Here is a 144,179-nt window from a genome sequence, read left to right on the forward strand (position 1 = left end):
AGGTTCGTTCCCAAACTGGTTACGTCTTTACCATTGGGAATACTGCAATTTCTTGGAGGTCTACGAAATAGATACTTGTTGCTACCTCTTTGAATCATGCTGAGATACTAGCTCTTCATGAAGCAGTATGTGAATGTACATGGCTAAGAGCCGTTACAAAGCATGTTCGTAGCACATGTGGACTGCATTCAACCACTGATGAACCAACCATTATTTACGAGGATAATGCTGCTTACATAGAGCAGATAAAGATGAGTTTCATCAAAGGAGACAACACCAAACATATTGTATCGAAGTTCTCCTTCAATTAGTAACAACAGGAGCATTAGAAGATTGAAGTTAAGCAGATTTGATCTGAAGACAATCGTGCAGACCTCTTCACCAAGTCACTACCAAAGTCTACATTCTAGAAGCATGTCCAAGGTATTGGTCTACGTAAACTATCTGAATTACCTAACATGTAATTTTCAGGGGGAGTCGAAATCAGGGGGAGTATCCTGAAGCATACTCATTTGACCATCGTATACTCTTTTTGTCCTTCGTCCAGGGTTATTTTGTCCCACTGGGTTTTGTTACCTAGCAAGGTTTTGACGAGGCACATCTTTAGCATGGTCACCCCACTTACTGCATCCAGAAGATGCTATGATTTGACATATATGCATTTGCTCATCTTTTCTCTTTGACCACGGGTTTCTCCCACTGGGTTTACCGGGCAGGGTTTTGGTGTAGCTGATAAGAAGACTCCACCTATCTCTAAAGCTGTGATACTGCTAATCCACACTCAAGCGCGTTGTGCTCTTTTTCTCCTTCGACCAAGGTTGTTTTTTCCCACAGGGTTTTTCTTACTTGGCAAGGTTTTTGACGTGGCAACTTAGAAGCGCATAGCAGGAGCAACACTATTGACATGGAATATCCAAGGGGGAGTGTTGTAAATATTAATGTGGCTATTCATGTAATAGCAATTAGTGTTGCGTGATATACGCCAGTTAAGATTGATTGGTAATTAACAGAATATAATTAGCGATTGATTGATTATAATCAGACGAGTGATTGATGTAATCATTAAATAGTTTCCTTTTATAAACCTGAGGTACTCCTATATAAACCTCATTGTGAGATGAATAGAATCACTCCATTTTCTCATACTTCATTCTCTGTGTCTAAACTCTCTCTCTCTCTCTCAAATTCTTTTAATATCGTTTTACAACATTAATCTAGAGGCATCACTTTTTTTTTGGTTACAAGGAGGGCTAAAAGCCCGAAAAACAAAACGAAGCAAGAACAAGTCTCAGTCTCAAAAGACCCTCTTTATCTTCTTGAAGGCTTCGCTTGATACAATCAGGAGGTTCCTCAAAAAAGTGTTGTCCCAAATTCAAAGTATGTCGACCAAACTGAGCTAAACCATCTGCAGACATGTTACATTCACGATAGATATGCATTATCATGCAATTCCAACTTCTCAACCAAAGAGCTTTGCAAACTGTGATGATGCCATGGAAGGGATGTGTATCATGCCACTCCCCTTTAACTAGATTGACCACAAGGGAAGAGTCAGACTCAACCATAATATGGGTAGCATTGTATCCTAAAGCCATTTTCAAACCAATACACAAAGCCCATAGTTCAGCCACAAATATTTCTCCTACACTAAGATTGATAGAAAAACCACAGACCCAGTCTCCATCACTATTTCTAATCAACCCCCCAGCTGCAATGCGACCAGATTGAGATAATCTAGAACCATTTTGCAACTTGTGAATTATAACATTGGGAAGTGGGAGATTGAATTATAATCAATAACCTCTTGTTTTACCAAACACCTCTTCCAATTAAATTACTGAATAAAATTTAGGAGTAAAAAAAATTCCACCAGCATCGCGCAGGTTTAAGCACTAGTGCCCTGTCCTGAGCTTTTTGCTGCCCAAGGTGAAATTTTGTGTGTGCACCCAATTGGCCTAAATAAACATGTAATGATTCTTACGAATGTTATACTCTAAATCCTTTTTTTAGCGGTTTGGAACCTAATCAAGCTGGGCGGCTCATCTCCACGCCGATTTTATTATATAAAGAAACATTATATAACAGGGGTACATAAAACCAAAACCCCGTATAAAAAATATTACAAATTTTTTCTTACCACATAAAACTTCTAGCTAATCCAAAAGATCACACATAATGTAGCACTTTGACACAATCACACAAATAAGAGACATGGTAACGCGTGTCTTAGTAAAACTGTAATACCCGCAATTTTCATTTTCGTCTCGTGGAATTGTGTTGAAATGAATAAAGTGCTTTTGCACGAATATTACTCGAAATAATTCATCTTTTTGAATTATTGAAGTTCTGAAACATTTCGTTTTAACAAAAAGCTCGAATTTTTTTATTCAAGAAAAATCGACTTTTTATACTTACGGAATTTGGGAAAACTTCCTTCACGAAAGTTGTAGAGAATGTCAAATCGAATTCGTGGACATGCGGCACGCTTAAATTAGAGTTCACATAAATAATCCGCGTTCTACATAAACTTCCGTATTAGTTTTTTGAAAATTATTGAAAGGGGCAAAGTAGACATTTCACATCTACTAGTGTTTTAAGGAGGAAAACCCTATTCCCTTTCTCATTTTCTCCTTTCCTCTCTCTCGACCGCACGTCCCTTCTCTTCTTTCTCTCTCTCTTTCTTTCTCTTGGAATCGAAACGGTGCGTTTTGGCTTCGGGCATTGGACTCCGATCCGGTGCTACATTTCCGTTAATCGGAGCCGGGTGATCGGCGTTGGATGGGAGTTAGATTGATTGGCGAGGTTTTTTTTGGTTGATTTGAATGGTGAGGTGGTGGTGAGAATATGAAACCGCTATGCTGCATTGCTCCGGTTTCGATCGATCGGGACCAGGCCGACCCGGTCACGGCAAAGCAGTCCGGTCACTACCAGCTCGAACTCGACGCGGCGGTTCAGGTTCGAAACGTCAGCTACGGCTCGAAGCCAAGTTACTCCGCTCAGGTCTCGTCGGTGGGGACCGAATCGAACAGAGCCTCGTCCGCCGCGGCGCAACTCGAGGTTGAGGAAGCGTTCTGCGAGCTGAGAGATTCGAAGGCGTTCGGCGTCAGTGGAGGTCGAGGTGGTTTCTGCTGGAAGACGGCGTGCTTTCATGTTACAAGGTTCATGGACCAGACAAGATTCTGATGAGCCCGGCCAGAGAGAAAGGCGTGATGGTGATCGGAGAGGACTCGTTGAAGAAGGCAAATTGGAATAGAAATCGACTTGGCTTGCCGGCGAGGAGGCCGTGCAAGCCTTTCGGCGAAGTGCATTTGAAGAGAGGACAGAGCTACATGGATGCTAAAGATCTTTTCCCCAGAGTTTTGTCAAGCAATGATTTAGTGCCTTCAGAAGATATAGTTGTTTCAACAGAGAAGTTACGATTAAGATTGGCACAGGAGGGAGTTGGTGAGCTAGTTATCAAAGGCTGCGAATCAATTATGCTTTTAGAAGTCTCAGAGCTGCAAAACCAGTTGAAGGCTCTTCAGAGTAAACATGTTATGTTGTTAGACACATTGAGACAATTGGAGACAGAGAAAATAGAGCTGGAAACTACAGTAGTGGACGAAACAAAGGAGCGTGAGTCATACTGCAGTCAGGGCAATAGGAGACATGGTGGTGATCAATCGATGGGTGGTTGGTCGATCTATGGTGATCGATCTGTGTTAGGCAGTGGTTCTGATGGCAGCGATCGAAGCTTGATGGCAGAGATCGAAGCTTGATGGCAGCGATCGAAACTTGATGGCAGAGAATGTGACCGTGTGGACCACCGAGCTCGGCCACCGTATCCCAGGCCGCTTGTTTTGGTAAATTTCGTACCCTCCTTGGTTGGAATTTTGGAATGTTGTGAATTGGAAGCCCTAATCATGTATTTTTTAATTATGTGAATTGAGGTATGTAGAATCAGGAAATTGTGAAGTTTTGGAGAAGATGGAGGCTGTTGGGATGACTTTGATTGAAATTGATTATGGTTTTAAATCGATGATGAATGGCGGAAAATATTTATATGGATTAGTCACCCATTTGTTCAGGAAATGAACATTTGGTAAGGGCCAGGTTCGGTGACCTTATAATTGCTATTATTGATTTGGTCAAATTATTGAATTGATGGAGTTTTTGGTTTGTAATTAGAATGGTTTCAAATATATTTTTCGATGGTGTTATGTGCATGTAAAGTTAGTAAGGGCCAAATTGGTTACCATTGTGGACATGTTTTAAGAAGAGTTAAGTAGTTGGCTAACATTTAAGGAATTGGTGAATATTGAATGGTTGGTTTTGACGAATTTGACAAGTAAAGAAGGGTTGAAATTTGATATTGAGAGGAAATTGTTAGTGAGTGGACTTTTGTTTTAAATAATGATTTTTGAAGATCAAACCATCGGTTTTACTTCAAATTTTAATATGTTGATCGTATGACTATTACGATGACTTTGTGAGGCCACGGGCGAAGATCCGACCGTTGGATCTTCGTATAATTGTGAAATAGTGATTCGGAAGGCGATTCATGAGAATCCGACCGTCGGATTTTCATAAAATTTTGTGGAGATGTTCGTAAGGACGATTCAGGAAGATCCGACCGTTGGATCTTCGTGATAATTTTGGAGGATGATCCTAAGGGCGATCTGTGAGGATCCGACCGTTGGATCATCGTTAAATTTCGATCCGACCGTTGGATCGTCGTTTAATTATTTTTTGAGTTATTGACTAAGTTAAGATCGTATTGGATTAGGTGATCAATGGATTGATTTGGCGGACGATGGTGAATCGTTAATTGAGCTGTTAAGAAGACGCAGCGGGATTAGAGGTGAGTAAACCTCACATGGTTCATATTACGAACCGAGTTCTTTTAATTATTTTATTTCCAGCAGTAATTGTGTGAAAATATTTATGGAATAAATATTTGTTTTAAATCACATGGACTTGATCAACTACGGTCCATAGGTAAGTAAAATGTTTTAATTATATAAAATGAATTTCACGATTTTCTTGTGTGAACTATAGTTGTTATTAGTGGTCACTCCTGCGTGGGTGATTACTTATATATATAATTACGTGATTATATACGAATTGGTGTGGCATTGAAGAGTGTGATTTATTGATGATTTATTTATATGGAATAAAATGTGAATTACCATATATATATGCGATGAATATGATCGATGAATTTTTGTTAATATTCATGATTTCATTGAAGAATGTTTTGAGTGGTTATTGTATTGTTCTGAGGACAGATGTCCGAAGTTCGACGGTTAAGGATAACAGTAGTGTATGTGTTCTGAGGACGGAGAGGTCCGAAGTTCGACGGTTAAGGATAACCGGAGTGGTTGTGTTCTGAGGACGGGAATGTCTGAAGTTCGACGGTTAAGGATAACCGAAGTGTATTGTTCTGAGGGCCGAGAGCCCAAAGTTCGAGGGTTATTAAGTTAACCTGGGAATAAGTATATTGTTCTGAGGGCCGAGAGTCCAAAGTTCGAGGGTTATTAAGTTAACCTGGGAATATATCGTTTACTTGCACCTAGGCCAAGGTGACTGTAGCGATATAGTTAGAGCTCTAACGTGTGGTCAAGATGGACCAGGGTTGTGTCATGTGGGGATTGAGTGTTTGTAGGACCCAAGTGGGGTGTTGTGATTTGAGGATTGTGATAATGTATTCCTCGTGATTTTCCCGTGAGTGGATTGATATCTCTTTGCAGATATGTACTTGTTGATTGATTTATGAGTTAAATGGTTGTAATAAAATAAAATCAATCGTTTCTTCTTGTTTACTCACACGAGCTGTCAAAAGCTTACCGGGTTTGGTGTTGCAATCCCGGTACACTATTCAAATTGTGTAGCGGGAAATTCTGCAGGTCAGGAGAATCAGGGCAGAGATCGAGCGGATTAGAGTATTATTTTGGTTTTACAGTAATTGTAAATTGTGAGGTAAGTTATGCTCAATATTTAGAGCCTTACCATTTTACTTTATACAACTGAGTTGTAATGTTTAACTCGAGGTTTTCGAGATTGGAATTTGAGTGACTCGTTGTGGTTGTTCTGTGAAAAGAAAAAGGAAAAATTCAGAACGTTTATTTGTTTTAAGTTGTTAATTCATGTTCGAATTTTGAAAATGTTGTTCAAAATTCGGGGTGTGACAAAAACTTATGAAGAATTCTGAATCAAAAAAGAAAAACCATATTCAAAAGTTGAACAAACAAATAGAAACGACTTTGAAACAAAATAGAAATTATCGAATATACAATTACTCGTGGTCGCCCTTTATGAAGTATATGCTTCAACAAGGAAGCCATATAGATATATTCGTCCAGTATTCTGCCATTTCCATAATTGAATGAATTGCACCAAAAGATTAGTAATGTGCATGAAGTTTTATATTCAATAAAACCAATTGAAAAAGGACTAGTGTTTTACCTCATCTTGAATATGGTGGTTGACCCCCAAATGAACAGGGTGCTTACAACATGAAAAGTAGCACAAAATACCATTGTAGTCCAGAGCCAAATATGATATCTTACCCAAGCTTCAAACTGAAAGTTGGCCAACAGCTTTTTTCCTTCTTGTTTTTTCTTTTCTGATCGAGATTGACTTGCAAATCCAACTTCTAATTGCACATAATATTGAAAATTGAAAATCGATGAATGAGCAGGTTGTTATAAATCACTTTGAATGACGATTGATAAACACTGGAGCACAGAACAATACCTGGAAATTTGGAATTTGGTTTTTTCCTTCTTGTTCTTTCTTTTCTGATCAAGATTGATTTGCAACTCCAACTTCCAATTGCACCTAATATTGAAAATTGAAATTCTTACAAATCAACAGAGCTCAAAAAACAAGTAACAAGACTTTTGATATCCAAAATTTTCATTGGATATCAAAATTGAAGAACACTAGGAGAACACCCAATACCTATTTTGATTTGTACCTCAGCCTACATTGATGGAAAGCTGAAAAATTCGTATGATCACTGTAGAATAACATAAAGAATGGGTGATGGATGAGAATGAAACTGAAGAATTGAGTAACCATTAAAACCAATTTAAAGAAAAAATTTTCTGGGTTTCAAGGTTTGAGACTTGAGAAAGAGCAAGAGACGCTTGGATAATCAATTTTGTGCTCCCGTTGTGCATTGGAAGAAGAAGAAGAAGAAGTAAAGACGCAATCTGCATCTAGAAATCTGAAATTCCCTTCTTCTTTTTTTTACGTTCCAATTCCTATACATATATAATTAAATATATTATATTATATTATATTATATTATATTATATTATATTATATTTTGTTTATAAAATCTGGTGCCCCCTCTATGTTGGGCCTTGGGCTGCCGCCAATGTTGCCCATCGGCAAGGCTGCCTCGAGGGTATGTTGTAATCTTTTGGCTCATTAAAAAAAAAAATCAAATAAGTTCGAAGGTGTTTCTATTTTACAGTTGCTTCAACCAGTCAATATATATGTCGACAGTGTCGTCAATCATTTCACTACCAAATTCAAGAACCAATCTCTCTTCAGTCTCTTGGCTGTCATAGTGTCTGTTGAGAGAAAATTGCACACAGTGAGAGAAAATGTCACCCAACATAATTTCACTCGTATTCATTTAGTGAATAGAGTTTTTATTATTTCTGGTTCGACCCATTCAAGACAGAATGTGTCTCTTAATTACAATCCCTTGTTACAGGGAAACACCCTTTGATTCCATTTATGAAGAAACCAATTGATGGGATGTGTGTTTGTTTGTTTTTACGGCTACACCCGGATATTTGAATGGGTTGCCTACGTACCCTTGGAGAGGGATCAAACCACTCGTAGTTCAAGAGTTCCAATGAGTGGATGACTCATTGGAGGGCTTTAATTTTGGAATTAGAGTAGTGTTTGGGACGAATTTGGTTTAAGTGGACCAGGGATTCGATTTTATGTTTAGGACGTGGTTGCATCTAGATTAGTTTGTTTTTAGATTGCCTACATACCCTTTGCGGGATCAAACCACATGTAGTTCCGACTTTTGAGACTTAAATAGGTAGATGACCCATTTATTCTGAATTTGTGTTTGGGGAAGGGTTTAAAGCCCGTGAATTTGGTTTAGACTTTATTTGTGTGATTTGGAATGGATTTGATTTTTGTGGCGTTGAGAGAATTTGACTGGAGTCAGTGATTCATTTGGGACTGGTTGAATTTGACTGATGGAGTCAGGGATTCTGTTTGGAGTTGCGGTTGTATCTAGTGGATCGCTAGACTACCTACATACCCCGTGAAGGGATCAAACCACTGTAGTTCATGCGAATTGGATTTTCGGTTTTGTACCGACAGATATATCCGTCAAATGTATTTCTTTTGGACACAAAACTTAATAGTGTCCGCTGATTTGATTTGGGCACCCAATGTGCCGAGCTTTGCAGCGGCCTTTGTGTCACTCCTGAAATGGATTTACTTAGAGTGGGCTTTGTAGTGCTTCAAAACTTGTAGACAAGTGATTCAACAGAACCCAAGAGCTTGTAGTGCATAGATTGATCTGGACACCCATTAATTTATTTCTGCACCCGATTTGAGCCCACTTCATGTCTTAGACAAAATTAAAACCCCAAAAAGACCAGATCGTAGACGTCATCCCCATAAGCAGGCTCGATAAGCTTCGTCTCTTTCGAAGAATATTTGTAGTGTGGTTATCAGTCTAGGATAGAGATCAACTTGGAGATGGAAATATTTCAGTCCAATCTGGAAAAGGAGTCGTACCCCCGAGGCGGGTATGAATGGGTTGGCTCAGATGGTTAGATTCCATACTCGCTCTTCCTTTGCGCACCAAATTGGGTATTCTTCATCTTTTCTTTTATCCCAGGATTCGTTCTGACCAATCTTTCTTGTTTTCTTCTTCGTAGAGGCCTTGACTTCATACTCCTATTCGCAAGACGCATCTGTCAGAGCACTTTGTGAGGAACTCGGAACTGGTGAGAAACCATTCCTTCAAACCAATTGTTGGGTATCGTACTGCACTCCAATTCATTCTTTATTTAAATATACCACCGATTGATGATTTAATGATGCTACCGATTGCTCCCTTTACTTTCCACCGATGTCCACCATGACTCAATTGCGTTGTCTGTGCTTCAATGTGCAGAGGTCATTTTGAATATTGATTCTTGCATGGTTTTCTCTTGATTGACAAAGAAACACATAGCTAGACTTTGCTTTTTAGAGTCTGCCCCCTTGTTGTTTAAATTACTTTCAAATGAAGCTTGCTGGACACCATATTTTCAATCATGCTTTTTAAGTCTTTAGCCCAAAGCTGCAGTAGCACGTCGTTTGACAATTATGCTTAATTGCATATGAATTTTTTTTGTCTTAGATGTGTGCTGATCAGTTTCCCACCGTCAAGCAAAAGGCTTTATCACTTTGGCATGGCTGCAAGTTGGTCTTCTTTTATCAAACCATTATTTTGTAAACTATGTCACCGCCTTATGATTAAAGTAGGAGAGAATAACAAAACTTGCATGGTTTCTTTGTTGTCTGACTCGTAATCAAAACAAAACTTGCAACATAGTTGGCAATCACATAATCAATATGTTCAATTATACATATTTAAAGCCTTTTGCTGAACGTGGCTACTTGAGAAGTGACTTGCTGCTATGTATGTTTGATATTGATTTGCCAAAGTTCATTCTTTATTTGTGCTTTGTACAGTACCACAATAGAGAAGCCAAGAGAATTTCCTTGCTCGTCTTCTTGCCGTTGGTATTGTAGACTTGCAGATGCTTCATTTTCTTTGCTTTGATTATAATATTGCCTAGCAGACACCATACAAGCTGTGGCTCCACGAAGGGCAGAAGCTTTGACATGTTCTTCTGGGATTGCTCTGGTTTATTCCATCCTTTGTGACATCTGGAGTTCTTCATTCATGGTGGGTTGTGAGCTTCGACATTCATCGTCTTCACTACTCAAGCACCGATGCAGCCACTTTGTGTTTTCTGCAGTTTTTGTGATCGCAGGTGAGCCAAGTAGAACACGCTGCTGATTTGTGATTGAAGGTAAACCGAGCATTCTGCAGACTTGCAGCTGGAGGTAGGCACCCTTTTATAAAGAGATGGCCACTTTACTTTCAGGAGCAGCATTTTGATGATAACTTTGATGCAGGTGGAGTCATAGCTTGGCGTTGAAACCCTGCACGGGGATCACTTTGGAGCAGCTTTCCCACTGTTGTGAACTCAGGAACTTTGCAGGACCGTACTTGACGTGGACTGGCAACCACCAAGCATTCACCTGACATACTCATTTTTGCCACTCATATGCAGGACGCACCGCGATACAGGCATCACAAAAAAGTATGGTGAACCCCCTTGAACTTGAAGCTTGCTTCCGCCACCTATACGCAGGACGCACCGTAGTATAGGCATCAAAAGCAAGTGCAGCATGGAGTGACACCACGGCTGTGAATGAAGGCTTGATGTCGACTTTGTGTCTTGCCCGGAAGCCGTTGGTGAGATTTGTGAGGATGACAGCAACGAGGGACTCTTGGAGAGAGGATAGACCATCAACTTCTTGTTTGGAGTGCTCATAGTCTTACATGATCACCTATTTAGCTTTCTGTAATCATATAATGTAGAACAAAGAGAACACTTGAGTGAAAATGATAATTGACAGCATATAGAAGAAATTATACCCACTGCTCTATGTTTGTTTGTAGCTTCTCGTGGTCTCTTCTTAGCTTCGAATTATTATTCTCTTCTTCCCTTCCTCTTCTTTCTCTACTCCTGTGGCTCTCCCTCTCTCGTTTTTTCTTCTTTCGTTGCCTCTCTGCCCTCTCTTTTTGTTTTGCTGCTCTCCAGTCTTTCTCCCCCTCTTTTGGTGTGCCTGTTTGTTGCTTCCCCCCCGTCTCTTCATTGTAAGCCTTCTTTTATAGACTTAATGATCAGCTGGTCATGAGGATTGGTTTAATTCAAATTTGAATCAATCCTTATCAATATGTGGATGACTCTCTAATTCAAATAAGATGACCAACCACCGTAAAGCTCGGGGTTACTTCTTTATTTGAACAAACAACCTTGACCCACTTTTGAATGTGCAAGAGGCTAGGTAGAGATTATCCAACACCAGTCTTCCTCGAAGTTGTTGAATATAATAGAGTCCAGTTTGATCATATTTTCTTTGTATCTTGAGCTGATAGCAATTTGAATTTTTGAATGGCCTAAGCCACCTAATTGGTTGAGAGTGTCCCAAGGCTATATGCCTCTGCAGATTTCATCCCGTTTGACCACTTCTTACTAGAAGTGTCGTGCTTTTATTTGTCAAAGCACTTAACAAAATTACAAGAATTTTGAAAATTAAACCTGTAAATTTTCTGTCTCAACAGTGTCATACTGTCTTATTTTTTTTATTATAAGTATGGAATGGTAACTTTAGTGGTAGCAATGTGTTAAAATACACGACTTTAGCATTGGAATACTTTTATTTATTTAATAATAAGATAATGTGCCAAAGAACGGAAATGCACTGACCTCCATAACTATTGCCTCACCCAATGTGATGGTTATGCTTTGTGCTTTTGAAGAGCTATAACCTAAGGTAGGATTGATTGATTAGTTAATATCATACTTGATTATTGCCAAAGGTCTTTGCTCTCATGCACTACACTTGCACTCCTTTGTCGTAGTGTTGGAGTGCGAGAGTACCAAAAGAGATCTTCCTTGTTGGAACAATTTGGTCAGAAAGAATAACATATATGGATTTTTTTTTCCATGTGAGACTCACAATACTTGTCAAGGTCCTCAAGGATAAAGTAAGTGAAATTGTTGAGTTTTGGCCTTCATTGTCCAATAGATTTACATAGAATCCATTCTTTCTTTTCTTCCTGTGGATTCTGGGACTGCTGGATCTTATAGCAGCTGTGAATTCTTGATATTTTTTCTTGTTGTAAAATGTAATGCTGATAATTTGAAGAGATTTTGATTGTTTTAATGGTACTGCTTGTTAATATTTTCTTTGAAGAAAGATGAAGGTATCTCAAAGTGGTTTGTACTTGTTGTTCTCTTCTCTAATGTATTTACTATTTTATGCTGATAGCCTGATATATGCATATATGTTGTTTGCACATGCAAGCGTCTTTCAGTGAATGAGGTTGTCGTGGATGCATGTAATGATGCATATTTAGATTTCAGTAATAGCTATAGTTTATTTCCGGTGCTGTTTCTAGGATTGTTGGTCTAATGGAGGGCGGAATTAATGTCAGTTTTCTGAGCAACACTTTGATGAGAATACTATTAGCAGAATTTTAAGCATGCCTGTGGGACTTGTAGGTGGTGGAGAGGATAAAATTATCTGGAGTGGAACTTCTAATGGTCGTTTCTCAGTGAAATCTGCATACTTATCCTTATTTGCTGATGAGAACTATGAATTTGCTTGGAAATTCCTATGGAGAATGTGTCTGCCTCCAAAATTAAAAATATTTTTGTGGCTGATTATTCAAGGTAAACTCCTCACTAATGCTGAAAGGATGAAGAGAAGGCTCACAAGTGATAATTCTTGTCCTATATGTCATACTCATTCTGAATCCTTATTGCACTTGCTAAGAGATTGCCCTAGAGTAAACAAAATTTGGCAGGAGATCAACTGTTTTGACAATATTAGAAGAGCTATGCAAATTGATTGGGCATGATGGCTAGCTGCTAATGGTTATTGCACAATGAAGTGTTGCGGCGGAATGAATTGGAATGTCCTATTTACCTTCACTTGTTGGTATATTTGGAAATGGAGGAATAAAAATATTTTTGAAGAAGGATTTCAATTCCCTATTAACCCAGTTAAGGTCATTATGGATGGTGCTACCGAATGGTATCTTGCTCAGGGAAAGAAGAATACAAGGACCGACCAGACTACTGTGGCTTTGAAGTGGCTTAAACCTGGTAATGGATGGGTCAAATTGAATGTCGATGGTGCTAGAGCTAATTTAAATGGAAAAATAGGAGCTGGAGGGGTTCTTAGAGATCAGGATGGTAACTGGATACATGGATTTGCTGCTCATATTGGGCAAGGTCAGGTTTTGGAAGCCGAGACATGGGGCATGTTACTGGGTTTACAAATGGCTGCTAATCTTGGGATGGAAAAAGTGGTCGTAGAATGTGATTCTGAAGTGTTGGTTAGTCTGATGAATAATGGAGTTGATGATCTGCATCCTTTAAAGACAATTATCAACTTTTGTCTACACCTACAAAGTAGCTTCTCCGAGTGTGTGATAAGTCACGTGTTTCAAGAAGTTAATACGGTTGCGGATGGCCTTTCAAGATGCAATCTATCTGCTGAGATTGGTGCTATCTACTTTGAGCAACCTCCTCCACAAGTTACTAACCTTGTGTTAGATGACTTGTGTGAAGTCCTTAAATATAGGAAAGTTGCAACAGCCATTGGCTGATTGTGTTTTATTGTTTCTTGTTTTCCCTTTGGGCCCTTTGGGTCCCAAAAAAAAAAAAAAAATTACTGGTTTATATGTATCTATCGGAATTTTGAAAAAGAAAAATATTAGAAATATCAGGCATATATCGAAAATATTATGGGAAAGAAATTTTTTATTTTTTAAAGATTCAATTTATTGGATTTATATATAAATAGATATGAATGTAAAATTCATCTACATTCAAAAAAGAGACTTTAGGTGGTTGAAAAGACGCTCGCTGATTTACGAAAGTACAATAATCAGACTAAGACATATGATCCATATAATACAAATTGTAGGGATGAACATCATAATCATAGATTTCTTTGGAGCTACCAACTGTTTTCCTTATAAAAGGATAATAAGGATGAATCTAACTGGATGACTGGTCATGTACTTCTCCACATTCATTATATCCATAAGCATTATAGTCAAATTTATTGTTACCTTCATGAGATTTATTTGAGGTCACAATGCGCTCTGTGCCTAAACTGATAGAGTCAAAACTCAAGGCAACTAAAGTAACATCAGATGGGGTACTTTAATCGTCTGAAACATTCATATAATTGAGAGGATTTCTCCTTACCCAAATTTCTCACTTAGATTTGCTTTGAGGGCATTTCTCCTTATCCGGATTTCCCTTGAGGGGATTTCTCTTCATCCAGATTCCTCTTGAGGGGATTACTCCTCACATAGATTTTCCTTTAAGGGATTTTACCTAATCCAAATCTCCTTGAGAGGTTTCACCTCACCCAGATTCACCTTAAGGTAATTTCGCCTCACCCAAATCATCCTTGAGACATTTTTCCTAAATAAGTTGCATTGTCTGATGTTAGGCACTTTCCTGACCAGAAACCGTTATTAAATCAAATTAACTCTATTAAATTTTACACCCCTACATAAGCTTCATATTCCATAATGTATGTTTTTCTATAAATAATTGAGTAACTTTTTTTATTTTATTTTTCTCTTTTTAAATTTTACAGACATTTCTTCATTTTATTGGAATATTTCCCAACTATCTAATATGTCAGGAATATTTGACGATATTGGAGAAACTTCACAGAAATAGTGGAAGATAAGATATTTTCCCTCTATCATATATCGATTCCTCCAAAAAAGGATATATATGAGAATATATCAGAAATTCTTTAGATATTTTAATGCTTGATTATGTCTTCATGATCCTCACCAGCGGAGTACCCATCTTCCGAGTCACTATCATCTACCACATCTTCATATTCATGCTGGAGCATTATCAGGTGAAGCCCATATGTTCTACAACGCACCTAATCTTGACTTGTATGTTTCAAATTAATTTGAAGCTGTAAGGTACGTGGCTCACGAAACGCAAACTTAACAAATGGAATATAGAGCAGCCACAGGCCCACACATGACCAGAGACCAGAGTCCTTCATCTTGCTTGCTTCGAAACTAACGAATAAGTACGTATGCTTTCTCCATTGATGTACGTGAATACTGAATACTGTAAGACTAAAACGGAGTAATAGACATTATTATTTAGTTCAATAAGGCATTCAACAACTTACCATTTACTTGCATAATATTTTTGACTTAATTCTAGATTGCTTATTCATTAAGTGTCAAAATGACTAAGGCACATAATTTGGTTAAACTTAGTTATTAAGCCAAGTGTTAATGGTATACACCTAAGAATATGTGATTCTGTACTGAATAGTTTCCTTTATGGGGGAAGGCTAAACCGTAGGCTGAATCATTTATAAACCTAGTCCCTGCACTCTCACTATCATCAGACATTCACATAATCGTCCCGTAGAAAGTTTAGATTGTGAGCAGTGCAAAAGATCAGTGTTTGAGATCAATGGCCTCTTCAAGTTTGTTGACTCTCTAAGAACATTTCACCTACACATGTTGCTGCAATTATATATATTCATATACTTTGTGTGTTTGTATCTATGATTTTCGTGTGTTGACTTACTGTAGTAACAGTATCATAGTTTACAAATACTAACTGTGAAAGAGTAGAAGTGAGATATACATTAGGACAAAAAAAACTAAACGGTCGAGATGCCGAAATGCTATCAAAAAGCAGTCCGACAAGGAATCCCTCAAAATGGCCAAAAAAAGAGATTCCTTGATGGAAATGGCCTCTACACACGCACATATTCACATGTGTAAACATAAGGCAAATGCTTAGATTTTGATATGTTTTAATGTTTGCAGAGACATCGTTATGGTATATATAAATCAAATGTCCACCAGTGTCTTATTGCAATGGAGGTAATACTGTATCTCTGAGGTAATACTGTACAAACTAAAGTTCGGGTATTTTGATTTGGACACCCTTAACGTGATGCTTAGCTGAACTCTTCAAATAGGCCCAAATTTTAAAATGGGCTTCTTTTCTGTTTCCTTGTGAGTCATGATCCTTGATCCCTAAAGTTTTCTCAGTCCCAAATTTGATGCGGAAACCCTCAATGTACCGAGTGAACTCCAAGTCTCAATTTTCTTATCTAAATCGCAGAGACATGCAAAGTCTTTTTCTTTCTGGGCACCAGATTTTAAAATCGACAGCCGCCGAAAAAGCCCAAATTTGGCAAGGACACCCGAGAAAAGATTGTAGGAGGCCCAAAACTGAAAAGATCCTCTCAGGAGTATTTGCCGCTTAGGAGCGTCCTTGTTCACTCTGGGTGTCCGAATTTGCTGCTGCATTTTATCGAACAAGTGGTGTGCGGCGTTATTGTTCTTCAATAGCAAAAAAAGGCGAATCACACTCAAAGCTTGGTTCTTGTTTTTTCTTTGCACGTGCCATTGAAGGGAAAGCACTTCGCATTTCATCGCGGTCTGGTAATCAAAGCACTTCTTCACTCTTGTTTTTTTTTTATCTCTGCTTCTTTTAAATTCTTGCACTTGTTGGTTTGTTTGAATTGGTGCTTTGGGAAAGGAAATTTGGAGGTTGGGACTGGATTTTTTGGCTTTGGTGTTTTAAAAGAACACAGGAAGGATAAGGAATTGTGTATTGGTGCTTTGGTCCTTTTCTTTTTCAATAATTCTCAGTGCATCATGCATGTATTCCTTTCCAGTTACAGTTACTGAACTTAAGTGATGGTGCTTGCTTCTGTGTGAATGAAGGCAATTCTAAATGGTCTTGACTTTTACCTTTCCAAAATATACCAATTCACCATCTTTTGTAAATCAAACTCTCGGCAACAACTTAAGTTTGGAAACCACTGAACAGTACCATGTGTTTGAAAGCCAGCCACAAAGAAAGTTCAGTAGCGACCAAACTTGCCAAACAGTGTTTCGATTCTATAGGAGTTAAACTTGTGGTGGGTCCAGGGAGAATATTGGACTCTGCATTTTGAGTTTATCGTGAAATTTATTTGACCGATTTTTCTTGCTTATGTTGCAGGTGCTAATGCAGTTGAGTTCATCATCAACCACGCTGAAGTTTCAATAGCTTTTGTTCAAGAGAACAAAATCCCTGCTGTGAGTTATTTTCCAAACTATTATGTCATTATCGTAACTCGATATATTTTTGAAGCCACTGATGAATTATATTTCGGTACTAGAACCTTCATAATCCAATTTTGTTGTACTAAACATGATATAAATGCAAAGACCAACTTGCCTTGTATATTTTGACCCTTTGATTGTTATCTTGGTTTCTTCCTATTATGGCACTCTGTTTATATAAAATTTATTCCCCTCTCCTTTTCATGTTGTCAACAGACCATATACTTTTCCTTACAGACAGTGTGGTAAACAACTTAACACAGTTAGAAATTTCAATATTCTAGCTTTTTAAGATATTCTATCTTCATGTTTCCGAATTAGTGCTTACTCTGCCTCTTCAGAAGGGGAAAAAAAAAATTGTCGCAGAATAGATCCTGTAACTTGGCATAAGTTGTTTTGGGTGCAATCTGGTGATGGATTTCACCAGGTCCTGTACCTATGTTTGGTCTATGGGACAGTTTTAAATCATAGATGTACCTCATTTTAAATAAACTAGCAGAGAACAGTTTGGTCATGGAGATTTAGTAGTTTTGTTACTGAAAAGGTCAATACAACTATTTTCTTTTTTGTAGCACTATCAATATGAAATTAGTTCCTCATTCTCAAATGAAATATTTAATCCTTAATCTGTTTCATACATGTATGCTCTGCCTGTTTAAAATGCTAGTTTTGCCAAGACAAAAATTTAAATCACGTGGATGCAACCCAATTTAGTGAGCAGTTATAGTCAATTGTAACATCTTCAAGATTTGTTGTTTTTGCCAAGACAACATGTGAGGACGTCATTCTCCAAGACGGTTTTGTCTAGGATTAAAAAATTTCAGTTTGCAACAAGCTTGTTAAACCAATTCGTTGCTTTCTATTTGGTGATGTTAGTGGTGTTAACTGTGTCATTATGATTAAAGTTGGGGTTTGTACTGACCCTCAACTGGGGGAGATTTATACTTTCATTTTGGCAGAGATTGGACCCCATATTAGATCAAATTATGCTGGAATCTTTGTGGTTGGCCATCAAATTACAGATTTTCTACCAACTAATTAAACTAAGGGTACTAATACAATTTTGAGTAAAGTCTTCCTGTGAAAGCAGATTTATTTTATAGTTTATATTTTTTTCCAAAGTAACTTCGTTGAAGTATTACCAATAGTTGGTTATACAGCTGTAGTTGCCTCAATATGAATTTGTGTTTATTGGTATCGTTTTCTTTTGTGAAATTTTTCTCATTTTTGCTTCAGTAGTTTCAGAGATAATAACAAACATTTGTAGCAAAATAGAGGACTGACATCTGAACAATAATGCTATTGCAGGACCACTGGAAAGTTATTGTCCCAAACAGTGACCGACTGCATAAGTAATATATACTGATGCACATCTGGAGATTGGAAAGCTGTAATTAGTACTAATGCAGCAATGTTGGTAAAGCATTGTCTATGGACCAAATGTGACGAATACAGGTTACATTTTAGACTCTCCCTTTTTTTTATAACTTTGGAGTTTCAAAATAGTTTGTAATAATTAATATCAACTCTGTTTGGCATTCTCCATTTGTGTGGATATAGTAGTTGAACTAGTTTACCAAGCCTGGTTCCATGTAACTGATACATGAAAAATTGCATTATGGAAAGCGATATTAAATTTGTTTTCGAAGTTTGATCTATTGCACTAGTCATATTTCACTAAATTCTTTCAAGGTCTTTCTATTTTCTGAGTTTATAGCATTGTTATCTGAAATTACTTCCCCCTCATTCAAAACTAAAAAAATTCAGATCATGATTGTGTTGATCGATCTTTCAAGGTCTTTCTATTTTCTGAGTTTATAGTATTGTTATCTGAAATTATTTCCTTATTCAAAAGTAAAAAGTTCAGAATTGTGTTGATCGATCACCAAATATATATTTTCGGTGTCTGATTTAGAATGATATATACTTGAAGGCATGATTTAAGAAAAGTGAGATTAAGTTTTTCATATGCAGCGTCCAATTATTTTTATGCAATTGCAATGATTTTCTTTTTCATTTGATCAGTTTCTTGTTGAGTACCACTACATTATAATTAACTTGAGAAATATTTGCCCTGGTTTTTTGTTATCGTAAAATTTATGCCTAAATTGGTTCCTGCAGGTATTGCGAATAGAGTTTCCTCTGGTGGAACCATACCCTGTTCCAATATGCATATAAGTTAGGCAGCTCATCAGTTGGCATTTTCATTGGCAGTCTTATTCTAAGCTACTGAAAGGTTTAAATAACAAGAAGTTGGTGTATCTGAAGAAGTCTCTTCCACAAGACAAAGCACAAGCTTGGGTTTAAAAAGGTCAGTAATAGAATACTGAGACTGTTTTACCCCAATTGTCAATTTTGTTTACCAAGTTGCTTGGTTGCTTTGGATATTATTGATTTGTCCTTGTGGTCAAGTGTGTTTCTGTGGCAACCAGCCTCGTCCAACTTACCTCAGAATACGGAAAACTTTCCCGTAAGATAAGCAGGCGTTGGAAACTATGAGTAGAAGGTGTTGCTTTATTGCTATGGTTCACAATAAAACAAATGCATATATTATTCGCTTTTCCTCTGTTTATTGGTCATATCAGAGATGTAGACGCTATTGGTCTCATAGATCCTTATTGAACCTTTTTACTTGTAGTGGAATAATGTATTACTAGTCCTTAACTATCATAAAATCTCAGACTCAATTTGATTTCAATCAAGATTCGCAAAGAGAGGAAACTAAGAGTTCTGAACTATTATGACATCTCAGATCTGTAGCTATTTATTGATGGAAGACTCGATGAGTCAATGGGAACCAAGGTAATATCAGAGTTTGGGCTTGGACGAACTGAATTTGTTGAGAGTTGAAGGACAATATTTTAGTGCGAATCTGTTGAGAACCAAAGTAATATCAGAGTTTGGGCTATGAAAAACTGAATTTGTTAAGGATTGAAGGACAATATTTTAGTTTGATTGAGCTGATGTAGAGGTAAGTAACTTATGTAGAACATTGAGGTGCCTTGTTGATTTACACAACTTCCGTTTTTATAAAAGTTATTTCCTTCTCCTTTTCTTGTTTTCTATTATCACGTGGTATTCTTTGTACAGATTCTATGTTGCCCACCAAACTGTTCTATATATTTAAAAAGTAGATGATAAGCTATTTCTTTGAATACTTGATGTTTGAGGTGCAAGTTGTTAGGATTGTGTATACATTGACTGCATATCATAATTAATATATACTTGAATCAGTTTAAATCATAGTGAAGATTGAGGAAATTAAACAAGGTTGAGTATTTGACTCAACGTGCTTTCTCACCTTAATTCATGATAATGTGTTTGGCGTATGAGATGTCGAGTATGAATGCTTTTGTGGTCATTCAAATGACCTTAATTTTCTAAATCAGCTACCACAACACAGAAGCAGATATATATGAAAAGAAGATATCTACATTTCATCAGTTTCTTAAATCGTGCTGACCTTACTGAAAGCTGTGGTTGGTTCCCCCCAACAACTATTGAAGCATGGCTTGAGTTGGTCCCAGAACTGGGATATGATGCAATTTCTAGTGTGCCATGTGGAGAGATTTCCTTGAGAGGAAAAACCTTGTTTTCTGGTTATCACAAGCTGCAAGATCTAACTAAAGGTGGGCTGTTGGAGTTGCTGGAGGGGTTTTTGGAGTCACCGCGGCAGTTTCTCAGGTATCAGACACTGTGGCAGTTATGGGATTGATCATGTACGTTAAATCAAGTGTCACATGTATTGTGAATGCTACTGAGCTTATACAAAGTAGAACCATAGCCAAAAAAAAAAAAAAAAAAAAGCAGAATCATAGCATATCATATTTTTATTAATTTTTCAGTCTGTTAATTGGAACTTGGAAGAAGTTAATATCAGAAAACAGGTCAAATGGCCTCAAAAGAAAAATGGGTAAAAATTGAAAAAAGTGTAAACGAAAAATGGCACATACAGGTCTCAAAACTGTGAGCTTTGCGTTATTAGCATGACGCTTTAACCAGCTGAGCTAATATGCCGGTTGATAAGTTGGATAAGAATTAGATACAAGGAGTGAATATGGTAGTGGGATATGAGCACTTAGAAAGGCTCACTGGTGTGATTCGATTCAAATTGTTAGTATGAGATGATGGCTGAAACTCTGTTTTCACTGGCATTGACTGTTAAGAGGAACCCAAGCGGTCAAATGCTTGGTCAAGGCCAAGTCAACAAGAAGAAGGTACCTTCCATTTCCATTTGAGCAATGGCAGCAACCCATTGAAACCCAGGAGCTCAATTTTGCTAATAGGAAATACTAATGCCAATTTTGTTTAATGCAAAATGACAGGTGGGTCCATATGTGTGGACTACATATCAAGAGGTGTATGATGCAGCCATTCGTGTGGGTTCATCCATCAGAAGCCATGGTGTCAATCCTGTAAGTCACACCTCTCCACTTATGTGTTTATGTATGTGTGTATTTGTGTGTGTGTATAACATTTTTATGGAAGAAAATGTGTTCTTAGTAATATAGGTGTGTGTTATAGAGTTGATGGTAGTGGTAGTGAGAACAGTAACTGTGAAATGGAAAGATATTGTTTTTTTATTTTATATTGTTTTAATGTTTGCCGGGAGATACTTGTGGTATATAACTATATATGGATCAAATTTCCCCCAATGGATTATTGCAATGGAGGTAATATTAATACTATCATGTTTTCCTTTTCATCTATGTGGATATTATGTAAGAGACTTGAATGAAGAAATGCTATGTTGACTGCTGGGAGCACATTTTCGTGACTGGTGGAAGGATGAACAACTGAATCTGATATTGGGGACTGAATCTTACTAGAAAGATTGCGACTTTTTAGCCTTATACTTGTGTGTTTATGTGTGTTTTTTTTTAATTTAATTTTTATTTTTATTTTTTTACAGGCCTGTGACAGCCATGCCATTACATATGTTCCACTTTATGACACCCTCGGTATGTGTTAGAACCACAGATTCTTTGCATCTCTCTTCCTCAACTCAAGCCACAAACAAATCTCTTTCATTAATTGATTTATCTCCAGCTTGATATTGCTACTGTCAAGGATATGTTATGGCTAGAGTTTAGCATCTGTTACAAGGCTAGGATTGAGCAGTTTGATATTGTTGTATTTTCAATTGAATGCTTTCTGTAAATATAACCATGTATACTGCTATATATTGTATAGAGTGCAATTGCACAAATCAATGAAAATCAATTTCTTCAGTATGCTTCCTTTTCTTTTTCAAGAATTCTTAGTGCATTGTAAAATTTTCCAGTGGCAGATAGTGAACTTCAATAATGGTGCTCGAGTTTGATTAACTGAAGGGAAATCCTAAATTGTGTCGACTTTTTCCTTTTCAAAATCTGCCACTTCACCATCGTTTGTAAATCTGGATTGAGTTGTGTTCAGCGGCTGGCTGCTGAATGCTTGATAGTTGTCTATCGGAAACTACTGGACGGTAACAAGTGTTTGCTAGCTAGCCACAACAGCTTTAGTAGCCAACCACCAAACATGCCAAACAGTTTTTGAATTCTACATGTATAAGGGGAAGTTTTGGGGAAAAAGTTGTGGGGGGTCTAGGGAGAAAATTGGAAGGTGCATTTTCAGTTTCCCTTGAAATTTATTTGATTGACATTTCATGGTTTCTGTTGCAGGTGCTAATGCAGTTGAGTTCATCATCAACCGTGCTGAAGTTTCAATAGCTTTTGTTCAAGAGAACAAAATCCCTGCTGTAAGTTATTTTCCAAACTATATGTTATTATCATAAGTTCATAACTAGATATTTGTTTGAACTTTGAAGCCGCAGATGTCTAATATTTTGGTACTAGAACATTCATGATCCAATTTAGTTGTAGTAAACATGATATAAATACAAAGACCAACTTGCCTTGTATACTTGATGGTTAATCTTAGTTCCTTTCCTAATATGCACTCCATTTATATAAAATTTGTTTCGCTGTCCTTTTCCTGCTTTCTGAGATCCTTACATGGTAATTTTTTCTGCAGATTATATCAATCCTTCCAAACTGTTCTATGCATTTAAAAAGTAGGTCATATACTATTTCCTTAAATACTTCCAAATTTAAGGGCCAAGTTGTTAGGATTGTATCTAAGGTATACATCTGCGTTGTTCAGCAATTGTCAGCTTCACAAATGTTTCTAGCACTCAAAAGAAGGAAGCAGAAGAACTGGGGGTATCTTGCTTTTCGTGGGAGGAATTCTTTCAGTTGGGAACTTCTCAACACTGTTTTCTCAGTTAAGTTCTTGTTTTCAGTAAAGGATTGGCCATTAACTTTTAACAATATAAAATCATATATTATCTTTCATTTTCTCAGGGAAATTCAGATTGTGAACTACCTCCAAAACAGAGGACCGCTGTTTGCACAATAATGTATACAAGTGGAACGACTGGAGAACCAAAAGGCATAATCGTTAGCAATGCAGCATTAATGTCAGAAGTATTGTCAACAGACCATAGTTTCGTAACAGATAGAGTGGTAAATACCTTAACACAGTTAACATCTTCAATTTTCTATATTTTTAACATATTGACGTTTCTGAATTAATGCTTATTCTGCCTCTTCAAAAAAAAAAAAAACAACAAGAGGCAAAATAGCTCCTGTAACTTGGCACGCGTTGTTTGGGATGCAATCTGGTGATTAATTTTCACCAGGTCCTGTACCTATGTTTGGTCTATTGCACAGTTTTGAAGCATAATTCTACCTCATTTATATGTCAGAGGCAAAAAAACTTGCAGAGAACATGTTTTGGTCATGGAGATTTAGTAGTTTTGTCACAAAAACGGCCATTACAAGGCCATTGTTGTTTTGGATTTTGTAGCATTATCAAAATGAAATTATTTCCTGATTCTTAAATGAAAATTACGATCCTTATTCTGTTTCCATACATATATGCGGTGCTTGTTTAAAATGCTATTTATGCAGACAAAAATTTAAATCCTGTAGATGCAATCCAATTTAGGGAGCAGGTATAGTTTATTGTAACATCTTCAAGATGTGTTGCTATTGCCAAGACATGATTCATAAAAGTTGGGGGTTGTACCGTAACCCTCAACCAGGGGAAATTTTATTTTGACAGAAGTTGGATCCATATTAGATCAAATTATGCTTAAAGCTTTGTGGTTGGCCATCAAATTACAGATTTTCTACCAACTAATTAAACTAAGGGTACTAATACAATTTTGAGGAAAGTCATCCTCTGAAAGGTGCTTATTTGCAGATTTATTTTATAGTTCATATTTTTTCCAAAGTAACTCCATTGAAGTATTACCAATAGATGGTTAAGGATTATATTTTTTTTATGAAGTTTAGTTACTGAACTCAATTAACAATTTGACATTTCCCTGATGGCAATAATATTGACTACTGACATAAAATAAATTGTATTACAGTGTACAGAAGAAGATTCAAATTTTTCGTTTCTCCCGTTGGCCCATATATATGACCAAATAATCGACAGCTATTGCATCTACTAGGGATCTTCAATAGGCTTCTGGTGAGGCGTAAGTATATGTGTCATTCTTGCTACATTCTTTTTTTTTTCTTGTTTCCTTATCAAAACTTGATTGGTATTCTCTTCTTTACTTACCAATTTCAACATCTGTCCAATGTGATTGCCGTTACTTGCAGGATGTCAGGTTTTTACTGGACGACCTTCAGGAACTAAAGCCCACTATGTTTTGTGGGGTTCCTCGAGTGTATGATCGTATATACACTGGTAAAACAGATTCATCAATATGAACTGTATACATTTATGTCCGTGAATTTCTTTGTTGTTAATATTTGGCTTAAATATTGTTTCCGAAGGTATTGCTAGTAAAGTTTCATCTGGTGGTGTGCTGAGGAAGACCCTTTTCCGGTATGCATATAACTAGTACGTCTCACTAAGACCTCCTTTTTTGTTTGCATTTGTATTCCTACCATAAAGGCATAAACTAATTAATATTTGTATGGCAGCAAGTTGGCAAAACTGGAGAAGCTTGTAATTAACAAGGTCAGTCATTCTATCCTTCACCTTTTCATTCTTGAAATATCTGGTTTTACATTCGAACAATGCATTACTTCTATTTTATGCGTACATTCTAACAAACTGTGTTACTTGCGGTAGATAAAACAAGCATTAGGAGGAAGAGTTCGTATAATGTTGTCTGGTGCTGCGCCTTTGCCCAGGCATGCGGAGGAATTTTTGAGGGTCACCAGCTGCAGCACTTTATCACAAGGATATGGTATGGTTGACTGCGTATCATAATGAATATAACACATAATCAGTTAAATCATAGTGAAGATTCAGGAAATTATACGAGCATAAGTATTCAGCTCACTGTGCTTTCTCACCTTAATTTGTGGTATATGTGTTTGGCCTTTGAGATGTCAAGTATGGATGCTTTTGTACTCATTCAAATAACCTTATTTTTCTAAATCAGCTACCACAACACATCAGAAGCAGATATATATGAAACGAAGAGTACTAGAGTTCATCAGTTTGTTAAATCTTGTAGGACTTACTGAAAGCTGTGGTGGCTGTTTTACGTCTATTGGCAATGTTTATCCTATGATTGGAACTGTGGGTGTCCCCTTGACAACTATTGAAGCACGGCTTGAGTCGGTCCCAGAACTGGGATATGATGCACATTCTAGTGTGCCATGTGGAGAGATTTGCCTAAGAGGGAAAACCTTGTTTTCTGGTTACCACAAGCGACAAGATCTCACTGAAGAAGTCCTTATTGATGGGTGGTTCCATACAGGTAAATGTCTACAAAACTAGAAATGAAGTACTTTCTTGGTTGATGCTCAATCTTTTGGTTTCTTTTCAAGATGGAGCCTTCAAAATTTTTGTTGATGATTAATTTTGAGTTGATGGATCACAGGTGATATTGGAGAATGGCAGTCTAATGGAGCAATGAAAGTTATAGACAGGAAAAAGAACATATTTAAACTGTCTCAAGGTGAATATGTTGCTGTGGAAAGCATTGAAAGCAAATACTTGCAATGCCCCCTTATCACATCGGTATGTCGCTAACTTCTGTATTCTACTTGTATGATGAATGACAGGACTTACCTTTATTTCATCAATAAATGAGATTGTGTTCGTCTTTATGCTACATTTTTATTTTGTGCCAGTGTCCTCCACCCTTCTTTCGTGTTCTCTGAAGTTACAGACGGATATCTTAACATCTTAACTTTCATCTGGTTGGCAGATTTGGGTTCATGGGAACAGCTTCGAGTCATTTCTTGTTGTTGTGGTTGTTCCTGACAGAAAGGCCTTGGAGGATTGGGCAGCTGAGCTCATTGTGTCAAAACATGAAGGCAAGAAAATACATTTTGGATGAGCTCCATCCCTGTTTCATGCCATGTTGCTTTAAGTTTATTCATCTGACTTACAAGACATTTTTATTGCAGCTTCGAGGGTTTGAGTTGTTAAAAGCAGTTCATTTGGAACCAAACCCCTTTGACATAGAGAGGGATCTCATGACTCCAACTTTCAACCTGAAAAGACCGCAATTACTCAAATATTACAAGGTATGATTTTCTACTTGGATAAGAAAAGGTTGGAACTTTGATAAGTTAATCCTAAATATGTATGTTGAATTACATCATCTGCAGGACCGAGTTGAAAAACTTTATAGTGAAGCAAAGGGTGGAAAGGTATAAGAACAGAGCTGGAAGCAACTATTGGATAAATCTAGCTACATCACTTTCCCAAAATTTCGATTGCCTGCTCTTTTGTTGATGAAAAACTACTTATGACTAAAGAATATCTCGCAGGGATTTACCCATATTGACCTTTGTTCTAAGTTTGTGTATAAATAAGTAAAGATCTTAATTAAGATCTTTACTGAAGTGAAGTAAAGATTATCTAGCTGGGATTTACCCAACAGGCAGCAGTGAACTAAATTTTCTGAAAGTATGGCATAAGTAATCAACAATAAAAATTTAAGAATCGATAACTGAGCAAATATTTTTAAATCCACACCGAACTAAAATTAGATTTAGAAATAATAGAAAAAATAAAAGTACTTGTGTCACGTCTCGAAATTAAAATGATGGTCTGATGATGAAATTAGTGTGGTCTTCTCATTCAGTCCAAGAAACAATGCTTGAAATCAATTGCAGTTGCTTTCACCAGTTGATATACAAATGTGTCGTCTCTCATTTTACCAGACTCTTACAAATGTGTCGTCTCTCATTTTACCAGACTCTCAATGAACCTGTCTCACTTGTGGTTGTCATGCACTCTAAACAACCTTACAGGGTGTGCTTCTAAACAACTTTCTTTCTTCATTCTTTTACAGTTTTACCACTAAATCAAGAGCCAGTCGGTGACAAACTGGCAATTGCGTCTACATATCAACCATACTCATTATAAGATGCTCTTTCGGTGGTGACTGGACTGATCGGTCCTCTACCTTTACCTTTTCTTCTTTTCATGGGCACGTAGTTTCGCTTCATCTTACACGAAAAACTCTGTGCACCTACTGAGACCCTTGTCCTCTTCTGCCCCCATCTTCATTTCACCACCAATCAAACAACAATGTGTTGCTGCTTTTTCCACTTTACCTTTTCTTCTCCTCCATTTCTTGGTAGTTTCGTTTCATCTTACACGCCCTTGACTTCACATTGACGTTGATGGAAGCTACCAGGAAACTGTGATCACGCAGCGTACCTATTTTTGAGCTGTGCTCCTTTTCTTTTCCTCTTCCTCTTGTGCTCCTTCTTCATTCCATCAGCGAGCTGAGCGTGAAATCAAACAACAACTCAGGTTCAATGGCCACCCAATTGAGAGCTTCTTCCTCATTCTCTTCTGTTCCTTTTTCCACCCGTTCATGCACACACGATGTGTTTCTGAGTTTCAGAGGCGAGGATACTCGCTACGGTTTCACAGGTCATTTGCACAGGTCTTTGGTTCAAAGGGGAATCAACACCTTCATAGATGATGATGATCTTCCAAGAGGAGAAGAAATATCAGAAGCACTTCTCCAAGCAATTAAAGAATCAAAGCTGTCTCTCGTGGTGTTCTCCGAAAACTATGCAGCCTCAAAGTGGTGTTTAAATGAACTGGTTCATATCCTTGAATGTAAAAAATCGAAGAACCAAATGGTTCGGCCAATCTTTTACAAGGTAAATCCCTCCGATGTTAGACACCAAAGAGGTAAATTTGGTGAGGCACTTGCAGAGCATGAACGCGGACTCGAAGGTGAAATGGACAAGGTGAAAAGTTGGAGAGCAGCTCTTTCAGAAGCAGCAAATTTGTCTGGGTGGCCTTTCTCGCAGGGGTATATCACGCACTTAATCTTACTTATAGCAAATTTGTCTGTTCTTTTATTGGTGTGTGATTATTATGACAATACCATGCTCTTTTTCGAAGTAGCAAGGTTTTAGTTTTTATTAAATGTTTCATTTGATTTTGACATGACAGGCATCAATATGAATATGAATTTATTGATAAAATTGTTGAAGAGGTTTCTGCACAAGTAAAAGAACCTACCTATTTGGATGTGGCAAAGTATCCAGTTGGGATACACTCTCGGGTACAAGAAATGCTTGAAATGTTGGATGTTGGGGGAAGTGATGTACGCATGGTAGGGATATGGGGAACTGGTGGAATAGGGAAGACAACAATTGCTAAAGCTGTTTACAATACAGTTGTCCATAAGTTTGAATTTCACTGCTTTTTGGCAAAGGTTAGAAAAGAGTCAGAGCAACATGGAGGTTTAGTCAACCTACAAAACATCATTGTTTCAAAGATTCTAGGGGGCAAAGAACTGAAAGTAATCAATGTTGATGAAGGAATCAATTTGTTGCGGGAAAGGTTGAGATATAAAAGGATTCTTTTAGTTCTTGATGATGTGAATGAATTGGAACAGTTAGACGCATTAGCGGGAGCACCAGATTGGTTTGGTCGTGGCAGCAGAATTATCATAACAACAAGAGATAAGCGTTTGTTGACTGTTCACGAAGTCAATCCTATATACAAGGCCAGGAAACTAGATCATCACGAAGGTTGTGAGCTCTTTAGGTTAAATGCCTTAAAGAAAAAAGGAAATCATGATGACAATGAGAAACTCTGGATTAACACCATTGTTAGATATGCTCATGGCCTTCCGTTAGCCCTAGTAGTTTTGGGTTCACATCTATGTGGTAGACCTATACATGAATGGCATGCTATGTTAGATGGTTATAAAAGAAATCTTCCCAAAGACATTCGAGATATTCTCAAAGTCAGTTATGATGGATTGGAAGAAATAGTGAAAAAAGTTTTCCTCGACATTGCTTGTTTCTTCAATGGTTGGAATACAAAAAATGTGATACAAATATTAGAAGGTTGCGACCGCAACAACCCCAAGCATAGTATTGAAGTTCTTGAAGAAAAGGCGCTCATAAATGTTGATGAATATGGTCGTATTTGCATGCATGATTTGCTAGATGAGATGGGAAAATATATAGGTCAGCAAGAATCTACAGAGCCAGGTAAGCGAAGCAGATTGTGGCATCACAAGGATGTGCAGGAGGTTCTAACAGAAAACACGGTAAGTAGTTCCTATATGCTCAGATTTACATATATACATGGAGTCAGGTCAGGTTGATTCTCTATGTGTTTAGTTTATTTCAATTCGACAACCAATATCCAGGTAATATGTATTATATGATTTTCTGTTGAATTCTTAAAGAAAGAATAAAACTCAAAAGACTTGCATTTTATTACATAAATACTCATTTTGCTAATAAGATTGCGTTTTTCATACTAGGGCACAAGTAAAATTGAAGGCATGATGGTAAAGATGCCCAAAGAAGATGAGATACGCCTGAGTCCTAAATGCTTCAAAGAGATGAAAAATCTTAAAATCTTTATAAACATCAATGGACAGTTTTGTGGAAAGGTTGATTATTATCCGAATCAGTTGCGGTTATTTGATTGGTCTAGCTGTCCGCTACAATCTTTGCCCTCCGATTTTAATATGAAGAATCTGGTTCAACTTAATATGTCTTGCAGCCGCATCTCACGTTTTGGAGAAGGATCCAAGGTATTTATAGATTTTCAAGAGTTTACTTTGTTAAAATCTTTACACCTTACTAATTTTCCATTTGATTTTTTTCTTCTTATTTGGTATGACAGAGTATGGAAAATCTGAAATCCTTAAATTTGAGGGGATGTGGATTCCTAGTACAAAGCCCAGACCTGTCTGGAAGTCCAAACTTAGAGTTTCTGGATCTAAGTTGGTGTACAAGTTTAAAGAAGATCCATCCTTCGATAGGATCCCTCCAAAAGCTTGGTAAACTGTATCTAGAGTGTTGCTCTAACCTTGTGACGCTTCCTCAAAAAGTCAACTGGAGATCCCTCAAATCCTTAAATATGAGAAAATGTGAACTCGCACAAAGCCCAGACCTCTCTGGAAGCCCAAACCTAGAGAAACTGAATCTAAGCTTTTGTACAAGTTTAGTGGAGGTTCACCCTTCAGTTGGATCCCTTAAAAAGCTTGTTCGCCTTAATCTTCAAAGATGCTCTAACCTTGTGAGGCTACCAGGAGAAGTCAACTGGAGATCCCTCCGATCCATTAATCTCGACTACTGCACAAGGCTGGAGAGTTTTCCTGAAATTGTGGAAGAGATGAAATACATGACATCCTTGTGTCTGTACAACACTGGCATCAAAGCATTGCCTTCATCCATTGGATATCTAATTAACCTTGAACTGTTGAATCTAAGGTCTTGTGGAAACCTCACAGATCTACCTTGCAGCATCTATGAATTGCAAAATCTAGAGGAGGTTGTTTTGTCCAGATGCCCAAAATTCATAACATTCCCAAATAAGGTAGAGTCTGAAGTGCTTCCAACTTACTCAAAGGTTTCACGTGACAACCGTGACTCTTCATCGGAGCCAGAGCCAGATACTGAATTCAATTTGGCGCTTCCTTGTTTAGATCGATTCCATGCGGATGGATTATCTAATATTGATTTCCTCGCGTCCCTTGATTGTGCATCCACTTTATATTACCTTGATTTATCAGGAAGCCCCATTGTTATTCTTCCCGAATGCATCATCAACAAATTTGTCGACTTGATGAAACTCAATTTGAGCGGCTGCAGGAGGCTCGTAGAAATTCCAGAGCTTCCACCGAGTATTAAAATGTTGGATGTGGTGGATTGCGTATCATTGGAAAGAATTTCGAAGTTGTCAAACATTTTGGAGCGTAAAGAATCACAAATAATGATTAAGGTGATGGACTTGACTAATTGCTGGAGACTCTGTCAAAATTTGGTTGAGATGGCAAACAAGGATGATGATGAGGGGGACGCTGATCTCTTCTCTCGACTCCTATCTTCTCAGCAATCCAAATTCACAATTAAATTTCCAGTTCCAAGAAGCGAGGTTCCAAAGTGGTTCAGCTGTCTAATGGATTTCAAGGGGTATCGACAGTTTGAATTTTGTGTTGAAACACTTGCAAATTTCAAATGGGACAACACAGGATTGGCTCTCTGTGTTGCTGTTGATCAAAACCTGCACAATCCTTGGACTGAATTTGAGGTCTGTATTCACATCAATGAAGTAAGTGTTTGCAGTATGTGTGGCTGCAGACAGTGGGTTCATTCAAGAGAGTGGGATCATGTGTGGCTGCAGTATGTTCCCTTCCTTGAAATGTGGCGATTTGGTTATATGCGTCCATCGCCCCCTTTTACGTGTCGAGTCATTATTTATACTTCGGTTTCGTCCTTCAAAATCTGTGGGGTCCACCTTGTAATGCCTCCCGATGAAGACGTTTGTATGAAGCTAATCCGTGCAGAGAACATCACCAGTGAACTTTCTGATGATGAACTTGAAAAGGTATCGTTTCCTTTTGTGAAAATTTCCTCATTTCAGAGATAATAACTGACATTTGTAGCAAAACGGACGACTGACATCTGCACAATTATCCTCCCAAACAGAGGACTGACTGCAAAGAATTATATACTGATGCACAACTGGAGAGAAAAGATGTAATTATTACTGATGCAGCATAACATTGTCTACGGACCAGTGTGATGAATACAGGTTTACATTTTCAAATCCTCCCTTTCTTTGATATCTTTGGAGTTTCAAAATTGGTTTGTATCAACTCTTTGTTGGCATTCTTCATATGTGTGGATAGAGTTGAACTAGTTTACCATGCCCAATTCCATGTAATTGAAATACAGTTTTTCGGTTGACCTGACGGAATCATGTAATAATGTACATCAGATAAGTGGTTTGAGTTCCTGCTAAATGAAATGAATTTGCAGCCTACGGTGCCCGAGCTCGTTGCGCCTCCGCCGGAGTTTCAAGTCAGATCAGGCCACTAATGTAAGGAAGCTGTTGCATCACTAATGGTTACTGCAGCTAGATTTTTTGATTTACCAGAGTTCTGTGACATTAGGCCACTATTTCAAGAGAGTTAAGTGAACTCTGGATTATTATGTGGATCAAAAGGTAATTATTTATTGACCTGCACTTGATGGAATTTTATGAATCCCTAACTGCTTTGAAACTGACTAACTGAATTCCTAAATGATAGTTTGCTGAGAACATAGCTTCAAAGTGTCCCACATTGGAGAAGAAGGTTTGGTTGACATAGCATTGGAGTTTTCAATAAAGTGGGACTCCAAGGCCTTTGAAAAAAATGTCTAAACCTCCTGCATTTATACGGGTCTTGGCCTACTGTGTTGCTGCAATAACACCTGTATCAGATATTCACATACAATACAAAGTCCTGGGATGTCAAAGTTTGGTGAATTTCTTATTTGGGAAAAAAGTATTGCTCTTTCGAATTATAAGGCAGTTGCAATTTCGCAGGGCAAGCCATCAAATTTTGTAGAGCTCTCCATCCCTAGGTATTTCTCATATTTCATTTTTGGGCATCGAGTCATTTGCAATACGATATTAACTGCCTTTAGTAGTTCAAGAATTTTTTAAGACCTGTTCGTATTGGCTTTTCAAGTTTTCAGAATAATGGAAATTGTAATGGAAATTGTAATAATAGGGACTTTCCAAATGATTGGGCTCCAACACATGATAGCTGAAGGCCTGGCAAGGTCTGGATCAAAAGAAGCAAAGTTAGTGCGAGAAGACATTGCTGTAAGGTGGATCAGAACCAATTATAAAGCCTACAAGAAAACAGGTGTCATGCATGAAAAATATGACCGGAAGAGTGGAGAATTTTGGAGGTGATGGTGAATATGTACCCCAGGTATATCACTTTATCACTTTAATTATCATGATCCTTGGTTATTTTTGATGCTATTTTTTCAGACAGCTGCTAGTAAATGGTCCGGTTTTGCTTCTACTGAACCCCTTTTGAAATTATAGCACATCTAATTTTAGCTTGGAGCATTTTGGAATATCACTTTACCAATAGTTTTATGAATTTGTTCAGATTTGTCAGCTGGCTGAACAGATTCCAGATGCAATTTTTCTTTCTTAAGGTTAACTATGAAGAGCTCAACACTATATGCCATGGTCTCCACATTCATGTGATACCATTCTTTAGGTTTTATAGAGGCGCAGAAGGACGAGCATGTAGCTTCGGCTGCACCATTGCCGCTGTAAGTATTGCAATTCCTGTTGATGTTGGTTTGTAATATTCAATAAAAGGATCAGTGGGTATTTATGATTCGAGTTATGCTAATTGGATCCGTTGTTTTATTGGTCAAGAAATTCAAAGATGGATTAGCTAAATATGGGACTGAGGGTTGAAGTCTTGGCCCGCAAAGGGGATTACCTGAGTCTGTGATATTACACTTGACTGAGATAGGTGCAAGATCTTCTTCACCATCAATTGGATTCGTTGATGGTGAAGAAGATGCATTAGCTAATTGGATTTGTTGTTTTACTGGTCAAGAAATTCAAAGATGCATTAGCTAAATATGGGATTGAGGGTTGAGGTGGGTGGGCGGGGAGATGATTTGGTCGTGTAAAACATAGATTTGTCTGGTGTTTGGAGCAATGTGATCCATAACCATGAGGGCTTGCTCTCTACGGGCGTGTCCATCCTTCTCTGGTTGCAATTTGCTTCTCCCATCTTTGGTGGTTCTGCTTCCCTTTTCGTGGGCTACATGGTAGTCAACACCCAGGAGATGATTGAGAAGGGCACACCTTGGTAATCTGGACTACGTGAAGCTTTCCCTAACCCTTTTCACTGATTTCATTGCTGTTTTATTCGCACACTCATAGCCAGAGTAATTTTGTCTCTAACCAGCTTAGAATACCAGCTTTCCTTTTAAAGGGTCCTTCCCCCGTTTTCGTTTTACAATCTTCCTACTATGCTATCTCAGCAGAAAAACCCACCTAGGGATTTGCAACCTCTGCCGCCACAGCCACAACTAGCTTCAAATCATGGTCATGCTCAACCCGATAAGCATCCATTCTCTATAAGGTGATTAACTGATTTCTGATTTTTGTTTTCTGATTCTATTTCATGGTTCTTGTTATGTTTAGTTGTATGTTGTCATGTGTAATTGGATAATTGTAGATTTAATAATCACAGCCCCATTTCATTCTAATATGGACTTCTAAATACGATATTAAGCACATGCATATGATTTTGATTGATTTACATGGAGATTATCTGAAATATACAGTTAACTTTGAAATCTTATGGTAGCTAGGCATAATTTCTTTTCTGTTGAGATGTTATATCAGAGGGTCTCATAAAAGAATAATGTATGGCAGAAATTGGTCGTACTGTAACTGCCTATTTTATGAGGACTTGAATTACAAGCCTTCTTCTGTAAGGTTTGCACCAAACAATAAGCAATACACTTGAATCATTATCATCATTCTCCCATCATACCCCACTGACTTCATTCACATATCCTTCTATTTTTCCTGCCCTGCCAAGCAGAACTCCTTACCTCTCTATTCCTCTTACTTGCCAAGAAAGAGTTACACTTGTGTTCTCGATGACATGGTCTTTCCACCTTAAAATCACTCCCTTTCGCCTAACTATGCACTAATATATACCCTCCCTCCCTTTCACCTAACTATGCACCTAACATATGCTTAACTTCTCCACCTTAGTACCTTACTTTCTCTTACTAAACCAATCCACAAACACATCAACAGTAAAACAATGACACCCCAATACCTCTTCTCATTATTCTTTTTCGTGATCTTTGTTGCACATAATTTCTGCTCAATCTCCAGCAGTTGCATGTTTGCTTCAGAATGCTTATAGCTGCATATTTGCTATTCTTTCTGGACCATTTTTCTTTTTAAGTTCACAGTTAAGGTGCAGAAATAAAACAAATTGGCGTCATCACTGAACATAAAACATTTGAAAATATATTGAGAACTTACAATGCATGTAAGAGGCAATATTTAGTCCCAAAAAGTTTCACTTTCGAAAATGACACCTCAAAAATGAAATTGCATAGAAATAGAGTTGTATGTCTTTTGTTAATAAGCAGATTTCACTGTATCACTTGAGCAGAAGAATGATTAATCTGCAAGAGTTTTATTTGTTCTGCAGCTTTGCATTGGAATTATGCATGCAATGGAAAAAGTAACCCAACTCTTTTCTCTAATTTAAGCTCTGATGTGCCCTTTGACTTTGTAATATCTCCTCTCTTCTAACCATATTGAGTCCAACGATGTGTCTTTTAGCTCATGGCTTTCATCTTTTTCCGACCAAATCCCAGGCCTGTAATCATTTAAAGTTTTGATGCAAAGCTTTGAGTCTCTCTGTTCTAATTGAAATTGAATCCCAAGCCGATATACCTTCATAACTTACGTGCTTGATAAGGCTGAGAGATATAGATGAAGCAAAGACATTGTTCTTTTTGCTACTCACAATCTCCAGCAGTAAATGTACTCCAAAGCTATAAACATGTGGTTCCTATACTTGATCATTATGTATTTTCATGTTACAGGGTAATTGATTGCTTTTGGTTTCCAAATAATTTTGAATCAATATGTTTTTGACTCTACATGACACCATGATATTATCATCTATGGAAAGAATGTTTAATTTGTAGTAAATATGCACCTTTTACCCAGAACCTTGTTTCTCTTTATAGGCTTATGACTGTGCAAACAATAATAGGATGATGATGCTAAATATCACAGCAGAAAACCACAGCACACGAACACAGAATTTTATAGAGGTTCGACAAAAACTTTGCCTACGTCCTCTGTGTGATCTCTCTTGAGAATCACTAGCACTATGGAGAATAACAACTTGATTACAAGTACTTATTGAAATCCCTATGCTAATCCCCAACCTCTTTGCTAGATCTCTCTATCACCCTTGGCTCTCCCTGCCTCTGTGTTTGTATGTTAACTGAGAACTCTCTGAGATCTCTCTTTGATCTCTTCTCTAATCTGATCTGAGGACACCTTATATGAGCTCCCTGCAGCCCTATTTATAGATTATAGGTGCTGGTTACAAACATGTCACATTAGGATTCCTAAAACTATTAGAACAAGGAAAGAGAGCTAGCTTTCCTATTCCTAACTAGAATAGAACTTACTTTCCAGGTCTAAATCAATAGGAATAACTCTTCCTATTCCAAAACCCATTAGGATACTAGAAGAATTCCTGTGCGCACTAATCTTCACTTACCCATCTGGTTTTGCCTTAAATCCTAATCAATTTAGGCATATCAACGAGCCAAATTCACAACAATCTCCACCTTGGTGAGTTGATACCAAACTGATTGCTGCAACCTCCAGGATATCTTGTACTTCTTGAAGTAATCCTGAAACCTTCAAGAACCTTCACCTTGGCAAGACTCTTCTTGCCTCAACACAAAGTGATGAGGTGCTCCACCTCAATCTCAACTTGCTGTAAGATCGAGCAGGTTCAAGTAACACTTGAACTCCTCCATGGCAATGGTCCTAGTCAAACAATCTGAGACATTCTCCCTTGAATGAACTTTCTCATTTGTTATCTTCCTTGAGTTGACCCAACCTTCGTTGCGATGACCACAAACATCATCGTGTTTCGTCTCTGCTTGAAACACTTGATTCCTTGTCAAATTGATGACCCCATTCTTCATCACAGCTTCTTGTTGAATTCCAAACTCACTCATTAATCCATTAAGCCATAATGCCTCTGCGGAAGCTTCTGTTAGTGCCATGCGATCTACTTCAGTGGTAGACAACGTCGTAGCTGATTCTTTAGTTGCTCTACAGCTCACTAAACCTTCATTACAAGTATAGATATAACTTGTTACAGGTCTTGTCTTGTCTATGTCTCCTGCCAAATCTGAACCCTTAGGACCAGCAATGCATGCTTGTTCTTGTTGTCTTTCAAACACAGATTCATGCTCCTTCGTGTCTCTCAAGTAATACAGAATCCACTTCACTTCTTGCCAGTGCCGTCTGCCCGGATTCACCATATACTTTGACACAATGCTCAATGCTTGAGCTAAACCTGGTCTTGTGTAGATTCTAGCGTACATAAGACATCCCACTACTCTTGCATAAGACACATTCATCATCTCATCTAACTCCTTCGTAGATGATCTCTGCACACTCAATTGGAAGTGTGCTACTGGTGGAGTAGACACGGGTTCAAATAACAGCCATATTTTTTCCGCTTCTCTATCTCTCCTTATCTTCACTCCTAGGATCTGTTGTGCAGTTTCTAGATCCTTTATGTCGAATTCCTTCCCTAGTTGTGTCTTTAACTTCTGAATTCTAGACATATCCTGACATGTAGTCAACACGTCACCTAAATAAAGTAGCAATAGTAAAACCATACTATCCTTGAACACATGATGATAAACGCAGCTATCCACTGTTGAGATTTGGTCATAATCGACCTTTACTTTCTGCGAATACTCCTTGGCCAATACCCGAGCTTTGAATCTCATGGCTTCCTCATCATGCATTCCTTCCTTTTTCCTATAAACCCACTTACAGCCAACCTGATTTCTTTCTTTGGGCTTAGGAACCGACTCCTGAACCAAGTCCTTCTGTATGGACTTCTTCATCTGTTCTAACATAGCTCCCCTCCAACTTTCCCGTACATCATTTGCTATAGCTTCCTGATACGTGGTTGGATCTCCTGGACTGAAACTTAGAGCATGCTTGTCCAATGCTATGCTTCTCTGGAACTCCTGCCCAAGTGACTGACGAACCGAGTCGTAGGTTCGCAGTGCTAATTGCTCCACCTGAGCTTGTATTAATGACTGTTGTTGTTGCTCTAAGACTTCTTCCTCAATAACCCTTTTATCATGCTCCACCTGCTCAATTTGCTCCACCTGAGCTAGAGTTTCTTCCATGATCCCTTTGGTTAGAGGAACTTCGGTTGCTTTCTCTACAACATCAGTCTTCTTTTTCACCTCACTTGTCTTGACTTCATTGAACGGCATTGTCTCCTCATCAAAAATGACATGTCTACTTAGAACCCTTTTCTTGCTTACAATATCCCATAACTTGTAGCCTTTTACTCCTTTCTCAACACCGAGAAATATGCACTTGCGTGACTTTGGCCTGAGTTTGGTTTGCTCATTGTTGGAAATATGAGCATATACACTGCTACCAAACACCCTTAAGTTAGAGTAGTCAACTGGTTCTCTAGACCATACCTCCTCTGCACACTTGAAGTCCAAGACTTTTGATGGTGATCGATTAACCAAGTAACACGCATGGTTAACTGCATCTGCCCAAAACGTGTCCGGTAATCCTGCATGCAACCGCATGCTTCTTTCTCTCTCCAAGAGAGTTTTATTCATCCTTCTAGCAGCTCCGTTTTGTTGGAGATTCTCCTTCACCGTGAAGTGTCTCGTGATTCTTTCATCCTTGCAAAATTGTAAGAACCTTTTCATTCTATATTCACTGCCATCGTTACTTCTCAAATACTTGATTTTTCTGCCTGTTAGATTTTCTACTTCTGTTTTCCACTCCTTGAACTTGGTGAAAACCTCGGATTTCTCCCTCATAAAGTAGACCCAAATCTTCCTCGAAAAATCATCTAGAAAAGTAACAAAGTACTTGAAGCCTCCCATAGACCTTACTGGTGCCGGGCCCCATACATCTAAGTGAATATAATCCAGCAATCCTTTGCTTTTGTTCTCACAATTTGCTAACTTGAATGCCACCTTCTGCTTCCCAAGAGTACAATCCTTGCAGAAGTTCAGTTTGCAAACACTGACACCTTCTAGCTTACCTTTCTTGTGGAGTTCTTGCACTCCTCTTTGACTCATGTGCCCAAGGCGATGATGCCATAGCTCAGTCTTGTCTTTTACCTCAGTAGACATTGCAACTCCACCTATTATTGTAGTCCCTTGAAGCTTGTATAAGTTGTTAGGTTGAATGTCGCCCTTCATCACAACAAGTGATCCCTTGAGAACTTTGAGTCTTCCCTCTTCAGAGCGATACCTATATCCGGCCTTGTCCAAAATACCCAAAGATATCAAGTTCTTCCTTAACTTAGGAATATATCTGACATTCTCCAGCGTTCTAACAACTCCATCATGCATTCTGATTTTCACTGATCCAATACCTATGATCCTACATGGTGAGTCATCTCCCCTAAAAACCTCTCCGCTGCTACTCTCCTCATATGTGTCGAACCATTCTCGGATTGCACACATGTGGAATGTACAACCGGTATCCAAAATCCAATTTCTGAAAGCATTGGAGCTGGCTGATACCACAAGGAGTTCACCGTCATCTTTATCTTGTTTGATGACTACATTGGCTGTGTTTGAACTCCCTGCCATCGCCACTGCTTTCATCTTCCCTTCTCTACAGTTTCTTTTCAAGTGGTTGGTAGCACCACATTTGAAGCAACCTTTCTTGTATTTTTCCTTGGATTTTGATGTACCCTTGTTACCAGATTTATCCTTCATACTCGTCAACTGACCTGTCTCATTGCCTTTGACATGAAGGCCTCCTTGAGAGCTTTTGGTCTCCCTACTCATCTTAAAATAAGATTGAATAGCTTCGGTAATCTCACCGTACTTGAGAGAATCCTTACCGGAAACGAGTCTGGTGATGAAGTGCTTGAATGAAGCTGGTGAAGATTTTAGCAGCATAAGTGCTTTCTCCTCATCTTTATACCTCACATCCACCTTTGATAAATTGGCAACACAAATCTGAAATTTATTCAGATGATCCTGCAGATCCCCGCCTTCATCCATCCGAAGACTGTAGAGTTCATCTTTCAAGAAGAGTTTATCTGCGTCAACCTCTTTGACATTGTCCAATGTCTTACTGCTGTCCATATTCTCACCAATATGAACCTTACCCGCGTAAACCTTCTTGAGATAATCCCAGGTCTCTTTGCTGTTCATATTCTCACCGGCACTAACCAATACATGAACCAATACATGATCAGCAAGATGTAGCTCTATAAAGCTCTTTGCCTTCTTGTCCATCTTCTGCCAAATCTTGTCTGCCATATGAGCTGCCTTATTCTCTATCCCGAGAATAGCCTCGTACAGACCTTGAAGAATTAGGACACTTTTCATCTTCCTCTGCCATAATGTGAAGTTATCCTTCCCATTCAATATAATGGGCATCACATTGCTGCCTGCATCTGCCTTGTCATCTGCCATTTTAGAAACACCTTGAGCCTAAGCTCTGATACCACTTTGTAGTAAATATGCACCTTTTACCCAGAACCTTGTTTCTCTTTATAGGCTTATGACTGTGCAAACAATAATAGGATGATGATGCTAAATATCACAGCAGAAAACCACAGCACACGAACACAGAATTTTATAGAGGTTCGACAAAAACTTTGCCTACGTCCTCTGTGTGATCTCTCTTGAGAATCACTAGCACTATGGAGAATAACAACTTGATTACAAGTACTTATTGAAATCCCTATGCTAATCCCCAACCTCTTTGCTAGATCTCTCTATCACCCTTGGCTCTCCCTGCCTCTGTGTTTGTATGTTAACTGAGAACTCTCTGAGATCTCTCTTTGATCTCTTCTCTAATCTGATCTGAGGACACATTATATGAGCTCTCTGCAGCCCTATTTATAGATTATAGGTGCTGGTTACAAACATGTCACATTAGAACTCCTAAAACTATTAGAACAAGGAAAGAGAGCTAGCTTTCCTATTCCTAACTAGAATAGAACTTACTTTCCAGGTCTAAATCAATAGGAATAACTCTTCCTATTCCAAAACCCATTAGGATACTAGAAGAATTCCTGTGCGCACTAATCTTCACTTACCTATCTGGTTTTGCCTTAAATCCTAATCAATTTAGGCATATCAACGAGCCAAATTCACAACAGGCTGAACAGATTCCAGATGCAATTTTTCTTTCGGTTAACTATGAAGAGCTCAACGCTATGTGCCATGGTCTCCACATTCATGTGATACCATTCTTTAGGTTTTATAGAGGTGCAGAAGGGCGAGTATGTAGCTTCGGCTGCACCATTTGATGTTGGTTTGTAATATTCAATAAAAGGATCAGTGGGTATTTATGATTCGAATTATGCTAATTGGATTCGTTGTTTTATTGGTCACGAAATTCAAAAATGCATTAGCTAAATATGGGACTGAGGGTTGAAGTCTTGGCCCGCAAAGGGGATTACATGAGTCTGTGATATTACACTTGACTGAGATAGGTGACATATCAGCAAGATCTTCTTCACCATCAACCAAAGAAGAGAGGGGTTTGGGGGGGGTGGTTGATTTGGTCATGTAAAACATCAATTTGTCTGCTGTTTGGAGCAATGTGATCCATAACCATGAGGGCTTGCTCTCTACGGGCGTGTCCATCCTTCTCTGGTTGCAATTTGCTTCTCCCATCTTTGGTGGTTCTGCTTCCCTTTTCGTGGGCTACATGGTAAACACCCAGGAGATGATTGACAAGGGCACACCTTGGTGATCTGGACTACGTGCAGCTTTCCCTAACCCTTTTCACTGATTTCATTGCTGTTTTATTCGCACACTCATAGTCAGAGTAATTTTGTCTCTAACCAGCTTAGAATACCAGCTTTCCTTTTAAAGGGTCCTTCCCCCGTTTTCGTTGTACAATCTTCGTACTATGCTATCTCAGCAGAAAAACCTACCTAGGGATTTGCAACCTCTGCCACAACTAGCTTCAAATCATGGTCAGGCTCAACCCGATAAGCATCCATTCTCTATAAGGTGATTATTTTTTGTTTTCCGATTCTATTTCATAATTCTTGTTATGTTTAGTTGTATGTAGTCATGTGTATTAATTGTAGATTTAATAATCACAGCCCCATTTCATTCTAATATGGGCTTCTAAATACGATATTAAGCACATGCATATGATTTTGATTGATTTACATGGAGATTATCTGAAATTTACAGTTAACTTTGAAATCTTATGGTAGCTAGGCATAATTTCTTTTCTGTTGAGATTTTATATCAGAGGGTCTCATAAAAGAATAATGTATGGCAGAAATTGGTCGTACTATAACTGCCTATTTTATGAGGACTTGAATTACAAGCCTTCTTCTGTAAGGTTTGCACCAAACAATAAGCAATACACTTGAATCATAATCATCATTCTCCCATCATACCTCACTGACTTCATTCACATATCCTTCTATTTTTCCTGCCCTGCCAAGCAGAACTCCCTACCTCTCTATTCCTCTTACTTGCCAAGAAAGAGTTACACTTGTGTTCTCGATGACATGGTCTTTCCACCTTAAAATGACTCCCTTTCGCCTAACTATGCACTAATACATACCCTCCCTCCCTTTCACCTAACTATGCACCTAACTATGCACCTAACATGTGCTCAACTTCTCCACCTTAGTACCTTACTTTCTCTTACTAAACCAATCCACAAACACATAAACAGTAAAACAATGACACCCCAATACCTCTTCTCATTATTCTTTTTCGTGATATTCTTTGCACATAATTTCTGCTCAATCTCCAGCAGTTGCATGTTTGCTTCAGAATGCTTATAGCTGCATATTTGCTATTCCTTTTGGACCATTTTTCTTTTTAAGTTCACAGTTAAGGTGCAGAAATAAAACAAATTGGCGTCATCACTGAACATAAAACATTTGAAAATATATTGAGAACTTACAATGCATGTAAGAGGCAATATTTAGTCCCAAAAAGTTTCACTTTCGAAAACAACACCTCAAAAATGAAAATTGCATAGAAATAGAGTTGTGTGTCTTTTGTTAATAAGCATATTTCACTGTATCACTTGAGCAGAAGAATGATTAATCTGCAAGAGTTTTATTTGTTCTGCAGCTTTGCATTAGAATTATGCATGCAATGGAAAAAGTAACCCAACTCTTTTCTCTAATTTAAGCTCTGATGTGCCCTTTGACTTTGTAATATCTCCTCTCTTCTAACCATATTGAGTCCACCGATGTGTCTTTTAGCTCATGGCTTTCATCTTTTTCCCACCAAATCCCAGGCCTGTAATCATTTAAAGTTTTGGTGCAAAGCTTTGAGTCTCTCTGTTCTAATTGAAATTGAATCCCAAGCCGATATACCTTCATAACTTACGTGCTCGATAAGGCTGAGAGATATAGATGAAGCAAAGACATTGTTCTTTTTGCTACTCACAATCGCCAGCAGTAAACTCCAAAGCTATAAACATGTGGTTCCTATACTTGATCATTATGTATTTTCATGTTACAGGATAATTGATTGCTTTTGGTTTCCAAATAATTTTGAATCAATATGTTTTTGACTCTACATAACACCATGATATTATCATCTATGGAAAGAATGTTTAATTACTTGCTAAATTATCAAGAGGGAAAGAAACAGAATGATAATGTACCAATGTGACAATGTTCTGTAAGGTTATTTGAAGAAGTAGGGAGATAGTTTCTGGCTGTTTTCACCTGTTTATTCGTGTCTGCATTTGTATTAGACTATTACAAGATTAGATGTATCGCCTGGAAGTGTCTCTCGTTACAAAAAAGTAGAACAAGAACAAGGCTGGGAAAGTGTTCTTTTACTGCATCAGGCCACAGTTTGTGACGGCTACAAATCCTCTTTCTGCCACGACAGCTTTCTTGTCTCCTGTCAGGATGATTGGCTGAGACCTTCTAAAGCTGTGTTCTGGAGGCTTGACATGTTTCAAAAGAAGATGGAGAGAGAGACATCATGGATAGAAGAAGAGGTTTGTTTTCCATCATCTGTCGTAGCTTCAATTTGGTTGAATCAATTATAAAATGCATGAGTTTCTCTGATGTCCTCAGTCTCTGATGCTTTGTTTTTTGTTGAAACTGGGAGATTGAGTATCTTATTATGAAAGTTGCTGGGACTGAAGACCACTAAATGCTGAAGAATGGAGTGGATTTATGTTATTTTGCATATATATGGTCAAGTAATGTTTAAATGTAGTGTTATGAACCGTTATTCCTGGTTGTTGTTACATAGCACGGGTAGTAGTATATGTATCAAGTTAACTGATTTAGTTTCCTTTTGGGACATTGAACTGTAGGAGTCTGTATGACATATTAGAATCTGCTTCTTCTTGGCCCCTTGGCTGGTATGCTTAAATAGACTCAGCCGTGTATGCTTGAGCTATTAGTTAATTTTCTGCTGCTGATGATGTTTTTCTGTTTGAAAAAGTATACAAGTTAGATTTCGGTGAATGCAGAAGTGATAGGTGCATTGTTTTGTCGTGTCACTATATTGTCCTTGCGATTTGAAAGAAGTGGTCATTATATGTTTGTCGGAAGGTTTAAGGCTATGTGTATAAGATTGCACATTAAAGTTTTGTTATGCACTTATGCCTGCAGATTTGTAAACAAAAGGAAAAAAGATTAGATTTTTATATGTTTTGATCCTTGCAGGGAGATCGTTGTGGTATATTACATGGCTCAAATTCAAACCCCCCCCCCCCGGGGATGGATTATTGCAATGGAGGTAATAATACTGTGATTCTTTGTTTCATATTTGAGCATATTATGCAAGACACTTAAATGAAGAAATGCTATATTAACTGTTGAGAGCCCATTTTTGTCACATTGAACAATTTGGGGACTGAATCTTTCTAGAAAGATTGTGACTTTTTAGCCCATGTTTGGTTTGTTTTTTATTTATTTATTTTTGTTACAGGCGTGTAACAGCCATGCCATTACATATGTTCCACTTTATGACACCCTTGGTATGCTTCCTTTTCTTTTTCAAGAATTCTTTGCGCTATCATTTTCCAGTGGCAGATAGTGAACTTCAATGATGGTGGTCGAGTTTGATTAATTGAAGGGAAATTCTAATTTGTCTTAACTTTTTCCTTTATCAAATTCTACCACTTCACCGTTGTTTATAAATCTGGATTAAGCTGTGTTCAGTGGCTCGCTACTGAATGCTTGGTAGTTGCCTATCAGCCTCTTCGCAACAACTTAAATAGTTCTGTTGGAAACTACTGAACGGTACCAAGTGTTTGCTAGCTAGCCACAACAAAAGTTCAGTGGCCAACCGGCAAACATGCCAAACAGTTTTTGCATTCTACAGGTATAAGGGGAAGTTTTGGGAAATTAAGTGGTGGGGGATCTAGGGAGAAAATCGAAAGGTGCATTTTCAGTTTCCCTTCAAATTTATTTGATTGACATTTCATGGTTTATGTTGCAGGTGCTAATGCAGTTGAGTTCATCATCAACCATGCTGAAGTTCCAATAGCTTTTGTTCAAGAGAACAAAATCCCTGCTGTGAGTTATTTTCCAAACTCTTATCTCATTGTCATAACTGGATATATGTTTGAACTTTGAAGCCACTGATATTTTATATTTTGGTACTAGAACATTCATAATCCAATTTTGTAGTAAACATGGTAGAATTACAAAGTCCAACTTGCCTTGTGTGCTTGATGGTTAATCTTATTCCTTTCCTAATATGCACTCCGTTTATATAAAATTTATTTCCCTCTCCTTTTCTTGCTTTCTAAGATCCTTACGTGGTAGTTCTTTCTGCAGATTATACCATGCCTTCCAAACTGTTCTACGCCTTTAAAAAGTAGGTCATATACTATTTCATTAAATACTTCAAATTTGAGGTCCAAGTTGTTTGGATTGTATCTAAGGTATACATCTGCGTTGTTCAGCAATTGTCAGCTTCACAAATGTTCACAAATGTTTCTAGCACTCAAAGAAGGAAGCAGAAGAACTGGGGGTATCTTGCGTTTCGTGGGAGGAATTCTTTCAGTTGGTAACTTCTCAACACTGTTTTCTCATACAAGTTCTTGCTTTTAGTAAAGGATTGGCCATTAACTTTCAACAATATAAAATCATCTATTATCTTTCATTTTCTCAGGGAAATTCAGATTATGAACTACCTCTAAAACAGAGGACTGCTGTTTGCACAATAATGTGTAGAAGTGGAACGACTAGAGAACCAAAAGGCTTAATCGTTACTAATGCAGCATTAATGTCAGAAGTATTGTCAACAGACCATATACTTTTCCTAAAAGATAGAATGATAAATAAATTCACACAGTTAACATCTTCCATTTTTTAGCTTTTTAATATATTCTATCTTGATGTTTCTGAATTAATGCTTATTCTGCCTCCCTTAAAAAAAAAGAAAAAAAAGGCAGAATAGCTTCTGTAACTTGTCATGAGTTGTTTGGGGTGCAATCTGGTGATTAATTTTCACCAAGTCCTGTACCTATATTTGGTCTATTGCACATTTTGGAAGCATAAATGTACCTCGTTTATATGTGAGGCAAATAAACTTGCAGAGAACATGTTTTGGTCATGGAGATTTAGTGGTTTTTTCACTGAAAAGCCCAATACAAAGGCCATTTTTGTTTTGGATTTTGTAGTATTATCAATATGAAATTATTTCCTCATTCTTAAATTAAAATAGCGATCCTTATTCTGTTTCCATACAAATATGCGGTGCCTGTTTAAAATGCTATTTATGCCATGACAAAAGTTTAAATCATGTGGATGCAATCCAATTTAGCGGGCAGTTATAGTTTATTGTAACATCTTCAAGATGTGTTGCTATTGCCAAGACATGATTAATAAAAGTTGGGGTTGTATCGTAACCCTCAACTAGGGGAAATTTATACTTTCATTTTGACAGAAGTTGGATCCATATTAGATCAAATTATGCTGAAAGCTTTGTGGTTGGCCATCAAATTACAGATTTTCTACCAACTAATTAAACTGAGGTTACTTATACAATTTTGAGTATAGTCATCCTCTGAAAGGTGCTTACTGGCAGATTTATTTTATAGTTCATTTGAATTATGATCAATAGATGGTTAAGGATTATATTTTTCATGAAGTTTAGTTACTGAACTCAATTAACAATTTGACATCTCCCTGAAGGCAATAATATTGACTACTGACATAAAATAAATTATATTACAGTGTACAGAGGAAGATTCATATTTTTCGTTTCTCCCGTTGGCCCATATATATGACCAAATAATGGAGAGCTATTGCATCTACAAGGGATCTTCAATGGGCTTCTGGCGAGGCGTAAGTTCATGTCCTTCTTGCTATGTTCTTTTTCTTTAGTTTCCTTATTAAACTTGATTGGTATTCTCTTCCTTACTTACCAACTTCAACATCTGTCCAATGTGATTGCCGTTGGACTTGCAGGATGTCAGGTTTTTACTGGACGACATTCAGGAACTAAAGCCTACTATGTTTTGTGTGGTTCCTCGAGTTTATGATCGTATATACACTGGTAAAACAGATTCATCAATTTGAACTGTTCACATGTATGTGCTCCATGTACATTTTGGATGAGCTCAATAGTAAGGGTTAGAAACAGCAAGTAGTGCTGCATCTCTGTTTTATGATATGTTGCTTAAGTTTATTCATCTGACTTAAAAGACATTTATGTTGCAGCTTCGAGGGTTTGTGTTGTTAAAAGCAGTTCATTTGGAACCAAACCCCTTTGACATAGAGAGGGATCTCATGACTCCCAATTTTCAAACTGAAAAGACCGCAATTACTCAAATATTACAAGGTATGATTTCTACTTGGATAAGAAAAGGTTGGAACTTTGATAAGTTAATCCTAAATATGTATGTTGAATTATATCATCTGCAGGAGCGGGTTGATAAACTTTATAATGAAGCAAAGGGTGGAAAAGTATAAGAACAGAGCTGTAAGCAACTATTGGATAAATCTAGCTACATCACTTTCCCAAAATTTCGATTGCCTGCTCTCTCGTTGATGAAAAACTACATATGACTAAAAGAATATCTAGCCGGGATTTACCCATATTGACCTTTGTTCTAAGTTTGTGTATAAATAAGTACAGATCATATGAAATTTTCATATTTATTATTTCATCCAAAATAAAATATTTAATGTTTATTCTAAAATTCATGTTGGTCCCAAATGCCGTGCTTGCATTTAACGAAGAGGTGCAACAGTCAGTTGATCAGTTCGGATGATGAAATTAGTGTGCTACTCGCTCCTAAAGCGATTAAAACGACGTGTGAAAGACCAACACTTTTCTTTAGGGACCACTTCCCAAAACTTAAGGTTAAAATTAATAGTAGACTTGACGACTGTGAACTTAATTTTCTAAAAGTATGACATAAGTAATGGGTAAATTCCTCCTATAGTACCTGAGGTATGGCCAATTGGACAGTTTGATACTTGATGTATTAAAGGGGACAGTTTGGTACCTGATGTCTTACTCCGTTAGACTTTATAGTACTTCTGTCAATATTTGTAGTTAAAATTAGTCATGTGCCGCGCATGTGACTAATTTTCAAGGCTATTTTCATAACTCCAGTTCCAAATCAGACTCTATACTTTGTGATCGATCAAAACCAAGACCTAGCTCGTCTTAGAGTGAGAAAGAAAGAAGTCAGGTTCTTTAAATCTCTGCTTCTTGCAATTGAGATAGGTGGAGTGAACGATTCTCATCTTTGTTTCGAAAGTATCAAAAGTCAGTGATGTCAGATCATTGGAGGGAATTTAGAGTTCGTGGAGAGCTCCAATATCATGGTAAAAATCTCTCAAATTATCCCCCTTTTGTTTCATCAATGATTTATCTATGGCTTTTGTGCTTGGGTTTGTGCCTTAAGTTATTCACCTTGTCCCCCTTCTGATGAATTGACGAATTGAATGTCTCAGGTCCATGTGCATAAACTGGGATTGTGGTCCTGAAATCTAATGACAAAATTTTCTTTATTCTTTTGTTTATTGAATACCCTTGAATAAATATCAAGTTGCGAATAAACTAGTATGAAGTAAGCTTGAGGTTGTAGTGTTTTGACCATTAACTTGGTTTAGTATGGAGAAAGATTTGGGGCAGTGATTGAAGAGTAGTTTGAATAATATATGCTTTTTATTCTCTACGGCCAGCCGCCCATATTATTCTTTGCTTTGTTAATTAACTATATTGGCTTGTAACCCTTGTCGTAATCTCAGAAAAATTTAAAATTTACAGTTCTCTATCATTAATATTACTGGGAACTTTAATATAGTAATATACATCATATATGTAAAGTTCTAAAACAGAGGCAAAATGCTAGCCTAATTGACAATGAGATACAATCTGAGGGGTGTGGTATCATACTCCTTGTACCCATCTAGAATACCAAAACATTATTCACCGTGCATGTTTAATGAATCTGCTTATTTGCTGTGTTATTAATACATATGTCTTTAAGTCTTTTTTTTTTTAATTTTTTTCAGATGTGTATGTCATTTTGGAGATACACCATGGTGGTCAGTTTGTCGAAGCTGGTGGTGGAAGGTTTGAATACAATGGAGGTGAAGTTCATTGGGTGGAAATGATTGATCCAGAAAAATTTTCTTGGACAGATTTGAATACTTTTGCTTGGAGATTAGGTTATAGAAAGCCTCCTGTTCATTATTGGTTCAAGTATCATGCAAAACCAATATACTTGCCTATTAGAATTGACAAGGAAGCTGTGGGCATGCTCTCAGATTTACCTAAAGCTAGGAAGGTTGAAGTATATTATGTTGGAGGAGGTGATAGAGATGTGGAAGTTTGTGAGAAGGAGGATCAGATTAAAGATTTTTCAGAGGTGGTTCCACATTTAAAGTTTATGCCTGAGATTATTATGGTACCACTTAAATCTGCTAATGTGGGGAATGATAAGGGGAAGTGGAAAGAGTTGGATATTGAAAACAGTGAGGATGAAGAAGTCTTTGAGCATGATGATGATGACGAAATAGAGAAAGAAGAGGTCGATGACAAGTTCTTTGACAGTGATTATGAATTAAACCCTGAGGATGATGGTGAATCATATGGTGTCGAAGCAGATGATGTTGAGTTCAATGCAGATGTCGATGATATAAATGAGATTGAGGAATGGACTGATATGGGATTTACTGGTGAGATATGGGATTTGTGTTGTGAATGAGATAACATAATTAAGTGGCATTGACAATATAAGAGAACGCAAAAGTTTAGTAGATCTTTTAAAGTTCTCTCTTTTATTTTAGATAAAACTAGTAAATGGTAGTTGAAATGTACGTTTTCTGCGTTCTACATTATAATTTAGTACATCTTACTTGGCTACTGGTTTTACACTTTGTTATGACTAAAGGTTAATCTATACAGAAAAGTGCATTTGGGAGTTGTCCAAAGCATCGAAAAAAAGGCTCAAATATTATTTTGAAACTGCCCTGCATCATTGTAGATCATTTATTAATCTGTCAATTACTTAGTACTAGTGCATTGGTAATTCATTTAACTTTTTCAGTTATTAGTTAATGTGATTTGTCATTGATATTTATTCTTACAGGTTAGGAGAAACATAAGTAAGGTTGGTGAAGCATTTAGATCAAAAACAATATCTTCCCAAAGTGCAGCTTCAAACTCTATGCATATATCATCTCAACCATCAATTCCCACAACAATTTTCCAGCTTAACCACTCATCCTCAAGTCAGCCTATTGGTTCATCTAGGAAGAGCAAAGTGTCATATGTTAAACATGGGACTACTGAAGGGAAGATTTGAAAGTATTGACATATTTGTCAATCTATTTTGTTATGTAGTGAACTTATTCTAGCTAGGCATGTTGGATTATGGTTGTAAGTTTGATTTCTGCCTTGTTTTGAGAATTATGGAATTGGCCTTTTGGATTCGGTATTGTTTCATGCACTAAGTTGTTTATGGATTATTTAGTATTATTTTAGGTGTACTTTGAGACATACGCAACTATTAATGTATATCAGAATGCATAATCCTTATGTCAGTCTTATCTTGTGCTATTTTGCATCTTTGTTTGATTATCAAATAGGTTGCTACTTGAGTTGAATGTGGAATTACTTTCCAGTTGCATATCATCGCATTGTGTTCAAAAGCCTTTTTCTATTTTGTACCTTTTCTGATTTTAGATAGATATGTGTAGTGTAGGGATGAAGAGGAGGGAAAATCCAAGTTTTGGAGGGGAAATGTGGAATAGTACAAAAAAATCTGATTTTGAAGGGGTTGGAACTGGAGTTACGAAAATAGCCTTGAAAATTAGTCACATGCGCGGCACATGACTAATTTTAGCTACAAATATTGACAAAAGTACTATAAGGTCTAACGAAGTAAAACATCAGGTACCAAACTGTCCCCTTTAATACATCAGGTATCAAACTGTCCAATTGGCCATACCTCAGGTACTGTAGGAGGAATTTACCCCATAAGTAATCAACAATAAAGTTTGATTTTTAATTTTGAAATCAATAACTGAGCAAGTAATTTTAAATCCACACCAAATTAAAATTAGGTTAGAAATAATAAAAAATAAATGTACTTGTAACATGTTTTTGGAGACATTATTAACTAGTTTCTTGAAAAAGAAGAAAGGTATGAGCAGCTTAAGCTACTTAGATCTCGGGGCCAAACTGGGCCCAAGTCCCAGCTAACTGGGAAGACGAAGACCCAAGTGCCTGTTAATTTTTGCTTTGAACGAGGAATCAAAGAAATAGAATAAAAGATTCCACTATATCTGTGTAACATAACCATTGAGAATTTTTCACCCTGGTACCTACAACCAATTTATTAATTTATGGACAATTTAATAAGTGTGACAATAAATTTGTTGTGATAGTGGTAAAATTTTATATTTTTAAAATTAATAAAATGATTACTTCAATAATTATGCATTTTACCGCAACCCACAACGATTGATGTAAAATCTGTAATTTTTATTTTATTTGTAATAATTATTCCACCTAAATTGATGTATTAATTTATGAACAATTTGCTGACTGAGTCCCAGCCAACTAGGAAGACGAAGACCCAAGTGCCTGTAAGCCTGTTATATTAATTTTGTATCAGACCGATGAACATAGCTAATTGCATGCATCTATACTAGTGAAAATTGGTGGTGGGGATTGTTATATTAAAGTCATGTCCTTTCAAGGCATATTGGGGAGCAGACTAGCTAATTCCCAGTCATCTGGGGAAGACGAAGTCCCGAGTGCCTGTTAATTTTGATTCGAGAATCAAAGAAACAGAATGAAAGATTGCTCTTTAACTGTGTTTTGTGATGGAAAAAAGATCCAACGTTAAAAAGTCCAGGAAATCTAGAAACTGGCTCGATTTGGGAAGGACTTAGCCTACGTTCGAACCCTATTGTGAAGATCACACATCACCGTATTCAATGTTGAAGAGTAGTACGTTCAATACCAAAGAGTCGAAGAGGACTCCAGATCGAAAGGACTTCGACACTTCACCAATTTAATTAGCAACCACTTGCTTAGTCTTCCTACAGGTGTAACTTTCTAACATTTGTTGTACATAGTGTGTGTAAAACTACAATGTCTCCTTCAGGATCGAGAATGGACCTTGTGCCTTACCGCGTTTGTCTAAGAAAATCCGGTAATGTTTTATTAAATTTATATATTGAAAAAGTCAAGCAAGGAAACCCAGGTATCTTAAAAAAGAAAAGAAAAAAGGGAGAGTTCCCTACTATAAAAGCAGGGGAGAGGAGCTGCAACTCTTCACCCAAACTTCAAGCTCTACTCCTCCTTGCAGCAGGAGACTCTTCAACTCTAGCCATCGACCATTCCAAGGTTTCTTTTCTTAGTTAAAGGGCAGCTCTCCCAATATCTCCTCTCTAAATTCATCGTACCAATTAATAATGCGGTATTAAAATGTTTCAATTTTCTTTCCAAATTTTATTTGAAGGTGAAAACTTTTGCTGGGCACAAGTTTCAATTTATATGTACGTAAATTCGATAACACATGCTCAATACTCACTACAAAAAGAATGGTCCTTTTCGACCAAATTGTTTCCATCGGAAATAATTTTGGTCGGAAGTAAAATTATTTCCGACATAAATTATTGTCCGTCTGAAATATGTTTTTGGAATGACCATTATTTCTGACGGCCAACGTTCGTTCTCTGAGAAAAAGTATAGACTAGCAATAGTTGCCCGCGCGTTGCTGCGGGAGTATGACTTGATTCTTTTAGTTTCTTGTGGGAATTACTGATGTATAATCGTAGACATGAATGATAGAAATACTCCATCCAAGTCTGGCAGCAAAATTTTGGTAGGATTGCCCCATAATCGTACCCAAAATTAACTGGCTGGCTTGGATGGACAGGTCCTCAATTGTAGGAGATAGCACGATTGATGAGAACGATAATCTGGAAGCAACAGATAAAGTGAACAATAAAGAGAATGACCAATCATACTTCAGATTTCAGAATAATAGACTATACAATGAACAGAACAAAGGACAGAGATGGAATATGGAATAATAATATCTAAAAAGCATACCGAGATTGAAGTAGTGGTTCCAAATCTTGTAATGATTGATTGTGAGTTGTAAACATAATAAAATTATGAGTTCAATAAATGGTGTAAAAACATATCGAAACAAAGATTAAATGTAGTCCTGCTATCTGCGAAAACTTGTAAGTGAAACGAATTGTTAGAAAAAGCTTGATTATGCAAACCACAAAATATGACATGATATTTAGACTAATTGGCAAAACATACTCCAGGCTTTTAAAGTGATATGATATGTAATAAAGAACTGTATTGTAAAGATAACAGTTTATGAAGAAATGGAATTTAAACATTACTCACAAATTACTACAGATAGTTAAGTCAATACAGTACTGATAGAGTATTTGATTCAAAGGAAGCTAGTATAACCCAGCCAGAGTAGCTGGCATTGGTTGTCCAAAAAATTAACTGCTTCCATTGTTCAAAGATCATTAGATCTGTTATCGATCACTGCTGAAACAACTGGAGCTAATTACCAAAAAGTTGGACTGGAGTTTAACCAAAAAATTAATACCTCCAGTTCCCAAAAGATCCAGTTGTTTCGCTGACTATAGCTGTACACAAAATGGAGTCAGCGCAGGTATAATTAGATAAAATAAGTTACAGGTGTATAGAGGAGCAATTTAGATTCAGTCTGCCTTTTCTTTCTAAAGTTGTTCTTTGCTTACTGATGATGACACCGATGATGCCGATATCATTGCTCCACGCTTGGTCTCCTTCTTGCTTTAAATCAAAGAACACGTCGTTATTATTTGTATATGGTGAGTAAATCACTTTATCAAAGTCATTTTATCTATGTAGAGTAAATTAGTTAAGTATATTTAGTTGTGAGGAATTAATTATAAGGTGTGGCACATTGACTACTTTGAACAGATTATAAGGTTTTCATAATAAAAAATGTTAGAATTAAATCGCAAATTTATAGCAGATTTATAAAACTGTATGCAAAAGTTATTATCACACGTAAAACAGTGAAATTGAGATTGACTAATGCTTACTTCTTGGCTTTTTTCTCAGGCTCTACGATGCACAAAGCTTTTCCACTTGCTTCAATGTTTCTTTTTCTTTCAGTTGGAAGCCACTCTGGTGTTCAGTGGTTGGGCTATGTTCCACCATCGATGCAAAGGATTGCTTACTTGGGAAAATGTTTCTGACCGTCAGCTCGGCATATTGATTGACTGTGATTTCAAAGAGATAGGTTTCATCAGTTGTCTTCTTAATCTCTTCTTGTAGTGTCTGCTATGTTGGATACAGTCTTTTGTTCTCCAGATTTTGACAATTGATGCCAAATAGCTGCTCTGCCTGTCTCCCCATCAGAATGAGTGTTGCTTGATTATTATCATCTCGAATGGTGACATAAACTTTGTAACTGCAGGCAAAAAGAAATGCGTTACATTGAATGTAAATTTCAATTAATTTCAACCAATTATGACATGGACTTCCTTTAAATGAAGTTGGTTTTCATTAAAGTTGTAATGTTCTTATTAGCTGTACAATTAATGTTTGGAAATAAGGTTGTTAGTTGATTTACCATGGCACAGCTATTTGCACATCATGTTTAGGACAAATTAATTTACCGGTGTCTTGTCTTTGCTTAAGTTGTTTAAAACACTTTGAACAGCCTCTATACCACCAACCATTATGAACTGGAAACTGGAGGATCGAAGCAGTGCAATACACTGTTTTATTCTGTAATGTAAAGTGCAAACACTTAAGTAAGATATTTTTATTCAAATATGTAATTAGAGGAAGGTAGAAATGAAAATCATTTGTCATACCATGTATATATCTGGATCCAATGTGTTTAATTCAAAGACCAACTTTGTTGTTTTGTCTATCATCTCTTCTGTTGTTGGCCGTTTAAAAGGTACCTTTCACTTTGTCACCTGATTTCGAGAAACTGGAATTTGTTTACACTGGGATTAATATTTTGAAATGCCAATGCTGGAATTTTGACTTTAGATGAATGATTTGATTGATACAGCAATGTTGTAATAAAAATGACTCACTCAGCTTTGTATTCATTTGCTATTGGAATATCTGGATTGATCATGATGCATGTATGGCCTGTTGTTGCTGCTGTTACCCATTCTGTAAGTTATAACAATAATTATATGTAGTTGTCAGCTGTAAAAATAATCAGTATCATTATTTTTAATTGATGTTTACCTTGGAATTTGGCCAACCTTAAACCCGTGAATACAGCGAGCACTGGTGGGGATAACTGTTTAACTCTTTCCATATCAAACTCTCTAGCTATGTCACACCAGAAGGTAATTCTGATATCCTCCCTCCTGCATTTTTCAAAAGGTAGTTTTCAATTTCTTGTCAAAGCATTGAATAAATGTAATGGATCAAGTAATCTGGAAATAACGTACCTCAAATTTTCTACAAAGATTTCACATTTTGATTCCAATTTTCCAGTGTCTTTGACAGTAACTTGATGTTCTGGTATGAGTGATTTGATACAACCGTAAACATCTTGCATAAAAAATAAAAATAACAATTGTTAGCATGATTTGACTTTTAATATAATGTATAAATTTAGAAGTTGTTTATTTAGAACTGATAAACATACCCTTAAGTACTGTCTGAGTCCTCATCTGGTCCTCCAAGTTGTCAAAATGAAGGAAGGTAAATGAATGTTCTGGGATTGGAGGGAATGCATCCATTACAGGCTCAAACTTTGTTGACACATTGAAACACAGTTCTACCACATGATCAGCAAGTTTATATTTTTATACAGGTTTTCGGTTATAGAAATTGGTAATGTCATACACCTGTCCTTCCATTTTCTTGGACATGTAAGGATAAGCAGATTCCTCAATTAAACCGTGAATAGCATGTCCCTGCACAGACTTAGAAATGAAGAAAGTTATGTTAAGAGTTTTGAAACAATTATGGTAATTGTAAAAAGAAAATTGTAAAAAGCTTGCCTCTTCGTTGACTAACAGATAATGGAGGCCATCGTATATGTCACTGTTATACTTTTTCGGTCTCCACAGTCTGGATGCATGAACTCTAATTTTGAAAGTAATTTGATACGGTCATATGTGACGAAGCAATGTATGCTCTATGTTTTGTTCAGGCTGAAAATGAGAGGGAAATTGTATTAGAAGAGAAGGTATAAGTCGTGAAGGCACTTCGTTTCAATATTGTTGACATTGTTCATAGATTGATATTTTTGAAAGGAATTTACTTCCATGATTCAACTGTCTACAGTGGACCTGCAGAAGTACATAAATAAGGATCCCATTGAAATAAAATAATTGTAAGTGGATTTGAATGAGTTTGCATTTAAGGTTCAAGTACAAAAAAAGAGTCTTGCTGTGATCGAAAAAAAAAAAAAAGAGTGTTGCCAATTTGAAGGCACAGAACATAAAACAGTTCAAAGTGTATCCAAATGTCAGTAAGAGTGTATAATATGTTCATGTACGTAGTTCAGAGGTAAAGTTGAATTCAGGAATCAATGATAAAGTCTACATCAGGAATGAAAGTTGATTCAAGTTGAAAAAAAAAAAAAAAAGGAAAAAAAGTCCAAACCCTTTTAGAGCAACGAAGCAATTTCTCAAGGTATAATGGATAACCTGTTTCCATCTGACTACTAATTTAGTTCTATGCAATTAATTGTATGCAAAGAATCCTGATATGTATAACTTTTAGCTTTTCAGTTCCATTTTACTGCTTCAAAAAAGAAGGTGAAAAAACAAAGGCAAAAGTAGTACTATAACATCAGAAAAGAAGAGATCAACCAAAAAGAGCAGTCTTAACCCTCTTCCTTGTTTCATAACCTTAAACCATATATATCACTCTAACACCTTTTTAAATATTTTGATTGAGTCAGAACAAAAGAGTGTTCAACAAAGTAAATTATCTGCAGTGAACAAAGCAATTAAATTCACACATTAAAGCAAACAGCAAATAAACTCTGCATCTTAACATTTCATCTTATTGGAAAAAAAAACCCAATACCTTCGCACAGATTCCTTTCTAATTACAAACAATTATATCCAGCGATGATCTAAAGATGTCTCCAATTCCTGATTCATCAAATACAGAACCCAAAAAAAATTTCAACCACAAAATTAAGATTGCAACAAAAAAAAAAAGGAAAACAACAAAATAGATCAAATACCTTCCACTTCTTTTCTTTCAAGCAAGCAAGAGCTCCTATTCTCTTTGCTCCACAAACAACAAAACCCCAAAAGAAAAAAGTCCTCATCAGAGCTAATCAAATAGAAACCCAAACTCTATGAAAACAAACCCAGACTCTATAAACCTTTCATCGATAACTAAATCTGACAATCCAGGAAGATTATGAACAAATCGAATAAAACCCATTTCAATTTTCAAACTAAATTAATAGGCAGAAGTTAATCAATACCATAGGAAAAAAAAATATCAAAAATCTCACCCCAGGCTGCAATGTTTGTAAAGCTTCAAGCCTTATTCCTGATCATTGGTCCAAATAGTAAATGATTAGCTCGCAAAAAGCAAGTTGCAAAAACCCAACATGCAGAATCAAAATCAATACAATCGTTCATAAGCAGGTTGCAGAGACCCAACATGCAGAATCAAAATCAATAGCTTAACGCAAAAAGGAACCAAATAAAAACACGAACTTTCACAGTCAGAAATTTCGGTACCCACCCTTCAGTCATGTAGAAACTCCCAAGAATCAGCCACAAAAGAATCTGTCTCTTCGCCCAAATCAGCCACACACCCAAGAATCTGTCACAAAAACACTAAATCAGACGTATACCCAACAATCTTTCACACAAACCCAACAAATAAGTACCAAATCGACCAGACATGAATAAACATGAATAAAACAATAACATGCAAAACCCAGCACCCCAACAACTACACACCTCCAGATACGGAGACGACAGCTTACAACGAAGAGAGAAACAAAGAGGGAAATGCTCGCGTCAATCACCCCAAGACCTTTTATACCTAGGCCAAACGTATATCACGTTGTATTATCTACTAAATCTCACCCAAAAACGCAGAGCTGAGACAAAAACAAAGAGAAGGAACGAAGAGAGAAAGAATCACTTCCCTGACCGCAACGGCTTTTATACCTAGGACAAACAGCAAATCGCAATCAAGCAAAGAATGAAGGGCAAAACGGTATTTTCACATAACCGGCTCGGCTCGAGCCGGCACTGTTACTAAGCCGATGAACAGTTAACTGAGAATTAGTATATAGTAAATTTAGGTAAAAAATAATGTTACTTTAGAGGAAAATCTTCCTGCTAATTATTTTTCTGACCACGATTGATATCGCTAAAAAATAATGGGTTATTTTCTGTTAAGATTTTTTTTTTGTTGGAAAATACATGCAAAATTTCCAACCAAAACACTCACTGTTAGAAATACAAAGAAAAAAAATATATATTTGTTCAAGTAAACCCTAATTTATGTTTGGCCCAAACTCTAGGTTACTTGCTCTAGTGGTAGTAGGGTTAAATTAGGAGGATCTAGATTCCTATTCAATGTACGATTACTTTCCTTGTATGATTGAGATTCTATGCATTGTAATCCTCTATATAAAGAGGCCCCTATTATCAATGAGAATACACAACAAATTCCTCTCAAATTCAGTTTCTCTATAACACGTTATCAGCACGAAACTCTAACCCTAGCCCTAAAAACCAAAAACCCTAAATCCCTGCAACATCCTGGCAGCTGCCCCTGAAGCGACCTCACGGCATCCTCGCTGCGGCCCCGCAACAGTTCTCGCGGCATCTCTTCAGCGTCCTCACGACATCCTCGCAGCTGCCCCTGCAGCGACCTCGAGGCATCCTCGCTGCGGTCCCGCAACAATCCTCACGGCATCTCCGCAGCGTCCTCGCAGCTGCCCCTGCAGTGACCTCTCGGCATCCTTGCTGCGGCCCCGCAGTGACCTCGAGGCATCCTCGCTGGGGCCCGCAACAGTCCTCGAGGTATCTCCGCAGCGTCCTCGCGACATCCTGGTAGTTGCCCCTGCAGCGACCTCGTGGCATCCTGGGCATCTCCGCAACATCCCCGCAGCTGCCCCTGCAGCGACCTCACGACATTCCCGCAGCGGCCCCACAAGATTCCTAGCGACATCTCGGCAGTGTCCTCGCGACATCCTCGTAGCGACCCTGCAGTATCACTGCAAAGCCCAGCCAACAACCTTTCCGGTCAAGAATTCCGGCATCTTTTCAAGGTAAACTTTTCTAAAAGTTCCTGTTTTTGAAGTTTTTCAATTTCTTCTTCTTTTTCTCAGGGACTTCCAACATCCCTTCTTCTACCCCCCTTTTCTTCTTCATAGGGGAGACCAATAGCCGAACTGTGGGGGTTCGTGCTCACTCCAAGCTTGAAGCTTGTAGAATCCTCCAAACTTAGAGTTTGTTGAGAAGAAAATGATCGACCACATACATCGTTGTTTCGATCTAATCCAAAACTCCTCTTGGAATTGGATTTTCTTGGAAGCAACTACGCTCAGAAATTTAATAGTTTTTCGTGGTAGCCTTTTTCCCTCCAAAACTAACCTTAATCTTGTGCTGTTTTTCAGGATGAGTTACCTGAACAAGTTGAACTTGATCCACATCGAAGACAAACATCTTTATGGTCAGGCTCCCTTGATCGGGATGCTTTTAGTGCATGATTTGGACGACTATTATACTTGGTGGCGTCACCACCATAGCCGGAGGCTCCGCCGCTCTCTCTCTTTACATGTTGACCTCCACGGTTCCGTGCACGCCTCTCTTGGCGATTTCCTTCCTCTTTAGGGCGAGTATATGGACCAGAAAGTCCAGAATTGTCCCTACTCTTAGGGTTTCGCTCCTTGCGTCCTCCCTTGGGGGCGTGACTATAGTTAGACTCCGGAATAGACTTAGTTCCCACAGGTCTAGCATCATAGTTCTTCACAAGTATGTTGTCGTGCTTTTCAGCTACGTTCATGGCGCCAATAAGCTCATGAAACCTTTTGATAAGTCCTGCTTTCACATTAATCCGATAATTCTTTGAAATCATCAGGGCAGAGACGAGGAAGGTAGAGAGAGTCTTCTCGATCAACATCGTATCGGTTATGGCTTGGCCACAAAACTTTATCAGGGACTTGATACAAGGAGCTTCCGAGTTATAATCAAGCACAGACTTGAAATCACAGAAGCGGAGGCTATGCCATCACACTTCTAAATCAGGAAGCAGAGAGTCACGAACGTTGCCAAATCGCTGCTCAAGTTCAACCTATAGCTTTCTTGGGTCTTCCTCATTGAGGTATTCACTTTGGAGTGGGTCATTCATCTTCCTTGTCATGAGAATGATGGCTTTATCTTGATTTGCTTCAAAAGCAGTAGCTTGCTCAATGGAGAGCATGTTCTGACTAGGCTCTTGGATGGCTTCCAGAAGTCCATCAACCTTAAGATGTTGGCGCACATCTCGGACCCACCTATGGTATCCTGCGCCAGTTGTCTTTAGTGGAACAAAGTTCAAACAGGAACGACAGGAATTGTCGTGGTCTGTCCCCACTATGTCTCATCTCGATCCCCATATCGCACAGTCCGAACTTGAAGTGCGACGAATAATCGAGCTCCAGAAAGTAGCAGACACTCTGCCTGATGCGTTTTCTGATGTTGCCAAAGTGACGAGATCACACATACTTGCTGCAAACGTGCCTGCAAGGATTGATGTTCCGAATACTGGACATCAAGCCACTCCTGTGACACCAGGAGATGGCGCCATTGCCCAGCATGGAAATAATTTGGCGTCTATGGCCTCAGGTCCCGCAAGAAAGCGCGATAGACCAATTGGTTCGAAGGATACTCGCCCTAGAAAGAGAGCGAATGATGCACAAACAAATCCTTTGATCATCGATACCCAAAATCCGTCCCATGAGAATGTTTCGGATTATGGTTATGTCCAAGAGACATCATTGGGAGATGCCTCAATGTCAGAACCTATCCTTGACATCGTAGAGATCTCTGTAAACTACACTAGTGTACAAGGGACGTGAGAAAGAAACTCCATCATCATTGATGATGTATTCGGGTATTCAGTGGCGCGTGAGATTATTAAGACCGATGACATCGAACCACACTCTATTGATGAATGCCAACGTAGAGTTGACTGGCCAAAATGGAAAGATGCGATCCAGGCAGAACTTGATTCTCTAGCGAAAAGAAAGGTATTTTGGCAATGTTGTACCAATACGGCTCAACACCAAACCAGTTGGTCATAAATGGATATTCGTTAGAAAGCTTAATGAGAAAAACGAGATTGTAAGATACAAAGCTCGCCTTGTGGCACAAGGCTTCTCACAACGCCCTGGAATCGACTACGAAGAGACCTATTCTCCCGTAATGGACGTCATAATGTTCCTCTACCTTGTCAGTTTGGTAGTTTCCAAAAAACTGAACATGCAGTTTATGGATGTGGTTACAGCGTATCTATATGGGGATTTAGATACGGAGATATACATGAAGATTCCAGATGGAATTCAGTTTCCCAAATCAAGTGGCTCTAAACCACGGAGCGCGTTTGCTATAAGGTTGAAACGCTCACTATATGGATTGAAACAATCCGGACGGATGTGGTATAACCGTCTAAGTGACTACTTGATTGGAAAAGGATATGTCAACGATGAACTATGCCCATGTGTGTTCATAAAAAGGACAAGTTCCGGATTTGCAATAGTTGCGGTTTATGTTGATGACATGAACATAATTGGCACCCTCAAAGAGTTATGGGAAACCGTTGAACACTTGAATTCCGAGTTTGAGATGAAAGATCTTGGGAACACACAGTTTTGCCTCGGTTTGGAACTTGAGCACCGTAGAGATGGTATCCTGATTCATCAATCAGCTTATACCCAAAAGATGCTTAGGCACTTCAACACTGACAAGATTAAGCCTTCAAGCACCCCAATGGTCGTCCGTAGTCTTGATCCAAAGAAGGATAAATTCCTTCCAAAAGATGACGACGAAGAAGTGCTAGAGGCAGAAGTGCCCTATCTAAGTGCAATAGGCGCATTATTGTACTTAGCACAATGCACAAGACTGGATATCTCATTCGCTGTGAACTTGCTAGCTAGATATAGCTCTGCACCAACACGACGCCATTGGACTGGTGTTAAAGATATCTTTCAATACCTAAGTGGTACGATCGATATGGGCTTGTTCTATCCCTACAGAGAGAAGATGGATTCGGACCCATCTAGTGTCAGGGACGCCACATATGGTGGACTGCATTCTCTCTCCCCACCCCAAAACGATATAAGTGTTTTGGAAGGTTTTGCTGATGCTGGGTACCTCTCTGACCTACACAAAGGTCGCTCCCAAACTGGTTATGTTTTCACCATGGGAAAGACCACGATATCTTGGAGGTTTACAAAGCAGACCTTAGTCGCTACTTCTTCAAATCATGCAGAGATTATTGCTCTTCACGAAGCAGTTCATGAATGTATATAGCTTAGGTCCATAGTTACACATGTTCGAAGCAATTGTGGTCTGAAGTCTACCACAGATGAGCCAACAAGCATTTATGAGGATAATGCTGCTTGCATTGAACAAATGAAACAAGGCTACATCAAAGGCGACAACACTAAGCACATATCGCCTAAATTCTTCTACAATCAGCAACAACAGAAGCTCATCAAGATCAAAGTAAACCAGGTTCGATCTGAGGACAATGTGGCAGACTTGTTTACTAATTCATTGCCCAAATCCACGTTCGAGAAACATGTGGCAAGAATTGGCTTGCGGAAATTATCCGAACTCCCATGATCGTAGTCATCAGGAGGAGGCGCAGACATTAAGGGGGAGATGTCTACATGTTCGTCTCGAATCGTGAATGGTGTGTTGTGCTCTTTTTCCCCTTCGACCGAGGTTATTTTTGTCCCACTGGGTTTTTGTTACTCGGCAAGGTTTTTAACGAGGCAACGAGAGAAGCACCGCGTTTGGGCAACACAAGGGGGAGTGTTCAAGTAAACCCTAATTTGTGTTTGGCCCAAACTCTAGGTTACTTGCTCTAGTGGTAATAGGGTTAAATTAGGAGGATCTAGATTCCTATTCAATGTACGATTACTTTCCTTGTATGATTGAGATTCTATGCATTGTAATCTTCTATATAAAGAGGCCCCTATTATCAATGAGAATACACATCAAATTCCTCTCAAATTCAGTTTCCCTATAACAATATTGTATTTTTTCCTTTGATTTCTTCCTTTTGACTTGGTTATGACCCTTACTTGGACGCCTAGCAGGCATTGACAAAATTATTACAAAGAATGATTTTTTATTTTTAAAGCCCTTTTGTTGATTTTTTTTTTTGAAACTTCATTAATATTATGTTCTTAAATGCTGAACTTAACTAGCTTACTTCATAAAATCCTGATTCTTAGCAATTTATTTGAATTATATACATCTAATCTTTTTTCCTTTGATCAAATTATACGCTATCTTTTTCTTTTTCACCACATTATGTGCATCTAATCTAGTTGGTTCTAAGAAGTCAAACAGAGCTCCCGAAATTTCGGAGCTCAATATACCGAACCTTAGGGTTTCGTGCAGCAGGGCGATGACGTCGATTCGATCCTGCTTGCCAGAGGATGTCTTACGGCGTCGACGTTCTCTTCGGGTACGTGGACAGCGGTAGGGATTTCAATCCAGTGCTAGGTTTGAAGGCACGAGCGACGTTTGGTGGTGCTTTGTGACGTTGATCGGAGGGCATCGAATTGCAGGAGGCGGTGAGTAGCGCCGGCCTGGTTTCTGTGGAGGTATGAAGAGCTTGTCGGGGCTTCACCGGAGGCTTCGTGGGTAGGATCTTGTCTTCTTCTTTCAATTGCAGGTGGTCTCAAGTTAGATCCAGGTTTCCTGGCTTTCTTGATGGGGGAAGACCGTGGACGGCCACAGGAGCGGTGATGGGCGGAGGCCGCATCTTCTGAAAGGCCAGAACCGATCGATCTGGGGGTGGGAGGCGAAGGGTTTGGATAGTGGGCTGCTGGGCCTCTACCGATCTGGGCTGCAGATGCAGGTTGGTGAACTAGGCCTATTTGGTTAAGTTCCCCTTTCCTCCAACACTTGGGTCAGGCTTGGTTTTGGGATTTCTGGGAAGTGGCCTATCCTGCTCTTTATCCTGTACTGTTTCCTCGAATGTTGCTGTGGTTGTGTTGAGTGTTGCGACGTACACCAATTGGGTCTTAGGCGTCAAAATGTTCAGACCAGTGGTTCCATTCTAGGGCAATGTAGGGTTAGGGAGTTTTTTTCAATTCTGTATTTTATTTTCAGTAGTTCTTTTAGGATTTTAGTCTTTTTTGGAGTTTCTGTTTTGGATTTTAGTACTCTATTGAGCTTGCATTGTAATATGAGGGGTGCTTGTACCCTTCATGCTTGACCGAGTGAGGTCGTCATGTTTTGGATTAGTCTTCCGTTGCCCTAAAAAATAAAAAATCTAGTTGGTTCTAGCTTTTTTATTTTATTTTTTTTAATCAAAATTCTTGATTTTAATTTTTGGCCTTAGAAGTATATATATGGCATGGAGAAATTCTATAGTACATACATGTAAGTCACACATATATTTATAGATGTGACAACAAATTAGTTGTCACTGTGATGACATTGAGTTCTTTTTATATGTTAATCTTAGTTATATTAGAGGTAATTACTCTACTTACAATTTTACTGTGCAAGTTTGTGAACATATTTGTTATCAATATTGTAAATTGATTTAATTATATGTAAATAGAATAAAATGAATGTACATACATAGTAAATTTAGTTTAAAATAATTGTAATTCTGATTCAATTAGACATAAAATGAATGCATGATAAACATTCCAGTATGATATACAAGTGGTCGTGACAAATTGAAATAATAAGACTTTGCATTAGACTTTATAAGAGTTTTAACCTCTTCAATCCCCACCTATTGCCAATTGATGTTTTTATGTCTTTTTTTTTATAAATTTTTTTTCAGTACTGCACTTATAATTTGCTTAACCACTTGAAATGTGAATAAATTTGGACTAAAATATAATAAAAATATTGCTTTTTGTAGTGAGCTAATTTGGGATTTGTAGTCGGCTTTATCACTAGCAAAAATGGGAGTCATATAAGAAGAAGCATAATGAACAGTTGAAATCATTCAAGGATGACCCAGACGTGAAACTCGCCAACAACATAAGAATACGTGCTGAGGCTGTCTATAACGTAAGCAAGAAGGAGGGTTTTTCTCTAGCTTTTCTGAAAGAAGTGACGGCATTTGTTTCCTACATGAATGGCCAAGCTGCCTCTGCAATCTTGACATGCGAACAGGATATATCAACTTGCAACAAGAGCTTTAAGTTGGTTGTCAATGAGTACTTGAGCAATAGTGAGCAGCTGCTGGATTTCTGTTCCGCATTGGATAAGTTCGTGAAGTTAGCTCGGGATGGTCATTCATATACACAATATGTGGTTCAACAATACTTTGAAAATAAGATGGAAACTGAGTACTGCCTGAAGATTTTGGAGAAATTGAAGAATCTCAAGTCCTCTGATGACATCCATGCTAATTCTGCTGAAAGCTTGCACCAAAAGATCAAAGGTTTGATTGCGCAGTTTGAAAAACTATGCAAGAATTTGGAGCACGAAATTTTTAAGATTAATGTAGAGAAGAATCGTGTTGGTGCTCAGAAGAAACACACAAGTCTTGCATATAAGAGTGTTTCTGGGATTGGTTTGGTATTTGCAGGACTTGTAGGTGCGGATTTCTTACCCGATTTAGCAGACATTGTTTTCGGTATTGCAGAAATTGCTTCTGATGTTGCAGATGCTGCTTCATGTGCAGCTGATGCTGCAACTCATCCACATATTGAGTCAGTACAAGCAACATCCTTAGAATGTATTAATAATCATGAGACTGCTTCAAAGTATGTTGTCAGGGCCGGGTTTACAGCAGTTTCTGCAGTACCTTTAAACTTAGGGCATTCATTAGTGATGTCTCATTATGATAATAAACAAAAGGATTTGGACAACAAGAAGAAGGACATGGACGCAATACGTAGAGAAAGTAGGTCATCCATTACGGAGTTGGACAACATTAAGTTTCGCATTAATCAGGTGGTAAACGAGATTGATTCACTACTGGCCAAAACCAACACTGCAGTTAAAATGAGTGACATAGATTTCTTAATGAAGGATATGTTTGAACCTATATTTGGCAAGGCCCACGTAGCAGATAGGTGGACCCGGCCCGCAAGGCCTAATGAAGGACAATGGCCAATTAGCCGTGGCACATTAAATGTTTATTGTCCAATTGATGACAAGAAATAACGTGTGCAAAGAGCCGTTATTAAATCGGTAGAGATTAAATGACCCACAAGTCATAATGAATGACCGCGGATAATTAGCCGCGGCACATCAAAGAGGTTGATTGTCAGGAGAAACGTTACCGAAGTTTAGGGCAATTAACTTAAATGAGCATCAGGAGGTGTTATTGCCAATCATCAATTACAAGACCTGATTGATTGCTCATGATAGAATTAATCATTGATAACGATATCACAAACATGAATATTGTTCTATTTGTAATCAATGCGGTCTTAACTGTAAAGGCTGAGATTGTTTCTTTTCCTTCATTCAGTAGTTTAGCTTCACTATAAAAAGGACCATAGGATTCATTGTTAGAGGTCCTCGACCAAACGCTTTACGCGATTACACAAATTTTTTCTCAATATATTTCTACAATTCAGCAACACTTATCAATCTTTACGTGTTTATCTTATCACTTTCTTTACTGGTATTTATCTTTCCTGCACTTTACTTTGTTGCTCTTTACATTCAAGCACTTTATCTTCCTGCACTTTATTTGCTGCACCTTTACATTCATGCACTTTACTTTATCTTTACTTGCACTTTTATTTTCTGTTGTTTACTTTTATTTTCGAAAAGGAAAGGCCTATTCCTATAACATGCTCAGCTGGTCACACTCAAATGCCTTTGCTCACTAACTAAAGCAACATGAAAAATCAACATTCCAATTATCTAACAATAATGTACAGAAACCAAAAAGTATTCTTGAATAGTGACTTTTGTTAGGAAGATACTTGCTACGAGCATTTTTAGTAATATTCTGCATTTTTAGTCAAATTTTAGGTAAAGTAGTTAAAAAGTCATTTTGGCTAGCCATTTTAGAAATACATCTGTATCAGTTATCTATATTTTAGCTAGAATTAAATTCATATTATTTATTGAATGATGAAAAAAAGTTTAAATATATTTATAAAATACATATAATGAATTAAAAGAAAGATTGTAAATTAACAAAAATAAAAGAGAACCTGTTAATGCTAAAAGTCCGGCGATAGCTGATCTCTTACTTAACGCAGGTCCCGTGGGCGGACCGCTACTCCGAAGGTTGATGTATAGCCTCCGCTAGCTGTTACACGAGAAACAGGGCATCAGAGGGAGACCGCGTTGGGCGGTCTTCATTTCTCCGATGCCTAAGTTAGTCGATGTATACAGGCGGCATAACAATATGTGAGTAGTAAATGCGTAATTCATGAGGAGAGAGGAGAGAACCTTATAGGTGAGGAGAAGGTTGATCTTCATCTTGTTTTCAATGTGGGACTGATGTGCTTCGATTCCCAGCGTCTGGAGCTTCTAATGCTATCTTGGCGCGGGGCGTGGCGGCGCGTCAGCGGTTATCTGGGGGCGGTCCGGGGCTCAGGCGGTAACCCGCCTGGCCATGCCTTCGTAGGTCACTCCTTTGGTGAGAGTTGGTACCTCTGGCGGTACAACGAGCGTGGCTCATTATAGCTAATTATGCTTGCAAATGCATATGTAGGTACAGAACCTTATTTCACTCCTAAATACAGAAAACGAGATACTAAAAGTTAAAATGGATAGCCACTTAGGAGTATGGTGCAGCTGCTAAAATTGATAAAAAGTTATACATGCTCTCCAAAAGCTAAAGAGCCAAGATATATAGTCTGCTAAAGATACTCTAAGTACCCCATGTAATTTGAAGTTAAAATTCTCACTTTTGTAATCAGTCATGAAATATTAGACAAATATTTTTCAACAAATCATGATTTTTGTGGATTACAATGTTTTTGGTAATATGATAATCGTCAATTGATTAATAGTTTCAGAACTTTGGATAAACTTTATAGTAAAGCCAGGGTCGTCCAGTGACAAAGTGAGGCATAAGGCAAAAATTTAGACAAGCTTTTCTAATTATTTTTTATATTAAAAAAATAAAAATAAAATTTGCAAAGCAAAACAAAAACTAAAACATAGCAGACTATATAAACAAAACAAAAACAAAAAAACAATCCTAATAATAAAACAACAAGCTAAGAGAAGTTTTCATCTGACCAATCTTCTTGCTTTTTGAGATGCAAATATATATATATATATATATATATAATCAAGGAGATGCAAAATTGTTGATTAAATTATTATATTAAAATTTTTGGAACAATTTTTTTTCAATAGATAGCATGGCTACTCCATTCAATCCTTCTTGTGACATGATTAATAGTAAATATGACTTTATTAGTTTCAATTTAGAAAAGTTTTGCCGTCACAGGTACAGTTAATAGTATTCTATAAGTAATCATGCTATTTGAGAAACAATCACACCTTTGAACAAACTTAAGAACTTTTGTTGGTGTTTCTATACTACTAGAATTTACCCAATTGGTGTCAAACCACTTTTGTCACCTATTTTGAAAATTTCGTCACCCAAAAGTATGAGTGACAAAATAAGTTCATCACCAATTTCGTCACCTATAGTGTGTGACCAATTCCTTTGGGTGACTAAATGATAAGTTTGTCACCAAAATACGTTTAGGTGACGAAATGCATTTGTCACCTAATCCATGATATTCCGTCACCCATTCTATTTCAGAATTGGACTGATTTCAAAAATTGGAGTCAAATTTTTGGTAACCGCCAAATTTCACTCAATGGGTGACGAAATGAAATTCGTCACTATTTTTAGTTCCACTGATTATTTGAAAATTTATTTCATATTCATCAATTTATAGCTTATTGCATGTCCTGGCATAAATTTCAATTCAACTGTCATATATTGCATTTTAAAGTGAATACAAACCAAGTATTCATATATAAAAAACAAATATATGTAAATACTGGACAGTACTTTACATCCAAAATGTGAAACTCCTAGTACACATTCTAATCCTTTCTAATCCTCTCTTTCTCATTTCATCAATATTATCATCCTCATCACGACTAGGAAGGTGCCTTTGGGTCTCAACCTTGTAGCAATACAATGTAGCTCAAAAAGTTTGCCAACTGTTGTATAAGAAGTTGATGCAAAGCCAAAGAAGATTGTACAGGTACCTATAATATCCCAAAGAAGAGGGTATGTCAAGTAACATGAAACACAAAACACTCCCATATCAATCTCAAAAGATGAAACTTGAAGCTTCCAACAATTTAATACCTTTACTGCATGTGACACAAATTACAAGGAAATATATCACAATTGACCTTAAATGGAGGAAAAATACTTCATATGTAGATATGCAGGAATAGGAAGATCTTTAGCATACCTAAAAATGATGAAGATGATAACAAATCTAAGTGATAAAAATAAATATGTTCAAAATCATTTTGATAATTTGCAGGAAGAGAGAAATTATCAACTGATAATGAGTTTGTATTGAAATGTCATTTAGTGTATATAATAGATATATACTCTATGTCTATGGAACTAGTGCCATGGCAATTAATAAGTATATGCACATATTCTTTTTAACCAATGATATAGAAAATGATAGGAAAAGGAGCGAAAGAGAAACACTGAACAAAGTACTTGTAACATAAGCACACTCAGACCTGTTTTATTCCCCACTTTTTTTCTTTTGAGGAGATAAAGGAGTCTTTAGCCAAGTGGAAAATGAAAAGCAGTACTATATATAATACAAAGAAGCTGTAAACTTGATAAACAGATATGCTACTTTGTTATATTGAAAACACAGCAAGAGCGGTACCCACTTTGAGGTTCCATGCATAAAGATAATTAAGATTATTGGCCCATGATTGATAAAACATTACCGGCATTTGCTTCAAGAAAGATAGAATTCTGTTTATACCAGGATAGAGCACTCAAAGAGACACTTGACATACCTTAACCTCCTCAGAACTGTAACCATGGAGATGCTCGCCATTCTACACCCAAGCATGACATAACTTGACGTTTTTTTTTTTAAATTCTTGAGCATGGATTACCATCTGACTTATACATGACATATGCAGAATCATAAGACTGATTGAACCATTATCATTGGCAAACTTATTAAAACTCACACCAAAACTGAACCTCATAACAGAATAAATTCAAAAACTTTAACAAAAACCCAGTGGGAGTTTTGGCCTCAATACCTGAACCATGACCGGCATATCAGTCTCCACAGCCCTATTCGCAAGTTCTCCATAGAAACTCATCTCTCACCTATACAGAAAGCTTCAATAAAACTCAAAATTAGACCCAAAACTTCTAAAACTTACTCGCAAAGAAAGTAAAAGCCTTCTGTTTTTATTCTTGCAAGGAGAAGATCTCCACCCACCCTACAAATCCAAGATAGCCAAAAAACGAAATCAGAAAACCATGCCAACAAAACATTAAAAAAAGACACAAATTGTCAGATACCTAAAGCCAAAAATTTCTACAACAAAACCCAATAACCTGGGAAATATTGATTTCCGAAAAAGCACAATCAATGAGACTGCATGTTTCAAAAAGTAGAGTTCAATGATCATAAGGCCCAAACATGAAAAACACGTTACTTCTATATCAAAATCATGTAAAGAACAATACAGAGTTTATACCTGAATAAGTAAAAGAGGCTGAGATGATTCAAAACTCCAGAATTGAAAGTTACCCTTCTTTTAAACATGCATGTTGTGTGCATTTCAAAACTGAGAACGTGACGCTATTTGATATAACAATGAGTCAAAAACCAAATTAAAGATATAACTTTGGAACTAACTGCCAGCTATTCCTGAGTACCCTTAACAATATGTTTCCAGTTCCATGGTTTCTCTTAGGGAAAGTCAAGGACAAATATGAAGCTGAGTAGTAATAGTATGAAGCATCTCAACTCAAAGCAGGCAAATACTATTACCCAAGCAAAGTTTAGAATTTTAGGAGATCAACCTTAACAGAAATAATGACATGATCAAGAAGTGGAAGCAAGATTAGGATGAGTGAAAAGTGATGAAACTCGGATCTCCTCCTTCACCAACTCCAACTGTTCGCTATTCTGAATGAGAACTTTTTTCGTGGCATAAGTTCCATCGTCTGTAAGAGAATAGTAAAAACAAGATGAACCCACCAAACCAGTAAATGAAGCAACAATCATCTCAAATGTCTAATGTAATACAATATCCTGATTGAAAATCCAATACCACACAAGAACAACAAAGCCAAACTCGACAAGTTATACAGCCCAAACCATGGATCTATAAACAAAAGTAAGAACCTTCAGCTGAATGGCTAAGGCCACCAGATTGATTCTATGGAGTTAACATAAGACAATCTCATAGTTTCACAAATTTTCACATATCAAGCATTCATAAGCACCAAACAACAATGAATCACATTTTAAACTCAGTTTAGCAATTCCAATGTCAACTCAAGCTCAAAACAAATGCTTCAGATCACAAATTCCCAAACCAAAACCAATCCGGCGCTATAAAGAATAAAGCTCTAATGAATTCAGATTCATATAATACAAATTAACCATTTCAGATTCACATCTACACGAACCAGATCGCAGAATCGAAAAGCAAAGTAGAGAAATTGAGATGAGGAGAGAGGAAGGAGACCAGAAAGGTGCGAAGGGTGGGAGTAGTCGGAGCCGAAGAAAAGTTGGTGATTCAATGCAATCGATTTCCTTACCTCACTTCGTCGACTCAATCAAGCCTCAGGAGGAGTCCAATGAGAAACCACACACCAACCACCCGAATCGGAAATTGTTCGAGTGATGGGCGGTTTGATTAGAAGGAGGAAGGCAGCGATTTGATTAGGGCTCGGTTACAAGTGGTGGCGGTATCGAGAGAGAGACCTAGAAAGTGGATGAATGAAAAGTTGTTGACTAGAGAGAGAGCCAGACTTGGTGGATAACTTCATAACATTTACCAAAATGACACAGTTTTGCATTTGTTCCACTTTCACTGACGGAAACATTCGTCACTAATTTTATGTTGTTCATCACCAAAATACACACAGCGTGGCTTCTTCAAAGAGCGAAAAATTTAGTGACGAATTCGAAATTTTGTCACCAAAACCCTTATGGGTGACATATTTTTGGTTTGTCACTAATATTTTCGTGACTAATTGGGTAATTTCTTGTAGCTAGCTAGTTTGCTTTCAGAATCTCTCTTTAACGTTTCTGTTAACAATTATAATTCTAAATGCAACTCTGAACCATCTATATCATAAACATTATCATGGAGTGAGAAACTCTTCAAGTTTGAGACACTTTACTTTCAAATCAGTATTAACTAGTGACTTTAATTGTTTTAGATCACATAAAAAACTAAAAACACTTTCACATAATTGAAATTGTTCAGATCTACTGTATGTGAAGGAAAGATATGGCTTGACCTACTATATATAAAAAATACTCAATCCTAAAAGTGTCTTCAATAGATAATATAAGCTCATCATTTACATTCTCATCAAACTGCTTCTGTAAGTCCTACATGTTTCATGAAATATAGGTTCTAAAATCATAGTAGATGTAAATTCATCTTCTCTATACTTTGTAAAAAAAAGAAAACCAAGCATTCTAACAATTTAATAGCATCACCAATATCCATGTCTTTAGATTGTAACTTTTTACTAACCAAGTCAACGGGATATAGCATATTATACCAGATAACCATGTCTTAAAAATTCAAAGTTTACAAGAGCATAGTCTGCTAACATTTCTGGTTCACATTTCAATGCACCATTGCACCATCTAAGTCATTTGTATTTGCCAATTGTTGTAAAGCAGCTCTAATTTGTGGAGCTCGATATCTAATAGCTTTGACACTTTCTACCTGACTTTTCCACTGTGTTGTAGCCAATGCTTTGATAGTTAAACCATTTACATTATCTTCTAAATTTTTTCAACTCTTGTTGTAGAAGAAAATTATGTATATATTTATTCTGTATTATTTTTTAAAAAAAAGAAAAAAGTTTTAGCTTTAGGACAAGAGTTGGCCATGTCAGAAAGTACAAGGTTAAGATTATGAGAGCCACATGGTGTGTAGAATACTCTTGGATTAATTTCTAACAATCTTTTTAGGACATCTTGATGTTTTCCCTTCATGTTTGACGCATTATCATACCCCTACCCTTTAGAATTGTTAATATCAAGTTCTAGTTTGGTTATAACAATTATAAGTTCATCAAAAAGTTTTTTTTTTTTTCCAATGGTATCATCTACTCTTCAAAACTATAAGAAATATTCTTCTAAATTTTGTTAGGTTTTTTTATATTTCCACACATCAGAAAATTAAAGACATTTGTTTTTTTTTTTGCTAATGTCTAGAGTATAATCAAGAATGATAGAAAAATAAAAAAATAAAAAATATTGTTGCCTCTCGAAAGAGAGCTCTCGACTCCACCTCCTCTCTCTGCTAGCGGAGGCCGTGTACTTTCGATATGGAAGGATTGCTTTGCCTCCTTCTATGGTCCAAACTGTGGTGATGAAGACAGGCTTGTCTTCGAAACCTGCCTAATTTTCACTCTCAAGCTTCTGATGGAGAAAGTGATGTTGATCTGGTGTTTGACCGGCTCTACAGAGGTGTGCTTGTGGGTGAAGTGAATGGCGTCGCTTGGTGTCTGCAACCGTCCTGGGCTATAACGGCTGGGTCGCGTTGGAAACTTGATGGATCTGGTCGCATATGGAATTGCTATTACAAGAGGCTGGGTTTTCCATTTGATGTGGCACTCTTTGTCTTGGCTGGGATCAGCTGTTGTTGTTGGAGGACAATAGAACCGGTGCCACTCTCGATTCTCCTTCACTGGCAGAGGTAGATGATGGGTTGGAGTTGGGTTTCGAGTATGGTGGTGGGGTTCGTTACCTTTTACTAGAATCGGATCCATTTCTATTCGAGTTTCTTGTTGGTATGGGCGGTGGCCTCTAGAAGGGTGCTATCAGTGGTGGTGGTAGTGCAAGCGTCGAACTCTGGCGAGTGGTGTATTGCAGCGGTGGCTTGACTGCAGTCTCATATAGGGTTTGCCCTAGGAGTGTTGGTTGGGCCTGGTGTTTGGCTCCAGTTTTTCTTGAGCTGGTCAACAGTCTCTTTTCTGGCTGGTGTGCCAGCATCGTTCGGGTGCGGTCGTTGGGGGTGTCCCTTGACCTCACTTTTTTTTAGCGACTGTAGACGAGGAGAGCACCAACCTCATCGTGGGGGTCTTTTGTTCCTCGTGGTGAGGACTTTGTCTTGTGTCACCAAGTCGATACTTAACGTTGTAGGTTAAGCAGAGCGAAATCACCAGGAAGTAGTGAGAACTTGCCAGAGTGTGACTTTAGCTTAGCTGGTTTGCGAGGGCGTTACCCTTGCTTGGTTGGTTCCGTAACCGTTGTGGTCGCGGTACTACAATCAACTCCTAAGGAGACTAGGACCAAAGCACATTGACAGAGGGTTTGGCGGTACTGACAGTCGGCTCTTGAGAAGATTAGGACTGGAGTGTGATCACCGATAAGAGAAAGAGAGAGGTTGCTCTAGAGAGACTTGGATAATCTTAGAGATTGTTGTTGAATTGTGTTTTTTGTTACTTGTTGTAGCCTCTATATATAGGCTACCAAGCCATAGTGGTTGGCCTTAAACAAATCATGATGGGTTAGGTTTGAGCACTTAAAATACTAATGGAATGTTAGATTTAAGCACTTAAAACACTAATAGAATGTTAGGTTTAAGCACTTAAACACTAATGGAATGTTAGGTTTAAGCACTTACTGCTCCAATTTTACTGCAGCTATATCTCCACCAAGAACTCAAAATGGGCCTTCGACGTCTTCATATAAAATGATCCACAATAAGTGTAGATCATTGTGACAAATTTTCAGAGCTTTCTTCCATGTGGTTGGGCCGGAAATGCTATTGGACTCCTTACAGGTCCAGTTTTCCAGTTTTGCTTCTGCAGAAAATTGGACTGATTGTTTGAAGGCTTTCCACTCATAACTAGCTCTGGAACTCTTCATAAGAAATGATCCTTGGGATATTTAAAATTAATATGGAAAGTTTTAGCTCATTTGGATTTCATTTGGTTAGTATGCCACCCCTCCTTCTTTGTTTAGCTCGGTTTCTCCTAGCCGAAGTAGGAAAATGTGCTAAAGTTGACTTTTCATTTCCATGCTTCCATCATTTCATTTTCTTGCAGCTCGCCTAATCTTCCATAGTAGACTTTATTTAGCCTCTAAATAATATATGTCAAACTTGTCGACAATATATAGCTTGAGCCACTGACTTTGGCTCAATTTCTCCAAGACACGCCTTGTCAGGCCAAAATGCTCATTTTGGGTCCAAACACCTGGTGTTGGGCTGCTAGGGTTTTGTTTTGGCCCTTCATTCTTTTGTAAATGATAGGCCTATTTTTTTCTTGCATTGAGCGGGAGAGATTGCAAAGAAAAGAGAGACCTCGTCATCATTTTATTCTTCTTCGGGACTCTACTTTTCTTTTGTACCTACATGTGCCAGAACGAGCATAATTAGCTATAATGAGTCACGCTCATCGTACCCCCAGAGGTACCGACTCCCACCAAGGGGGTGACCTGCGAAGGCACGGCCAGGCGGGCTACCGCTCGAGCCCTGGATCGCCCCCAGATCACCGCTGACGCGCCGCCACGCACTGCGTCAAGATAGCATCAGAAGCTCCAGACATTGGGAATCGAAGCACATCAATCCCACATCGGAAACAAGAATAAGATCAGTCTTCTCCTCACCTATAAAAGGTTCTCTCCTCTCTCCTCATTAATTACGTAATTACTACTCATTTATTATTGTGCTGCCCATATACAGTGACTGACTTAGGCATCAGAGAAGTGAAGACCGCCCAGCGCGGTCTCCCTTTGACGCCCTGTCTCTCGTGTTGCAGTAAACGGAAGTCATCTAATCCTCAGAGTAGTGGTCCGCCCACCAGACCCACGTTAAACAAGGAATCGGCTACCGTCGGACTTGAGCATTAACATCTTTGTTTTGGGTTTAATCCTAAAAGGTGGGTGTGCTAGGAGATTACTAGTTGGTTTGCTCTTTTATTAAGGGTGGCTTTGTAGTAGTTTCTACGGAATGGTTCTTTATGTCGACCCCATAGGGGCGAGTCGTTTTTGTACCGCTTATTGAATATGACCTCTTTTACTCAAAAAAAAAAAAAAGAATGATAGAAAAATAGTTTACTTCCCTTACTATTCTTAGGATTTCATTTTTAATTTTAGAAGCTAACAAATCTATCAATTCATTTTGTATTCTAGGTCCTAGATAATGACTATGAATTTCATCATCTTTTATATGTCGAAGATGTTCTTTCATTATTGGATCAAACTCTCCAATTGTCTCAATAAATTGTTCCACGAAATGCCAAATTATTTTTAGAAAGACCTTTAATAACTACAATAATTCTTTTCATTTTCTCCAATAAACTTTATCTTTGTTAAATTACTGTTGTACAATTCTATTAATTGTATTATTTTTTAAGAGTCTCTCCTGTAACTCAAACCAACTAATATTAGTAACATGATGAAAACTTCTTCCATGACCTTTATGCTTGTCACTAAGATCTTCTAATCTCTAAGTTCTTCATTAGTTGATTGACTTCTACTATTCTTTGCATTAAATAGCTTGCAACAAAAATAAAATACTCTATCTAGATCTTTTGGATAGACTAGCCATTTCCTTTCACGTATTTCACCATTTAGTGATTTGCAAGTATAGTGTGTTGAAGCAAAATGTCTAGACTTTTCATATTTGGAAAAATCTAAGTCTTTGTGCTAAATATGCCCTTTTTCTACTAATAAATTTCTTAAGTTTGCACCAATATTTTTCCATTGGCAAGAATAAAAAATATGATTAAATTCAGTTTACTTCCCTGAGGTTTGAGGGTAACTTCATGTTAATCCCGCTAGTCTCAATCTACTCAGAAACATCCCTGAGCTTTTGAATCTCAGTCAGCCGTGTCCAATTTGTCAAGTTCCGTCCAAATTAGACGTTAACTCTGACGACCAAACCCATTTTAAGGGCTCAACTAATTAGAGCTCTAGTCTATCTGTCATTGTATGTCATAAAAGTAACATGTGGGTTACTTAATTGGGGTCATGAGTACATGTTTTGTCTTAGAGAAAGTCGGGTGGTTTGTTTTCTTTTATTGTCCATGAGGGACTTGGATTCTTACAAAATTGTGGAGTTGAGTTTTGGTTGCTTTAATTTGCTCTTGAGTTGAGAAATTGTTAAGCATGAGTTGTTGAGAAATTTCAATGGAATTAAAAAGGTGATTTCTTGGCATTGGTGTGAGTTGTTTGATTTTCTTATTTATTTACTTTTTTATTTTTATTTTTTGATTTTAATGTAATCTCCTGAACTAAACCATATGTAGGGATTACTACGTTTTTGGATTGTGTGTTTATTTTTGGTGATCTCCTGAACTAATTTTTCTATGCAGAGATTACTGTTATATTTATTTTAAATTGTGAGTGCATTTGTGGTTGAGACTTGTAGTGAGTTGAGAAATGTTTTATCATGTCGTCATGGTGATAATGCTTTCGGTCGAGAGGAAAGAAAAGTGATTTCTTGGTTTGTTGTCGAGATTACGAATAATTGATTGTCATGGAGGTGACGTGTTTCCTTAAAAAGAAAAGGATTTTGATGTTAGAATTCATCATTGTGTTGATTTGTTGTCCTTGGGTTGGAAAGGTGTTTTGTGATTATTTAGGTTTACTCATACGAGCTTGCAAAAACTTACCAGATTTGCTGTTTCAACCCGGTGCATATTTCATGGTGTAGGGGTTATTGACAGGACCCGCCCCAGATTTCACCCTGAAATCTAAAGTGGCCCTGCGGGACCCACTTTTAAAGAAAATTTTACCGAAAATTTCGGCAGAACCTTCCCTAAAAGTAGGCAACCCAAACCTGTAAGAAACTGAATACACTTCTAATAACCCAACCGTGTCCTTCTGGAGCCACCCTGCTCCCATATTCCAACCGACTCAAACTCAAAGATTGAAATAATAATTCAAAAGCTTAAGTCCAACGAAGCTCCATAACTTTAATTACAACAATTCACCAAAGTTAGGTCATGGACCTCAAATATAATTCATTACAAGTTCGGGTCACAAATCCCTTAGTGAGAAGAGCAACTAAACAGAAAATACGATAGAATACAGTAGGTTAAACAGGTAACCTACAATATGCGATGGCAGGAAACTGATGCGGTCACTATGGCTCGCTCCTAGTACGCCAAGCAGCAACTCTGAGAACTGGGCATTTGAAACCAAAGGGCCCAGGAGAAGGTAATTTAAAACACGTTAGTGTGAGTGGACAAAAATAAATAATCAAGATAATTTAAAAGAAGCAACTTGAATACTTTCCCACGTATTTAAACTTATAAAACCTCGATGCATGCAATGTTTAGAAAAATTTACTTCCTTAACTTCAAACGAGCGTAAGAAAGAAAGTATAATCCAGCCCCGCTGGCTAAAATAAATTGGACTAGCCCCGCTAGTCAAAAAATAAAATAAGAGTAGGGGAAGATGATAGCCATACGAATCACCCAAAGTATGGCAAAAGAAATCCGAAAACCAAGTAAATCCATAAATACATAAAGCTTCCCTATATCTTGCAAAAGAATTTCCAACGACGTGTCCCACACGCCAAGAGTATCTCAAATTCAAAAATAAATAGGAGATAAATAATAATAAAACATGATCTCCGTAAACCGAAACAAAACCAATTCCAAGATCATCATCAAGGCATTCCCAATGCCAAAACTGAAAGTCGATAAATAAATATGAAAACTATCTCCATATCGAAATCTCATTTCAAAAATCTCTTAAAAATCTCAAATCGACAAATAGAAATATAATATAAATAGTATAATTCCGGAAATCACCTCGGAAATAAATAATTCGTCAAATAGGATTATAAATCACAACCAACTTCGGAAAAAAATCACTATCGAAATCAATTATATCAGATAAAGCGAAATCAATCTCCGAAATTAAATCATATGCTCGAAATGTAATATGATAATTAAATAGATCATACTTTAAGAAATAAATGCATGCATCATTTATTTAAAAACAAAAGTCCACTCAAAGTATTCAGCTAATCTTGTCGTCGATCAATATTCTCCTCATATGGAGACTCCTCTCGTCCTGTATGAATAACACTTGAAAAAATATGATTCCAGGACTGGAAATTAAATTGACGATAATTAGAAATTGATATTCTAAACATTTCCTTTAAACCCAACTCCTCCAATCCACGTTGGATTCCAACCAAAGTACACCAAAGTCACATTTACAACCTCCACAACTCATGTACATTTTAATTAGCTAAAAATTGAAACCAAAACTCCACCCTACGCGCCATGCACAGTGGCGGCAAGTGGGCTACACGCGCCGCCTACAACCACCTCCAATGGCCACCAAAATTTGGCAGCACCACCTGCTCAACAAACCCAACCTCTTTCTCAACAACAACAAGTTCCAATTTTACCTTGAATGGCTCCAATTTGGCCGGTGAAAAATTTCCAGAAAATTCAAGAACCCTAGAATTTTGAAATTGTCGATCGACCTCCACACTGCAAATCATGGCTCAAGGCTAGGGGCAAAGTGATCCTTGGCAAAAACCGAACCTTCGACGCCGGTTTGGTGGCCGGAATCGCTGAAAATCAACGAAAATTCCTAACTGCTACAGTAACTTCACGGCTCAAACTCGAGCTCCTCCAGCCGAATCACTGCAAAACACCACCACATGTGTAACAAAGAGGAAGAGGCGAGCTTGGAGGTGCCCGGATTCCGTCATGGGTCGGCCGGAGAAGGGAGAAATCGAAGGAGGAAAATCAGACCTAAGAGGAGAAAAAAAAAGGTCGGGGAAGAAGAAAGAAAGAGTTACCAAGCTGGGGTGGATTTCTGAAAATGGAAATCTACCAACAGTAATTTTCCATATATATAATAATTATCATAAACAGTAACTTTCACATTTTAAGCTATAACTTTTACATACGAACTCCAATTTAAGTGTACCACATGTCCACGGACTCGGTTTAACGTCCCCTACAACTTTCATGAAGGAAATTTTCTCAAATTGTTAACCCATAAAAAGTCAACTTCTAGCACCCCCTAATTGATAAAAACCGAAACCAAAGACGATAAGACGTTTAGTAATTCAATTAGACATAGTAAAATGGTAATTCGGATACGGGGCATAACAGGTTATTATGCAGGTTAGAATCTTGAGTGATCGTTATCGAAACTGAGATGTACGTTCCGTAGCGTGGACGTCGAATAATACTCTTAGTTTTAATCTTACGCTATGTAGTGAGAGTGGTGGGTATGTTTACTTATTGAATTGTTGTTCAGTTTAATTTGTAAACTCTTTGTGATGTAATATGTGACTCTAAGAACGAGTCAGTATTGACATTGGTGAGCTCGATTTGTTTTGTTGCTTAGTTTAAATGAAAAATTTTCTAAGTGTTTTCTTGTGCTTGTTAAGTTATCGCGTTTCGAATTTGAATTTCTTTATTCGAAATTCGGGGCGTGACAAAGGTTTAGATCAAAATAACATCACAACCCCAAGGATCAACTTTCATAACTGCACCGAAGCTCGACTCGGTGTGGATTGGTTGGAAAGCTCATCGAAAGCTCTGAAAATCCAAAACTCACATCGATCTAACTATCTTCTCATGACAATTTGATGTAAGAGGCTTGTGGGTTTTGATCACAGGCTAAAGGGCTACGAAGCACTGGGATCCCAGACAATGGTGGTCAAATAAGGGAATTCCGGCTTGGTCTTATCTCACAAGTCCGAACGGGTTTCTCGACTTCTATTCTTGCTGCACATTGCAAATCAATCTAAGCAGAGGCCATGGATTGATGGAAGAAGGAGAGGCGCTTCTTTTCTGACCAGCAGCGAGACTGGTGGTGGCCGAACAACAAAGAAACGGTTGGGTTTCGCTTTCAGGTCGGGTCAGCCCGACCAGATGTCTCTCCCCCTTACTATGTGTATACAGCCCCCGAAAATAGAGGGCCCCCTTCCCCACTCTAGGGTTCTATTCTTTTATAGTTACGATGAAAAAATGACACTATTGCCCTTACAAAAATATCTGAAAAATTGCAACAAAATAATTAAACTTCTGTAGATTGTATTTTATTCACACGAATTTCAATTTTAGCGTGCCGCATATCCATGAACTCTGTTTAACGTGCTCTACATCTTTCTTAAAAAAAGTTTCCTAAGAAAATTAACTGAAGAAAAATTCAACTTTGAAGTTCCTCATAAATGCTCGAAATGAAAGTAAAATAAAGATTTCAATCGTTTACTAATGCATGAGCAAATGCAACATGCAGGCCTAAGAGAAGTGTTAAAAGCCCACCTTATCTTAATAACTATGTTAGAAAGTAGTGAAATATATCTTTTATTTTATTGTTTTGTTTTCTAGCAGATTTTGTCTTTAATTGCTTAGATAGAGTACAGTACGTAGTATCTTTGGATATCTTTTGTTTTCATTAGTTTCCCTTCAAGTAGAACTCTGGTTCTATTTAAACTAGTAATTGTAAGCCCTTGGGGCTTATCGATATGTTGAATATTAAAGTGCAGCAATGGCAGCATATTATAGTTGTTGTTCCTTTGTTTTTGGTATGGTGTTGTTCCTTTGCTTTAGACCCGTGCTTTGTGGAGTATCATCCCCGTCATTTACTATCTAAATGACCAGTAAACTACTGGTAAATTTAGGTGCGAGTTGTAACACAACACCACATACCATTCAGCGATAAAGATGACTTATTTTCAAGCTGTTTACAGTTCGCCACCAGCCACCACCTACTGTTATCAGGTACCTTCCATGCACTACAGTAGTTCACGCCGTGGACCAGGCTTTGCAGAACAGAGACGAGCTCCTGGACCTATTGAAGCAACACATAATCACTGCTCAGAACAAATATGAAACAATAGGCTGATAAGGCAACCTATGGATATGTTTCCAAAATAGGGGAATGGGTTTACCTCCAAAATAGAGGCCCATTCCATCATGATCAGATTCTCAAACTTTAAAGCCTAAGGGTAGGCTTTCTCTCAAGGGCGTGAGAATATTAAGACACCCATTTTTTACGTAACATTTTCCTCTCTTGACTCAGATTATGAAGCCCACAACAGTACCTTGCAACTTTACATTTAGCAACGGTTACAAATTGCTAGCTAGCCATATAGTTCAATTTCAGGATAAGAATTTGTAGGATGTGCACACTTGTCACCAATCCATTATGTAGGAATATTTTCTTTGAACTTTTAAGTTGCAAGCTGCACCCATTTCCTGGGTATGAAATGAGAAATATGTTCTGAATTCCTTTCTTTTTGTTTGCTTTCACATTGTGACTCCACTAGTATACCGCCATCAAGTCCTAGCTAGCGCTACCTCCTCACTCCCCGTGACCAATATCACACACGCCTCCAACTATATATAATGTTGGTTATACAAAATTGTTCACAATTGAATGATTACAAAACCACTTTGTTTATCAAGATTCCGATAAATTCAAAAATCACTCTAAAAAAATGTGGTTATTTTCTGTATGAGGTTGAAATGAGATAATGCGGAGGAAAAGTAGGAAAACAACAGCAAACTGAATAATAGAAATTCCCGGTTACAAAAAGAACAAAAATAAGAGTACAAAAAGTAGTCAAGCTTTATGATGGAGCAAGGATATTTCCTGGGAAAATGGATAGAGAAGGTCCACACGGCTGGGGCTTGCAAATCAGGTGGGGAGGAAGGACATTTGCTGGGAAATTGGATAGAAAAGCTCCACATGGTTATGGGGAGGAAGGACATTTCCTGGGAAATTAGATAGAGAACCTCCGCACAGTTACGGGAAGGAAGGACATTCCTGGGAAATTAGATAGAGAAGTTCCACACGGTTAGGCCACCAGCAACTTGCAAGTAAGGTGGGGAGGAGGGAATTCATATTTTATCTGTTGTAGTCGCTTTCCGCGTGACCGACATTTGAACACTTAAATTGCTAAGAAAGACTACAACTTGTTTTTCCGAAATGGGCGGTGTTTTCTTTTCTATTAGCCGAGCTATATATGCGAACACAAATGCCTGAATTTTTTTAGGCAAACAGCAGTGCAATACATAAACGAAGAGAATTAGAATTCGGGTTTTCGAAGGCGGTGTACTTCCGAAATGGGCGTTGTTCAAGCAAAGCCAGAGAGACGACGACCTGTTTTCGAGCGAAAGACATCTTTTGCTAAGAATCATAGGGTTGTTCCCTTCAATGCCTAACCAAGGCCAACTGACGATCTCTGCAAGCATTTTGAAGACTTGATGAGATCGTATCAGGCGGATTGCAAAGATGACAAAGACTTGCAAGGCTTCGATCAGGCACGGAACCAGGAATTAAATTTGAGGTGGGCTAAATTTACCTTATGTTGGCACAGAAAAATTATTCTAAAAAATTTGGTAGAGGCTACTTTGTTTTGATGGAATATCTCAATTGCATAACACTTGCCAAAATATCATCCACAAAATGCATTTTGTTACCCAAATCTAGCAAAAGAAAATTGACACAATTCAAAGTTAAATATTCAATGTCAATACAAATTCAACTACTTAAGTTGTGCTCTTCGGTTACCTGAAGCATAAAACTCATCGATGAGAAAGATTGAAACTTGAGATTGTATCAACTACTACTCCTATACGGCTATACTCAAAACCACTTCACAACCTAAATGGCTAAATGGATGACCGGAAAGTGAGTGATTTTGATTCAGGTAATAAAAAATTATTAATACCCCCAAACTCTATTCAAGCAAAACCCTCAGTACAAATCCAACAAGACCACCCCAAACCAATTCAAACACACTATATTACCTCACTTTGATCATGGACAATTGGGCATTTGAGTATTAATAATACAAATTCAATATCTTTTTCTAGAGATCAATAAATTATATTACTTCTATCAAGAAATCAAGAAATACCCAAATTCTAACCTAAATTACATCCTAAATTCGTCAAAAAATTTCATTATAGAAGATAAGTTAAAGTGTAATACCTTGAGAGAATGAGAGTAGAGAGTAGAATGCTGAGGAGATAGAGTGACTTGGTAGAAACTAGAAAGAGGTGACTAGATGAGAGACCAAAGCTGATGCCCAGAGTCACAGAGAGATGTGAGAGCAAGAAATGCAGAACTTGGGGAGACGACAGAAAGGAGAGCAGAGAAGGAGAAGATTGTCGTATGCAGTTTGCTAGATACGGTTGACTTTCTTTCTTCTTTTTTTAAGGGGTGCTAAATTATAGTATATATCTAATATTCCCCCCCCCCCCCCCAAATCTTGAGGTGGGCTGCAGCACACCTCAGCCCCCCTCTCGGTCCGTGCCTGGCTTCGACGCCGAACTCAGCTCCAGCGCCAACGAAGTCATCCGCAGTACCGGTCTTGATCGGTTTAAGCAATGCCTAAAGTATATATCTGACGCATTCCAACTAGAAGATGGTGAGGGTAATCTTGTCATGCAAAGAACAGATACTTAAGGCGCCAGAGGGTGTGCAGGCGAGGATGGTGATGACGGTGAATGAGAAGCTCTTAGATAAATAAGTACTTAGAGCAAGTGCAGCGGTTGCACTTTGCCCGGGCAAAAGCAAGGAAAACCGACGTGGTGACCAGGGGCGGCCCTGAGGGTGTGCAGGTAGTGCCGCTGCACAAGGCCTCTGAAAATTGGAGGCCTCCGACTTTGAGTTTCGAGTATATATAGGTACAAATGAATATAATTAATTTAGTTCCCAATTCACGCATATAATCTTGTGTAGTCCAATTGGTAGGCTGGCCAAGGCACGCTTGGGTTTTTAATATCCTTGTCATGGGTTCGAATCCCAGACTTCCATTTTTAATCTTTATTTCTCTTCCTTTTTCTTTTTTTTTAAACCTTCGGTGTCCCTAATTTTTTTTTCTTTTCTCTTTTTCTTTTTTAATCTTCCTTTTTTCTTTTTTCTTTTTTCTTCCTTTTTCTTTCACTCTCCATGTCCCTGATTTTCTTTTTCTTCTCTCTTTTTCTTTTTCTTTTTTACATCTCACATTCCTTTAGGGTTTAGGATTTTCTTTTTCCTTTTGTTAGTAGATTTTTTTATATTATTCAATAATTTGTCATAACTTTTTTTTTATTGTACCCATTCTTTTTTTTTTTTTTTTTTCTAAATCATTATGCAATGAACATAAGACCACTGTCAAATTTTCGCATTAGGTCTTTGAATTCTTAGGACCGGCCCTGGTGGTGACCGGGCAAGAGCAAAGTTGGTCCTCCACCGGTGAAAGTTTGCCCAGCCATTTATTGGCTTTTCTTGACTGAGGGGAAGAAAAAAGGCAACACAGTGACATTTTTCTTGACTGGGGAAGAGGGGCTGCCAGCTCGGCCCAAGGATTCACGTGCGCGACGTCATCACCAGACCCTCCATTGTGACGCGCTGAAGGCAGCGACTGGCTCACGAACGCATGACGCGTGGCGCCGCAAAGGCAGCTCGACTGACGCCACAGAGCGGCCGGAAATTTTGCTCCGCCTGGGTTGCTTCGATCTCGGCCTGGGGGAAGCTTCTGGGCGGTTTGACGCCACAGAGAGGCAGGACGAGGTGAGGCGACCTCGGGGGGGGGGGGGGGGGCCGGGTCCTTGGCCGGAGGACGGAGAAAAATCCGGGTCGGGTCGGACGAAAAACAACGGGTCTGGTGCAGCTGCGAGAGAGAGAACCGGAGGGGGGGGGAAATGAAAAAATGAAAAATTTTCGTCCTTTGAAATAAAATAGAATTTTTTTTTTTTGCTATCTATAGAAAATTTACAGATTTCAAAAATTCATAATAAATTCATACAAACTCCAAATATTGAGTTCCATGTATGCACGAGATCGTATCGACGATCTCTATAACTTTCATGAAGAAAGTTTTCCCAAATTATGTATGTGTAAAAAGTCGATTTTGGAGACCTCCCTAAAATTATATAATAATGAACAGTGTTGACTGGACAAGAAAAACAACGGGTGTAAACCCATGTCCAGTGGCAGTGAATAGTATCTTGACTGGTCGAATTCTTGACTTCTCGACTTTACCTTTTCTTGACTACGGGTGAACTTGCTCTTAGAGCAAGTTCACCCGTTGGGTCACCAGGTCACCAGGGCAGGACGCTATTCACTGCTACTGGACCTCTGTTTCCACCCGTTGGGGTCAGGGTCACCAGTCAATTACTGGTCATCGAATATTTTATTAATTTTTTTAGTGTAAATAAGAAATATATGATGTAAATAAATACTATTGATGAACATTTTGGAAATCCAACCAAAGAAAATTTTATGGGTAAAAAAATGATATATTCACTGACAACTCAATTCCGACGACTTTTTTATTTTAACTTTTTTATAACTCCACGAACACTTTTATCACATATACACCACCGACAATTTATTTATAGGAAATTTTGGTTATATTTTTTTTGTTACCGTTGTAATCTAACGGTTACTAATTAATTACAATATATATATATATATATATATATATATATATTTTAACTTTATCTAACTCCTTAATCATTCACCATTAGATCTCATTCATAATTAAAACCAATGGTCCAGATTTGTGGACAGTGGGCTTCACATTTTCAAGGCTTCCAATGGCTACATACCACGTCACCCACCCACATGCCACAACTTGACTTTTCCCCACTCCCACGCGCAGTAACCTTGTCTCCACTAGAAGACAAGTAACTTGCATGCACTCCACCCTCCAGGCGCGTCTCCCTTCAGCTCCTCTTTTTGGGCCAGCGTGGCAGCCTGGGTCACGGCCTCAGTCACCATGGTGCCCGAGATGGTGCCTTGGGCCTCCCACTGTGGTCTTGCCCCAGATCCGGTGGAAGGATGAACAGTGGAAAATCCTTGCCCCCAAGCCTCCTTTTGACGTGGTGCCCGGGCATAAGGTTGCCCGGTGAACTTGCTCTTAGTGCGGCAACAATTGAAAGGAAACAAATAGGTACGGATTACACTGTTAGTATCCACTAACAGCTAGCAAAAACGACCAGTGAGTGGCAGACAAATCAAATACTCAATAGTGTCTTGCTTGAGATTAATGCGACAATAATTGAAAGGAAAGGAAACAAATAAGTACGCAGTGCGACAATAATTGAAAGGAAACAAATAAGTACGGATTACACTGTTAGTACCGACCAACAGCTAGCAAAAAAGACGAGTGAGTGGCAGACAAGGAAGACCTTGGTTCAAAGACCGTACAAATTAATCACGCAAACCCACTCAGCAAAAGCATGTGACAAGATTCTTAATTATCACTATGCGGTCCTTTTGCTCGATCGAGTTTTTAGTTTTTACCAATCACAATACTTCATAGCCTATAGCTTTTCCCTTAAGAAGTCGCACCAAGTCCATACAGGTCGATCGGTGGGAAAGGCTTGATAAGCTTGATCAAATGCAGAGCTGCTGGTTACCGGAGCAAGGTATAATCCCTCTCCCTCTCTTATATACTTATATCATCTTATTTTCGTTTCATTGAAAGCATATATACTTCAATATGTATTACGTTCTATTCAAGAAAATTAAGATAGTATACATGCTATTTTGAGATCGATTGTCAATGTGATCTTATATTATATGCTTTTGTTTGGTTGGATAAACCTGGAACCTATGGTTTGATCGTTTCTTTCTCTGAAGCTTGATGCCTTGAGATTTCCAATGCATGTCATCTTATAGCACACATATGGCAATATTGCCAAAATTGCATAGTTATTCATGCGAAAGATGGCATTGACACAGACAGAACAGAATTCAACCTTGGAAATGATCGATCTTGTGTCAAGATCAATTCAGAGTCTACTAGAGTTGCAATACTGTATAAATGTGATCTGTTGCTCAGATACATGGATCTATAACAGAGCCATTTCAATAATGTTCACCTCACTTGCATTTCCTTTTCTGTCATAATTAGTTGGTCCCAAGTTATTACTTTTTCCACAACTAAAAAACTTGTTTGTACTGAAATTAATTTTAAGGTAGGGACTTGAACCTTTTGGAGAGGCATAACTTACCCTGAAGGAAAATGTTATAAATCACATTAAAGCCTGTTGAATTTCTGTACCCACGTGGGTGGTTTACTTTTTCTCCCGAGTGCATCTGCATGTTCTCATTTTCCAATAAGAAGAAATATTAGGTACTAATAAGTTGAGAAATGCTTTTGTGAATTCAGAGAAGTTGAGAGTTTGTCAGTGGGTTGCACGGACATGGGAATGAAGGGAGTGAGAAAGTTAAGTCGAAAGATCTTTAAAAAGATTTGCAAACGTGATGGAGATCTTTGGAGATATTACGAGGACGCTTGCAAGAATGAAGAAGATTTCCTAACTGAACTGGGGAAGTTCCTAGAGTCGTATGAATAATGTTTGATTCAAATTACGAAGGTGGGAAACAACGACGGAGGAATTGATGATGGTTACATGAGGGTTTTGGAGAAATTGAAGAATGTCAAGGGGGCCTCAGGTAGAGTCCATGATCAGCATTTTGCAGAACAAATGTTGCTCGAAAATGTTAAATGTTTGATGAAGCGGCGAGAAGATTTGCATGAAGAATTGATTAGCCAAAAAGGAAAGCCTCGCAAGAAGTATGATTGTACTCGTGCTTGGAGACGCTGTTTGAGGATGGTCACTAATATATTGTTCATTGGTGCTGCAGCTGCTGAGTTTGCCTGCACAATTGTGGCAGCAGTTATGGCTGCTCCACTTGTTGCACTGGCCATTGCTGCTACTATTATCCCTGTAAGAAACAATTATTTCTGACCATGTAAATACTTGAACGGATAGCAACTCAGACAATCAAATCTGCAACAATATTTATCAGAATCTGTTGTGCAAGTTATGCAGATATAAATGAGTATATGAATCATGATGAATTCTAACCTCATCATCATACTAGATAATTAAGAAAGCTATGCCAAATATAAGATTGTAATTCAAGAACAATATGAATCAAGACCAAAATATAATTATCTGCAATGTATCAAATATTAAATCCAGAAAACAAAACTAATAAAAGTCTAGGAAACTAACACTATGTGGTTCCAGAATCCATTGATGCTTCTCCTAGATGCACCCTCAATCTCATATTGTTAATGGGACAATTTTGTTTGAGGTTTGGTGTTCTAGCAGGGATCAATGAGGACGTTGTAATCCACCTTATATCAGAAAAACTGTTGTGGCAGTTCCTTCCATTAAGCAACTGCCTTATAACTTCCTTATGTTTATCTGAATGGATTAATCTAAATAACCATACATGTTTGAATTCAAATTCAAAAACAGATTGCATCAATAAAACTATTTTCGATTACAAGCTTTATTACATACTCTGATGTCACAAACTGAAAACTCTAAAACTCCTCACAATGTCAATTTGCAGAAAGTGTTGATGTCTAGTTCAATAAGGTCTTACAATCCCAACACTAGCCGGACAGCATTGGACTCTGTCTTGGATTGAGGATTGTGAATTCCTTTCGAGTATCCGGATGATGTAATTCTCTTAATGCAATCCGGAACTGTGCTTTCCATTAAGGAATTGGGAGAAATTCAGACGCGTCTCGATCGTGTTGTAAATGACATAAAATCACTCTTATCCCATCTCAACTCTGTAATTGAGGATGAAGTAAATCTCAATATGAAAAGTATTGAGCGTCTTCTGAAGAACATTAATGAATTGATGGAAAGAGCAAGGAATTCCAAGTCCCAGATATTAGAGGCAAGAGATGAGGTTTCTACGAGCATCAAGATCACGAAGGGCATATAAAAGAGTAAGATTTAATTCTATTTGAGTTAATGTTAATTAAGCACTTAAGGCCAATCACAAAAGAAGCCAGAATAGCACCAATAAAGTTGATATATCTAAGGCCAATCACAGAAGAGGCCAGAATAGCATCAATAAAGTTGATATATCAACCAATGATTTTTAAGAAGAGGAAAGGCCTATAACATGCTCAGCTGGTCACACTCATTTACTAGCTAAAGCATCATGAAAAATCAACATATTAAATATCCAAAAATACAATAATGTAAACTAAAAAGTAAAAAAAATTCCTTTTTTTTAATTATTTTTTTTATTATAGTTGAAAATGTCATTCATCAATTATGCAATTCAGTAAGCAGTACAATAATGACTTGTCCAGTAGGACTGTCAGAAAGAGCCATTATATAGAGCACATTACACTAGCACACTCATCACACGAGCATATTACTAAGTACACCCCTAGCACACCCACCAGCCCAAACTAAGGAAAATTAGACCTATGAAGATGAAGAAAATTTGACAACGAAGCACCTATTTTCTTTGTCAATCTCCTCACTCAATAAATGAAGAAAACAAGCCCAGCATCCTTCCGTAGAAAAGAATGAAGAGCCAAGAAAACCGAAGTCCCGGTCCCATCCCGAAATCTGCCGGTACGGGCCAGTATCAAAATCTAAAAAGTTGGTTTAATGCTCTATCCCTAAAAAAAGTCCAAATATATATATATATATATATATATATATATAAATATAGGGCCATTTTAGTGAGGGATCCCTTTTTTTGGTCTTTTATAGGGATAGGGCATGACATTAGACCAACTCTTCGATCATATTTTCACATCTTAACCGTTCAGTTTTTAGGTCCTAATGTATAGATCACTTCTGCAAATTTTCAGCCAATTTGATGATCGTTAAGACATCCAAAACTGCAATTTACACAAACGGACGAATGGACCGAATCTGTAGAATAGAAACCGTTCGTGTTTATAATGGTAAATTGCAGTTTTGGATGCCTTAACGATCATCAAATTGGCTGAAAATTTGCATAAGTGATCTATACATTAGGACCTAAAAGCTGAACAGTTATGATCGAAAAGTTAGTCTAATGTCATATCCCTATAAAAGACCAAAAAAATGGATCCCTCATTAGAAGGGCCCTGTATGTGTGTGTGTGTGTCATCTCTTTCATATGATTTTCTATAGATATCCACATATACATATATTCACTTTTCATTTCCGAAATTTGGCTAGAGAATACCTCACCGGAAGAGCCTCTCTATACATATATAGTGTAACATAAAATTGTTCACAAATGAATGATTACAAAACCTCTTGTTTTTCAAAACTCCGACAGAGTCAAAAACCACTGTAAAAAAAATGACAGAGTACAAAAAGAGCTCATTTTCTTTTTGTGGCTGAAGTTATAAAGTCAGGAAAACAAAACCAAACCAACTGAAGTTATACGTACGTACGAAAAGCAGGAAAACAAAACCAACTGATTTTTTTTTTTTTTTGTGATGACAACAACACCCCACTGATTTTTCGAAGAACTTACAAAAAGAGCTAGTAGTAAAGCTTTACGATGGACATTTCCTGGGAATGTCGTGGAGGCCGGCGAAGCGAATTCCACACGTTGGGAAACTTCCAACTTGCAAGTCAGGTGGGGAAGAGGAAATTTAATTAAATTCTATAGAAGTTTCTTTCCGCGTGACCGACATTCGAGCTCTTAATTGGTAAGCAAGTAGCGTGTTTGATTAAATTGTCTTCTTGTCTACTATCCGTCTACCCCAGCTATATATAAAAATGAAGCAGTTCGATCCGAAGCTACCTGTAGTCTTACACAAACAAAGAGAATTAGAAGTCGGGTTTTCGTGGGCGGTGTATTTTCGAAATGGGCGGTGTTCAAGCAAAGCCAGAGAGACGACCCGTGTTGGAGCGAAAGACATCCTTTGCTAAGAATCATAGGATTGTTCCCATCAATTCCGAGCCAAGAATTTTTGAAGAGTTGATGAGATCGTATCAGGCGGATTGCAAAGATGACAAAGAGTTGCAAGACTTCGACGCAGAACTCAGCTCCGGCGCCGAAGAAGTAGTCCGCAGTACCGGTCTTGATCGGTTCAAGCAATGCCTAAAGTACCTGACGCATTCCAACGAGAAGATTGTGAGGGTAATCTTGTCATGCAAAAAACAGATAGTTGAGGCAGAGGGTGTGGGGGCGAGGATGGTGATGACGGCGAATGAGCAGCTCTTGGATCAATTCTTGATCAAGGAGTACTTCAACAATAGCTTGCAGACACTTCAACTCTGCAGATTGGAATTGCAGGACTTTATCAACTCGGCTCGTGAGGTCCATTCATGTTTCATGCATTACAGATGTGGTACTTGATTGGGAAGTGTCGAAGAAGCTCAACGAGTCTCAGAAGATGTATCACCGTTCTGCGGAAGCAGTTGTTGCCAAGGTGAAATCTCTGCGCGACCAACATAGAGACATGCTTGACAAGTTGAAAGATCGAATTGTGAAGTTTGATAGGAAGCTGGAGCTTACTCGTACTTTAAAGAAGGTCGTAAATGTGGTGTTCATGGGTATGTTGTTTGGTCTGTTTGTTTGCACCATCATGGCGGCGGCTATGGCAGCTCCGCCAGTTGCGTCGGCCTTGACCTCTCATCCATGTATCACCGGAGTTGTTGCTGGTGGTGCCGTTGGTTATGCTTTTTCGGCAGTATTAAAAGAGGGACAACACTGGCTTCTGACTTTTATTCAAGGTTATAAATCAACTCTGGAGGCACATACGGGTGTAATTAAGTCGATGGAAGCCGGAACTAGAGACGCCATTAAAGAGTTGGATGACATCATGTGTCATGTTAATAAGGTCATTGCAAAAGGGAATGATCCAGTGTTGTCCAATTTAAGCTCCGCAAATGATGAGGGAAGAGTGGATGTGGTTGATCAGGAAGTGACGTCTATTCTGGAGAAGCTGGCAGAGTTTGGCAAGGAAATTGAGGAACTGGACGAGAAAAGAGAGCAGTGCCTCCGGGTTATAGAGACTGCAAGGGATAAGGTTCTAGGGGAATATGGCGAATTGAAGAGTAGCCCAGTGTGGAACACGAAGATCAAGAAGTAGTACTAGAGATTGATTCATTATTATTTTCTCCATGTAGATTGTTTCATTATTATTTTTTGTCCATGTAAATTGTTTCATTTAGGGTGTGACTTCTTTTCTTTTCTTGGGTGTGAACACAATTAGCAGTTTCATGCTTAATTTTTTTTTTCAGTGAATATTACAAATGCAAGTAAACACAAATCTATCGGAGTTCTTTTTTTGAATTACAAATTTAACTCTGAATAAAATAAGTTAATTATTAGTTATGAAATTAAGAGTTAAATCACGATAATGACCTACTCAATAAGTACACATGACAGAAGAACTAAATAAATTATATAATTTCAAATTTAAAAATATCAGAATTTTGAGATGCTACAACGCTAAAGGTACAGAAGCCAATGCCAATGTATCCTAGCCCGGATCCAGCAGCAACATTCTGAATAAGCCCTTTAAATCAATTAAGCCTAAATAGACCTAACAATCCCAACTTACCAAAATAATTTTTTGTATCAGACTTGAATTTGAATGTTTTGACACATTTATCAATTAGATTGGGTTTGAGTTTTGATATATTAAGTTATTAATAAAAAGGAATCTTGGTCACATCACTCACATGGCACACAAGAATTTGAAAGGTAGAAAATGAAAAAGACATCTTTAACAGTAGAAGTAGGCCCCATTATGGGACGGGCTAGGGGCAGCCCTACCCTAAATTTTAGAGCTTAGGATAGGACCGGGTTGAGCTTTGATCAAGTCAACAAAGTTTAGGGGCGGACCGGGCTGAGGATTTAAAATGTAAGCCCTTATCCGCCCTTAAGGCCCATTCCACAAGGGTCGGGCCGGGTCTTTGTTTAACTCACATAAAACACAGTTTTGCTAACTACATAAACTCATACTAGAAAAAAAAATTAAAAAAAAAAAACTAAATACTTGAGATTTGAGAACTTGAGTTAATTACAAATATCTACCAATCTCACATAAACTCAAACTCACATTCTCAATGATCAAGTCTTCTACTTGAAATTGAATTAAAAATTGCACCAAGGCACTAAGCCACTAAGGTTACAAAAACTGAAGCAGTGTTTGATACAAAAAGTGATCAAATCTTCATCAAGTCACAAGAAGTTGTAATCCTTGATACAAAAACTTAAGCATGGTTTGATTTAACACTTACAAACTTTTCTTCATCTCTTACTAACATCAAGAGGAGAAATAGGCTTTATCATGGCAACCAAACAAAGAACCTGCAAAGGAAAACCATATAAATAATTTAGCTAAATCACATATTAAACAAGGGAAAAATTCACCAACGGTGTTTGGACACTTAGGGGACTTTCAGAATGATACCTGAACTTACAAAGTTATCAATGTGATACCTGAACTCATTTTTTCGTATCAACATTGTACCTATGACCAATTTCCGTAACGGCTCCGTGACGGAAATTGGCCGTAGTTATCACATTGATACGAAAAAATGAGTCCAGGTATCACATTGATAACTTTGTAAGTTCAGGTATCATTCTGAAAGTCCCTAAGTGTCTAGACACCGTTGGTGAATTTTTCCCAATTTTGCACGTGAGTCACTTAATGAAGACAAAATGACCGATTTACCCTCAAATTCTTTCTTTCTTTTCTTTTCTTTTTTTCTTTATTCTTCTTTCTTTCTTTCTTTCTTCTTCTTCTTTTCTGGTTTCTTCTTCCCCTGATTTGAATCATCAAGATTCAAATCATCTTGCTCGTCCGATTCCCACCGCCGCTGCGTCTCAATCCACCTTCATGCACCACAGATGTTTCTGGTTCCCCCAACTTCAAATCCTATAGCAAATTGACATTGTGCATTGAGGCTTCACCGCACACTCCGAGTTCATCCCCGCCGCCGTCGCCAATGACTTGACCACAACAACCTCCACCACCGCACAACAACGTCATCCTCCGCTGCTTCTCGATTGGGTTTGGGGATAAGGACTGTTTCTTCCTCCACCGCTAGCGAAATCGTAGAGGCTCAAGGCCACATTCTAAGGGCCACATGCCGGAAGGACAGCCACAGCAAGGTTTGCACCACCAAAGGCCCCAGGGATCGCAGTATCAGGCTCGTCGTTCACACCGCCATTCAATTCTACGACATGCAGGACCGGCTTGGATACGACCAGCCTAGCAAGGTCGTCGATTGGCCGCGCAGGACACGCAGCACGTGAGCCTCAATTTCTTGATGGTGGAGGCTCCGAGTCCTTTGTTTACTAATCGGCGAGGCACAATGGTGGGTAGCAGCGGAGTGGCGAAGCTGGTGAATAAGAACAACTCGAATTTTCTGCAGGTGAGGATGGTGTTGAGGCCGAAGTTGTTAATCTTTGTCTGCCTAAAATTGCCTCTGATCTAAGTTGGGCTAGAGGCTGAAGTTGTTAATCTTTGTCTGACTAAAATTGCCTCTGATCTAAGTTGGGCTAGAGGCCGAAGTTATCGGCTAAACCGATGAAGTTGCAGGTGAGGATGGTGTGGAGGTGGTGTTGCATGTCGGGAAGAAGGAGTGGATGGAGGGGTGTGATTAGAGCTATGATTTGAGAGTGCAGGGCTGGCGGGGTCTGAGTTTCTGATCAATGGTGTATAAAAGGGGGTCGGAGGAGAGAACGAGAGTGGTGGTGGTCAAGTCATTGGCGGCGGCGGCGGGGATGAACTCGGAGTGAACGGTGAAGCCTCAATCCACAATTTCAATTTGCTATAGGATTTGAAGTTGGGGGAACCAGAAACATCTGTGGTGCATGAAGGTGGATTGAGACGCAGCGGCGGTGGGAATCGGACGAGCAAGATGATTTGAATCTTGATGATTCAAATCAGGGGAAGAAGAAACCAGAAAAGAAGAAGAAGAAAGAAAGAAAGAAAGAAGAATAAAGAAAAAAAGAAAAGAAAAGAAAGAAAGAATTTGAGGGTAAATCGGTCATTTTGTCTTCATTAAGTGACTCACGTGCAAAATTGGGAAAAATTCACCAACGGTGTCTGGACACTTAGGGACTTTCAGAATGATACCTGAACTTACAAAGTTATCAATGTGATACCTGGACTCATTTTTTCGTATCAATGTGATACCTACGGCCAATTTCCGTCACAGAGCCGTTACGGAAATTGGTCATAGGTACGATGTTGATACGAAAAAATGAGTTCAGGTATCACATTGATAACTTTGTAAGTTCAGGTATCATTCTGAAAGTCCCCTAAGTGTCCAGACACCGTTGGTGAATTTTTCCCTATTAAACAACTATAAGCACTGCAATCCAATCATGAACAAATTAAGGCGTTCCTAATTCATAACTGTTTCACTTTTAGTTCAGCAACATACACATACAAATACAACAAGACATATATCTGACTTTAGTTCAGCTATATATATATATATATATATAATAATATATATATATATATATATATATATAATTAGACTTAGGCGCACTGGCTGCAATCAAAATATTGCCCTTATTTCAACTTGACGTGAAAAATGTCTTTCAACAAGGGGGATCCGCAAGAACAAGTTTCTATTTAGCCTCCTCCAACTCCAGGCTTCTCTTCATCCATTCTGTCTCTGTTTTATTTTAGGATTCCGAGAACGAGCCGACCGATCCTAACATCATTTATGAAGAGCCGGACGACACAGATAAATATGTCTAGGGGAAGAACAAGTTTCTATTCAGCCTCCTCGAAATCCTAACATCATTTATGAAGAGCCAGATGACACCTCAGATAAAGATGTCTCTAACGCGGTAAGAACAACTTTCTATATTGTTTTTTTTTGGGATACAGAAGAGAGATGCTTTCTATCAGTCAAAAGCATATGCCCCTCCCCCAAAAAAAAAAACCAATGCTCCCACCGTCCGCTCGTCGAGGAATAGAAAGGGAGGACCGGGGGCCAGAACTAGTTGGGTTGGGGTATAGAGCCATAAGCGCTGTTTGGAGGGGGGGAGGTGACAGAGGACGTGCTCGTACGGTTCAAACAAGAGTAACTTGGCATTCCAACCCAGTTTCAAGAATGCACTTTTCAGACAGAGAGAGCAGAACCGCTTGACGTTGCATATTAGAACTCAAGTGACACATCCGTGTGTACTTCAAATGGCTTAGTGTGATCTGGCAACTGCAATACGGGGTCATTAATCAATGCCTTCTTATATATATATAGCTCCAATCCAATTGCACAGTTCGATAATTATTGGTTGATTAGCATGAAGCCACAAAATATATATCCAAAGTCCCCAGCCATGAAGATGCATACAAAGCAACAAGATTAATTTACATGCATGTCATTAATGGTTTATTATATCAATTTTTCTCTCTTTTGATGTTTTCTCATAGTGATGAACAAGCTGGACAATAGTCACTAGGAATGTGCTCTGCCAGGACATATATAAATGCAATTTTTCTCTCTTTTGGTGTTTTCTAAGCAACTGGACACACACACACACATTCAAACTATTCAGTGATTTAACATACACAGAAAATAAAGCACAGCCGTCCAACATCAAGTATTTACACATTCAATATAGACATATCAAATCCAAAAAACACAGTCACATACCTTTCCTCAATCTCCAGTCGACTCGACCCCATCTGTGTTTGAATTAGCACGTTCAAGTGCAATCGTCCACTTTGGTCTTGCTAGTCTTCTAATTTGTTCCTCTTCAGCTTGGAGCTCATCTTGCTTTTTATCTTGCTGCCTTACTTTTGCTAGCTTCCAATCTTTCAAGCAAATCAGTGCTTGAATTGTGTTTAGGCTCAGATTTGCCCCCTTCTCCGATACACCTCTTCCCCCGACACTAAAAGCTGCTTCTGATGTTACTGTCAAAGCTGGAATAGATAGCAAGTCACGAACTATCAAAGAATGCACAAGATAGACTTCTTCATGAGATCTCCACCAACCTAGAAGGTTAAATTCAAATCCATCAGCAACTTCAAGTACAGGCATATCAATATAATATTGTAAATCAGAACTTGAAGAGATAGAAGTAGAAATAGCTGTCTTAGCCTTTTTTAAGACCTCCTCAGCAAAATCCTTATTTTCATCATTAGGTAAAACAATAGAATCAGAAGAAGCTGCATGTAAATTGGATCTTATACTAGAGGTTGGAACCACAGGCACTACATTATCCTTGTACACTTCATGCAATTTAAACAATTGATGCTTTAGACTAGAGATAGCATTTTCAATTTCCCAATCATCAATAATCATACTTTTCATCCATTGGCCAATTGCAAAAAACTTATACCTAGGATCCATAGCAGCAGCAAGACAAAGCACAGGAGGAAAACGTTTTCAATACTTAGAAAATTTTCACTTCATGGCAATCAAAGTAGCAGCAATTACATAATTGCGAGCATATTTATTAAAGGCTACATTGATACTTACTAAATAAAGAATAACATGACATGAAGTTGGATAATACACACCGCACAAGGTTTTTGTTCAAGAATAAAAAAAAATTTAAAAGCGACGTACAATTATAGCTACGAACCAATCTTCATCAGTGGGAAGGGCTAAAGTGGAATGGCGATTAGATTGGTTTAGTTTTTGAACATATCGATTCAAAACCAACTTATACTATTCAGCTACTTGCAGCAAGTCATAGGTGGAATTTCACGTATGAGGAACATCATTATCGATATTCCTTTTTGACATATTCAAAATCTTTACAACAATTAACCCACAACTCATGCCTCTTAATTGATGAATTCATGCTACAAACTATATTTGTGATTTTTTCAATTGATGAAGATAATAAATTCAGACCATCGTGTCAAATTTAAAATGTGAGCACTGATGGCACATGGAACAACTTTTTGGACAGAATTAACCATGAGAAATCAGCGAGTAATTCAACAACAACATCATTATTTGTCGCATTATCTAAAGATGCTAAAAATATTTTCCTATGAATGCACCAAGAAATTAGCTCCTCATTTATGTGACAATTAAGCAAGTGATTCACCGGTGTGTGGGAACTCTATCATTTTAAAAGTAACAATTCTTTTATTCAAATTCTATTTTTTTTCAATAAAATGAGCAGTTAAAGACATATATCTAGGGCTGGCCATTTGGGTCGAATGGGCCGAGCCAAACCGGTTTGGGCCAAATTATCGGCCTACCAAAATTTCGGCTCAGCTGAGCTGTATCGAGCATCAGATTCGGCTCGGCTATGGTATGAGAATTTTCATACCTTCGTTATACGGTATACCGACCGAGTTGTACACATACATATGTATATACATAATAGTATGCAAAACATAATGATTTTGTAAGAGGCCAAATTCGAACCTCTCACCTTTTAGAAAGCAACTCCAGTCTTTACCATCAGACCACGCGTTGCTCTTGCTATAATATATACAAAGTTTATATTTATACCTTCATATAAAATTTAAATTAAAAAAAAACAAACACAGAGGATTCATTAATCATCAGATTCATCCTCATCTCTTCTCAAGTCTTCATCTATTTTGTCCTTAGCTCTTTCTTCCAGCTTTCATCCTCTTCTTTCTTCTATTTCTTCCCTCTATTATTTTTCTACTTCACCATCATCATCATCATCATCGTAATATCATGATCACAATCATTGTAATATCACCATCACGATCACGATCACCATCATCAAATCCTTATCTAGCGGTGTCATCAAATCCTCCTTAGATATCCAAACCCTCTCCATCTCTACCTCCATTATCAAGAGGAACAATATCAGTTTCCACTTTAATCCCATCAACCCACCTTGAATCACTCCCACTTCTCGATGCCACTCTATCACTCCCACAGCAATTGGGTGATTGCAAACCGATCGATCATCCTTGTTTTTTCATCAGCTTTCTTCTCTGGGTTTTGATGCCGTTACCGACCTATAGAAAACTGAGATATCTGTTACCGACTAGTCAGTATACCGATTATATCAGACAGTAATAGTTTGAAAAATTGGCTACCGATGAGGGTCGGTTCGGTAGGCGGTTGACGAGAAAATGCCTCAGTTTAGAACCGAATCTAGCCTACACATATCCCATCTTTTGGCGCGATAACCAACAATTAGAAGTCAAACGGATGTTTCCTTCAAAACTTTGAAAACTTAGAAAAATACTGACTAAGGCATCGGAGAGTCTTTTGTAGGTATCCCCCTCCTCTTACACACCGACGGCGAAGAGGAGTCTCCGCTTCCTCAAGAGGCAAAGAGAGAGTGCGGAAAGAGGCTACATAGGGAGATTGCAAAGGGAGGTTACGTAAGGAGATTACAGAGGGACGTTTCGGAGCGGAGAGAGGTTACAGAGAGAAGCTACGAAGGGAGGCTACAGAGGGAGCTCGCATAGGGAGGCTACGGAGGGAGCTCGCATAGGGAGGCTGCGGAGAGAGCTTACGTAGGGAGACCACAGAGGGAGTCGACGGTGAGAGTCTTCGCTTCGACAACATCAAGTCAACGACGCATAGAAACTTCTTGATTGTCCCCGGTTCAGCTTCCGCTCCTGTCCGCATTAATTGTTGGGTCAAATTCCTAATCGGAATTTTTCACCTCCAACATTCGTTGAATCAGCTCGTGAAAGTTATAAATTTATTCAATCTGCGGTGCAACAGTACTTTGACAACAGGCTGCGAACTGAAGTCGGAGGAAGTCGCTGCAGGATGATTTTGGAGAAACTGGAGAAGCTCAAGACCTTTGATGACCATTCTGCTGAGAGGCTGCTCATATAGATTGAATCTATGCGCAAGGAGTACGAAAATACACTCGAAAAGTCTGAACTTGTGAAAGAAGAGATTGAGAAGGAGCATGAACGTGCAAGTGCTCTGGAAGAAGGAAAAACAAAGAAAAATAAACTCACTGCGACGACTTTGCTCATTTTCGGCACGCTAGCAGCTACTATAGTTGGCCATCCACACATGGGTGCCGCTGCCGCTATGGTTGTTCGTCGACAAGTTTCTAAAGCCTGTAGCTCACGAACAAAAGAGGAAGAAGAAAGACATGAAAGTGCTCTTCAGGCTCACTACTTAATGGAAGGAGAGATATATGATTGTAAACATAAAGGAGCTGGGAAGCATTAAGTTTCTCATTGATAAGGTTGTAAATGAAATCGATTCACTCTTGAGGACTGTAGAGGGTGCAATTAACACTGGAGAGGTAGATTTCACAATGAAGACTATTAAGAATAAGATGGAAACATTTCGGAAGCAACTTGACTATTTGGATACAGAAGCAGGTAAATATATAGTGGACCTACAAAATTAGAAGGCAAGGCATCATCGAGGTTTTCGATTTTTCTGAACTTCTGAAGTCAGATAAACCAGTTCAGATTGAGCAGGCGTGCAAATATAAGCATATTGTATATTCTATATAAGGCATATTCATCCAGTTAATAGGTGTTCCTCTCGTTGAGTCAGTTCATTAATTGCTTTAATTTGTTTGTATTTGGAGAATGCGTACTCTATCAATTCTTGCACTCGTTTGCTTTTTGCATTTTGGGTTTTTAACATTTCGATGAGAAAATGCAGACTGATTTGCTTCTTATCATAGATTCATATCCGTGGGCGTGACTAAGTAAAAATAGAAGAAAAGGGAGTAATACTCGGGCTATTACTTCTGCAGATTTGGTGCATCGGTATTTAATTGCATAAATTGTTGGGTGCAGTAACATTTTTACAATCTTTACACTACTACAAAAATTGAATCAGACGACGACTAAAAACCGTCGTCTGATATAGAGACAAAGCGTCGTCTATCGAGGCGCCGTCTGAGGAAGATCGATTGTAGGGAACCGTCGTGTGAAGGGCTCGGCAGCATGGCGCGCAGCATGTCAGCAGCCTGTCGACAGCATTAGCTGTTGCGTGACTATTCTTCAGACGACGGGCGACTTTAGAAACTGTCGTGTGAAGGCAATTCAGAGGTCACTTTATTTTATACCCGTTGTGTGACTTTCATTCAGACGACAGTTTTTCAAAGTATCCATTATCTATTTTACATTCAGACGACAATTTTTATTTTTGGGTCATTGTGACTATTGTGCACATAAGACAGTTTTTTTGTGGTTATTGTTGTCCTAATAGAATGATTCAATGCATTATATTTGCTGGATGTGGAATCAAAAAAAGACCAAATTAACTGATCAATATATATATAGAAGAAATTGTTATAATTCACATCATGCACCAAAATGGATGGTGCAAAGTTAATCTTTTATCCCCAAAAGGAGTACATCTAATAGTACTCTCCTAGCAAAATACATCCAGAAATTTACTTGTGTCTAGCTTTGCAAGCTTTGCTGCTCTCATGGCCTCATTGGAGTCTAGCATTGGAAGTTTCCAAGCACTAACTCTGTAGGATTGCGAGTAATACGCTGATCCTCTGAGATATCCATAACCCAACGTCTTTAAGTTGCTTGTTTCTTGACGCATCTTGCTAGTTCATGGATTACAAGCTCTCTAAAAGAAGATCATGTCCTGCTCCCTCAGCAATCATAATAACCATATGTCCTGCTCGAGGCTTATACATGTGTAAGTCAGATTAATAAGTCGGTGCAAGGGAAAGCAAAGTACTTACAAGAATACAATAAGTCGTTGTACATGACCTATCTTCAATTACTCCCAGAACCTCGTTCAAGGCATAGGCAGCTTTCTTTCCTATAAACTGTAGTAAACAAAATTTCAATCAGTTTTGAACGCTGGTGATAGATCAGGAAGTTCACCAATTGTTTTCTCTAAGAAGCCTATATAGAAAGAATATTTAGATAAAATAGAACCAATCATAATCATCAAGTATCAGATAAAAGAAAGAGGAAACTATGGTGGCAAAATGTTATCTCTTAGTATAGGATAGAGAACATAACAAGACATAAAAGAAAGAGGAAACTATGGTGGCGAAATGTTATCTCTTAGTATAGGATAGAGAACATAACAAGACATAAACTTGTTGAATATCTTGAATGCAAAAGATAATGATCAAGTAAAGTGCTTACACATTTTGCACCAGCTTGAGCACAAAAGATAGAAAGAATTCCTGTGCCACAGCCAACATTGACTACCACCTACCAACCAAACAAAAGAGGTTCTAGTAATGATGATAACTGCTATTTTATGTTCTTCCTTCTAAGGTAAGATTTGTGCCTTCATATGTTCAAAACATAATATGCTATTTCAAGCCAAAAAAACAGAACATGATCATACCTAAGAGCACAAATATACCAAGTGAGAAAGGAGTAAAATGCAATCTAGTAACATATATTATTGAATGCCCAAGAGTCCTGAAACTTTAATCTATTAGGAAGTCACCAACAACCTATAAACAGAAAGCAATACCACCATGCTATAGAACCAACTAGGAAGATTTGTCCGCGCCTTGCTGCGGGATTTGCTATTGTGATTGTTTTTGTACATGATGACAATATTATTGGTGTTGTAATGTACGGTACAGATGATTTGGTTTGGTTGCACAAAAATTGAAGGTAGTTCAGCTCCAATTGAGGACAGTAAACATGTAATGAAGACCTGTAAATATTTAATAGAAGCAGTCAGTTGTAAAGATCAGATGCATATGATGAAAATTTGAAGTATATATTTGTATAACTCGTGGAAGCTGAATTGAGAAAATGTAATGAGGCCAATATTGTAGACTTTTTGTGTGAACTGTAGTGTGAAAGTCATTTATCACTGCATTCAAATATATAATCTAGTTTAAATTTTAGATATTTATCCCTAATAATAATAATCACAATCTGCAAGTATCATCAATAAACACTAAAAGGATTGAGTTCACAACAATGATAATTATATATATACTTATGCTAGTGCCACGCCTAAAATCATGTACATACCAATAAGGAGACAAAGAATTTACTAATTATATTACATCAGAGATGAGGATGTAAAAATTTATAATTAGATGCAAGTTCAAAACATACAAACTAAACTCAAACTATAACCAAAATTACAGAAATATCTTCCTTTTTTAAGTAACCTAAACTGAAGAAAAAACAAACGAAAGTCCAAAACAATAAAACCAAATTCTATCTTTTTGAACACTAAATATTTAGAGTTGAGAAAATTTTGACCTTCAAAGTCACACGGAAATTCAACATGGACTAATCATGAACAATTATTTGAATTATCATATCAAATGAAAATAATTTGTAAAATCATTTTAATTATATAAACTAAACATGTTATCATTTGCAGTACCTATATACCTATGTATCTATCCATTGGCCTACATTCCAATTCATTTGATCAAGTATTTTAAAAGATAAGATCTTTGCCTTTATTCTCCCCAAAGATCACTAATCTTTTTTATTAGGGGTTTGTGCACATATAATCTACAATCTCAAATCTAAATCTCTCTCAATGGGATAGAAACTGTAAACAACTAATTGCATAATCTGAAAGTGAAATTTCCATGCAACAAAAAGCTAAATCAGATACTCCTCTCACTATGTAAAAGAATTAGTCTGGTCAATTTGGAGGTAAGTTAGATTATAATAAAATTTAATAGAGATTATTGTTAATCTTATGCAACACTGTGATGTTAGTAGGTTGGATTGCAAGAAAATCAACAATCAATATGCTTTGATACATTTGGATTAAAGAATCAACTGCCAGCATTTTATGCAATTATTCATTAAGAATGGCAAAAGCAGCTACTATTATGTATTTGCTGTTAAAATACATGAAGTGATGAACAAAGAATGGATTTTTAATGGCATACTGGTACTATTATGTATTCACTGTTAGGATACATTAAGCAATGAACAAAGAAGATAGACAACTAAAATGGAAGAATACAAAATATAGACAATGAATTGAAAAGCCAAAGTAGGGATTAATGAATCAATAGTGGGTAGTACCAATTGTGCAAATTTGACCTTGTAGGGATAGTACCTCTTTGAAAACCCAGCAACCTGTTCAACCAAATTTTTCAATCTCTCATCTTCTTTCTCTACCTCAACGATCTACCATCAAAATTAAATACCTTACATTAAATCCAAAGGAAAGGAAACTACCATATTACAAAACTTCAATTCAATTCAATTCCCATTTCAGTTAATCATATTAGCCAAACCATAAACTAGAGTTCAGATGAGCAATACAGATGATGAAAAGGCTTCCATACCATTACGCCCATTTTCCACAATTTCATATAGAAAAGGCTTCTCCCTGGAGCTCTACACAAATAATAAACAAAAAGAAACAAATGTAATAGACATGATGACAAAGAGTTGCTAATGCTCTTATACACAGTCCTTCCAATACCAAAATGTGTGTAACAACAACAATCCCAAAATCATTGACAAAACGAAACCAAGCTCAAAACCCTGAAATCAAACCACCCACAAACACCCAAATCGAAAAGCATACAAACCAATAAAGAAACAGACTCAAATTGATTCTGAAAATCTCACTCACCACTTGTATCTTAGAAAGTGGCCATCAAGATGGGCTGACTCCGGAACATCGTTGAATTCACAAATAACTCTGAGGCAGATACCGCCATTTACTTGGCCCCAATACCGCCAGCCTTGATGGACCTTCAAAAACCCTAACAATTAGTCTTTGAATTCGTCCGCCGTAGATCGAGCCCTTTCGATTGAGATGACATGGGGTTTCGAAGAAGGGGTTGCTCCGGCGCATTGTGGAGTGCTTGTAGTGCTGAAATCCCTTTTGATCCCTTTACTACAACAAAGAAAACAATCACATCAGAAATCAAAATCCCCAAAATTCAGAAGATCAAAAAGTTAGGTCAAAATCGAAAGGAAGAGAAATTGGATAAACTGTTTACCCATCGGTGCTGGAAAGTGAAGGCTCAATTTGAGCCAAGAGAGTCATCTTTGGGGCCGGAGAAGCTCCTTGCAGATGTGGAAACTGGTTTGGTCGTTAGAGAGAGGTCTAGGGTTTCAATATGATGGATTTGGGGAATAGGTGTAGAAGATAGAGGGAGAGAGGAGAGAGGTCCAGGTTTGGGATCTGATGGAGAACAGAGAGATGTGGTTAAAGCGGGGCGGTCCTGGTTATAGGTTCTGGTTTTGGAGGACATAGAGAGAGAGAGAGAGAGTGTGTGTGTGTGTGTGTGTGTGTGTGAGAGAGAGAGAGAGAGAGAGAGAGAGAGAGAGAGAGAGAGAGAGAGAGTTTGGGTTTTTGGTTTTGGTTTTGGATCTGTGTCGATAGAGAGTGAGGCGCTGTTGAGAGAGTGAGGAACTTTGGGTTTTTGGTTATGTTTTTTCGTCAAGCGTTAATGTTTCAAGCCCAGCCTATATTAATTTGGATACACCCTATTAATTCGAACAAGGACTCACACAACAGAATTTCATAAAAATGTGGTCTGAATGCAGCCATTTTTGTCTCCTATCAATTTGACTTCTCTATTTGGGGAGTTGGAGAAAACTGGTGGTGGGAAATCTCCCTCCTTTTTGTCAAACATATTGATCAGACCACAGTTTTGTTATTTTTCATCGTATGATCAAGTGCTACATGGGGGGAAATTTGGGGTATGAGATGCGGTTTGGCACCACTTACATGGTGGGAAACTTTCCGTTCAAATTTTTTAGGATCATACAATGGTTCTGTCATTAAACGTCTTCTGAACTAATTTATAATTTCATATCAGACGATGGATTTTATAAAAATGACGTCTAAAAAAATAAAAAATAAAAATGACGTCTTATGAACTAATTTATAAACGTCTTCTGAACTATAATGCGTCTTCTGAGAGGCGTCGTCTGATTCAATTTTTGTAGTAGTGTTTGTGCACTAGCTCTTGCTTGATGCAAAACCATGCACGTACTTCTGCAATCCCGCCTCGGAAAACATGCAGAGTAATACAATAGCACTTGGGCAGTATTACTATTGTATTTAGAGATAAGTTCGTTCAGTTAAGGGATAATTTTTTAGGGCCTAAAGAACAATTGAATCTGATCGAGCTAAAAATAAATACACTATGGGAGTCTATGGCTGTTTCTTATTCCTTATTTTTCCGTCATCTATTCATTGTTCTTAAATCTTAATACCCCTTTTCTTTCACTCAGTCACTCTTTCTCCAAAATTGCTATATGCAATCTCAGAAACTTTGTGTGATGCAATGTGACCGAGTCGTCTTACACTAAATATTTATTGTGACTGTTTGAACCCAAAATTAACATTTTTTCTGGCAAGGCAAGGCATGAAGAAAACTGGGCCAATATCCGTGGCCCAAGCTATATATTTTTGACAAGTTCAGAATATATTGTTTTGAGGCTAAATGAAGCATACTTGGAGGCCAAGCAATCTTGAAGCAAATCTAGATATTCCTTGATATACTAGTAATTATCAAATATTTGATAATTAGTGGTAATTTGTTTGCTTGATTACCAAGATTATGCTAGAGAGAACAATAACATCAGCCATGCGAATGGTAAATATTTCCATACAATTAATACATTCGTGAAAGGACGTGGCCCATGCGAATAGTCTATACTGCCATGCAATGAAGCAGTAGGTTCACTATGCCAAAAAAGCCTTCAGACAACAGATGTGATATGTCGTCTGATGAAGTAAAAATCTGTTGTCTAGGTGGCTGCTGTCTCTAAGCCACTCAGACGACAGATATTCTTTGTCGTTGATAATGCACTCAGACGACAAATTCAGTTTAAGGTACTGTCGTCTGAAGTACCTAATATTGAAGAATCGGGCTCTATCTGTCATCTGAAACACTATACCACTACATATTAATGTTGTTGGAAATTCACTTCATCAACGGATTCAAAAAATAACCGTCGATGTAGTTAATATAAGATGACGGAGTTTTTGTTGTTTCTGTGGTTTGATTGAACTAATATTAAGCTTAGTTGATGCTTCTGTCGTCTGATTTAAAGTACAATGATAGTTATATGTCGACTGATTTCATATGCAACAACATTTATATCGATCGTGAGTTATGTTTGACATTTGTTTGGACTACAGATAATTGTGATTCTTGTGGTTAGATTTGATTTCCAACTATAGTTTTAATTTTTTTTTTATGTTGTTTGAATGTCACTTGGAGTATAGTCTTACTCAAATTTCTGTTGTCTGAAGTAGTATTCAATCTCATTTTTCTGTTATTTGTTTGTACTTTCAACCATTGTTTTAGTTATGTTCTATTGTCTGAGAGCTCTTTGAACTCCACTTTTCTGTTGTTTGAAGTAGATAGAAACAACATATCAACCACCTACTTCTGTTGTTTAAGAGCTCTTTGAACTCCACTTTTCTGTTGTTTGAAGTATGTATTTGAACTCCACTTTTCTGTTGTTTGAAGTATGTAGAAACAACATATCAACCACCTACTTCTGTTGTCTGAGAGCTCTTTGAACTCTACTTTTATGTTGTTTGAAGTATGTAGAAACAACATATCAACCACCTATATATTTATCTGTTGCCTTTCAACCATTTCAACATCATTCATTTACAATAAAAAAAAAAGTCCTGGTATGAACAAAAAATGTCATTGAAAAGAAACGAGGACATATACTGCAATCTGTTACTCATAATAGTTAACTAAGCTACAATTAAAACCAACTAAATAATTCCTTATTACACGTTGATATTCTATGTGATCTTAGATGACTATAGAGGCACAAAACTTGGTTTCATCATCTCCAATATCTTCATCCACTACCTGACATATATAACAAAATGCCAAACATTTAACAGAAATCAGAGGCCCAACTTAATAACACATCTCAAATCTGCTACAATACAACACTGGAAAAAAAAAAATAGAATGCAAAAGCTTTGACTTACCTTTGATACAGTTTGAAGAAACATGACAGGGAACAATTACCTGCATCGAAAGGATTTTCAAAACTAAAAACAATAAGAGATAATGATTGTAAAATTTGAAGTAAAATGCAGTTATTCACAGAGAAAAGTTTCTTAGTTAGCATGTATGGTATGGTTAAGGCTTAGCTTACTGCACTACAAGTTGTCAGTGATAAGACATGCATAATACATATACCACACACACATAATGAATCAGATACACATATAATGATGCTCACATTTAACCCAGAGCTTTGTACTCCATGACTGAAGGACTCTGGACATCATAAATAAAATATATCAGCAATTATTCAGAACTGTCTAGCTAGTGCATAGAAATGAACTGTCTAGCTGAAGAGAAATCAAACAAAGTTGGATACAAGCACTGACATCAGCAAATGGAAACCATTTATTAACATGGACAAGCACTAAGCACTAAGCTTAACATCAGTAAATGATCAATTGCTAATCTTCATATATTCAACATATGCTTGCTTATTATTCTGTACTTAAATGATCAACAGAAGTGTTGCAATACCTTTTCTTAGAATTCTCAAACACAATAAAATCATGATCACTATAATTAGTGCATTGTTAGCTTAAGAAACTTTTATGTTAAACATAGGAGATAATCATCTACATGCAGGTCAAGGAAACATACTCCTAATTTATGCAAAACTTGGTTAAATACATAGAAGTTGATGAAGAGTAATACCTAATAAAGCTTTTAAATGGCCACATCACACTGCTGCTGGATATTTGAAACTCTGATTAGCTGCTGAGAAACAGTAGGAAAATTGAAGAAAATTAGACGTGCATTCAAAAGAGTCTGTGACCTCATAAAGGTCATCAACTCTGATTAAAAAAATTTTCATTTTTATTTTCATTTGTGGGAAGTGTTTGCCCTCAATTTTCTTAAATTCTTCATAGTTCTAAGTTCTAACTTCTAATGAACATTAGAAAGTAAAAATCAATCTCCCATGACTAATCGATCTAATCAAGAGAGCATACACATATTGCTAAAAGTGAAAATAAATTCGTAAGGTATTAGATAAGGAAGCATCAATACTGATAATCAATATTCATTACACATATACAGTGTAAAGAAAATGAACTATAGAATTTAAGCTATGAAGTATAGAGTTTAAGCTCAAAAGCATAATGGTGGCATAGTTTCAAAAGCCACGGTCAATTAGTAATGTGCAGACAAATCACCGTATTGCAAAGAGGAAGGGTAAAATACCTCTCCACCATCATCAAGAACAAAAAACTCGCCAGGTTCAAAGGGAGACATGGTACTAGCAGCTGTATTCAACTAGAAACCTGCAGATTATTGGCAAATAGAGTAAGGAATAAACTGAAAGCAAGAGTCTAGTTCTTGATATCATCTATTTGGACCAAAATTAACAAACATTAATTGAAATAGTAAACTCCTCCTCGCTTTATTAATAAAGATATTGTAAGAGACAGATATAACTACCTTGATTCGGAATTACATTGCATGAGAGAACCCTTATCACAGCATTGGTCTTCATACGCATCCTATCCTACACAGATATATAAAAAGAAAATGATTGAGAAAAGTTAAATCTGCATGGCAGTATGCAAGCAGCAATACTTCTGCAATTGTTATCATCACCATGCTTGATAACAATTGCGGCAATACCAATAAAACTTAACATCGCACACTAGAGAATAAAACCAGAAGCAAAAGAACAAAGGAGAAAGAGGATACTTACAAACAACAGCAGAAAAGCAAATCATCATAGGTAAAAGGAAAACTGACGAAAAGAAAAATAGAAGCATATAGCAGCAACAAAGATTGCAAATTTATGGCTAAAAATAAAATAAAATACACAAAAAAGTCAAGAATTTTACACTAAACTTCAGACAATATTACTAAATGCTTTTCTCTCCTAAGCTCCAACTATGTTTACAATTATAGATGTATAAATATAAGAGATACAATTAAACGTATATATCCTGATAGCCAGTTATCATAGTCACTAGATTATAGATTCACATCAGCAAGAACATACTAACATATACCTCACTTGTCATAAGGAGTTAGATCTGACCCGGCTAATCTACTATATGAAGCGCTTGGTCGCAATGAATATCCTTCTTCTTTTTTTCTTCTTCGCTGCAACTGCCAATACAAACACAACTGATCGATAAGTGCAAAGACCCAAGCTTAAATTTCACAGTTCTATGGTCTGAATAAGCAAACTAGCATCCTCACTTAGCACTGACAGTGTACAGTTGTATAGAAAGTGCCGCCAATGTGCAATGTGCTCTTTCTACCAGACACAACTCGGCCTTCTAGATACTCGTCATTGGGCTCAATCTACACCATAAGGCGCACGAAACTCTCGTGGCCGAGCAGAATCTTCGCCGGCTTATACCGGCCATCATCGGAAGATTAAGCAGGCGAAGATCTTTACCGTTTCCCACTTTGGAGAGGCTAAAAACTCATCTGAGTGTAGAACCCATTTCTCCTTCACTCCTCTCCTTGACCAGAAATCCTACATAACTCAATTAACAATCATATATATACTAAACAAACATTTAATTCGGTCAAAAGCTATAAATCCTGAACCAAAAGATAAACACCCAACCCGATTTCAAGAACAACAATAAATTTTCAGCAAATTTCAAACACCCAAAACGAAATGAACCCTAAACCATCCCCAAATCCATAAAACCATAATAACACCCAAGTCTATTTCAACCACCACATCTCTAAATTGATATCACAAATCTAATTTCAATCCAACCTACAGAAATCGAATCTGCTTCTTCTCGCACGTGAATTCTAGTAATGAAATACTGAACTAGTCGGACGATTTAATCATCCAAATGGGAGAAACTGAGAAGTCGGCGGCCACCAAAACGGAGTCGTTTCCGGCGTGGTCGAAAGACGTCAAGGAATGCGAGGACGAGTTCAAGGTCAGCCGCGACTCGGGGCTGTAGGAGGAGGAAGTCGAGAAGCGCCGAGCGGTGTACGGATGGAACGAACTGGAGAAGCACGAGGATCAGTCGATCCTGAAGCTGCTGATGGATCAGCTGAACTGGAGAAGCATGAGGATCAGTCGATCTTGAAGCTGCTGATGGATTAGCTTAGCGACACGCTCGTCCGGGTTCTGTAGTTCGCAGCGGTTCTCTCCTTCGTTCTCGCATGGTACCGATCTGTTGGTCATCTGGGATCGGAGATCGCTCTGATCTATTGACTATTTGGGGTCTAGCTCTGATCTGGGTTCGCTCCGATCTGTTGCTCAATTGGGTTCTAGGTCGACTGCTCGAGGAGAAGAAAAGAGGCGCCTGTTTTTTTAAACAAGTGTTATTAGAGAACTTGGGGTCTAGCTAGGTCATTTAGTTCAGCCAAGTTTTTTTAACCAAGTTTTAGTTCAGCCAAAAACGGTTTTTTGTCCAGATAAGGAGAAATAATTTCTCCCTTTACTCAGACAACAGATTTTGTTGTCTGAATTTTCTAAATTATAACAAACTTGAAAAAGTTGAATTGGTGTTGATTTTGATACCATTTAGATGACATAAATAGTTAAATCTGTTGTCTGAAGACGTTCAAAAAAATCAGACAACAGAAAAAATGTCTTCTGTCGTCTGAGGGGTATGATATGAAGCATTTTTTGACATAGTGGTTGAACTTAACATATGGAATCACGCGGTCAAAAAGGGACATATATATGATGTATATATGGTGGCTCATGCATGGTTCAATTAAGGAAGGTTTCCCATGCAATTAAACATGACGAACGTGTTGTCCTTCTCTACTCATATTCAAGATTACTCATGCAATTAAGGCCTTTTATTTGGTTGGTCAATTAAACAAGGAATATATTTGCAAGACATGCATAGCGAACAATTCGCCTAAGAGGAAGATTACATCCAGGACTCTAAGAGGCAATTAACTTTGCCTACATTCTAGCTACAACATAGGATAATTATTAATTATTACCTACGATAGCTATCAAAACTATTAAGTGTTTTGATTTGATTCAAAGGTCAATAACTGTGGCCTAAAATATAGTACTGCACTCCTATTAGGAAGGTGAATCTATGAGTAGCCTATATATAGAGGCTAAAATGATACAATGAAAAACACACAACTCTCCAATCAATCTCAACGATTATCAAAGTCTCTCCGGAGCAAACCTACCTTTAACCTAGTTGAAAACCAACGAAGCAAGGGTAACGCCCTCGCAGCCCAGCGAAGCTAAAGTCACGCTTTAGCAAACCCGTGCTTTCTCCTACTTCCCGGTGATTGCTCTGCTCAACCTACAACTCTGAGTATCGACTCGGTGACGCAAGAGATCACACCACAAGTCCTTACCCATAAGGCAAGAAGTTATTTTCTGAAAGGCATAGAAAAGAACCCGATGACGAGGTTGGTGCTCTCCTTGTCCACAACGTTTGAGAAGAAGTCAAGTTAAGGGACGCCTCGACTACTGCACCCCATGATGCTGGCACGCCTACACACTCAAAAGAGACTGTTTGCACGCCAGACTGGTTTTGGAGCCAAACAGTGACACTTATCATATATATTTTGATTGGATGACTGTAAATTTTTTTTTTTTGAAACTGGTCAGAAGCAAGCGAAGATTACACATGATGTCACCGAGTTTTGAAACCGGTTTGACACCTAGCAACCAAAGGCCGTCCATGTTTCCCCTTACGCCGGCTAGAGGAATCGCTGGCAACAGATCGAAATTGCAGGAAGCACGTCCCCACCATCTCGAGCAAAACTACCGACAATAGATCGGATCCAACTAATATGATCTCATCGTCAATCCCAGCGCTTTCGCCACACCGTCGTCACCACCAAATGACCATCGATCTCGCGACACCAACCAAGGCTGGTTAGGGCCCCTACCATCTGCGCTTCACTCTCAGGTAAGGCAACACTGGCCCAGCTACTAATCGCTGCCATCCTTTCCCATCAGACCCTCCGATCGAACGAGACAGTGTCGCTGTTCCCCTATATCATTCACTCCGATAGGGCCACTCTCCACTGGACACTCGGTCCCCTAGGGCCCGTCCGACCCCGCCACAGAGAAGGCGCATTGTCGGATGGAGCATTACTCTCCCAACGCTAGGTTTTCTTCTTCTTCTTCTTCTTCTTTTTTGGAGCTTTCAAACAATAAAGATTGGGTTTAGTTACAGTAGCAACCTTCATAAATGATTTATTTGATGTACATCAACTTGGCAACTTTCATGTCTTCGAGAATGTGGAGTTTGAAGGAAATGATCTATTTCATTCAAAAAATTCAAATTCTCAGTGGTCAATATAGGCTGGATTGATAGTTATATGATGGGAAACTCTTGGATAGGATGTACGTACGCTGCCACATGACTCACTAACCTAGCAATGTGATGACACTAAAATTGATTGATTTGGTAATTGCATGCAATTGATCTGATTGTGAATTCGATATTTATTTGACGGCACACCCATTGTCATAAACCTGCTGCAACTACTTTCACAGACAAGAAGAGTTGGCTAGCAAGGGTTGTGATAGGTTAGGTTCATCCAAAACTAGGCACGATCAATAGACGAAAACCCAAGTGCGCGCCTGTATTAATTTTGCATGAGACCAATCAACATAGCTGATTGCATGCATCTATAATTGGTGGTGGTGATCGATTGTTATATTAAAGTCCTGTCCTTCAAGGCCTATTGGAGAGAAAACTAGGTCCCCGCCAACTGCAAAGACGATGACCCAAGTCTGTTAATTTAGCTTTGAACAAGGAATTCGAGAAACATAATAAAGTATTCCTTTTTATTTGTGTAACCCCTGAGAATTTTCCACTCGGGTTTCACAAAGAATTTAGGAAAAATTTCACAAACAGTTCACCAAGTAAAGACCATTAATAATTCTTATACATAAAGTTTCAAACCAAGCATTTTGGTACACGAAATCTGAAACTCGACCCATTATCAGTATATGACGTCAATGACGCCGTTAATTTGAGGAGTAATATGGTATTTTCAGTTTTTTACTCTGAGCACCCGGCTTTCTTTCTCTGGGCACCCGGCTTTCTTTCTCTCTCACTGTGGGCACCCATCTCTCTTCCTCCCTCCCAATCTCGATCACCTATGCAATTCCAACCTAATAAATCCACAGCTTTTCACCTCTGCTGAATCAACAACCATTATCATAATCCTAATCCCGGTGTTCAACAACAACTACAATAACAACAACAACAACTCTGGGTTCTCACCGCCTCTTCCGATCCTCCTCGACCAGAACCTGACTTGCTACGCGCGCCACCCAGAAGCCCAAGACCTCGACTGACTAGATCGTAATCCATCTCGCAGCTCATCATCCAAAACCCCAATTCCAATTCCAATTCCAATTGAATCTTTCTTCTTCATCATCAAAACCAATCAATCACACGCATACCAGAAATAAAATGAGAATTACATATTTCGGAGCAACAATTTCTGGCAATTCCAGCTTACCTTACGAACTTGCAGGTGCGAAATCATCGTCTGAGCTCCGGCAATTGACCGATCAGAGAGGAGGTAAGAACACAAACGTGGAAATCGCAGTTATTGCGGAAGAGACAAACAACAACAACCACTAGACAGAGAGAGAGAGATGGAGGAGGAGATGGGGAAACTCAAGAGAGGAGGAGGAAGAATTTAAATCAAAACCAAAAGGAGGAAGAAGAAGAAGAGATATATATAAAAAAAAAATGGAATAAATTACCACAGAAGGCAAGGGGATTGGATTGGAGAAAGGATCATGTAGGCATCTGTGCCGTGCAAGATCCTCTTAAGCCTTTCTTTGATGCCCCTTTCTGGGTTTGGGCATGTGGGGGGAGAGAGAGAGAAGGAGAGAGTCAGAGGAGATCAGGATAATTTTTTTTAACCAAAAAATTGAGCTAGAGTGTGAGAGTACTAAATTACCCTTTGACAAATGCATAATGGCATTAGAGTTAACGACGTCGTTGACGTCGTTTCTACATAGTGGGTCTGGCTCGAGAGTCCATGTACCCAAATGATCGGTTTGGAACATTATGTATACGAATTATTAGTGGCCTTTACTTGGTGTACTGTTTGCGAAATTTTTCCAAGAATTTATGAGAATATTCCACCAACAGAATTTTTCACCCGGGAACGTGCAACCAATTTATTAGTTTATGTATAGTTTAACAAGTGTGACAATAAATTTTTTGTCATAGTGGTAAAACTATATGTTTTTAAAATTAATGAAATGGTTACTTCAATGATTATGCATTTTACCACAACCCACAAGTTGTAATTTTTGTTCTATTTGTAATAATCATTCCACCTAAATTGATCTACTGGAAGACGAAGATCGAAATGCCCGTTGTATTAGTTTTGTATCACAGTATCAGACAGATAAACATAGCTAATTGCATGCATCTATACTAGTGAAAGTTGGTGGTGGGGATTGTTATATTAAAGTCCTGTACTTTTAAGACATATTGAAGGGAGACTAAGGGTGAGTTTGGCCCCGAGGTGATTAATTTAAAATCGATTTTAGCTGTGCTGTAAAATTAAGTAGCTGTGTGTTTGGTAAACTATGATTTTAAAAGTGTTGTGAGTACAAAAGCAGTGTTTAAGTGTTTGGTAAAATTTAGTATAAAAGTGATGTGAGTTTAGAAAATGACCAAAAAGGACATGATGTTAAAATGGTTATATATATTTTTAGAAATAATAACATTTATGATCTTTATAATAACATTAATTATCTTTATAAGTTATACTCTACTCATTCATTTCTCGTGACTTTATGAAGTTTTGGGAAATTTTCGGAGATTTTTTTGGATACCCGGACCATTTATCGTGACTTTCCGAAGTTCTGCGATTTTGAAAATTTATTTACGGAAATAGAAATCAAGTGGCGCAATCTGAGCCGTCAATTTCCTCCACCATTCAATCTGGTTTGTTGGTTTGGCTTTAAAAGGAAAGGAAACATACAAGATTGGCCTAGAAAGCTCGAGAGAGAGGGAGCTTGGAGTTTCTGACCCGAAAGGAGGCCGCCGACCTGAAAGAGAAGCACAACCAGAACTTTCACCTCTGGCCAACCCACGACAGTGCACGGGCACTATCCTCTTCGTCTCCTCGTACCCATCACACCTGTGGCCTTTGATCGTCCATACACCGGACGACGAAGAAGAATCGACGGTGAGAAGGTTTGACTACTCAAACAAGTTTCAGCGAATTCCGACGACTCTGGCCATCGATTGGCTTGCATGTGGTATGAAACCTCATCTTCTCGTCATGGTCTACATGCCTGTGTGATTAGTTTTTGAATTAGATGAGGTTCTGATGATTTTCATTTTTGGGAATTCTCAGCTCCGTCGCGATTCCTCAATGCCAACGACTTTTCTGGCTATTCTCAGCTTCGTTCCATCTGTATAAGAAAGCTGACCATGATTGGAGTTGGAAATCACGAACTTGCTGGGTTGTAGGCATCGAATCCTTCGTCCATCTTCAAACCAGTTTCGGCAGAGTGTTGGGAAATTGAGTTCGGCTGGAATATAGATGAGGGCAATATAGGTAAAGCTAATAAATTATCTCAACTTCTAAAATCTCTAAATTGTTGTAAATATTAATGTGGCTATTCATGTAATAGCAATTAGTGTTACATGATATACGCCAATTAAGATTGATTGGTGATTAACATAATATAATTAGCGATTGATTGATTGTAATCAGACGAGTGATTGATGTAATCGTTAAACAGTTACCTTTTGTAAACCTGAGGTACTCCTATATAAACCTCATTGTGAGATGAATATAATCACTCCATTTTCTCATACTTCATTCTCTGTGTCTAAACTCTGTCTCTCAAATTCTTTTAATATCGTTTTACAACACGTTATCAGCATGACAAGTTCTAGGATTCAGATTGCAAGTTGCGGAGAAGAAGTGGTTCATCATTCAATGAAGAGAAGAGGTGAATAACTCCTGAGTTATTGGATTGGCTGAGAAGACAACCTTCTCAGTTCTGCACATATAAACTGAAGATTCGTCTGTTCTTCATCAAGTATTTTTCTTTCCAAAATCTAATTTTATATTCATGCTTATTGAGCCTATTGATTGAATATGAACAATCACCATGATGCATGAACCCCCAAATTTACTTTATTAATTTATTTGGTTGATATATATATATATATATATATATATGTCGTATATATTTATTCATGTTTTTGGATTTGATTGACATATATCATGACACATTCACATGTATGATTCCTATTTAATATTACTACAATGCCAGAAGCATTTACCCAATTTATTACCTATACGAAATGCCAGAAGCATTAATGGGATTTGAACCTATTTCCTTAGGTACATAACCGCTGCATTAATTTATTTATGTTACTATTTAATAAGATATATTGAATTTGATTATGTTATAATTGTGAATATTAATAGAGGCTGAATCAGAAGCTCAAATCAAGCCCAAAGTCACAACAACAAATTCAAGCCAGAAGCTCAGGCCCAAGTTGCAAGGCTAGAACAGAAGCTCACCACATGTTGCCATGACAAAAGTTATGAATCTTCTCAAACTAGGCTTATCCAGTTGGATGTGATGTCTAGGCAAGGTCCAGATGAGGCAGTGTACTTAAGTGAGCCTCGCTCCACCTAAACCTCATCTTTCCTTACCTGGTTGTATTTAATTAGAGTTACCAAAAGGGTTGAGTAATAACTTTTCATTCATTGGCAGACCAGTTTGAGCCCAGTAGGCCCACTCTCCCTGAGCAGGACCTAGCAGCCCAACAGGCCTCACATACTCTTTGACTAGTGCATGAAAGCCTAGGTCACGAGCTCGCAGACTAAGCCCAGTAGGCTTCACTATCAAGCCCACTCATTTGGTCCAGCAGAATCAAATAAAAGGAAAAATGATTTTATATTATAAATAGATTCACCATATTTAATATGTGTAATTAATTGCCAGAAGCATTTATTCACATAATTGTGTGATAATTAATCTGTTATATTACTAGCATGCAATTAATATCTCAATTGAATTGTGATTTTTATTTATCCAATTTGTGAGATTATTTCAATTTGCTTAATTCAATATTATTGTGTTACTTGTCTAAATTTTCGCACTAGAATATATGTGTAGAAAATGCAGGTACCTAATGAACTAGAAGTTCTAAATGAACCAGTAATTCATACATAAATCAAACTTGTAGTTTCGATAATGCCATTTAAGAAACTTGAAGTTTCTTTCATAAATTCACCACACATGAAAAAACCAGTAGATTTTACATGTCTAATCCTATTTTTCATACCATGTTATAGAACCTGAAGTTCTCATTACTTGCTTGTGGATGATATTACCCAAAGCACTAATATTATTTGTTCCTTTCCTGTAAGAAATGTCAGATCTCAACATGTTTCACTTTGTTGCTTTGGAGGTTTCCGGAAGAAACTATTTAAAGTGTACTCAAGATGTGAAAATTCATCTAACTACAAAGAAGATGAGATCAACAATCGATATTGACAATGTCGTCACTGAGGCTTTTAAGGCGAGTGCCATAATGTTCATAAAGAAACATAAGAGAAAGCACTCCAAGTTGAGTATCCGATGAAGATGATCCATAGACTCTTTGGGTCGCTCTGGAAGAGTACTTTAACCATCAAATGACCATTTTCTTGCCTGAAGCAAGACATGATTAGTAAGATATTGAATAAGCCAATCTGCCCAAAACAATACAAGGACAGGTACTTTACTAATTCTCAGAATTGATTACTATCTTGTTGCTCACTGAAATGAACAACAATTTCCTGTTGAGGAATGATCAAGCCAAGCCCATCGGTACCTAAGCAACACTTTTTCTTGAAGTAAATGATGTTACTCATCGCAAACCTAATTGCTAAAGGAGAAATTGTGGTCATGGAAGGGGCAAAAAGTTCGATCTTTCTAGACAAGGAAAGAGAGGTAGGCTCATAAATGGCCCATATAACCAGCCCAAAACATGGCCCCATGTTATAGTGCCCCTATCCAACAAGTCAAAGTGGAAAGGAACACTGGTTCGGCCCGCCGCCACCAAAATCAGCATAATCTTTGTTATCAATGTGGAGGAATTGACTGTTGGTCCCGCACTTGTTGTGCGATAGCCTAAGCAGTAGATAAGTATTACGCCGGTCACGGAATTCGAAATACCAACTTTCTTGAAGGGTCATTTTCTATCGATTAAAGATCATGGATTTTCAGGCAGTTACTGAACATACTGAGGATTAGAACTCGAAGACATGTGTATAATTGGTCCCTTGTGCCATATCTATTTCATCTTAATGATTGAAACATCTTCGGATTTTGGTGATTTGTGTTTTCATTTATTTTGGATTATGGAAATATGGTTATGTTTGAATATATTTAATTCAATAAACTTATTCATACATGTGATCCATTGAATTAAATTAATGAATAGGCATGTCTTGTGGGGAAGTTTGTTGTCTGGTTAAAAGTGTTACACACACCATACTCCCAGATCGGAGATATTTTTCAAACTTATTGTTTATTCATACCTCTGTGACAACCGTATCAGGCCAATCCAACCTGATAGAGGGTTATGGCAAAACCAACTGTATGTTGTCCAATGCTACTGAACCTACCATTAATGAGGCTTTATATTCTCCACGTTCCAGAAGAGCATTATTGAGTATTAAGGCTATTCGAATCAACGGTTATCACATTGAAACCACTGAGAAAAATGAGTGCAATATCTTTGCATAACCTCCAAGTGTGTGGCCAGAAGCATACATTGGAGAAATTGAAATCTGTTAGCTAGAAGCTAACTAATTCAAGCAACTACTTACTATGGCATGACCGTTTGGGACACCCAGGTCAAAGTATGATGCACCGTATCCTCAACTCATCGCAGGTGCATCCCCTTCTGAATAAGGGTCTTGTATATAATGACACACTATGCCATACTCATTAAGAATATTTCATACTAGACCATCATATGCAAAGACTAGTACATACACCACCATTTTTCTGCACAGAATGCAAGGGAAATTTGTGGACATATCCAACCACCATGTGGACCAATTAAATATTAATGGTTTTGGTTGATGTATCGACAAAGTGATCACATGTTACACTATTGTCCACAAGAAAACGCTGCTTTTGCTAAACTCTCACCCAGATCATGAAATTGAGGGTTCACCACTCGGATTATCTCATAAAGTCTATAAGACTTGATAATACCGGAGAGTTTACATCGAAGTCTTTTGATGATTATTGCATATCCCTTGGGATTGATGCTGAACATATAGTTCCCTATGTTCACACCTAAGATGGTCTAGCAAATAGAATCTTGGTAATGCGCACGAAGCTTCTAGTTTTTGTGTGGGGCTATGCAATCTTGCATGCAGCTATATTGGTCTCGTTGAGGCCCATTGATACCAACCTTACTCCGCATTACAGCTAGTGATTGGGTATGAACTTGATGTTTCGCACTTACGCGTATTTGGTTATGCAGTCCTCGTGCCAATTGTGCCGTCACAACTTACAAAATTGGGTTTTCAACAAAGGATGGGCATACATGTCGATTATGAGTCCCAACCATTATGTGCTCTTTAGAGCCCTTGACAGGTGATATCTTTACCGCTAGATTTGTGGATTAATTGTCACTTTGATGAGACAGTCTTCCCTCCGTTAGGGGGAGATAAGAACGTCACCGTTCCTGATGAACGACGTGAATTAACATGGAATGTCCCCACAATATCTCATCTTGATCCCTAAACCGCTAGAAAATAATGAAGTGCGGACAATTCTAGATCTATAGAGTATAAGAATACAATATGTCAGACACTTTCTCTGATCTAGCAAAAGTGACGAGATCATATATACATACTGCAAATGTGCTTGCGATGATAGACGTCCCTGTAGGATTTGTCGTCCCAGATGGACGAGGTATGACCATGGCGACTAACCAGTCATGTCTCTGCCCAAAAGCGAGGTAGACCATTAGGTTCGAAGGATTCTTATCCCCAGAAGAGGGTAAACTTGGCACAAAACGATTCATCTCATGTGATAAATCCAGATTATGGGTACGTCCTAGAAGAGACCATGTTGGGGGACGCTCCAACATTTGAACCCACTCCCGAGAATAGAGAAATCTCGGTAAATTTAGTGAGATTTGGAATCGGATTGAGATTATCATCGATGATATATTAATATTTACGGTGGCCACCGAAATTATAATAAGTGATGACCTCGAACCCTGCTTTGTTGATCAATATCAATGAAGAGATGACTGGCCGAAAAGGAAATAAGCAATCTAGGTCAAATTAGATTCCTTGATAAAGAGAAAGGTGTTTGGACCTGTTGTTCCTACACCTCCCCATGTTAAACCCGTAGAATTTAAATGGGTATTTGTAAGAAAGCGTAATGAGAAAAATGAGATTGTGATACACAAGGCTCATCTAGTGGCGCAAGAATTTTCTCAACGCCCTGTGATTGATTATGAGGAGGCGTATTCTCCCGTATGGACGTCATAACGTTCCACTACCTTATCAGTTTGGTAATTTCTGAAAAACTGAATATGCAGCTTATGAATGTGGTCACAGCTTATCTTTATGGGGATCACAATACAGATATATACATGAAAGTTCCTGAAGGACTTATGATACCCGATGCAAATAGTTCTAGACCACAGAACACGCTCTCCATTAGTTTTGAGGCGTTCACTTTATAGATTGAAAAAAATCTAGACGGAGGTGGTATAACCGTCTAAGTGAATATTTGATCGGGATGGGATATATGAATAATAAACTATGTCCATGCGTGTTTATTAAGGAAACAAGTTCCAGGTTTGCAATTGTGCGGTCTATGTCAAAGATATGAATTTGATTGATACTCTTGAAGAGATCGAGGAAACCACAAAGCATCTGAAGTTAGAGTTTGAGATGAAAGGCCTTGGGAGAACAAATTATTGTCTCGACCTGGAGCTCGAGCATAGTGCAGATGAAAATTTGGTCCATTAACCAAATTACATCCAGAAGATGTCAAGATGCTTTAATGAGGATAAAAGCAAGCACACCCATGGTCGTCCGAAGTCTAGAAAGAACCGTATCATCTTGCAGATGATAACGAAGAGATATTGGTGCCAGATGTCCCATATCTAAGTGCAATAGGCGCATTATTGTACTTGGCTCAATGCCATAGACAGGACATCTCATTCGATGTGAACTTGTTAGCTAGATATAACTCTGCGCCAACACGCCGCCACTGGAATGACATAAAAGACATTTTTCGCTACCTTCGAGGTTCGGTGGATATGGGCTTATTCTATCCCTACACATCAAGAAATGGATCAAACCCCCTTGATCCTCGGAATGATGCTCGCCTTGTTGGATATGCTGATATAGACTATCTATCAGACCTGCACAAGGTACGTTCCCAAACTGGTTATGTCTTTACCATTCGGAATACTGCAATTTCTTGGAGGTCTACGAAATAGATACTTGTTGCTACCTCTTTGAATCATGCTGAGATACTAGCTCTTCACGAAGCAGTATGTGAATGTACATGGCTAAGAGCCGTTACAAAGCATATTCGTAGCACATGTGGACTGCATTCCACCACTGATGAACCAACCATTATTTGCGAGGATAATGCTGCTTACATAGAGCAGATAAAGATGAGTTTCATCAAAGGAGACAACACCAAACATATTGTATCGAAGTTCTCCTTCAATTAGTAACAACAGGAGCATCAGAAGATTGAAGTTAAGCAGATTTGATCTGAAGACAATCGTGTAGACCTCTTCACCAAGTCACTACCAAAGTCTACATTCCAGAAGCATGTCCAAGGTATTGGTCTACGTAAACTATCTGAATTACCTAACATGTAATTTTTAGGGGGAGTCGAAATCAGGGGGAGTATCCTGAAGCATACTCATTTGACCATCGTATACTCTTTTTGTCCTTCGTCCAGGGTTATTTTGTCCCACTGGGTTTTGTTAGCTAGCAAGATTTTGACGAGGCACATCTTTAGCATGGTCACCCCACTTACTGCATCCAGAAGATGCTTTGATTTGACATATATGCATTTGCTCATCTTTTCCTTTGACCACTGGTTTATCCCACTGGGTTTACAGGGCAAGGTTTTAGTGTAGCAACTCTAATGCATCCCTCTCGTAGACATACTACCTACTTATGGTGCTGATAAGAAGACTCCACCTATCTCTAAAGCTGTGATACTGCTAATCCACACTCAAGCGCGTTGTGCTCTTTTTCTCCTTCGACCAAGGTTGTTTTTTCCCACAGGGTTTTTCTTACTTGGCAAGGTTTTTGACGTGGCAACTTAGAAACGCATAGCAGGGGCAACACTATTGACATGGAATATCCAAGGGGGAGTGTTGTAAATATTAATGTGGCTATTCATGTAATAGCAATTAGTGTTGCGTGATATACGCCAGTTAAGATTGATTGGTAATTAACAGAATATAATTAGCGATTGATTGATTGTAATCAGACGAGTGATTGATGTAATCATTAAATAGTTTCCTTTTATAAACCTGAGGTACTCCTATATAAACCTCATTGTGAGAAGAATAGAATCACTCCATTTTCTCATACTTCATTCTCTGTGTCTAAACTCTCTCTCTCTCAAATTCTTTTAATATCGTTTTACAACATTAATCTAGAGGCATCACTTTTTTTTTTTTTGGTTACAAGGAGGGCTAAAAGCCCGAAAAACAAAACGAAGCAAGAACAAGTCTCAGTCTCAAAAGACCCTCTTTATCTTCTTGAAGGCTTCGCTTGATTCAATCAGGAGGTTCCTCAAAAAAGTGTTGTCCCAAATTCAAAGTATGTCGACCAAACTGAGCTAAACCATCTGCAGACATGTTACATTCACGATAGATATGCATTATCATGCAATTCCAACTTCTCAACCAAAGAGCTTTGCAAACTGTGATGATGCCATGGAGGGGATGTGTATCATGCCACTCCCCTTTAACTAGATTGACCACAAGGGAAGAGTCAGACTCAACCATAATATGGGTAGCATTGTATCCTAAAGCCATTTTCAAACCAATACACAAAGCCCATAGTTCAGCCACAAATATTTCTCCTACACTAAGATTGATAGAAAAACCACAGACCCAGTCTCCATCACTATTTCTAATCAACCCCCCAGCTGCAATGCGACCAGATTGAGATAATCTAGAACCAATTTGCAACTTGTGAATTATAACATTGGGAAGTGGGAGATTGAATTATAATCAATAACCTCTTGTTTTACCAAACACCTCTTCCAATTAAATTACTGAATAAAATTTAGGAGTAAAAAAAATTCCACCAGCATCGCGCAGGTTTAAGCACTAGTGCCCTGTCCTGAGCTTTTTGCTGCCCAAGGCGAAATTTTGTGTGTGCGCCCAACTGGCCTAAATAAACATGTAATGATTCTTACGAATGTTATACTCTAAATCCTTTTTTTAGCGGTTTGGAACCTAATCAAGCTGGGCGGCTCATCCCCACGCCGATTTTATTACATAAAGAAACATTATATAACAGAGGTACATAAAACCAAAATCCCGTATAAAAAATATTACAAATTTTTTCTTACCACATAAAACTTCTAGCTAATCCAAAAGATCACACATAATGTAGCACTTTGATAGAATCACACAAATAAGAGACATGGTAACGCGTGTCTTAGTAAAACTGTAATAGCCGCAATTTTCATTTTCGTCTCGTGGAATTGTGTGAAATGAATAAAGTGTTTTTGCATGAATATTACTCGAAATAATTCATCTTTTTGAATTATCGAAGTTCCGAAACATTTCGTTTTAACAAAAAGCTTGAATTTTTTGATTCAAGAAAAATCGACTTTTTATACTTACGGAATTTGGGAAAACTTCCTTCACGAAAGTTGTAGAGAATGTCAAATCGAATTTGTGGACATGCGGCACACTTAAATTAGAGTTCACATAAATAATCCGCGGTCTACATAAACTTTCGTATTAGTTTTTTGAAAATTATTGAAAGGGGCAAAGTAGACATTTCACATCTACTAGTGTTTTAAGGAGGAAAACCCTAATCCCTTTCTCATTTTCTCCTTTCCTCTCTCTCGGCCGCACGTCCCTTCTCTTCTTTCTCTCTCTCTTTCTTTCTCTTGGAATCGAAACGGTGCGTTTTGGCTTCGGGCATTGGACTCCGATCCAGTGCTACATTTCCGTTAATCGGAGCCGTGTGATTGGCGTTGGATGGGAGTTAGATTGATTGGCGTGGTTTTTTTGGTTGATTTGAATGGTGAGGTGGTGGTGAGAATATGAAACCGCTGTGCTGCATTGCTCCGGTTTCGATCGATCGGGACCAGGCCGACCCGGTCACGGCAAAGCAGTCCGGTCACTACTAGCTCGGACTCGACGCGGCGGTTCAGGTTCGAAACGTCAGCTACGGCTAGAAGCCAAGTTACTCCGCTCAGGTCTCGTCGGTGGGGAATGAATTGGACAGAGCCTCGTCGGCCGCGGCGCAACTCGAGGTTGAGGAAGCGTTCTGCGAGCTGAGAGATTCAAAGGCGTTCGGCGTCAGTGGAGGTCGAGGTGGTTTCTGCTGGAAGACGGCGTGCTTTCATGTTACAAGGTTCATGGACCGGACAAGATTCTGATGAGCCCGGCCAGAGAGAAAGGCGTGACGGTGATCGGAGAGGACTCGTTGAAGAAGGCAAATTGGAATAGAAATCGACTTGGCTTGCCGGCGAGGAGGCCGTGCAAGCCTTTCGGAGAAGTGCATTTGAAGAGAGGACAGAGCTACATGGATTGAGGTATTGCTGGCTGCCAAAGATCTTTTCCCCAGAGTTTTGTCAAGCAATGATTTTGACAGGACCCGCCCCGGATTCCACCCTGGAACCCGAAGTGGCCCTGCGGGACCCACCCTTAAAGAAGGTTTACCAAAAATTTCGGCATAACCTCCCTTAAAAATGGGTAACCCAAAACCTGTAGAATTTCAATTTCACTTCTAAATAACCCTCCAAAAACTCCTGGAGCCACCCTGCTCCCAAAACCGCACAATTCCACAATTTAGAGTTACAAATAATCCAATTAACTCAAATTACAACCAAGTCAAAGGTTACAATATTAATACAAAAATCTCAAGGTCATCAGAGCAGTCTAACACCAAAAGAACAATGATATACAAAGTAGGTTAGCAAGTAACCTACGAGGGATAGATGACAGCGGTGGTGCTAAGCCTCAACTCCTAAAGCCGAACAGCTACACTGCGAACTGGGCATTTGAAACCGAAGGGCCCAGGGGAAAGTACATAAAAACGTTAGCGTGAGTGGACAAAAATAAACAATCTCAAACAAAAGGGATTTTATACTTTCCCACATTTATTTCCTTTAAAAAAAATTCCCGATGCATGCAAGGATTTACGAAAATAAAACAAGAGGAGTTCCACTCATAAAAACCGACTAGCCCCGCTAGTCACATATGATTAAAATAAAAGTTGGAACTCTGATACTCAAGGAAAAATAAGACCAGCCCCGCTGGTTAAACAAACATCGAGCTAGCCCCGCTAGCTTAAGTAGTAAAGTGAGTAGGGGAAAGCGATAGCCATACGAGTGAGCCTCCCAGGCTCGGGTGATAGCCTCCCAGGCTAAAAACTCCCATAACTCCCGTAATATACCCTTACACCACTAAGTGTAGCGATAGGATACCGGGCTACAGAATTACTGTCACAGAGACAGTAACCTGCGCCACAAAGGCGGAAGGGCTACGGTGATCCCATCACCGCGCCACAAAGGCGGAAATCAATGCTAGCAATGATAAGTCACCCAAAGTATGGCAAAAGAAAATCCGAAAACCTCATAAATCCATAAAAACTTCCCCAACTCGTAAAAGAATTTCCCATGACGTGTCCCACACGCCGAGATAATCTCATCTTTCAAATAAATAGGATATAAATAAGTATAAAGATTAACTTCATCGAAATCTCATTTCGAAAATCTCATAAAAGTCTCAAATCGACGAATATAAATATAATATAAATAGTATAAATCCGGAAATCACATCGGAAATACATAAATAAGGTAAGGAAAGCATAATCCAATGACGTGACCCCGCACGCCATAAAATTTCCAAATAATCAATATCCAAAACCATTTCTGAAAATAACCATACGCTCTGGAAAGTAATACGATAAATAAATTATAACCTCGGAATCAATTAAATAAATGCATGCATCATTCTTTGAAAAATAAAAGTCCACTCACGATATACGGCTAACGTGGTATCCAAGCGTAAGGGTCCTCGTTGAGCGATAGGTCGGTATCACGTCCTGTACACAAATATAATCCGTAAACAACAATTCGACAGATATATATATTTACGATAACCAATAAATAATCTCAAAACCCATAACCTCAACTTCTCAAATCCTCTTCCACACCCAATCAAACTTCACCAACACTGCCCCCTCGTCGATTTCAACTATATAACAATTATGGAGGAACTCCCAAAATCGGATTCACAATTAACATTATCCAAAATTCAAATCTTTAGAAAATTATATCCGATTCAAAACTCCACCAATCCTTACCAAACTTCACCATTAATATCCATCCATCGATTAATGTATTCCATATCGGAACAAGGGAAATCCGAAGGTCGGACTCCCACAAATCAACAACCGAAACTCTCAAACTTCGGAAATTCATAATCCATATCCAAACTCTTCCAAAATTCACCAAACCTCACCTATAAGCTCCACAACATTTATACAATTTAAAGGGCTAAAAATTGGAATTAAAACGCTGCCCTACACGCCACCACGCGCCACCAACAGTGGCAGCGAGTGGGGACCACGCGCCGGCAGTCACTTCCTCCGATGACCACCAAACTCCGGCACTAGCATCTACACAACAAGCCCAACCAACTTCCCAACTACAACATCATCCAATTTTACCTCGAAGTGGTCGAATCAAGCCGGTGAAGAAAAGCCCGAAACTTCAAGAACCCTAAAAATGGAAAATTGTCAATTCGATATCTACACTGCAAATTGGATTGAACTACCTTAGGGGAAATGATCACCATCAAAAACCGAACCTTCGATGCTAACCTGGTGGCCGGAGGTGGCCGGAATGGCCGGAATGGCCGGAAATCGGCGAAAACCCCAAACTGCAGCCGGAGAGAACTTTGCTTCGATCCGAGCTTTTCCGGCCAAATCGTCGAAAACTAAGGGCACCAGCGTGACCAGGGGGAGGAGGCGACCCTGTGGTGGCCGGCTTTTTGCCGGGTGATGGCCGGACGGCGGCCAATCGAAGGGAAGAAGGATTTCCCGAAGAAGAAAGAGGGGAAAATCGGGGGAGAGGAGAGAGAAAGGTGGGTTTCCGGTTTTAGAAACCTACCACAGTAATTTTCCTTATATATAATTTTCTTACCATGAACAGTAATCATGAACAGTAACTTTAATCTTTCGCTTATAACTTTCACATACGAACTCCAATTTTTACGCACCACATATGCACGCGCTCGGTTTAACGTCCTCTACAATTTTCGTGAAGGAAGTTTCCTCAAATTTTGACCCGAATGAAAAGTCAACTTTTAGGGCCACTAAAAGTATCTGAACAAGTAAAAAGTAAAAGAAATTGTCGTTTCCCATCCAAATGACTAGTAAACGGTAAAATTTAGGTCCAGGACGTTACAGATTTAGTGCCTTCAGAAGATATAGTTGTTTCAACAGAGAAGTTACGATTAAGATTGGCACAGGAGGGAGTTGGTGAGCTAGTTATCAAAGGTTGCGAATCAATTATGCTTTTAGAAGTCTCAGAGCTGCAAAACCAGTTGAAGGCTCTTCAGAGTAAACATGTTATGTTGTTAGACACATTGAGACAATTGGAGACAGAGAAAATAGAGCTGGAAACTACAGTAGTGGACGAAACAAAGGAGCGTGAGTCATACTGCAGTTAGGGCAATAGGAGACATGGTGGTGATCGATCGATGGGTGGTTGGTCAATCTGTGGTGATCGATCTGTGTTAGGCAGTGGTTCTGATGGCAGTGATCGAAGCTTGATGGCAGCGATCGAAGCTTGATGGCAGCGATCGAAACTTGATGGCAGAGAATGTGACCATGTGGACCACCGAGCTCGGCCACCGTATTCCAGGCCGCTTGTTTTGGTAAATTTCGTACCCTCCTTGGTTGGAATTTTGGAATGTTGTGAATTGGAAGCGCTAATCATGTATTTTTTTAATTATGTGAATTGAGGTATGTAGAATCAGGAAATTGTGAAGTTTTGGAGAAGATGGAGGCTGTTGGGATGACTTTGATTGAAATTGATTATGGTTTTAAATCGATGATGAATGGCGGAAAATATTTATATGGATTAGTCACCCATTTGTTCAGGAAATGAACATTTGGTAAGGGCCAGGTTCGGTGACCTTATAATTGCTATTATTGATTTGGTCAAATTATTGAATTGATGGAGTTTTTGGTTTGTAATTAGAATGGTTTCTAATATATTTTTCGATGGTGTTATGTGCATGTAAAGTTAGTAAGGGCCAAATTGGTTACCATTGTGGACATGTTTTAAGAAGAGTTAAGTAGTTGGCTAACATTTAAGGAATTGGTGAATATTGAATGGTTGGTTTTGACGAATTTGACAAGTAAAGAAGGGTTGAAATTTGATGTTGAGAGGAAATTGTTAGTGAGTGGACTTTTGTTTTAAATAATGATTTTTGAAGATCAAACCATCGGTTTTACTTCAAATTTTAATATGTTGATCGTATGACTATTACGATGACTTTGTGAGGCCACGGGCAAAGATCCGACTGTTGGATCTTCGTATAATTGTGAAATAGTGATTCGGAAGGCGATTCGTGAGAATCGGACCGTCAGATTTTCATAAAATTTTGTGGAGATGTTCATAAGGACGATTCAGGAAGATCCTACCGTTGGATCTTCGTGAAAATTTTGGAGGATGATCCTAAGGGCGATCTGTGAGGATCCGACCGTTGGATCATCGTTAAATTTCGATCCGACCGTTGGATCGTCGTTTAATTATGTTTTTGAGTTATTGACTAAGTTAAGATCGTATTGGATTAGGTGATCAATAAATTGATTTGGCGGACGATGGTGAATCGTTAATTGAGCTGCTAAGAAGACGCAGCGGGATTGGAGGTGAGTAAACCTCACATGGTTCATATTACGAACCGAGTTCTTTTAATTATTTTATTTCCAGCAGTAATTGTGTGAAAATATTTATGGAATAAATATTTGTTTTAAATCACATGGACTTGATCAACTACTGTCCATAGGTAAGTAAAATGTTTTAATTATATAAAATGAATTTCACGATTTTCTTGTGTGAACTATAGTTGGTATTAGTGGTCACTCCTGAGTGGGTGATTACGTATATATATAATTACGTGATTATATACGAATTGGTGTGGCATTGAAGAGTGTGATTTATTGATGATTTATTTATATGGAATAAAATGTGAATTACCATATATATATGCGATGAATATGATCGATGAATTTTTGTAAATATTCATGATTTCATTGAAGAATGTTTTGAGTGGTTATTGTATTGTTCTGAGGACAGATGTCCGAAGTTCGACGGTTAAGGATAACCGTAGTGTATGTGTTATGAGGACGGGGAGTTCCGAAGTTCGACGGTTAAGGATAACCGGAGTGGTTGTGTTCTGAGGACGGGAATGTCCGAAGTTCGACGGTTAAGGATAACCAAAGTATATTGTTCTGAGGGCCGAGAGCCCAAAGTTCGAGGGTTATTAAGTTAACCTGGGAAAAAGTATATTGTTCTGAGGGCCGAGAGTCCAAAGTTCGAGGGTTATTAAGTTAACCTGGGAATATATCGTTTACTTGCACCTAGGCCAAGGTGACTGTAGCGATATAGTTAGAGCTCTAACGTGTGGTCAAGATGGACCAGGGTTGTGTCATGTGGGGATTGAGTGTTTGTAGGACCCAAGTGGGGTGTTGTGATAATGTATTCCTCGTGATTTTCCCGTGAGTGGATTGATATCTCTTTGCAGATATGTACTTGTTGATTGATTTGTAAGTTAAATGGTTGTAATAAAATAAAATCAATCGTTTCTTCTTGTTTACTCACACGAGCTGTCAAAAGCTTACCGGGTTTGGTGTTGTTGCAATCCTGGTACACTATTCAAATTGTGTAGCGGGAAATTATGCAGGTCAGGAGAATCAGGGCAGAGATCGAGCGGATTAGAGTATTACTTTGGTTTTACAGTAATTGTAAATTGTGAGGTAAGTTATGCTCAATTAGAGCCTTACCATTTTACTTTATACAACTGAGTTGTAATGTTTAACTCGAGGTTTTCGAGATTGGAATTTGAGTGACTCGTTGTGGTTGTTCTGTGAAAAGAAAAAGGAAAAATTCAGAATGTTTATTTGTTTTAAGTTGTTAATTCATGTTCGAATTTTGAAAATTTTGTTCAAAATTCAGGGTGTGACAAAAACTTATGAAGAATTCTGAATCAAAAAAGAAAAACCATATTCAAAAGTTGAACAAACAAATAGAAATGACTTCAAAAAAAAATAGAAATTATCGAATATACAATTACTCGTGGTCGCCCTTTATGAAGTATATGCTTCAACAAGGAAGCCCTATAGATATATTCGTCCAGTATTCTGCCATTTCCATAATTGAATGAATTGCACCAAAAGATTAGTAATGTGCATGAAGTTTTATATTCAATAAAACCAATTGAGAAAGGACTAGTATTTTACCTCATCTTGAATATGGTGATTGACGCCCAAATGGACAGGGTGCTTACAACATGAAAAGTAGCACAAAATACGATTATACCATTGTAGTCCCGAGCCAAATATGATATCTTACCCAAGCTTCAAACTGAAAGTTGGCCAACAGCTTTTTTCCTTCTTGTTTTTTTCTTTTCTGATCGAGATTGACTTGCAAATCCAACTTCTAATTGCACATAATATTGAAAATTGAAAATCGATGAATGAGCAGGTTGTTATAAATCACTTTGAATGATGATTGATAAACACTGGAGCACAGAACAATACCTGGAAATTTGGAATTTGGTTTTTTCCTTCTTGTTCTTTCTTTTCTGATCAAGATTGATTTGCAACTCCAACTTCCAATTGTACCTAATATTGAAAATTGAAATTCTTACAAATCAACAGAGCTCAAAAAACAAGTAACAAGACTTTTGATATCCAAAATTTTCATTGGATATCAAAATTGAAGAACACCAGGAGAACACCCAATACCTATTTTGATTTGTATCTCAGCCTACATTGATGGAAAGCTGAAAAATTCGTATGATCACCGTAGAATAACATAAAGAATGGGTGATGGATGAGAATGAAACTGAAGAATTAAGTAACCATTAAAACCAATTTACAGAAAAAATTTGCTGGGTTTCAAGGTTTGAGACTTGAGAAAGAGCAAGAGACGCTTAATCAATTTTGTGCTCCCGTTGTGCATTGGAAGAAGAAGAAGAAGAAGTAAAGACGCGATCTGCATCTAGAAATCTGAAATTCCCTTCTTTTTTTTTTTTTTTAGTTCCAATTCCTATACATATATAATTAAATATATTATATTATATTTTGTTTATAAAATCTGGTGCCCCCTCTATGTTGGGCCTTGGGCTGCCGCCAATGTTGCCCATGGGCAAGGCCGCCTAGAGGGTATGTTGTAATCTTTTGGCTCATTAAAAAAAAAAAAAATCAAATAAGTTCGGAGGTGCTTCTATTTTACAGTTGCTTCAACCAGTCAATATATATGGCGACAGTGTCGTCAATCATTTCACTACCAAATTCAAGAACCAATCTCTCTTCAGTCTCTTGGCTGTCATAGTGTCTGTTGAGAGAAAATTGCACACAATGAGCGAAAATGTCACCCAACATAATTTCACTCGTATTCATTTAGTGAATAGAGTTTTTATTATTTCGGGTTCGACCCATTTAAGACAGAATGTGTCTCTTAATTACAATCCCTTGTTACAGGGAAACACCCTTTGATTCCATTTATGAAGAAACCAATTGATGGGATATGTGTTTGTTTGTTTTTGCGGCTACACCCGGATATTTGAATGGGTTGCCTACGTACCCTTGGAGAGGGATCAAGCCACTCGTAGTTCAAGAGTTCCAATGAGTGGATGACTCATTGGAGGGCTTTGATTTGGAATTAGAGTAGTGTTTGGGACGAATTTGGTTTAAGTGGACCAGGGATTCGATTTTGTGTTTAGGACGTGGTTGTATCTAGATTAGTTTGTTTTTAGATTGCCTACATACCCTTTGCGGGATCAAACCACATGTAGTTCCTACTTTTGAGACTTAAATGGGTAGATGACCCATTTATTCTGAATTTGTGTTTGGGGAAGGGTTTAAAGCCCTTGAATTTGGTTTGGACTTTATTTGTGTGATTTGGAATGTATTTGATTTTTGTGGCGTTGAGAGAATTTGACTGGAGTCAGTGATTCATTTAGGACTGGTTGAATTTGACTAATGGAGTCAGGGATTCTGTTTGGAGTTGCGGTTGTATCTAGTGGATCGCTAGACTGCATACATACCCCGTGAAGGGATCAAACCACTGTAGTTCATGCGAATTGGATTTTCGGTTTTGTACCGACAGATATATCCGTCAAATGTATTTCTTTTGGACACAAAACTTGATAGTGTCCGCTGATTTGATTTGGGCACCCGATGTGCCGAGCTTTGCAGCGGGCTTTGTGTCACTCCTGAAATGGATTTACTTAGAGTGGGCTTTGTAGTGCTTCAAAACTTGTAGACAAGTGATTCAACAGAACCCAAGAGCTTGTAGTGCATAGATTGATCTGGACCCCCATTAATTTATTTCTGCACCCGATTTGAGCCCATTTCATGTCTTAGACAAAATTAAAACCCCAAAAAGACCAGATCGAAGAAGTCATCCCCATCTAAGCAGGCTCGATAAGCTTCGTCTCTTTCGAAGAATATTTGTAGTGTGGTTTATCAGTCTAGGATAGAGATCAACTTGGAGATGGAAATATTTCAGTCCAATCTGGAGAAGGAGTCGTACCCCCGAGGCGGGTATGAATGGGTTGGCTCAGATGGTTAGATTCCATACTCGCTCTTCCTTTGCGCACCAGATTGGGTATTCTTCATCTTTTCTTTTATCCCAGGATTCGTTCTGACCAATCTTTCTTGTTTTCTTCTTCGCAGAGGCCTTGACTTCATACTCCTATTCGCAAGACGCATCTGTCAGAGCACTTTGTGAGGAACTCGGAACTGGTGAGAAACCATTCCTTCAAACCAATTGTTGGGTATCGTACTGCACTCCAATTCATTCTTTATTTAAATATACCACCGATTGATGATTTAATGATGCTACCGATTGCTCCCTTTACTTTCCACCGATGTCCACCATGACTCAATTGCGTTGTCTGTGCTTCAATGTGCAGAGGTCATTTTGAATATTGATTCTTGCATGGTTTTCTCTTGATTGACAAAGAAACACATAGCTAGACTTTGCTTTTTAGAGTCTACCCCTTTGTTGTTTAAATTACTTTCAAATGAAGCTTGCTGGACACCATATTTTCAATCATGCTTTTTAAGTCTTTAGCCCAAAGCTGCAGTAGCACGTGGTTTGACAATTATGCTTAATTGCATATGAATTTTTTTTGTCTTAGATGTGTGCTGATCAGTTTCCCACCGTCAAGCAAGAGGCTTTATCACTTTGGCATGGCTGCAAGTTGGTCTTCTTTTATCAAACCATTATTTTGTAAACTATGTCACCGCCTTATGATTAAAGTAGGAGAGAAGAACAAAACTTGCATGGTTTCTTTGTTGTCTGACTCGTAATCAAAACAAAACTTGCAACATAGTTGGCAATCACATAATCAATATGTTCAATTATACATATTTAAAGCCTTTTGCTGAACGTGGCTACTTGAGAAGTGACTTGCTACTATGTATGTTTGATATTGATTTGCCAAAGTTCATTCTTTATTTGTGTTTTGTACAGTACCACAGTAAGGAAGCCAAGAGAATTTCCTTGCTCGTCTTCTTGCCGTTGGTATTGTAGACTTGCAGATGCTTCATTTTCTTTGCTTTGATTATAATATTGCCTAGCAGACACCATACAAGATGTGGCTCCACGAAGGGCAGAAGCTTTGACATGTTCTTCTGGGATTGCTCTGGTTTATTCCATCCTTTGTGGCATCTGGTGTTCTTCATTCATGGTGGGTTGTGAGCTTCGACATTCATCGTCTTCACTACTCAAGCACCGATGCAGCCACTTTGTGTTTTCTGCAGTTTTTGTGATCGCAGGTGAGCCAAGTAGAACACGCTGCTGATTTGTGATTAAAGGTAAACCGAGCATTCTGCAGACTTACGGCTGGAGGTAGGCACCCTTTTATAGAGAGATGGCCACTTTACTTTCAGGAGCAGCATTTTGATGATAACTTTGATGCAGGTGGAGTCGTAGCTTGGCGTTGAAACCCTGCACGGGGATCACTTTGGAGTAGCTTTCCCACTGTTGTGAACTCAGGAACTTTGCAGGACCGTACTTGATGTGGACTGGCAACCACCAAGCATTCACCTGACATACTCATTTTTGCCACCCATATGCAGGATGCACCACGATACAGGCATCACAAAAAGTATGGTGAACCCCTTGAACATGAAGCTTGCTTCTGCCACCTATACGCAGGACGCACCGTAGTATAGGCATCGAAAGCAAGTGCAGCATGTAGTGACACCACGGCTGTGAATGAGGGCTTGATGTCGACTTTGTGTCTTGCCCGGAAGCCGTTGGTGAGATTTGTGAGGATGACAGCAACGAGGGACTCTTGGAGAGAGGTTAGACCATCAACTTCTTGTTTGGAGTGCTCATAGTCTTACATGATCACCTATTTAGCTTTCTGTAATCATATAATGTAGAACAAAGAGAACACTTGAGTGAAAATGATAATTGACAGCATATAGAAGAAATTATACCCACTGCTCTATGTTTGTTTATAGCTTCTCGTGGTCTCTTCTTAGCTTCGAATTATTCTTCTCTTCTTCCCTTCCTCTTCTTTCTCTGCTCCTGTGTTTTTCCTCTGCTCTCCCTCGCTCTTTTTTTCTTCTTTCGTTGCCTCTCTGCCCTCTCTTTTTGTTTTGCTGCTCTCCAGTCTTTCTCCCCCTCTTTTGGTGTGCCTGTTTGTTGCTTTCCCCCCCCCCCTACGTCTCTTCATTGTAAGCCTTCTTTTATAGACTTAATGATCAGCTGGTCATGAGGATTGGTTTAATTCAAATTTGAATCAATCCTTATCAATATGTGGATGACTCTCTAATTCAAATAAGATGACCAACCACCGTAAAGCTTGGGGTTACTTCTTTATTTGAACAAACAACCTTGACCCACTTTTGAATGTGCAAGAGGCTAGGTAGAGATTATCCAACACTAGTCTTCCTCGAAGTTGTTGAATATAATAGAGTCCAGTTTGATCATATTTTCTTTGTATCTTGAGCTGATAGCAATTTGAATGTTTGAATGGCCTAAGCCACCGAATTGGTTGAGAGTGTCCCAAGGCTATATGCCTCTGCAGATTTCATCCCGTTTGACCACTTCTTACTAGAAGTGTTGTGCTTTTATTTGTCAAAGCACTTAACAAAATTACAAGAATAAGGACCCCATTTGAAAATTAAACCTGTAAATTTTCTGTCTCAACAGTGTCATACTGTCTTATTTTTTTTATTATTATTTTTTTATTATAAGTATGGAATGGTAACTTTAGTGGTAGCAATGTGTTAAAATACACGACTTTAGCATTGGAATACTTTTATTTATTTAATAATCAGATAATGTGCCAAAGAACGAAATGCACTGACCTCCATAACTATTGCCTCACCCAATGTGATGGTTATGCTTTGTGCTTTTGAAGAGCTATAACCTAAGGTAGGATTGATTGATTAGTTAATATCATACTTGATTATTGCCAAAGGTCTTTGCTCTCATGCACTACACTTGCACTCCTTTGTCGTAGTGTTGGAGTGCGAGAGTACAAAAAGAGATCTTCCTTGTTGGAACAATTTGGTCAGAAAGAATAACATATATGGATTTTTTTTTCCATGTGAGACTCACAATACTTGTCAAGGTCCTCAAGGATAAAGTGAAATTGTTGAGTTTTGGCCTTCATTGTCCAATAGATTTACATAGAATATATCTATTATTTCTTTTCTTCCTGTGGATTCTGGGACTGCTGGATCTTATAGCAGCTGTGAATTCTTGATATTTTTTCTTGCTGTAAAATGTAATGCTGATAATTTGAAGAGATTTTGATTGTTTTAATGGTACTGCTTGTTAATATTTTCTTTGAAGAAAGATGAAGGTATCTCAAAGTGGTTTGTACTTGTTGTTCTCTTCTCTAATCTATTTACTATTTTATGCTGATAGCCTGATATATGCATATATGTTGTGTGCACATGCAAGCGTCTTTCAGTGAATGAGGTTGTCGTGGATGCATGTAATGATGCATATTTAGATTTCAGTAATAGCTAGTTTATTTCCGGTGCTGTTTCTAGGATTGTTGGTCTAATGGAGGGTGGAATTAATGTCAGTTTTCTGAGCAACACTTTGATGAGAATACTATTAGCAGAATTTTAAGCATGCCTGTGGGACTTGTAGGTGGTGGAGAGGATAAAATTATCTGGAGTGGATCTTCTAATGGCCGTTTCTCAGTGAAATCTGCATACTTATCCTTATTTGCTGATGAGAACTATGAATTTGCTTGGAAATTCCTATGGAGAATGTGTCTGCCTCCAAAATTAAAAATATTTTTGTGGCTGATTATTCAAGGTAAACTCCTCACTAATACTGAAAGGATGAAGAGAAGGCTCACAAGTGATAATTCTTGTCCTATATGTCATACTCATTCTGAATCCTTATTGCACTTGCTAAGAGATTGCCCTAGAGTAAACAAAATTTGGCAGGAGATCAACTGTTTTGACAATATTAGAAGAGCTATGCAAATTGATTGGGCAAAATGGCTAGCTGCTAATGGTTATTGCACAATGAAGTGTTACGGCGGAATGAATTGGAATGTCCTATTTACCTTCACTTGTTGGTATATTTGGAAATGGAGGAATAAAAATATTTTTGAAGAAGGATTTCAATTCCCTATTAACCCAGTTAAGGTCATTATGGATAGTGTTACCGAATGGTATCTTGCTCAGGGAAAGAAGAATACAAGGACCGACCAGACTACTGTGGCTTTGAAGTGGCTTAAACCTGGTAATGGATGGGTCAAATTGAATGTCGATGGTGCTAGAGCTAATTTAAATGGAAAAATAGGAGCTGGAAGGGTTCTTAGAGATCAGGATGGTAACTGGATACATGGATTTACTGCTCATATTGGGCAAGGTCAGGTTTTGGAAGCCGAGACATGGGGCATGTTACTGGGTTTACAAATGGCTGCTAATCTTGGGATGGACAAAGTGGTCGTAGAATGTGATTCTGAAGTGTTGGTTAGTCTAATGAATAATGGAGTTGATGATTTGCATCCTTTAAAGACAGTTATCAACTTTTGTCTACACCTACAAAGTAGCTTCTCCGAGTGTGTGATAAGTCACGTGTTTCAAGAAGTTAATACGGTTGCGGATGGCCTTTCAAGATGCAATCTATCTGCTGAGATTGGTGCTATCTACTTTGAGCAACCTCCTCCACAAGTTACTAACATTGTGTTAGATGACTTGTGTGAAGTCCTTAAATATAGGAAAGTTGCAACAGCCATTGGCTGATTGTGTTTTATTGTTTCTTGTTTTCCCTTTGGGCCCTTTGGGTCCCAAAAAAAAATTACTGGTTTATTTGTATCTATCAGAATTTTGAAAAAGAAAAATATTAGAAATATCAGGCATATATCAAAAATATTATGGGAAAGAAATTTTTTATTTTTTAAAGATTCAATTTATTGGATTTATATATAAATAGATATGAATGTAAAATTCATCTACATTCAAAAAAGAGACTTTAGGTGGTTGAAAAGACGCTCGCTGATTTACGAAAGTACAATAATCAGACTAAGACATATGATCCATATAATACAAATTGTAGGGATGAACATCTTAATCATAGATTTCTTTGGAGCTACCAACTGTTTTCCCTATAAAAGGATAATAAGGATGAATCCAACTGGATGACTGGTCATGTACTTCTCCACATTCATTATATCCATAAGCATTATAGTCAAATTTATTGTTACCTTCATGAGATTTATTTGAGGTCACAATGAGCTCTGTGCCTAAACTGATAGAGTCAAAACTCAAGGCAACTAAAGTAACATCAGATGGGGTACTTTGATCGTCTGAAACATTCATATAATTGAGAGGATTTCTCCTTACTCAAATTTCTCACTTAGATTTGCTTTGAGGGCATTTCTCCTTATCCAGATTTCCCTTGAGGGGATTTCTCTTCATCCAGATTCCTCTTGAGGGGATTACTCCTCACATAGATTTTTCTTTAAAGGATTTTACCTAATCCAAATCTCCTTGAGAGGTTTCACCTCACCTAGATTCACCTTAAGGTAATTTCGCCTCACCCAAATCATCCTTGAGACATTTTTCCTAAATAAGTTGCATTGTCTGATGTTAGGCACTTTCCTGACCAGAAACCGTTATTAAATCAAATTAACTCTATTAAATTTTACACCCCTACATAAGCTTCATATTCCATAATGTATGTTTTTCTATAAATAATTGAGTAACTTTTTTATTTTATTTTTCTCTTTTTAAATTTTACAGACATTTCTTCATTTTATTGGAATATTTCCCAACTATCTAATATGTCAGGAATATTTGACGATATTGGAGAAATTTCACAGAAATAGTGAAAGATAAGATATTTTCCCTCTATCATATATCGATTCCTCCAAAAAAAAGATATATCTGAGAATATATCAGAAATTCTTTAGATATTTTAATGCTTGATTATGTCTTCATGATCCTCACCAGCGGAGTACCCATCTTCCGTGTCACTATCATCTACCACATCTTCATATTCATGCTGGAGCATTATCAGATGAAGCCCATATGTTCTACAACGCACCGAATCTTGACTTGTATGTTTCAAATTAATTTGAACCTGTAAGGTACGTGGCTCACGAAACGCAAACTTAACAAATGGAATATAGAGCAGCCACAGGCCCACACATGACCAGAGACCAGAGTCCTTCATCTTGCTTGCTTCGAAACTAACGAATAAGTACGTATGCTTTCTCCATTGATGTACGTGAATACTGAATACTGTAAGACTAAAACGGAGTAATAGACATTATTATTTAGTTCAATAAGGCATTCAACAACTTACCATTTACTTGCATAATATTTTTGACTTAATTCTAGATTGCTTATTCATTAAGTGTCAAAATGACTAAGGCACATAATTTGGTTAAACTTAGTTATTAAGCCAAGTGTTAATGGTATACACCTAAGAATATGTGATTCTGTACTGAATAGTTTCCTTTATGGGGGAAGGCTAAACCGTAGGCTGAATCATTTATAAACCTAGTCCCTGCACTCTCACTATCATCAGACATTCACATAATCGTCCCGTAGAAAGTTTAGATTGTGAGCAGTGCAAAAGATCAGTGTTTGAGATCAATGGCCTCTTCAAGTTTGTTGACTCTCTAAGAACATTTCACCTACACATGTTGCTGCAATTATATATATTCATATACTTTGTGTGTTTGTATCTATGATTTTCGTGTGTTGACTTACTGTAGTAACAGTATCATAGTTTACAAATACTAACTGTGAAAGAGTAGAAGTGAGATATACATTAGGACAAAAAAAACTAAACGGTCGAGATGCCGAAATGCTATCAAAAAGCAGTCCGACAAGGAATCCCTCAAAATGGCCAAAAAAAGAGATTCCTTGATGGAAATGGCCTCTACACACGCACATATTCACATGTGTAAACATAAGGCAAATGCTTAGATTTTGATATGTTTTAATGTTTGCAGAGACATCGTTATGGTATATATAAATCAAATGTCCACCAGTGTCTTATTGCAATGGAGGTAATACTGTATCTCTGAGGTAATACTGTACAAACTAAAGTTCGGGTATTTTGATTTGGACACCCTTAACGTGATGCTTAGCTGAACTCTTCAAATAGGCCCAAATTTTAAAATGGGCTTCTTTTCTGTTTCCTTGTGAGTCATGATCCTTGATCCCTAAAGTTTTCTCAGTCCCAAATTTGATGCGGAAACCCTCAATGTACCGAGTGAACTCCAAGTCTCAATTTTCTTATCTAAATCGCAGAGACATGCAAAGTCTTTTTCTTTCTGGGCACCAGATTTTAAAATCGACAGCCGCCGAAAAAGCCCAAATTTGGCAAGGACACCCGAGAAAAGATTGTAGGAGGCCCAAAACTGAAAAGATCCTCTCAGGAGTATTTGCCGCTTAGGAGCGTCCTTGTTCACTCTGGGTGTCCGAATTTGCTGCTGCATTTTATCGAACAAGTGGTGTGCGGCGTTATTGTTCTTCAATAGCAAAAAAAGGCGAATCACACTCAAAGCTTGGTTCTTGTTTTTTCTTTGCACGTGCCATTGAAGGGAAAGCACTTCGCATTTCATCGCGGTCTGGTAATCAAAGCACTTCTTCACTCTTGTTTTTTTTTATCTCTGCTTCTTTTAAATTCTTGCACTTGTTGGTTTGTTTGAATTGGTGCTTTGGGAAAGGAAATTTGGAGGTTGGGACTGGATTTTTTGGCTTTGGTGTTTTAAAAGAACACAGGAAGGATAAGGAATTGTGTATTGGTGCTTTGGTCCTTTTCTTTTTCAATAATTCTCAGTGCATCATGCATGTATTCCTTTCCAGTTACAGTTACTGAACTTAAGTGATGGTGCTTGCTTCTGTGTGAATGAAGGCAATTCTAAATGGTCTTGACTTTTACCTTTCCAAAATATACCAATTCACCATCTTTTGTAAATCAAACTCTCGGCAACAACTTAAGTTTGGAAACCACTGAACAGTACCATGTGTTTGAAAGCCAGCCACAAAGAAAGTTCAGTAGCGACCAAACTTGCCAAACAGTGTTTCGATTCTATAGGAGTTAAACTTGTGGTGGGTCCAGGGAGAATATTGGACTCTGCATTTTGAGTTTATCGTGAAATTTATTTGACCGATTTTTCTTGCTTATGTTGCAGGTGCTAATGCAGTTGAGTTCATCATCAACCACGCTGAAGTTTCAATAGCTTTTGTTCAAGAGAACAAAATCCCTGCTGTGAGTTATTTTCCAAACTATTATGTCATTATCGTAACTCGATATATTTTTGAAGCCACTGATGAATTATATTTCGGTACTAGAACCTTCATAATCCAATTTTGTTGTACTAAACATGATATAAATGCAAAGACCAACTTGCCTTGTATATTTTGACCCTTTGATTGTTATCTTGGTTTCTTCCTATTATGGCACTCTGTTTATATAAAATTTATTCCCCTCTCCTTTTCATGTTGTCAACAGACCATATACTTTTCCTTACAGACAGTGTGGTAAACAACTTAACACAGTTAGAAATTTCAATATTCTAGCTTTTTAAGATATTCTATCTTCATGTTTCCGAATTAGTGCTTACTCTGCCTCTTCAGAAGGGGAAAAAAAAAATTGTCGCAGAATAGATCCTGTAACTTGGCATAAGTTGTTTTGGGTGCAATCTGGTGATGGATTTCACCAGGTCCTGTACCTATGTTTGGTCTATGGGACAGTTTTAAATCATAGATGTAC

At 38.0% G+C, this 144,179-nt stretch overlaps 6 protein-coding genes, 3 long non-coding RNA genes and 2 pseudogenes across 21 annotated transcripts; 8 read left to right on the forward strand and 3 right to left on the reverse strand.

The window, feature by feature from the left end:
- The first annotated feature begins 15,884 nt into the window (after positions 1 to 15,884).
- On the forward strand, positions 15,885 to 26,848 carry LOC112170251 (annotated as a pseudogene).
- Positions 26,849 to 27,410: 562 nt separating this feature from the next.
- Positions 27,411 to 43,886, forward strand: LOC112170949 (disease resistance protein RPV1). 5 transcript variants are annotated; one of them, XM_040509691.1, is made up of 12 exons: positions 27,412 to 28,247; positions 28,391 to 29,501; positions 29,721 to 29,996; positions 30,089 to 31,795; positions 31,897 to 32,002; positions 32,230 to 32,416; positions 32,502 to 32,817; positions 32,967 to 33,173; positions 33,409 to 33,528; positions 33,638 to 34,161; positions 34,258 to 34,358; positions 43,772 to 43,886. In XM_040509691.1, exons 1-5 carry the CDS (start codon positions 27,739 to 27,741, stop codon positions 31,969 to 31,971), a joined length of 3,678 nt encoding a protein of 1,225 aa, XP_040365625.1. In that variant the 5' UTR covers positions 27,412 to 27,738; the 3' UTR covers positions 31,972 to 32,002; positions 32,230 to 32,416; positions 32,502 to 32,817; positions 32,967 to 33,173; positions 33,409 to 33,528; positions 33,638 to 34,161; positions 34,258 to 34,358; positions 43,772 to 43,886. The 5 variants fall into 5 exon arrangements, with proteins under 5 accessions (XP_040365624.1, XP_040365625.1, XP_040365626.1 ...); XM_040509692.1 differs by lacking the exon at positions 33,638 to 34,161; XM_040509690.1 differs by lacking the exons at positions 34,258 to 34,358; positions 43,772 to 43,886 and having other exon boundaries at positions 27,411 to 28,247; positions 32,189 to 32,416; positions 33,638 to 34,251.
- A 69-nt stretch (positions 43,887 to 43,955) lies between these two features.
- LOC112170951 (long chain acyl-CoA synthetase 2) lies at positions 43,956 to 46,300 on the forward strand. Its single transcript, XM_040509695.1, has 7 exons — positions 43,956 to 44,023; positions 44,703 to 44,775; positions 44,968 to 45,016; positions 45,481 to 45,557; positions 45,822 to 45,861; positions 45,950 to 46,053; positions 46,159 to 46,300. The coding sequence occupies exons 2-6, from the start codon at positions 44,725 to 44,727 to the stop codon at positions 45,985 to 45,987; spliced, it is 255 nt and encodes an 84-aa protein (XP_040365629.1). The 5' UTR covers positions 43,956 to 44,023; positions 44,703 to 44,724; the 3' UTR covers positions 45,988 to 46,053; positions 46,159 to 46,300.
- Positions 46,301 to 48,624: 2,324 nt separating this feature from the next.
- LOC112169258 lies at positions 48,625 to 51,069 on the forward strand. Of its 2 annotated transcripts, none has more exons than XM_024306271.2 (3): positions 48,625 to 48,827; positions 49,521 to 50,186; positions 50,600 to 51,069. In XM_024306271.2, exons 1-3 carry the CDS (start codon positions 48,776 to 48,778, stop codon positions 50,602 to 50,604), a joined length of 723 nt encoding a protein of 240 aa, XP_024162039.1. In that variant the 5' UTR covers positions 48,625 to 48,775; the 3' UTR covers positions 50,605 to 51,069. The 2 variants fall into 2 exon arrangements, with proteins under 2 accessions (XP_024162039.1, XP_040365628.1); XM_040509694.1 differs by having other exon boundaries at positions 50,605 to 51,069.
- Positions 51,070 to 53,429: 2,360 nt separating this feature from the next.
- LOC112172711 lies at positions 53,430 to 56,437 on the reverse strand. 8 transcript variants are annotated; one of them, XR_005802043.1, is made up of 9 exons: positions 56,168 to 56,437; positions 55,968 to 56,070; positions 55,759 to 55,883; positions 55,599 to 55,668; positions 55,368 to 55,489; positions 55,121 to 55,278; positions 54,588 to 54,958; positions 53,578 to 54,312; positions 53,430 to 53,444 (listed from the first exon to the last, which is right to left on the reverse strand). XR_005802043.1 is itself a non-coding variant. In XM_040509199.1 (7 exons), the coding sequence occupies exons 1-5, from the start codon at positions 56,259 to 56,261 to the stop codon at positions 55,472 to 55,474; spliced, it is 408 nt and encodes a 135-aa protein (XP_040365133.1). In that variant the 5' UTR covers positions 56,262 to 56,437; the 3' UTR covers positions 53,857 to 54,312; positions 54,588 to 54,958; positions 55,368 to 55,471. The 8 variants fall into 8 exon arrangements, 4 of the variants coding, with proteins under 4 accessions (XP_040365133.1, XP_040365132.1, XP_040365131.1 ...); XR_002925332.2 differs by having other exon boundaries at positions 55,368 to 55,475; positions 55,599 to 55,680; XR_002925334.2 differs by having other exon boundaries at positions 55,167 to 55,278; positions 55,599 to 55,680.
- A 147-nt stretch (positions 56,438 to 56,584) lies between these two features.
- On the reverse strand, positions 56,585 to 58,641 carry LOC112172712. The gene is made up of 6 exons (XR_002925335.2): positions 58,461 to 58,641; positions 58,240 to 58,320; positions 58,004 to 58,041; positions 57,725 to 57,766; positions 57,562 to 57,629; positions 56,585 to 56,678 (listed from the first exon to the last, which is right to left on the reverse strand). It is a non-coding gene; the product is annotated as an uncharacterized LOC112172712 (long non-coding RNA).
- Positions 58,642 to 65,831: 7,190 nt separating this feature from the next.
- On the forward strand, positions 65,832 to 66,872 carry LOC112170953. Its single transcript, XM_024308217.1, has one exon. The coding sequence runs from the start codon at positions 65,832 to 65,834 to the stop codon at positions 66,870 to 66,872; it is 1,041 nt and encodes a 346-aa protein (XP_024163985.1).
- A 3,685-nt stretch (positions 66,873 to 70,557) lies between these two features.
- Positions 70,558 to 72,612, reverse strand: LOC112173733. Its single transcript, XR_005802279.1, has 3 exons — positions 72,475 to 72,612; positions 71,731 to 71,874; positions 70,558 to 71,037 (listed from the first exon to the last, which is right to left on the reverse strand). It is a non-coding gene; the product is annotated as an uncharacterized LOC112173733 (long non-coding RNA).
- Positions 72,613 to 87,971: 15,359 nt separating this feature from the next.
- LOC121050179 lies at positions 87,972 to 89,716 on the forward strand. The gene is made up of 2 exons (XR_005802276.1): positions 87,972 to 88,263; positions 89,010 to 89,716. It is a non-coding gene; the product is annotated as an uncharacterized LOC121050179 (long non-coding RNA).
- Positions 89,717 to 92,476: 2,760 nt separating this feature from the next.
- On the forward strand, positions 92,477 to 93,707 carry LOC112170954 (UPF0496 protein At4g34330). The gene is made up of 2 exons (XM_024308218.1): positions 92,477 to 92,856; positions 92,909 to 93,707. Exons 1-2 carry the CDS (start codon positions 92,477 to 92,479, stop codon positions 93,705 to 93,707), a joined length of 1,179 nt encoding a protein of 392 aa, XP_024163986.1.
- Positions 93,708 to 142,632: 48,925 nt separating this feature from the next.
- LOC112170955 overlaps positions 142,633 to 144,179 on the forward strand; it is a 10,705-nt pseudogene continuing 9,158 nt past the window's right edge.

The sequence above is a fragment of the Rosa chinensis genome, chromosome 6, assembly GCF_002994745.2.
Source record: "Rosa chinensis cultivar Old Blush chromosome 6, RchiOBHm-V2, whole genome shotgun sequence".
In the NCBI taxonomy this organism is placed as follows: Eukaryota; Viridiplantae; Streptophyta; class Magnoliopsida; order Rosales; family Rosaceae; genus Rosa; species Rosa chinensis.

What these genes read in the sequence shown, in the direction of transcription:
- LOC112170951 (XM_040509695.1), top strand. Translation starts at nt 44,725, where the DNA reads ATGGCTCAAATTCAAACCCCCCCCCCCCGGGGATGGATTATTGCAATG. An exon ending in GATGGATTATTGCAATGGAG is followed by an intron (nt 44,776 to 44,967) that starts GTAATAATACTG and finishes TTTTTGTTACAG; the next exon opens with GCGTGTAACAGCCATGCCAT. An exon ending in AAGAGAACAAAATCCCTGCT is followed by an intron (nt 45,558 to 45,821) that starts GTGAGTTATTTT and finishes TTCTTTCTGCAG; the next exon opens with ATTATACCATGCCTTCCAAA.
- LOC112172711 (XM_040509197.1), bottom strand. Translation starts at nt 56,261, where the DNA reads ATGGATGCATTCCCTCCAATCCCAGAACATTCATTTACCTTCCTTCAT. An exon ending in GACTCAGACAGTACTTAAGG is followed by an intron (nt 56,071 to 56,167) that starts GTATGTTTATCA and finishes TTTTTATGCAAG; the next exon opens with ATGTTTACGGTTGTATCAAA. An exon ending in AAGGTTGGCCAAATTCCAAG is followed by an intron (nt 55,681 to 55,758) that starts GTAAACATCAAT and finishes TATAACTTACAG; the next exon opens with AATGGGTAACAGCAGCAACA.
- LOC112169258 (XM_040509694.1), top strand. Translation starts at nt 48,776, where the DNA reads ATGTCAGATCATTGGAGGGAATTTAGAGTTCGTGGAGAGCTCCAATAT. An exon ending in TGGAGAGCTCCAATATCATG is followed by an intron (nt 48,828 to 49,520) that starts GTAAAAATCTCT and finishes AATTTTTTTCAG; the next exon opens with ATGTGTATGTCATTTTGGAG.
- LOC112170949 (XM_040509690.1), top strand. Translation starts at nt 27,739, where the DNA reads ATGGCCACCCAATTGAGAGCTTCTTCCTCATTCTCTTCTGTTCCTTTT. An exon ending in GGGTGGCCTTTCTCGCAGGG is followed by an intron (nt 28,248 to 28,390) that starts GTATATCACGCA and finishes TTGACATGACAG; the next exon opens with GCATCAATATGAATATGAAT. An exon ending in AGGTTCTAACAGAAAACACG is followed by an intron (nt 29,502 to 29,720) that starts GTAAGTAGTTCC and finishes TTTTCATACTAG; the next exon opens with GGCACAAGTAAAATTGAAGG.
- LOC112170953 (XM_024308217.1), top strand. Translation starts at nt 65,832, where the DNA reads ATGAATGGCCAAGCTGCCTCTGCAATCTTGACATGCGAACAGGATATA.
- LOC112170954 (XM_024308218.1), top strand. Translation starts at nt 92,477, where the DNA reads ATGGGCGGTGTTCAAGCAAAGCCAGAGAGACGACCCGTGTTGGAGCGA. An exon ending in GATCAATTCTTGATCAAGGA is followed by an intron (nt 92,857 to 92,908) that starts GTACTTCAACAA and finishes TTGGAATTGCAG; the next exon opens with GACTTTATCAACTCGGCTCG.